The sequence below is a fragment of the Oncorhynchus gorbuscha genome, linkage group LG03, assembly GCF_021184085.1.
Source record: "Oncorhynchus gorbuscha isolate QuinsamMale2020 ecotype Even-year linkage group LG03, OgorEven_v1.0, whole genome shotgun sequence".
Lineage (NCBI taxonomy): Eukaryota > Metazoa > Chordata > Actinopteri > Salmoniformes > Salmonidae > Oncorhynchus > Oncorhynchus gorbuscha.
The window spans coordinates 99,988,635-100,101,134 of NC_060175.1; the positions used below are offsets into that span (position 1 = coordinate 99,988,635).

The 112,500-nt window shown below is 43.9% G+C and overlaps 4 protein-coding genes and 1 long non-coding RNA gene across 10 annotated transcripts; 3 read left to right on the top strand and 2 right to left on the bottom strand.

Moving 5' to 3' along the window:
- Positions 1-31,418: 31,418 nt before the first annotated feature.
- On the top strand, positions 31,419-41,371 carry LOC124032362 (matrix metalloproteinase-9-like). The gene is made up of 13 exons (XM_046344715.1): positions 31,419-31,747; positions 32,134-32,372; positions 32,696-32,844; positions 33,159-33,287; positions 33,557-33,730; positions 34,182-34,355; positions 34,635-34,808; positions 36,295-36,450; positions 37,004-37,196; positions 38,468-38,607; positions 39,739-39,889; positions 40,233-40,336; positions 40,622-41,371. The coding sequence occupies exons 1-13, from the start codon at positions 31,613-31,615 to the stop codon at positions 40,729-40,731; spliced, it is 2,028 nt and encodes a 675-aa protein (XP_046200671.1). The 5' UTR covers positions 31,419-31,612; the 3' UTR covers positions 40,732-41,371.
- A 1,468-nt stretch (positions 41,372-42,839) lies between these two features.
- On the top strand, positions 42,840-88,001 carry LOC124032363 (zinc finger protein 335-like). 6 transcript variants are annotated; one of them, XM_046344717.1, is made up of 35 exons: positions 42,840-42,954; positions 44,227-44,481; positions 45,311-45,451; positions 47,757-47,895; positions 48,144-48,227; positions 49,173-49,289; positions 49,424-49,569; positions 49,818-50,847; positions 53,101-53,250; positions 55,087-55,257; positions 55,468-55,726; positions 56,165-56,339; positions 60,780-60,892; positions 61,476-61,494; positions 62,549-62,689; positions 62,946-63,022; positions 63,996-64,156; positions 64,430-64,650; positions 65,338-65,437; positions 65,636-65,724; positions 66,052-66,186; positions 69,465-69,622; positions 69,761-69,884; positions 70,875-71,081; positions 71,536-71,678; positions 73,220-73,362; positions 73,589-73,881; positions 75,820-75,963; positions 76,956-77,061; positions 77,996-79,821; positions 85,592-85,903; positions 86,116-86,245; positions 86,358-86,497; positions 86,651-86,697; positions 87,349-88,001. In XM_046344717.1, the coding sequence occupies exons 2-30, from the start codon at positions 44,227-44,229 to the stop codon at positions 78,115-78,117; spliced, it is 5,163 nt and encodes a 1,720-aa protein (XP_046200673.1). In that variant the 5' UTR covers positions 42,840-42,954; the 3' UTR covers positions 78,118-79,821; positions 85,592-85,903; positions 86,116-86,245; positions 86,358-86,497; positions 86,651-86,697; positions 87,349-88,001. The 6 variants fall into 6 exon arrangements, with proteins under 6 accessions (XP_046200673.1, XP_046200672.1, XP_046200674.1 ...); XM_046344716.1 differs by having other exon boundaries at positions 86,358-86,467; XM_046344718.1 differs by having other exon boundaries at positions 86,358-86,467; positions 87,361-88,001.
- Positions 88,002-88,034: 33 nt separating this feature from the next.
- LOC124032366 lies at positions 88,035-88,717 on the top strand. Its single transcript, XR_006838260.1, has 2 exons — positions 88,035-88,319; positions 88,480-88,717. It is a non-coding gene; the product is annotated as an uncharacterized LOC124032366 (long non-coding RNA).
- A 322-nt stretch (positions 88,718-89,039) lies between these two features.
- Positions 89,040-92,593, bottom strand: LOC124032364 (pepsin A-like). The gene is made up of 9 exons (XM_046344722.1): positions 92,442-92,593; positions 92,167-92,308; positions 91,648-91,765; positions 91,158-91,276; positions 90,649-90,845; positions 90,323-90,439; positions 89,962-90,106; positions 89,646-89,744; positions 89,040-89,351 (listed from the first exon to the last, which is right to left on the bottom strand). The coding sequence occupies exons 1-9, from the start codon at positions 92,498-92,500 to the stop codon at positions 89,214-89,216; spliced, it is 1,134 nt and encodes a 377-aa protein (XP_046200678.1). The 5' UTR covers positions 92,501-92,593; the 3' UTR covers positions 89,040-89,213.
- Positions 92,594-100,150: 7,557 nt separating this feature from the next.
- Positions 100,151-105,554, bottom strand: prok1 (prokineticin 1). The gene is made up of 3 exons (XM_046337880.1): positions 105,480-105,554; positions 100,786-100,911; positions 100,151-100,270 (listed from the first exon to the last, which is right to left on the bottom strand). The coding sequence occupies exons 1-3, from the start codon at positions 105,552-105,554 to the stop codon at positions 100,151-100,153; spliced, it is 321 nt and encodes a 106-aa protein (XP_046193836.1).
- Positions 105,555-112,500: the final 6,946 nt, after the last annotated feature.

Genomic DNA, 112,500 nt, shown 5'->3' on the forward strand with positions numbered 1-112,500 from the left:
GTCTGTCTGTCTGTCTGTCTGTCTGTCTGTCTGTCTGTCTGTCTGTCTGTCTGTCTGTCTGTCTGTCTGTCTGTCTGTCTGTCTGTCTGTCTGTCTGTCTGTCTGTCTGTCTGTCTGTCTGTCTGTCTGTGTCTGTTTCATGGCATGACAATGACAGCTATGGAGTTGACAAGAGCACAGATCTTATTTCCTAATAAGGTGCACTACTTTCAACCAGGGCCCTTGGTTAGTAGTGCACAGGGCTCTGGTCAAAAGTAGTGAACTACATATGATATAGGAAGCCATTTGGTAAATATCTATCATGTCTGAACACATTCAGTGTTAGTTCAGTATGAGTCTGAGAAATGAACATATTGTACAGTATGTAGAGCCTTGTACACCTACAGGACCCCATGTCACAGGAAGGCCAAAAAAGATCATCAAGGACATCAACCACCCGAGCCACTGCCTGTTCACCCCGCTATTATCCAGAAGGCGAGGTCAGTACAGGTTCTGGGACAGAGAGACTGAAAAAAAAACATCCATCTCAATTTCATCTTCCATCTCAATTTCATCAGACTGTTAAATAGCCATCACTAGGCGGCTTCTACCCGGTTACGTAACCCTGCACCTTAGAGGCTGCTGCCCCATATACATAGACATGGAATCACTGGCCACTTTAACAATGGAACACTAGTCACTTGAGTAATATTTACATATTTTTGGTTCATGTATTGAATTCTACTGTATTTTAGTCAAAGCCACGCCGACGTTGCTCCTCCGAATATTTATATATTCCTTAATTCCATTCTTTTACTTTTAGGTTTGTGTGTATTGTTGTGAAATGTTGTGAATTGTTCGATATTATTGCACTGTTGGAGATAGGAACACAAGCATTTCATAACACCCACAATAACATCTGCTATACATGCGTATTTGAACAATAAAGTTTGATTTTAAATTTGTAAATGACTGATGCCATGCTCTGACTGGGTCTAATGATGCTATATGCAGTGGCTCTTTATATAATATTGAGGAAATATTTCTACAGAAGTCTTATCATAACCATAATGTCACCAGTGTTCACAGGAAGATTTGTTAAACAAATCAAAATAGATTTTAGATTCTTCAAAGTAGCGACAAACGTTACAGCCTTGATGACAGCTTTGCACACTCTTGTTATTCTCTCTCTCAGCTTTATGAGGAATGCTTTTCCAAATGTCTTGAAGGAGTTCCCACATGTGCTGAGCACTTGTTGGCTGCATTTCCGTCACTCGGTCCAACTAATCCCAAACAATCTCAATTGGGTTGAGGTCGGGTGACTGTGGAGGCCAGGTCATCTGATGCAGCACTCCAGCACTCTCCTTGGTCAAATAGCCCTTACACAGCCTGGAGGTGTGTTGGGTCATTGTCCTGTTGAAAAACAAATGATAGTCCCACTAAGTGCAAACCAGATGGGATGGCGTATTGCTGCAGAATGCTGTGGTAGTCATGCTGGTTAAGTGTGCCTTGAATTCTAAATAAATCACTGACAGTGTCACCGTCAAAGCACCCCCACACCATCACACCTCCTCCTCCATGCTTCACGGTGGGAACCACACATGCGGAGATCATCCGTTCACCTACTCTGCGTCTCACAAAGACACAGTGGTTGAAACCAGAATTCTCAAATTTGGACTCATCAGACCAAAGGACAGATTTCCACCGGTTTAATGTCCATTGCTCTTATTTCTTGGTCCAAGCAATGCTTGTCTTCTTATTGGTGTCCTTTAGTAGTGGTTTCTTTGCAGAAATTCGACCATGAAGGCCTGATTCACACAGTCTCCACTGAACAGTTGATGTTGAGATGTGTCAGATTGGGCTCCTATCTGAGGTGCAGTTAACTCTAAAGAACGTATCCTCTGCAGGATAAGAGGTAAGTCTGGTTCTTCCTTTCCTTTGGCTGTAAAGATGTACGCTGAGACTCGGGATCAACTTCAGGGAGTGAGTACATTTAACGCCTGGGGTAGGAACCAAAGGGAGTGACATAAATAGGGCATGTAATCAAGGAGGTGATGGAGTCCAGGTGAGTGTCAATAAGCGCTGGTGCGAGTGACGATGGTGACAGATGTGCTTAATAATCAGCAGTCTGGTGACCTAGAGGCCAGAGAGTGAGTATACATGACAGTGGTGGTCCTCATGAGAGCCAGTGTCATCATCAGTTTCATCACTTGATGGTTTTTTTGCGACTGCACTTGAAGAAAGTTCTTGAAAAAAAAGAAATGTAATTACTTGAAGCTTTCACAACAAACAGAGTACTAATGCATAGCATGCTGCCATCACTGTGCTGCTATGAGCAGGAAAGCGTTACTTTCGAAACATTACAGCATGTAGATGGAGAGAGAGAACATTATGTCATAAATGCATTAGTTATGTACACTTAAACAAACACGCACAAAGCACCCGGGATGTTTTAAATAGCAACGGCAAAACGCCAGGGTTTCTACCTACCTAACGTCACATTTCCAAAGAGCTGATTAGAGTATTTTGTGGAACACTAGGTTCCTTATTAAATGGCATTCAAAACCCCTGACAGGATACTGACGTGAGCATGGTGCATATCTTACTATAAGTCACCACTTCCTGAGTCATAAATGACCAGAAATACAAACAGCACGTCCACAACAGGATACTTGCTATGGCCCAGTAGACCTGTCTTAATTGCTTGTTACCCAATATGTAATACAGCAAGGCAGTGGGCTGGGCGCTTGGTTGCTTCTGTGATAAGAGTTACTGCTTGGTTCAGCAGGCCAATTCTGGCGTGCGTTGTGTGCGTGTGAGACTGAATGCAAAGAGTCTCTGGGTATTTGAGGGGCAGCTTGATGTTCCCCCTAGCCTGATCCCAGATCTGTTTGTGCTGTCTTGCCTTCTCCATGACAGCAGTTGCCAAGACAGCATGAACAGATCTGGGATCAGGCTTGCCAGACCATGGGATTCCTGTGATAACTATTTTATACTGGATAGGGCTCTGATAGGGCACTATAGAGGGAATAGGGTAGTGGTTTCCAACCAGGCCTACAAGGACCCCTGGGGGGTACTTGGCCTATCCAGGGGGTACTTGTAAAGACTCATGAGACCATAAGCTTACTGGTAGAATGCACAAGAGGGGGTACTTCAGGGGTACTCTGGGCAGAGCAAGGTTCAGTTGGTGGTACAGTAACAAAAGGTTGAGAACCACTGGAATAGAGGGGGTACTTCAGGGGTACTCTGGGCAGAGCAAGGTTCAGTTGGTGGTACAGTAACAAAAGGTTGAGAACCACTGGAATAGAGGGGGGTACTTCAGGGGTACTCTGGGCAGAGCAAGGTTCAGTTGGTGGTACAGTAACAAAAGGTTGAGAACCACTGGAATAGAGGGGGTACTTCAGGGGTACTCTGGGCAGAGCAAGGTTCAGTTGGTGGTACAGTAACAAAAGGTTGAGAACCACTGGAATAGAGGGGGTACTTCAGGGGTACTCTGGGCAGAGCAAGGTTCAGTTGGCGGTACAGTAACAAAAGGTTGAGAACCACTGGAATAGAGGGGGTACTTCAGGGGTACTCTGGGCAGAGCAACGTTCAGTTGGCGGTACAGTAACAAAAGGTTGAGAACCACTGGAATAGAGTTCCATTTGGGACACAGATCATATCATTAGAGAAGCCAGGAACAGAAAGGTGGCTTTTCTCTCAACTGACATATTAGCCTCCAGGGTCCAGTAATGTGGGTGTAGACCAGAAACCACATATCCAGAGGGAGAGAGAATGGGAGGGGGGGTGGGGGTGAGGGGAGAGAAGGACATAGTGAGAGAAGGGGAGTAAGGGAGAGGGGAAGAGATGGGGGAGAGGGGGAGTGAGAGACCCCCCCCAATGGGTATCAAGGGAGGCTGGTGGGACGAGCTATAGGAGTACTGGCTAGTTGTAATGGTTACAACGGAAGAAAAGGTACGGAGACCAACGAGGTTTCCATATGTTTGATACACTTCTATTTATTACATTTCAGTCATTACAATGAGGCCATCCTCCTATAGCTTCTCCCACCAGCCTCCACTGATGGGTAATTGTACATAGACGGCTTATGAACCAAAAGATGCTACCTTTGTTTTGTTTTTTCGCCTCTTGGAGATGGGCTACCTTCCTCCTTCCACCATAGCTGCTGCTCAGATGGGTTGTTTTTACGGTTTTGTGTTTCCAGTCCTACTGTGGGCCCTAATGACATACTGCCCTCTGCTGGGCATTAAAGGTACTACAAGCAGAGAGGCCATTCAGGTCCCATTTCACTCCACTACCTAATGTCGTCCACCAGCCAGCTCTCTGGGGACGAAGTTACTGTGGGCCTTAACCCTCTGATACCTGTAGATCTGAACGTTCTAATAGGTTATAGGCTATGTGGCTCTTCCACCTTACAGATCTTACAGTATGGATGGGCTGCCAGGCTCAGCTGTCTGTCCTCTGGCCAACAGATAGAGGGCATCACGGTCACAGCTTGGTTGGGGTTTTCTTGGTCTGGCTTTATAGTTATAAAAAGATGTCTGGCTCACTGGTCCTGTTGATAGATATAAGGCATCTGGTCACAGTTTGAATGGGTTTGGTTCAGTAGAGGGGTATATCAGCACACAGAGTTCTCTAATGAAGCTGCTCTTCCAGTCTCACTGCTCCTACTATTGCCCAGACCCAGACCTCACAGCACTTTCTCTATTCAAGCCCTGAGATCTATTCTAGCCCTGATATCTATTCTAGCCCTGAGATCTATTCTAGACCTGATATCTATTCTAGCCCTGAGATCTAGTCTAGCCCTGGGGTCTATTCTAGCCCTGATATCTATTATAGCCCTGGGGTCTATTCTAGACCTGATATCTATTCTAGCCCTGGGATTTATTCTAGCCCTGATATCTATTCTAGCCCTGATATCTAGTCGAGCCCTGGGATTTATTCTAGCCCTGATATCTATTCTAGCCCTGATATCTATTCTAGCCCTGAGATCTAGTCGAGCTCTGGGATTTATTCTAGCCCTGATATCTATTCTAGCCCTGATATCTAGTCGAGCCCGGGGATTTATTCTAGCCCTGATATCTATTCTAGACCTGATATCTATTCTAGCCCTGAGAGCTAGTCGAGCCCTGGGATTTATTCTAGCCCTGATATCTATTCTAGCCCTGATATCTATTCTAGCCCTGATATCTATTCTAGCCCTGATATCTATTCTAGCCCTGAGATCTAGTCAAGCCCTGGGATCTATTCTAGCCCTGATATATATTTTAGCCCTGAGATCTAGTTCGAGCCCTGGGATCTATTCTAGCCTTGGGATCTATTCTAGCACTGGGGCCTATTCTAGCCCTGGGGTCTATTCTAATAATATAAATAATAATATATGCCATTTAGCAGACGCTTTTATCCAAAGCGACTTACAGTCATGTGTGCATACATTCTACGTATGGGTGGTCCCGGGGATCGAACCCACTACCCTGGCGTTACAAGCGCCATGCTCTACCAACTGAGCTACAGAAGCCCTGAGATATATTCTAGCCCTGAGATATATTCTAGCCCTAATATCTATTCTAGCCCTGAGATCTATTCTAGCCTTGAGATATATTCTAGCCCTGAGATCTATTCTAGCCCTGATATCTAGTCTAGCCCTGGGGTCTATTTTAGCCCTGAGATATATTCTAGCCCTAATATCTAGTCTAGCCCTGGGGTCTATTCTAGCTCTGGGGTCTATTCTAGCCCTGAGATATATTCTAGCCCTAATATCTAGTCTAGCCCTGAGATCTATTATAGCCCTGAGATCTATTCTAGCCCTGAGATCTATTCTAGCCCTAATATCTAGTCTAGCCCTGAGATCTATTTTAGCCCTGTGATCTATTCTAGCCCTGAGATATATTCTAGCCCTAATATCTATTCTAGCCCTGAGATCTATTCTAGCCCTGATATCTAGTCTAGCCCTGAGATCTATTCTAACCCTGAGATCTATTCTAGCCCTGACATCTAGTCTAGCTCTGAGATCTATTCTAGCCCTGAGATCTATTCTAGCCCTGATATCTAGTCTAGCCCTGATATCTAGTCTAGCCCTGAGATCTATTCTAGCCCTGAGATCTATTCTAGCCCTGATATCTATTCTAGCCCTGGGTTCTATTCTAGCCCTGAGATCTATTCTAGCCCTGATATCTATTCTATCCCTGATATCTATTCTAGCCCTGATATGTTGAATGAGTCCCATCCCATCTCGATAGAGAGGACAGTCCTCTATCCAGCTAGTCAGTGGTCAGATAGAGGACATCACCAGGGTCACAGATGTGGGTTGTTTAACAACGCTGTCCCTCAAGTCCCACTGCTTCTACTACTGCCCAGACCCAGATCAAATTACAACCATATCTGGGTCAAATAATATTTGAAATCATTTCAAATACTTTAGCATTGTTAGATTGAGCTTTCGTGTCAAAAATAGAACCAATAGAACTGTCCCAAAAGTGTAAACTCTGACCATGGTTCCATGTGGCTCAGTATTAACTGAGAGCATGGCGCTTACAATGCCAGTGTTGTGGGTTCGATTCCCCCGGGGGACCAGTGTGGGGAAAAAAGTATGAAAATGCATGGACTCACTGACGTAAGTCGCTCTGGATAAGAGTATCTTCTAAATGAGCACAAATACAATGTCCGTACTGTGAGACGCCTAAGACAGCGCTACAGGGAGACAGGAAGGACAGCTGACCGTCCTCGCAGTGGCCAGGCCACGTGTAACAACACCTGCACAGGATTGGTACATCCGAACATCACACCTGCGGGACGGGTACAGGATGGCAACAAAAACTGCCCGAGTTACACCAGGAATGTACAATTATTATTTTTATTTTACCTTTATTTAACTAGGCAAGTCAGTTAAGACCAAATTCTTATTTTCAATGATGGCCTAGGAACAGTGGGTTAACTGCCTGTTCAGGGGCAGAATGACAGTACCTTGTCAGCTCGGGGATTCGAACTTGCAACCTTTCGGTTACTAGTTCAACGCACTAACCACTAGGCTAGGCCCTGCCGCCCCATAATACAATCCCTCCATCAGTGCTCAGACTGTCTGAGAGAGGCTGGACTGATGGCTTGTAGGCAGGCAGGTCCTCACCAGAAATTGCCGGCAACAGTGTTGCCTATGGGCACAAACCCAATGCCGCTGGACCAGACAGGACTGGCAAAAAGTGCTCTTCACTGACGAGTTGCGGTTTTGTCTCACCAGGGGTGATGGTCGGATTCGCGTTTACCATCAAAGGAATGAGCGTTACACCGAGGCCTGTACTCTGGAGTAGGATCAATTTGGAGGTGGAGGGTCCGTCATGGTCTGGGGCGGTGTGTCACAGCATCATCGGACTGAGCTTGTTGTCATTGCAGGCAATCTCAATGCTGTGCGTTACCGGGAAGACATCCTCCTCCCTCATGTGGTACCCTTCCTGCAGGCTCATCCTGACATGACCCTCCAAAATGACAAAGCCACCAGCCATACTACTCGTTCTGTGTGTGATTTCCTGCAAGACAGGAATGTCAGTGTTCTGCCATGGCCAGCGAAGAGCCCGGATCTCAATCCTATTGAGCACGTCCGGGACCTGTTGAATTGGAGGGTGGGGCTAGGGCCATTCCCCCCAGAAATCTCCGGGAATTTGCAGGTGCCTTGGTGGAAGAGCGGGGTAACATCTCACAGCTAGAACTGGCAAATCTGGTGCAGTCCATGAGGAGGAGATGCACTGCAGTACATAATGCAGCTGGTGGCCACACCAGATACTCACTGTTACTTTTGATTTTGAACCCCCCTTTGTTCAGGGACACATGTCTGTGAAACTCGTTCAGTTTATGTCTCAGTTGTTGAATCTTGTTATGTTCATACAAATATTAACACATGTTAAGTTTGCTGAAAATAAACGCAGTTGCCAGTGAGAGGACGTTTTATTTTTGCTGAGTTTATTACCCAACTCCCTGTACTGTTGGACAATACTATTACATAACTCCCTGTACTTTTGGACAATACTATTACATAACTCCCTGTACTGTTGGACAATATTATTACCTAACTCCATTTACTGTTGGACAATACTATTAACTAACTCCCTGTACCTCTTAGTGGTACCTTTATGCGTTTGAGTAAAATATTACTGTCAGATTTGGAATTAGATTTGAGATGTGTATTACAACCGGTTTAGTTGCAAAACACTACATATCCATTGTTTAGATGGAATGGATCCCTATCCAGTACATTTAACATACACTACCATTCTAAAGTTTGGGGTCACATTGAAATGTCCTTTTTTTTGGTCCATTAAAATAACATCAAATTGATCAGAAATACAGTGTAGACATTGTTAATGTTGTAAATGACTATTTTAGCTGGAAACTGAATATTTTCATGGAATATCTACATAGGCGTACAGAGGCCCATTATCAGCAACCATCACTCCTGTGTTCCAATGGCACGTTGTGTTAGCTAATCCAAGTTTATCATTTTAAAAGCCTAATTGATAATTAGAAAACAATTTTGTAATTATGTTAGCATAGATGAAAACTATTGTTCTGATTAAAGATCAATAAAACTGGCCTTCTATAGACTAGTTGAGTATCTGGAGCATCAGCATTTGTGGGTTCGATTACAGTCTCAAAATGGCCAGAAACAAATAACTTTCTTCTAAAACTCGTCAGTCTATTCTTGTTCTGAAAACGAAGGCTATTCCATGCGAGAAATTGCCAAGAAACTGAAGATCTCGTATAACGCTGTGTACTATTCCCTTCACAGAACAGCGCAAACTGTCTCAGAATAGAAAGAGGAGTGGGAGGCCCCGGTGCACAACTGAGCAAGGGGACAAGTACATTAGAGTGTCTAGTTTGAGAAACAGACGCCTCACAAGTGCTCATCTGGCAGCTTCATTAAATTGTACACGCAAAACACCCATCTCAACGTCAACAGTGAAGAGGCGACTTCGGGATGCTGGCCTTCTACGAAGAGTTGCAAAGAAAAAGCCATATCTCAGATTGGCTAATAAAAATAAAAGATTAAGATGGGCAAAAGAACACAAACACTGGACAGAGGAACTCTGTCGGAGACAATGTCCTCCTGTAGGTCATAATGTCAGAAGACCTGCTGGAATAGTGCCTCAGTGACCTTGACAGTGACTTTGAGAGCAGTAGGGTGACCAGAGAGAGGGATAAAACGACAGGATTTACAAAATCTATCCACAACCACCAAAATGGTGGTGAAACCGTCAGAGGAGGGGAGATCAGTGACGAAGTCAATGGATAGATGAGACTAGGGACGCTGAGGCACGGGAAGGGGGGGGCGTTTCCCTGCTGGAGTGTGCTGGGGGGATTTGGTTTGAGCACATAAGGAGCAGGAGTTGACGTAACGACTAACGTCCTGCGCCAAGTTAGACCACCAATACTTCTCTGAGATAGATTAGGAAGTGTGAGAAACACCTGGAAGTCCAGCAGCGATACCTGCGTGTGCCCAGGTCAGCAGCCGACCCCTTATCCCCGTGGGAACGCTCAGGAGGACAGGTAGTGGGTGCGGCCTCCCTCTCCAGAGCCTGGTGGATATCCACATTTATGTCCCAGATGACAGGGGCTATGACTCGAGAGGAATGGATTATGGGTGCATTCTGGACCTTCTCCCGAAACGTAGACGGGACTGGGCATCGACTTTAGTGTTTTTTAAACCTGGGCGATAGGTCAGCGTGAAGTCAAATCTTGTAAAGAACAGGGCCCACCTTGCTTGGCACGGATTCAGCCTCCTCGCTCTCCGTATGTACTCCAGGTTCCGATGGTCGGTGAGGATGACGAATGGATCCTCGATCACCAACGCTCAGGAGGCGTTCCAGGACTACTCGGACGGAAGTGATGTGATGCTCCAAGGTGGCCAAGCAGACCAGGATTTCGTCGATATACACGACCCCCTGGTATCCGATCATGTCCCGGAATACCTCGTTGACGAATGCCGGGAATACTGACAGAGCATTGGGTAAGCCAAATGGCATCACCAAGTACTCGTAGTGACCAGACATCGTGGTAAAAGCTGTCTTCCATTAATCACCCTCCTAGATGTGAATGAGATTGTATGCACTCCGCAAGTCCAAATTGGTAAAGAACCGGGCCCCGCAGAGATGTCCGATGGCTGCCGGCACCAACGGGAGAGGGTAACAGTACTTGGTGGTGATTTCATTGAGTCCTCTGTAATCAATACATGGGCGTGACCCTCCATCCTTCTTGGCCATAAAGAAGAAACTGCTGACGCAGGAGAAGCTGACGTGTGGATGAAACCTTGGATCTCTCGTAGTAGGAGCTCCCCTCTGGTGCACAAAGTAGAGGCAGCACTGTAGTAGAAAGCCACGGCATTTAGATCATATTTACCCGGGAAGAACAAATGGGCATCACTGACCTGGGCAGGTTGACGAATGGGCTTGTGCGCCGGCTCGCTAGGTCGACTGGTGGTAGAGTATCCTCTGCTAGTTGAAGGCAACTTCTCTCGGGTATGTTCAAGATGTTGAACACTGCAAAGAACCTGTGTCTGTCCATCCATCTGTCTGTCTGTTGCACTGGATGACTTGATTTCTTCTTTGTCCTCTCAGAGGAGGTCAAAATTCTGCCAGCCAGGCGTGTTTCCCAACAAACACATACATACAGAGGGGTGGTACAGTAATTTCCTGACTAAACAAGTCTGAACCATTGTTTACAACTGAAGGGCGGGGCCAGTAGAACCATCTGACTCACTTCCTTTCGGATAGCAGCTGGCTAAAGGAAGCGGAAATTCCCCTCTCCTTTACCACTCTTTCCCAGTGGTTTTCCAAAGGTTTCAGGTTTACACAACAGTTGAAGTCGGAAGTTTACATTCACCGTAGCCAAATACATTCAAACTCAGTTTTTCACAATTCCCGACATTTAATCCTAATAAAAATTCCTTGTTTTAGGTCAAAAGTGATCACCACTTCATTTTAAGAATGTGAAATGTCTGAATAATAGTAGAGATAATGATTTATTTCAGCTTTTACATCTTTCATCACATTCCCAGTGGGTCAGAAGTTTACATGCACTCAATTAGTATTTGGTAGCATTGCCTTTATATTGTTTAACTTGGGTCAAACGTTTCGGGAAGCCTTCCACAAGCTTCCCACAATAAGTTAAAGAATTTTGGCCTATTCCTCCTGACAGAGCTGGTGTATCTGAGTCAGGTGTGTAGGCCACCTTGCTCGCACACGCTTTTTCAGTGCAGCCCACACATTTTCTATAGGGTTGACATCAGGGCTTTGTGATGACCACTCAAATACCTTGACTTTGCTGTCCTTAAGCCATTTTGCCACAACTTTGGAAGTATGCTTGAGGTCATTGTCCATTTGGAAGACCCATTTGCGACCAAGCTTTACATTCCTGACTGATGTCTTGAGATGCTACTTCAGTATATCCACATAATATTCCTGCTTCATGATGCCATCTATTTTTTGAAGTGCCCCAGTCCCTCCTGCAAGCAAAGCACCCCCACAACATGATGCTGCCACCCCGTGCTTCATGGTTGGGATGGTGTTCTTCAGCTTGCAAGCCTCCCCCTTTTCCCTCCAAACATAACAATGGTGATTATGGCCAAACATTTATATTTTTGTTTCATCAGACCAGAGGACATTTCTCAAAAAAATACGATCTTTGTCCCAATGTGCAGTTGCAAACCGTAGTCTGGCTTCTTCCTTGCTGAGGGGAGTTCCAGGTTATGTCGATATAGGACTCGTTTTACTGTGGATACAGATACTTTTGTACCTGTTTCCTCCAGCATCTTCACAAGGTCCTTTGCTGTTGTTCTGGGCTTGATTTGCACTTATCGCACTACAGTACGTTCATCTCTAGGAGACGGAACGCGTCTCCTTCCTGAGCGGTATGACGACTGTGTGGCCTCATGGTGTTTATACTTGCGTACTATTGTTTGTACAGATGAACGTGGTACCTTCAGGAGTTTAGAAATTGCTCCCAAGGATGAACCAGACTTTTGGAGGTCTACAATTGTTTTCTGAGGTATTTGCTGATTTCTTTTGAATTTCCCATGATGTCAAGCAAAGAGGCACTGAGTTTGAAGGTAGACCTTCAATTGACTCAAATTATATCAATTTGCCTATAAGAAGCTTCTAAAGCCATTTTCTGGAATTTTCCAAACTGTTTAAAGGCACAGTCAACTTAGTGTATGTAAACTTCTGACCCACTGGAATTGTGATACAGTGAATTTTTATTGAAATAATCTGTCTGTAAACAATTGTTGGAAAATTACTTGTGTCATGCACAAAGTAGATGTCCTAACCGACTTTTCAAAACTATAGTTTGTTAACAAGACATTTGTGGAGTGGTTGAAAAATGAGTTTTAATGACTCCAACCTAAGTGTATGTAAACTTCCAACTTCAACTGTACATGACCAAAAGTATGTGGAGACCTGCTCGTCAAACATCTCATTCCAAAATCATGGGTATTAATATGGAGTTGGTCCTCCTTTGCTGTTATAACAGCCTCCACTCTTCTGGTAAGGCTTTCCACTAGATGTTGGAACATTGCTGTGGGGAAATTCAGCCACAAGAGCATTCGGGAAGTCAGGCACTGATGTTGGGCACTGATGTTGGGCAATTAGGTCTGGATGTTCGATGGAGTTGAGGTCAGGACTCTGTGCAGGCCAGTTAAGTTCTTCCACACCAATTTCGACAAACAATTTCTGTATGGACCTCGCTTTGTGCACGGGGGCATTGTCATGCTGAAACAGGAAAGGACCTTCCCCAAACTGTTGCCACAAAGTTGGAAGCACAGAATCGTTTAGAATGTAATTTCCCTTTTTGAGGAACTGACTTGTTGGAAAGGTGGCATCCTATTTAATTTTACCTTTATTTAACCAGGCAAGTCAGTGAAGGACACATTCTTATTTTCAATGACGGCCTGGGAACAGTGGGTTAACTGCCTGTTCAGGGGCAGAACGACAGATTTGTACCTTGTCAGTTCGGGGATTTGAACTTGCAACCTTCCGGTTACTAGTCCAACGCTCTAACCACTAGGCTACGCTGCCGCCCCATGACGGTGCCACGTTAAAAGTCACTGCCAATGTTTCCTATGGAGATTGCATGGCTGTGTGCTCGATTTTATACACCTGTCAGCAACGGGTGTGGCTAAAATAGTCGAATCCACTCATTTGAAGGAGTGTCCACATACTTTTGTATATATAGTGTACCATACCTTTCCAGAGAGAACTCAAAGCAGTAATCATCTGGTTTTCATCAATTCAGACACTGTAGAACTCAATGAGCAATAGAATAGTAGAACACTGCTAACACATATTATTAATAATAATAAAAAGGAAAGAAAACGACATCTCTTTCAAATGAAGGCATCGTCCTACATAGACAAGGAAAACACATTGGAGCAATCAAAGACATATACTCTCTCTCTCTCTCTCTCTCTCTCTCTCTCTCTCTCTCTCTCTCTCTCTCTCTCTCTCTCTCTCTCTCTCTCTCTCTCTCTCTCTCTCTCTCTCTCTCTCTCTCTCTCTCTCTCTCTCTCTCTCTCTCTCTCTCTCTCTCTCTCTCTCTCTCTCTCTCTCTCTCTCTCTCTCTCTCTCTCTCTCTCTCTCTCTCTCTCTCTCTCTCTCTCTCTCTCTCTCTCTCTCTCTCTCTCTCTCTCTCTCTCTCTCTCTCTCTCTCACCCATAAATGTCACCATTTCATAACCAGACGTAATTAGGATTTAACTGCCGCGTCAAGAGATAAATTGACCACAGAACCCTGTGACCATGCTCTGCCTAGGATCAGGAGCCAGAGCCGGGGTAGACTACAGACAGAGTCACCCATCTGCCCTCCCTTGTACCATGGCCTTCAGTCAATACGCCTGCCTAGTCTGATATTCAGAAATAACCAAGACACATTAGCTAACTGTCTCACTGTCTGATATGAAGAACACAGCTAGCTGTCTCACTGTCTGATATGAAGAACACAGCTAACTGTCTCACTGTCTGATATGAAGAACACAGATAACTGTCTCACTGTCTGATATAAAGAACACAGCTAACTGTCTCACTGTCTGATATGAAGAACACAGCTAACTGTCTCACTGTCTGATATGAAGAACACAGCTAACTGTCTCACTGTCTGATATGAAGAACACAGCTAACTGTCTCACTGTCTGATATGAAGAACACAGCTAACTGTCTCACTGTCTGATATGAAGAACACAGCTAACTGTCTCACTGTCTGATATGAAGAACACAGCTAACTGTCTCACTGTCTGATATGAAGAACACAGCTAACTGTCTCACTGTCTGATATAAAGAACACAGCTAACTGTCTCACTGTCTGATATGAAGAACACAGCTAACTGTCTCACTGTCTGATATGAAGAACACAGCTAACTGTCTCACTGTCTGATATGAAGAACACAGCTAACTGTCTCACTGTCTGATATGAAGAACACAGCTAACTGTCTCACTGTCTGATATGAAGAACACAGCTAACTGTCTCACTGTCTGATATGAAGAACACAGCTAACTGTCTCACTGTCTGATATGAAGAACACAGCTAACTGTCTCACTGTCTGATATGAAGAACACAGCTAACTGTCTCACTGTCTGATATGAAGAACACAGATAACTGTCTCACTGTCTGATATGAAGAACACAGCTAACTGTCTCACTGTCTGATATGAAGAACACAGATAACTGTCTCACTGTCTGATATGAAGAACACAGCTAACTGTCTCACTGTCTGATATGAAGAACACAGATAACTGTCTCACTGTCTGATATGAAGAACACAGCTAACTGTCTCACTGTCTGATATGAAGAACACAGATAACTGTCTCACTGTCTGATATGAAGAACACAGCTAACTGTCTCACTGTCTGATATGAAGAACACAGCTAACTGTCTCACTGTCTGATATGAAGAACACAGCTAACTGTCTCACTGTCTGATATGAAGAACACAGCTAACTGTCTCACTGTCTGATATGAAGAACACAGCTAACTGTCTCACTGTCTGATATTCATCTACTGTAGGCGGAAGAGACTGAATGTTGAATGTCTGTAGCTTTTGTTCATGCCATCACTAGTCATACTTACAGAACATACACATGCAGTAGCCTTCATACAACCCCCACCCCCTCCCCCAGCCACACCCCCAGCCCTCCACCAGCCCCTCCCCCAGCCCCTCCCCCAGCCCCTCCCCCAGCCACACCCCCACCCCCTCCCCCAGCACCTCCCCCAGCCCCTCCCCCACCCCCTCCCCCAGCCCCTCCCCCACCCCCTCCCCCAGCCCCTCCCCCACCCACACCCCCAGCCCCTCCCCCACCCACACCCCCCCCCACCCACCCCCCACCCCCTCCCCCACCCACACCCCCACCCCCTCCCCCACCCACACCCCCACCCCCACCCACACCCCCTCCCCTCCCCCAGCCCCTCCCCCAGCCACACCCCCACCCCCTCCCCCAGCCCCTCCCCCACCCTTTTTAAAGGTGTTTTGGTCAGAACCTGGATGTCGTATGATACATGTCCATGAAGCAACACCCTCCCAATGAATGCAGATATTGCTATTGGTCTGATGTCATATCCTCTTTCCTGTGTTGTCATTGAGCACAGTGACACAATCCGGTACAGCACCTGGTGATATGGCCAATTGGGAAACAGGAACGCACTGTGTTTGTAGTTGCCAGCCACAGCCATTGGCCGGTTGCCACAATAATGAACAGTATGAACTATGGCCCACTTCATAGATAATATACCACTCCTAGATCCTATAGATGCATCACGGTTTCACTTTGGTTGATGACTCATTCTCTTACCACTTCCTGTATCTGTGGTCTTTGAGTAACACAGATTGAATCCCCCCACAAAACACAAGCCATGCAACATGCCAGCCATAGTCCAGCTAAACAACAGACAGACACACCTCCTTGCTGTGCTCGAACGACACAGTGTCGGCAAATGGTTCATTTACTACAACAAACAGATCATTGTGAATAGTGCTATTTTCAATGTTTGAACAGGTAAATTAGCCTGTAATACTGTCCATGATTAGTACTGCTGCACCAGATCAATACACACAGAGACCTGGGATTGCACGCACACACACGCACACGCGCACACACACACACACACACACACACACACACACACACACACACACACACACACACACACACACACGCACACACACACACACACACGCACACACACACACCGCACGCACACACCGCACGCACACATGCACACACGCACACACCGCACACACACACACACACAAAAGTTACCAAAACATTGACAACAAGAGTACAATGTCAGTTTTGGGGCTGTAACTCTCTGCACCACAAACAAGAAAATCATGGTAGCGGACATGTTAAACCTGTATTTAATACAGCTTTTCAACATAAAGAAAAGAGCCATCCTCATTCTATGCCTTCTATTTCACCTCCCTCCCTCCCTCTTTCTCTCTCTCTCTGTCTCTCTCTCTCTCTCCCTCCCTCTTTCTTTCTCTCTCTCTCTATTTCTCTTTCTCTGTTTCTCCCTCTCAATGAACAGGACTCTGTAGATGTTAGCTCAGAAAGGCCCACAATGTCTGAAACAAAACAAACATTTTGCCACGTTTGGCAACGCTCCCCGTATTACACACAGCCACTTAGCAGTATCCTGTCACATATGTTGTCAGATGGTGCTCAGTCATCAACAAGCCCTTTAGTTAGACTAGAGGACGGCGCTGACAATGACATCAGGGTTGTGGGTTCGATGCCCGCATTGGGAAACTTATAGTGAATCTATCAGTGGCAACAACAGGAGGTAATGATGCTAAAGCATCAACAAGCCCATCGGTGGGGGAGAGTACGGCACTGGCAACGTCAGATTTGTGGGTTCGATTCTCGCACAGACCATATATAGGGTTGATCATGTCAGAGAGCTGATGATGCATCACCGAGTTCAACCCAGCTACCAGAAGTAAAAGAGTATCATAAAGCATATTGTGGTTAAGTCGTACCTTCATAAGGAGGATCCCATTTACATCATAGGCCATTCAAGATAAACCTCACATCCCAATGTGCTTATCTGTGATCAGTCTCTGTGCTTACTGGGATAGCAGAGAGAGAGACAGAGAGAGACAGAGAGAGAGAAAAAAGCTTTATAATATTGTCCACTGCATGTTTAAATGTTATATTCAACCATAGCTGTGGACTGTAACAATCTCATGTAGCTTCGCTCCACATTGGAGTTGGAGCCCTCAGTTCAGCCAGTTAGGGCCTATGATCCAGGATCAGTCAGTCTGGTGCCCAGGATCAGTCAGTCTGGTGCCCAGGATCAGTCAGTCTGGTGCCCAGGATCAGTCAGTCTGGTGCCCAGGATCAGTCAGTCTGGTGCCCAGGATCAGTCAGTCTGGTGCCCTGGCCTATAGCTTTTGTGATCACATTAAATGAAACTCCTTTCCACTCCATGTCATACCAAACATTGTGACACGGTGTACAAGGAGTGGAACCTGGATTTTAGGGTATGGCCTCGCCTCCTTCCTGCTCAAATGTTTACAACTCACCACTTTTGGTTGACAACAAATCATCCGTTTTGGTGCTTAATCGTGACATGGCATGTCTGGTTTTAAACGGGCTTGTTAAATGTTTAAACAAACTGGCTTGTTGTTTCTAGAAGGCGGTAGGGTGGTTAGATACGCCAAACTCACTTCCAGCCCCCTTCCCCTCTCTCTCTCTCTCTGGGTTGTTTTACAGTGTCTCTCCACTTCAGAAGCCCGGTACTTTGTGGTTGCTGGTTTGTTGATCTAGTGGTCCACTGTTCTGACGTTGCAACACACTGCAGGGCATCTAGTGTTTGATTTGGAGAGTGTGTTGTCCGTCCCCAGGATCCAGGTCCATTACCCAGGCCTTGCTGAGCAGGATGTGTTATATAGGTTTTCTGAGAAAAGTTGGTGTTTTTATACCCAAACTTAGGGTTGGTGTACTGACATCATTTTTCACCTTACTGACAAAACATATGAGGGGAGGCTCGTCCAACTCCAGGGTTCTGTTCCAAATGACATACTTATGTTCTGCTTTCTCCCATTCATTTAATGGTGATCTTTCAAGGACACCTGAAAGAGCATAACTTCTAGTATGGGAGAACGCAGAGCGTTAGAGGTCGACGTGACCTCTAACCTAAACAGGAAACTGCGTCATCACACAGCCGGCGTGAACAAAGCTAGCTTTTATGCTAGCTAGCTACGTCTGTTTATGTAGCCAATGTAGCAGTGTGAGCAACTAGTACTAGCAATTCAGTGAACAACTATCCCAGAATGGAAATATTTAACACAAATAACAAGTAAACAAGTAACATAATAGATTTTTATCAGTACCTGCTTGTAAATTAAACTGACACCGACCAATCATTTTTGCACGGAGTCCTCCTCTCACAAATTGCTTGCTCTGCTGCTGTAAAGAATTTCCTCCTCTTCTTCCGAAGAGGAGAGGCGAAACGGATCAGAGGACCAATACGCGGCGTGGTAAGTGTCCATGGTTCTTTTTAATACGTTAAGGTACACATGAACAACTGACTACAAAAAAAATAGAAATGTGAAAACTCAAAACAGTCCTATCTGGTGCAAAGACAGAGAAAGAAACAATCACCCACAAACACACAGTGAAACCCAGGCTACCTAAGTATGATTCTCAATCAGAGACAACTAATGACACCTGCCTCTGATTGAGAACCATACTAGGCCGAAACATAGAAATACCCAAATCATAGAAAAACAAATATAGACTGCCCACCCAACTCACGCCCTGACCATACTAACTAAATACAAAACACAGGAAATAAAGGTCAGAACGTGACAGTATCCCCCCCCACAAAGGTGCGGACTCCGGCCGCAAAACCTTGACCTATAGGGGAGGGTCTGGGTGGGCGTCTGTCCGCGGTGGCGGTCCTGGCGCGGGACGCGGACCCCACTTCACAATTGTCTTAGTCCGCCTTATTGTCCGCCTCCGTGGCTTTCTCACCATGGCCACCCTTATCAGCTCTGGACAGTCGGGCAGAAGCTCTGGACAGAGGGGCAGAAGCTCGGGACAGAGGGGCAGCTGCTTTGGCACCTCTGGGCTGAGGGACTTTGGCGGCGCTGGGCAGACGGGTAGCTCAGACGGCACTGGAGAGGAAGGCTCTGGCGCCTCTGGGCAGTGGGGGACTGGCGCCTCTGGGCAGAGGGGGACTGGCGCCTCTGGGCTGAGGAGCTCTGGCGCCTCTGGGTTGAGGGGCTCTGGCGCCTCTGGGCTGAGGGGCTCTGGCGCCTCTGGGTTGAGGGGCTCTGGCGCCTCTGTGCTGAGGGGCTCTGGCGCCGGACAGGCGGGACACTCCGGCAGCGGCGCCGGACAGGCGGGACACTCCGGCAGCGACGCCGGACATGCGGGACCACCTGCAGGGAGGAGACAGAGAGACAGCCTGGTGCGTGGGGCTGCCACAGGAACCACCAGGCTGGGGAGACCTTCAGGAGGCTTGGTGTTAGGAGGAGCCTGAAAGACCGGGCTGTGGGGGAGCACTGGAGCTCTGGTGCGCAACCTTGGCACCACTTCCCCAGGCTGGACAACTACTCTAGCCCGGACCCTCCAGAGTGCAGGCACAGGTTGAACCGGGCTGTGGGTAAGCACGGGAGATCTAGTGCTTACTACACGCACCTCTCCCTTAGGCTCCACTCCCACATTTGCCCGGCACGAGCGGAGTGCAGGCAGAGGACGCACTGCACCCTCCCAGCGCCCCGGAGACACAGCACGCAGAACCGGCGCAGGATAACCTGGACCAAGACTGCGTACCGGCGACCAGACCCGCTGAGCAGGCACCATACGCCCTGGCTCAATGCCCACACTCGCATGGCACTTTCGGGGGGCTGCCCTATAGCGCACCGGGCTATGGGCACGCACTGGCGACACCGTGCGCTTAACCGCATAACACGGTGCCTGACCAGTAATGCGCTGCTTATCATAAGCACGAGGAGTGAGCTCAGGTCTGCTACCTGGCTTAGTACCACACCTCGTGTGCCCCCCCAAAAAAATGTTTGGGGCTGCCTCTCGTACCTGTCGCACTGCCGTGCTGGCTTCGCCAACCTCATTCTCCTGTAACCTTCCTTGCACTGCTCCATCGAATCCCAGGCGGGCTCCGGCACTCTCCCTGGGTCGACCGCCCACCTGTCTATCTCCTCCCAAGTTGTGTAGTCCAGATTCTGCTCTGATGCTGGCCGCTGTTGTTGCTGCTGCTGCTGCTGTCGTCGCTGCTGTTTACCACGCCGCTTGGTCCGAGTTGGGTGGGTGATTCTGTAATGAATTTCCTCCTCTTCTTCCGAAGAGGAGAGGCGAAACGGATCAGAGGACCAATACGCGGCGTGGTAAGTGTCCATGGTTCTTTTTAATACGTTAAGGTACACATGAACAACTGACTACAAAAAACCAAGGTGCTGGTGCAAAGACAGAGACAGGAACAATCACCCACAAACACACAGTGAAACCCAGGCTACCTAAGTATGATTCTCAATCAGAGACAACTAATGACACCTGCCTCTGATTGAGAACCATACTAGGCCGAAACATAGAAATACCCAAATCATAGAAAAACAAACATAGACTGCCCACCCAACTCACTCCCTGACCATACTAACTAAATACAAAACACAGGAAATAAAGGTCAGAACGTGACAGCTGCTACATCGTTGTGGATGTATGGCAGGTAAGTTTTCATGCATTGTACAGAGGCTGAAAATACATTTAAAAAATAATAATAACAGCAAAATATACTATTTTTCTTTCTGTTTAAGAATGATAAATAGCCAGAATTTTGGTGTTTCACTGTGAAGCTAATATTGCATTGCAATATGACGGCTGGTGTTGTATTTCCAATGAGCAGGCTTGCATTGTGATAAATAGTGATACATTCACTATAAACTATAACACCACATGCATTTTATTAAATGACACTGATTTTCAAGATAGCTTGGTTTTATATTGACTGTAATGGTGTGCATTTGTCACACCCTGATATGTTTCACCTGTCTTTGTGCTTGTCTCCACCCCCTTCCAGATGTAGCCCATTTTCCCCATTAACCCCTGGTTACTTATACCTGTGTTTTCTGTTTGTCTGTTGCCAGTACTCCTTTCTAGTCTCTGTATTCTAGTACTTCCGGTTTTTACCTTTCTGTCTGCCCTGACCATGAGCCTGCCTGCCGTTCTGTACCTTACTGATTCTGCCCCTTACTGATTCTGCCCTGGATTACTGACCTCTGCCTGTCCTTGACCTGTCGTCTGCCTGCCCCCTGTTTTGTATACAAACTGTCTGCATCTGCATCTGGGTCTTACCTTGATTCCTGAAAGTACGAACTGTCCATGACTGACCCAGCAGACTCGGACCAGCTCTGCAACAACATCTCCTGTCAAGGAGCCGCCATTGGGAGACACAAGGAGTTATTTCTAGGTCTTATGGAAAGATTCCAGACCTTGGCGGAACGCCATGACCGTGCCTTGAATACATTGCTGCAGCAATTCCGCGGATTGACTGTTAGGCAGCCAGCCATGACAGTAACCTCCCAGCCCCTCAGTAACCCCGCTGGCAGCAGCGCGTCTCTCCGGGCCTCCCCGGATTCCCAAGAACCCTGCTTACCTCCTCCAGAATGCTTTGCTGGAGAGTCAGGAAACTGTCGGGTGTTTCTCTCCCAGTGCTCCCTCATCTTCGAGCTGCAGCCCTTGTCCTTTCCCTCGAAGATAGCGTACCTCATAACGCTGATGTCCGGGAGGGCTCTCGTCTGGGCTAAGGCAGTGTGGGAACAACAATCTGCCGTGTGCTTCAGTCTGGAGAAGTTCATGACTGAGATGAAAAAGGTTTTAAATTATCCGTTGTCCGGGAGAGAGGCTGCCAGGAAGTTACTCTAACTTTGGCAAGACTCCCGCAGTGTGGCAGACTATGCGGTTGATTTCTGCACATTGGCTGCTAAGAGTTCCTGGAACCCGGAATCCCTGTTCGACACATTCCTTCATGGATTATCGGAGGAAGTTAAAGACGAGCTCGCAGTCTGGGAGCTGCCTAAGGATCTCGACTCATCGCCTTGGCCGTCCGGATCGATGGGCGGCTACGGAATTCCGGTCTCACTTGCTCACTTGCTCGATCCCACCTCGCCTCCAAGGGATCCCAGAAGTCCACAGCATCTATGTTCCCGAGAGAATCCGAGGTTACCCCAGTTCTCCCGAGGGTCTTCGAGGTCTGCCGATTCGCCTCTACCAGAGCCGATGCAACTCGGCAGAGCTAGGTTGTCTCCAGCTGAACATTTACTCAGACTTAACACCAAGAGTTGTCTGTATTGTGGGACTATCAGTCAGTTTTCCTTCTCCCCTTACTCGTACCAAATGCATGCTTTTCAACCGATCGCTGCCTGCACCTGCATGCCCGACTAGCATCACCACCCTGGATGGTTCCGACCTTGAATATGTGGACATCTATAAGTACCTAGGTGTCTGGCTAGACTGCAAACTCTCCTTCCAGACTCATATCAAACATCTCCAATCGAAAATCAAATCAAGAGTCGGCTTTCTATTCCGCAACAAAGCCTCCTTCACTCACGCCGCCAAGCTTACCCTAGTAAAACTGACTATCCTACCGATCCTCGACTTCGGCGATGTCATCTACAAAATGGCTTCCAACACTCTACTCAGCAAACTGGATGCAGTCTATCACAGTGCCATCCGTTTTGTCATCAAGTCTCCTCAGGTACCCGTGGTATTGAGGTTTTCATGGCTCTAGCAACACAATCCCCCTTATCAGCTGGAATGCTGGTGCTATCACGGGCTGGAGCCCGTTCTGCCACGTCCATTGCCTGAAGTCGGCGCAGCCTGCCCCGGAACGTCTTCCTGTGGGCTCGGAAGTAGCCTTGGACCTCTCCACCCTTCCCGCGGAGTACCAGGACCTCCGGGAGGCTTTCAGCAAGGCTCGGGCCACTTCGCTTCCTCCGCATCGACAATACGACTGCGTGATCGACCTTCTCCTGGGCACTACTCCACCCCGGGCACGGCTGTATTCTCTGTCGGGTCCGGAGAACAAGGCTATGGAAACATACATTGAGGACTCCCTGGCTGCAGGGTGTATCCGTCCTTCTGCCTCCCCCGTCAGTGCAGGGTTCTTCTTTGTGGAGAAGAGGAACAAAACCCTGCACCTGTGGGGAATTCGACTACCGGGGCCTTAATGACATCATGGGTTAAGAACCGCTACCCGCTACCACTCATCGCCTTGTCCTTCGAGCCACTCCATGGGGCCACCATTTTCTCCTTCAACACAGCTAGCGGACACTATGACTACCAGGTGATGCCATTCGGTCTGACCAACTCTGCTGCTGTGTTCCAGGCCCTGGTTAACAACGTTATCCACAACATGTTGAACCTGTTCGTGTTCGTCTACCTCGTCGACATCCTCGTTCCCCCCCCGCTCAGTTCAATGACACGTTCTCCACATCCGATAAGTCCTCCAGTGTCTCCTGCAGAACCAGATTTTTGTCAAAGCAGAAAAATGCTAATTCCATCGCTCCACCTTTCTCCTTCCTAGGATACATCATCGCTGCTGGTAATGTGCAGATGGGTCCCGCAAAGGTGAGAGCGGTGGTGGATTGCCCTCAACCCACTTCCAGAGTGCAGCTGCAATGCTTCCTGCCTGCCACCATGGCTCCCATTGGAGCCTTTGTGTGACAACGCTTTTGGTGGCCCACCATGGTTTCTGACGTCTCCGCGTTCATCGCCGCCGGCACTGTCTGCTCAGAATAAGACTCCTTGCAACCACTTCCTGTCCCTCACCGTCCCTGGTCACATGTATCCCTGGACTTTGTCACTGGTCTCCCTCCATCTGATGGCAACACCACTATCCTTACGGTGGTGTACAGGTTTTTCAAAGCCACCCATTTCATTCCCCTCCTCAAGCTACCCTCAGCCAAGGAGATGGCCCAGCTCATGGTGCAACATGTCTTCCGGATCCATGGACTTCAGGTGGACATGGTCTCTGACTGTGGTCCTCAGTTCTGGAAGGCTTTCTGCACACTCATTGGGTCGTTGGCCAGCCTGTCCTCTGGGTTTCACCCCCAGTCTAACGACCAGTCGGAACGAGCCAATCAGGATCTGGAAATGACTCCTCGTTGCCTCGTCTTAGCCAACCCCACCACCTGGAGCCAGCAACTTGTGTTGGTGGATTACACCCGCAACACCCTTCCATGCTCAGCCACTTGTCTCTCGCCTATTGAGTGTTTGATGGGTTATCAGCCCCCTGCTCTTCCCTGGGCAAGTGGAAGAGATCAGCATACCCTCGGCCCAGATGTTCGTCTGGTCGCTGTCGCCGTACCTGGAAGTGATGCCGGTGTGCTCTTCTTAAGACCACCTGCAGGTAGCATAGACAGGCAGACCGCTACCGGAGCCTCGTTCCCCGTTATCGTCTCAGGCAGAGAGTATGGCTGTCTTCTCGGGATCTGCCCCTCCGGGTGGAGTCCCGCAAACTCCACCCCCCCCCCTCCCCCCGTTTTCTCGGCACTTTCCACATCTCTAAGATTCTTAGGCCCTCTGTGTTCATCTTCTGTTGTCCTGCACCCCCCGTATACATCCCGGTTTTCATGTATTAAGGATTAAACCTCTGTCTCACTGCCCCCTGTCTCCTCTTTCCATGTCTGCATCTGGGTCTTATCCTGAGTCCTGATAGCATTAAGCTTTCCTGAATATCTGGGCCAGGAGCATTTGTGGCCACGTTATTACGACGACTTGGGAAAATGCTGATCCGCAACAGACGGTGCATCTCAGTATCAGCCAGACTGGTCTGCTACTGGGCACATCTAGACCTTATAAACTGTAGAGATTAGACACACAACTGATCCAAACTGAAAGAAATAATTCAATCACCGGTGTCACCGTTATTCAATCGAGGTAGGATAATTGTATTGTTATGGGCTAATCTAGGTAGGATAATTGTAGTGTTATGGGCTAATCTAGGTAGGATAATTGTATTGTAGTGTTATGGGCTAATCTAGGTAGGATAATTGTATTGTAGTGGTATGGGCTAATCTAGGTAGGATAATTGTATTGTAGTGTTATGGGCTAATCTAGGTAGGATAATTGTATTGTACTGTTATAGACTAATCTAGGTAGGATAATTGTATTGTAGTGTTATGAGCTAATCTCGGTAGGATAATTGTATTGTTATGGGATAATCTAGGTAGGATAATTGTATTGTAGTGTTATGGGCTAATCTAGGTAGGATAATTATATTGTTATGGGCTTATCTAGGTAGGATAATTGTATTGTAGTGTTATGGGCTAATCTAGGTAGGATAATTGTAGTGTTATGGGCTAATCTAGGTAGGATAATTGTAGTGTTATGGGCTAATCTAGGTAGGATAATTGTAGTGTTATGGGCTAATCTGGGTAGGATAATTGTGTTGTATTGTTATGGGCTAATCTAGGTAGGATAATTGTAGTGTTATGGGCTAATCTGGGTAGGATAATTGTGTTGTATTGTTATGGGCTAATCTAGGTAGGATAATTGTATTGTAGTGTTATGGGCTAATCTAGGTAGGATAATTGTATTGTACTGTTATGGGTTAATCTGGGTAGGATAATTGTGTTGTAGTGTTATGGGCTAATCTAGGTAGGATAATTGTATTGTTATGGGCTAATCTAGGTAGGATAATTGTAGTGTTATGGGCTAATCTAGGTAGGATAATTGTATTGTAGTGTTATGGGCTAATCTAGGTAGGATAATTGTATTGTAGTGTTATAGGCTAATCTAGGTAGGATAATTGTAGTGTTATGGGCTAATCTAGGTAGGATAATTGTATTGTAGTGTTATGGGCTAATCTAGGTAGGATAATTGTATTGTAGTGTTATGGGCTAATCTAGGTTGGATAATTGTATTGTACTGTTATAGGCTAATCTAGGTAGGATAATTGTATTGTAGTGTTATGAGCTAATCTAGGTAGGATAATTATATTGTTATGGGCTAATCTAGGTAGGATAATTGTATTGTAGTGTTATGGGCTAATCTAGGTTGGATAATTGTATTGTTATGGGATAATCTAGGTAGGATAATTGTACTGTTATGGGCTAATCTAGGTAGGATAATTGTAGTGTTATGGGCTAATCTAGGTAGGATAATTATATTGTTATGGGCTAATCTAGGTAGGATAATTGTATTGTAGTGTTATGGGCTAATCTAGGTAGGATAATTGTATTGTAGTGTTATGGGCTAATCTAGGTAGGATAATTGTAGTGTTATGGGCTAATCTAGGTAGGATAATTGTAGTGTTATGGGCTAATCTAGGTAGGATAATTGGAGTGTTATGGGCTAATCTAGGTAGGATAATTGTATTGTTATGGGCTAATCTAGGTAGGATATTTGTATTGTTATGGGCTAATCTAGGTAGGATAATTGTAGTGTTATGGGCTAATCTAGGTAGGATAATTGTAGTGTTATGGGCTAATCTAGGTAGGATAATTGTGTTGTAGTGTTATGGGCTAATCTAGGTAGGATAATTATATTGTTATGGGCTAATCTAGGTAGGATAATTGCATTGTAGTGTTATGGGCTAATCTGGGTAGGATAATTGTATTGTAGTGTTATGGGCTAATCTAGGTAGGATAATTGTAGTGTTATGGGCTAATCTAGGTAGGATAATTGTAGTGTTATGGGCTAATCTAGGTAGGATAATTGTGTTGTAGTGTTATGGGCTAATCTAGGTAGGATAATTGTATTGTTATGGGCTAATCTAGGTAGGATAATTGTAGTGTTATGGGCTAATCTAGGTAGGATAATTGTAGTGTTATGGGCTAATCTAGGTAGGATAATTGTATTGTTATGGGCTAATCTAGGTAGGATAATTGTATTGTACTGTTATGGGTTAATCTGGGTAGGATAATTGTGTTGTAGTGTTATGGGCTAATCTAGGTAGGATAATTGTATTGTTATGGGCTAATCTAGGTAGGATAATTGTAGTGTTATGGGCTAATCTAGGTAGGATAATTGTAGTGTTATGAGCTAATCTAGGTAGGATAATTGTATTGTAGTGTTATGGGCTAATCTGGGTAGGATAATTGTATTGTTAAGGGCTAATCTCGGTAGGATAATTGTATTGTTATGGGCTAATCCAGGTAGGAAAATTGTAGTGTTATGGGCTAATCTAGGTAGGATAATTGTAGTGTTATGGGCTAATCTAGGTAGGATACTTGTATTGTTATGGGCTAATCTAGGTAGGATAATTGTAGTGTTATGGGCTAATCTAGGTAGGATATTGTAGTGTTATGGGCTAATCTCGGTAGGATAATTGTACTGTTATGGTCTAATCTAGGTAGGATAATTGTAGTGTTATGGGCTAATCTAGGTAGGATAATTGTACTGTTATGGGCTAATCTAGGTAGGATAATTGTACTGTTATGGGCTAATCTCGGTAGGATAATTGTACTGTTATGGGCTAATCTCGGTAGGATAATTGTACTGTTATGGGCTAATCTCGGTAGGATATTTGTATTGTTATGGGCTAATCTCGGTAGAATATTGTATTGTTATGGGCTAATCTAGGTAGGATAATTGTACTGTTATGGGCTAATCTAGGTAGGATAATTGTACTGTTATGGGCTAATCTCAGTAGGATAATTGTACTGTTATGGGCTAATCTCGGTAGGATAATTGTACTGTTATGGGCTAATCTAGGTAGGATAATTGTAGTGTTATGAGCTAATCTAGGTAGGATAATTGTATTGTAGTGTTATGGGCTAATCTGGGTAGGATAATTGTGGTATAGTTAATCTCGGTAGGATATTTGTATTGTTATGGGCTAATCTCGGTAGGATATTGTATTGTTATGGGCTAATCTAGGTAGGATAATTGTACTGTTATGGGCTAATCTAGGTAGGATAATTGTACTGTTATGGGCTAATCTCGGTAGGATAATTGTACTGTTATGGGCTAATCTCGGTAGGATAATTGTACTGTTATGGGCTAATCTCGGTAGGATATTTGTATTGTTATGGGCTAATCTCGGTAGGATAATTGTATTGTTATGGGCTAATCTCGGTAGGATAATTGTACTGTTATGGGCTAATCTCGGTAGGATATTTGTATTGTTATGGGCTAATCTCGGTAGGATATTGTATTGTTCCTATACAAGATCAATAGGGGAGCTTTTTGAGCTTCTTGTCTTCACTGTTCTTTTATACACAATGACACCTCTCCGCTTATATAAAAAATTGGTGCCACTTTGAAATATTTTGTGTGGTATGATGCTAATTAGCCTATTGCAGATCTGAACAAACAATCCACCTACCACTATTGTCACAATGCATTGTGGATAGAGGGCAGGACAGACAGACTGGTAGTCTATATTAACCTGTGGTATAGTTAGTCTGTTAGAGGGCAGGATAGACAGACTGGTAGTCTATATTAACCTGTGGTATAGTTAGTCTGTTAGAGGGCAGGACAGACAGACTGGTAGTCTATATTAACCTGTGGTATAGTTAGTCTGTTAGAGGGCAGGACAGACAGACTGGTAGTCTATATTAACCTGTGGTATAGTTAGTCTGTTAGAGGGCAGGACAGACAGACTGGTAGTCTATATTAACCTGTGGTATAGTTAGTCTGTTAGAGGGCAGGGCAGACAGACTGGTAGTCTATATTAACCTGTGGTATAGTTAGTCTGTTAGAGGGCAGGACAGACAGACTGGTAGTCTACATTAACCTGTGGTATAGTTAGTCTGTTAGAGGGCAGGACAGACAGACTGGTAGTCTATATTAACCTGTGGTATAGTTAGTCTGTTAGAGGGCAGGACAGACAGACTGGTAGTCTATATTAACCTGTGGTATAGTTAGTCTGTTAGAGGGCAGGGCAGACAGACTGGTAGTCTATATTAACCTGTGGTATAGTTAGTCTGTTAGAGGGCAGGGCAGACAGACTGGTAGTCTATATTAACCTGTGGTATAGTTAGTCGGTCAGAGGGCAGGACAGACAGACTGGTAGTCTATATTAACCTGTGGTATAGTTAGTCTGTTAGAGGGCAGGATAGACAGTTAGACTGGTAGACTATATTAACCTGTGGTATAGTTAGGCTGTTAGAGGGCAGGACAGACAGTTAGACTGGTAGACTAGCATAGACAAGGAAGGACCAGAACAACAGGATATAGGGGAGGCTCATGCAAGCAGATGAGGAAACATGCCTAGGATGGATGCAAGCAGATGAGGAAACATGGCTAGGATGGATGCAATCAGATGAGGAAATGTGACTAGGATGGATGCAAGCAGATGAGGAAACATGGCTAGGGTGGATGCAAGCAGATGAGGAAATGTCTCGGATGGAAATGACTAGGATGGAAGAAATGATTTAGTAAAACCTGCAAAATGGTTTTCATTTCCATCGTTTTATGGTTGTTACATTCAGCTGACTCCCACATGTTAGGGGACAGAGATTTCCTCCAGTTTGATCAAAACCTGTATAATTCCCAGCTGCAGACTGCTGCTCAGGTCTAGTGTGTATAGGGGACAGAGTGGGCTGTCAGCCATGTGCTCATCGGGGAAGAAAGTCCCTCGTCCAGGTTTCTGTTCATGAGTCATCTTACTGCTCTACTGCCACAAAGTGCTGCTACATGCTCCCACATCATCGTAACAGACTAGATGATTATCACCTGGAGGTCACCAGATTGTAGCTGGTCTTTCAAGGTCATTATCCCCATTTTGTTTGGAAAGCTTAAGACCAAACTCTACCCACTGGGAACACACTGGTTGAATCAATGTTGTTTCCCACGTCAATTCAACACAATTACGTTGAACCAGCGTGGAATAGACGTTGAATTGACGTCTCTGCCCAGTGGGTATTTAGACTCTATTTATACTGAGGTTTGGCGAGAATAACCCTAATACTATTCGAAATGTGTTGCACTGAAACTGCATAGGCCTGTGTAATGTGCTCGGATGGGCCGGAAATAAACCCGTCTTGACTGATGAAATATCTCCTAGGGTGAGAAGAAGAAAAAAACACTAACGAGTATTTCCCCCCATGACCTAATATCCGTCACAAGTTTGATCACAATGATTTGAGTTACGATTCATGGCATGTCATCACTGACATGGTGACATTAAAGTAGATTGTTCCTTAAATTGAATTAACCACAGAGTATTGCAGCGGTATTATTACACGGTGATGTACAGCCAGCCGTGTTGTGCAATGGAACACAACATGTGTGTTGTCTGTGGCATTATATTTGATTAGTAATGGTACATAGCATCTACTAATACTATCTAAATTCTCTATCAATGTATTAGGCTTCATGTTTGTAGCTATTTGGTTCAATGTCAGTTTTCATTCATACTCTTCTGAACCATACGACCATTTCTGTACATGTATTTCATTACAAAAGTTGCTGTACATGTACTTGATTATTGACATGTAGGGACAAACAGAGAGCGTTTTCTGATTGGCAGCCCTAGGCAGTTACATAGTTTAGTGGGGACTGGTGAGAGACGGAGAGTTTTAGTTGTTATACGTTTGATTGGCAGCCCTAGACAGTTACATAGTTTAGTGGGGACTGGTGAGAGACGGAGAGTTTTAGTTGTTATACGTTTGATTGGCAGCCCTAGACAGTTACATAGTTTAGTGGGGATTGGTGAGAGACGGAGAGTTTTAGTTGTTATACGTTTGATTGGCAGCCCTAGACAGTTACATGGTGTAACACATAGTAGTTATATCTTGAACCTCTTTGACCACTGACTCAGTTGTTTTCCCCCAAAACCTGAAAACTGAAAAGGCAAACTTCATTCAATAAAATGTTACAGCTACAATGTTATTTTAAGATAACAGAAGTACAGGTTTAGGTTATGATTGTACATTTTTTTACATTTGGTTTCCACATGTCTTACAGTTACCTAAACCCACTGGCTAAACATAAACAGATGAATATGTCCATTGAATAAGCATGCTATTACCGCAGCTATTTATTTATGCGAGTTATATGTCTGCAGGGGCTTTTCCTAGACATTCAGCACTAATAGAAGTCAAAAGATGTATGTGTTACTACAGCACTCGCTGTCGCTGTAGAATATAAGAAACAGTACTTTTAGATTCGCATTATGTCAGAGTCACTCTTCTAACCAAATGTCCTGCAATCTTTTAGCTTGAATAAAGCCAAAACATCCTAACGTAATTATTAGATCATTTCCCTAATTGTATTGGTCAAAATACTTCACCAGAAATGTAGCTAAAAAAGGGTTCATTGATAGGAAGTGATGTACTGGGCTAAATGTGTAGATTAGTATATTTTGGAAAACCCCTGAACAATAACATGAAGCTTAGTCCCTGTGGGAGTGGTGATGACTGGTATAGGCAGAGAGGAGGGGCGGGGGGGGGGTGTTAAGAGGGTGTCTAAAACTGAGAGCATAAATACTGAACCCAAAGCACCAAGGTCACAAAGGAGAACGGCAACAAGTCTCAAGAGCCGGCCACAACAAAGAGATTGAACAGCAACAAGAGCCAAGGGAGAAACTGTGCTTTTTTGAGTGTGTGTGTGTGTGTGTGTCGGCGAGAGAGCATTCATCTTCATTGACTGTCTATCTGGCACATTCTTGCATCTTCTCTGTCACCTTTGGTCTCACCATGAGAAGAGTTCTGGCTTTGTTTGTGTTGGGGACGTGTATGCTGAGTGGATGGTGCGTTCCCCTGAAGAAGTCTGTGTCCGTCACGTTCCCTGGAGATGTCCTCAAGAACATGACTGATACGGAGCTGGCAAATGTGAGTAGCCAATAGATAAGAGATTTGATCTATGTCTATGAACAGATGCTTCGTTCGTCCTGGTTTCTGTTCTGAAGACAAAAACACATGACGTGAGGGTGGGACATTTCTTTATAGTCACTAAATAAATGTGGGTGTTGTCCAACGTCTTCATGTTTTAATGTTTTGGATTACGCCAAACTAAAGGGACATTAAATTCTGCATCGTTGGACATCATTTTATGATTTGCAATAATCTCAAGATTTGCTATAATCTTATCATCGTAATTTATCATCAGAACTACCTGAAGCAGACATGTATGTGTTATAATTTGACCTCATTTCATGAATTTGCAATGATGTAATTAATCAAATAATCTCATGGTATTCATTATTTCCTACCTCCAGAGCTACTTGAAGAGGTTTGGCTACATGAACGTTCAGCACCGCAGCAGTTTCCAGTCCATGATGTCCACCTCCAAGGCTCTGATAAGAATGCAGAGGCAGATGGGGTTGGAGGAGACAGGGACGCTGGACAAGTCTACGGTAGCAGCCATGAAGGCACCTCGCTGCGGGGTCCCTGATGTACGCTCCTACCAGACCTTCCAGGGGGACCTGAAATGGGACCATCACGACATTACGTACAGGTATGGTGGAAGATGGGATAATATAACCAAAAGACTGCACAGAGTGATGCTCCGAATACCTCTTGGTGCGTTCATGTATATTCATTAGCCCAGTTGCTAAGTGTAATGAGATGCATGAATTATGTTACAACCCTTTTCCTGACTGAGAAAGCACATTCCAGAGTTATGTCCGATGCCTCAACAGACTTAAGTTGGAAATAGATACCTGAAACAGTGTGCTAATAGCGCATTGCAAAACAATGGCCTACGATACACTCTAAATGAATCTGTGGATGTTGACTGCCATAGTGAGTTTGACCGTACTCTCTTGCTTTTCTCTCTAGGATCCTGAACTACTCTCCAGACATGGGAGCCTCTCTGATAGACGACGCCTTCGCCAGAGCCTTCAAGGTGTGGAGTGATGTCACCCCTCTCACCTTCACGCGACTCTTCGACGGCATCGCTGACATCATGGTGTCATTTGGAAAAGCAGGTAAGAAGGGCTGCAGTAACTGTACGTAGCCTGGGATCCGAACGGACACTCTGTTTTTCACCCATTGTTTCACTTCAGTGAAAAGGGAGCATATCATTTTGGAATCCAGGCTATGCAATATGTACCATATCGTCTGACAGCAACAATTAAACAACCTCAGCCTCACAGAAAATGTACGTTTTAAACATATCTCGAAATTGAAGAGTAGACATCCAAATAAATCTTTATTGAAGAAACATGAAAGGAAGGAACTGAATTGACCCCGACTCTGCATGAAATGAATGCCGTTCATTCAATGCCTTGTTATTTTCCAGACCATGGAGACGGCTACCCCTTCGATGGTAAGGACGGCCTTCTGGCCCACGCCTTCCCACCTGGTGAGGGCATACAGGGAGACGCCCACTTTGACGACGACGAAAACTGGACCCTCGGCAAAGGAGCAGGTCAGCATGGTGTATAGTCAAACCTGGCTGTTTCAGGCAGGCAGTATTTCATGGATCTATGACTCCCCCTACTGTCCATTTTAAGCATTTTCTTGACTGAGATTGAAATGAATTATATGCCTCTGCCAACATCTCAACATCAATCTGTAGGGTTGAATCCTTGAGCTGCAGTGAGCCATTTTTTCGGGTCACTTATATGTATTTAATAATGTCGGACATAGCTATCGTTCACAATTTCACCCAATAAAAACATCACTTTTTTGTTCCAGCTGTGAAGACTAGCTTTGGCAACGCAGAGGGTGCTCTGTGTCACTTCCCTTTTTCCTTCGAGGGCAAGCAGTACTCCACCTGCACCACGAAGGGGCGCTCTGACAAACTGCCCTGGTGTGCCACCACAGCCGACTACGGCAGAGACAAGAAATTCGGCTTCTGTCCAAGTGAACGTAAGATTGACAGTTAATACTTGAGAGGAATGATTGGTCAGAAAGTATTTTAGATAGAGTGTGCTATGACATGCCTCTAATCATATGCCCCTCCCTCTTTCTCTCTCTCTCTCTCCCTCTCCCTCTCTCGCTCCATCTCTCTCTCTCTCTCTCTCTCTCTCTCTCTCTCTCTCTCTCTCTCTCTCTCTCTCTTTCTCCATCTCTCTCTCTCTCCCTCCCTCTCCCTCTCTCTCTCCATCTCTCTCTCTCTCTCTCTCTCTCTCTCTCTCTCTCTCTCTCTCTCTCTCTCCCTCTCTTTCTCCATCTCTCTCTCCCTCTCTCGCTCCATCTCTCTCTCTCTCTCCATCTCTCTCTCCCTCTCCCTCTCTCTCCCTCTCTCTCGCTCCATCTCTCTCTCTCTCTCCCTCTCTCTCTCTCTCTCTCCTTCTCTCTCTGTCTCTCTCTCACACAGTTCTGTACACATTCGACGGAAACAGCAACGGCAAAGCATGTGTGTTCCCCTTTGTGTTTCTCGGGGAGACATATGATGGTTGCACGACGGAAGGCCGCAGCGATGGATACCGCTGGTGTTCCACCACAGACAACTTTGACAAGGATAAGAAATTTGGCTTCTGTCCCAACAGAGGTGAGGGATTGTCACTGTCACCACTACCAGACCAGGGTTCAAATAGTATTATTTTTACTTCAAATATTTTGAGTGTTTGATTGAGCCTGACAGGAGTAGCAAATGGGTGTGGTTTTGGGTCTATCCACTGATTCCATTGCACCAAGAAAAATCAATCGAGCACAGTTCAAATGAAATAGTATTTAAACCCAGGTCTGATCGCTGTCACACATACATGAATCACTAGTCTGACGTCAGTGGCACGTGTTCGCTAATAGTATTGTGTCTGTGTTATGACAGATACGACTGTGATTGGTGGAAACTCTGAGGGAGAGCCGTGTCACTTCCCCTTCGTCTTCCTGGGAAATAAGTATGACTCATGCACCAGCGAGGGACGGGGAGACGGCAGGCTGTGGTGCGCTACCACCAGCAACTTTGACGCAGACACGAAATGGGGCTTCTGCCAAGATAGGGGTGAGTGATATAGACGGCGTCAGTGCACCTACCGTGCTGACTCAAACTGCTGGCCGACAATCAGAAACAAACTGCTGGCTGACAGTCAGAGACAAACTGCTGGCTGACAGTCAGAGACAAACTGCTGGCTGACAGTCAGAGACAAACTGCTGGCTGACAGTCAGAGACAAACTGCTGGCTGACAGTCAGAGACAAACTGCTGGCTGACAGTCAGAGACAAACTGCTGGCTGACAGTCAGAAACAAACTGCTGGCTGACAGTCAGAGACAAACTCCTGGCTGACAGTCAGAGACAAACTGCTGGCTGACAGTCAGAGACAAACTGCTGGCTGACAGTCAGAGACAAACTGCTGGCCGACAATCAGAAACAAACTGCTGGCTGACAGTCAGAAACAAACTGCTGGCTGACAGTCAGAGACAAACTGCTGGCTGACAGTCAGAGACAAACTGCTGGCTGACAGTCAGAGACAAACTGCTGGCTGACAGTCAGAGACAAACTGCTGGCTGACAGTCAGAGACAAACTGCTGGCTGACAGTCAGAGACAAACTGCTGGCTGACAGTCAGAAACAAACTGCTGGCTGACAGTCAGAGACAAACTCCTGGCTGACAGTCAGAGACAAACTGCTGGCTGACAGTCAGAGACAAACTGCTGGCTGACAGTCAGAGACTAACGCCGCTGCTTCTATACCTGTTTCAAACTATTGCGCCGACTCGAACCGCTGAGTCAGATCATTTCCTTTCACATTGTCCTTTCCAGCATGGTTCTAGGTGGATGCATAACCAGCTCAATAGTATGGAAACTGTGTATTATAGTAGGTGCACCAGCCTGATCCCAGATCTGTTTGTAGCCAGTTAGCCTGATCCCAGATCCGTTTGTAGCCAGTTAGCCTGGTCCCAGACCTGTTTGTTGCCAGTTAGCCTGGTCCCAGACCTGTTTGTTGCCAGTTAGCCTGGTCCCAGACCTGTTTGTAGCCAGTTAGCCTGGTCCCAGACCTGCTTGTTGCCAGTTAGCCTGGTCCCAGACCTGATTGTTGCCAGTTAGCCTGGTCCCAGACCTGTTTATTGCCAGTTAGCCTGGTCCCAGATCTGATTGTTGCCAGTTAGCCTGGTCCCAGATCTGTTTGTTGCCAGTTAGCCTGGTCCCAGACCTGTTTGTTGACAGTTAGCCTGGTCCCAGATCTGATTGTTGCCAGTTAGCCTGGTCCCAGATCTGATTGTTGCCAGTTAGCCTGGTCCCAGACCTGTTTGTTGCCAGTTAGCCTGGTCCCAGATCTGATTGTTGACAGTTAGCCTGGTCCCAGATCTGTTTGTTGACAGTTAGCCTGGTCCCAGACCTGCTTGTTGCCAGTTAGTAAATGTCAAGCCAAACATGACAATGTGTGACGGGTAGTTAGCATGGTAGCACAAAAAATACTGACACTCAGGCTACAGGTGCAAACCACAGCTGACTTAATGATGTGTTTCTACTCACCCTCTCCTCTCTCAGGCTACAGTCTGTTCCTGGTTGCGGCCCACGAGTTTGGTCATGCCCTGGGTCTAGACCACTCCAGCATCAGAGACGCCCTCATGTATCCCATGTACAGCTACGTGGAAGACTTCTCCCTGCATGAAGATGATGTTGAGGGCATTCAGTATCTCTATGGTATGATATTATCACCATGTGACGTGATTAGAAAAGGCGTTTTCACTGTATTTGAAACTTGATTGTGCAATATCACTAGTCAGGGTCCTAGATCTGTTTGTGCTGTCTTGAGTGACACACAGACCTCCCGCTGGGCAGATACGTCAGTTTAACTTCCAGCTTTGATTTACATCTAACTGTGAATTCAACGTGAAATCAACAGCAAATGTCAACATGTCATTAGATTTAGGTTAACAATGCCCATTGATGATTTTTCTGCAAATCCGATCAGTTTTCCACATTGACATGTCTAAACATAAAAAATAAAAATATTTTTTTTTTTTTTTTGGGGGGTTGGAATGGCGTAGAAACAATGTTGATTCAACCAGTTTTTGCCAAGTGGGCTGGGACCAGGCTGCAATGTCATGTGATCATACAGGATACACAACATACAGACAACAATGTAGCATTTCCCTATATCACCACAGAGACCAGATGGCAATGGAACAAAAATGACTATAGTTAAGTGTTCATTTCATTTCATTGCATTAATTTCCAATATCTTCCCACCCAGGGTCCAAGACAGGCCCTGACCCCATCCCCACCATTCCTTCACCTGGCCCTGAGCCCAAGCCTGACACCACTACCACTAAGCCCACTACCACTACCACCACACACCCTGTGGACCCATCCCAGAGCCCCTGTCAGATTAACATATTCGACACCATCACAGAAATTGATGGAGACCTGCACTTCTTCAAAGATGGGTGAGCAACCTTTACACTATAAAAAAAAGAAGGTTTCTTTGCGGTTCAACACTGCAACCTTTTTTAGGGCTGTGACGTTAAATGGGTGTGTGCCCCTTTAAGAGCGCACAAGAGTTCAAATCAAATCAAATTTCATTTGTCACATGAGCCGAATACAACAGGTGTAGACCTTACAGTGAAATGCTTACTTACAAGCCCTTAACCAACAATGCAGTTAAGAAAATACCTAAAAAATTAAATCAATAAGAATAACAAATAATTAAAGAGCAGCAGTAAATAACAAAAGCAAGGCTATATACAGGGTATTACGGTACAGAGTCAATGTGGAGGCTATATACAGGGGGCACCGGTACAGAGTCAATGTGGAGGCTATATACAGGGGGCACCGGTACAGAGTCAATGTGGAGGCTATATACAGGGGGCACCGGTACAGAGTCAATGTGGAGGCTATATACAGGGGGTACCGGTACAGAGTCAATGTGGAGGCTATATACAGGGGGCACCGGTACAGAGTCAATGTGGAAGCTATATACAGGGGGTACCGGTACAGAGTCAATGTGGAGGCTATATACAGGGGGTACCGGTACAGAGTCAATGTGGAGGCTATATACAGGGGGTACCAGTACAGAGTCAATGTGGAGGCTATATACAGGGGGCACCGGTACAGAGTCAATGTGCGGGGGCACCGGTGTCGAGGTAATTGAGGGAATGTGTACATGTAGGTAGAGTTATTAAAGTGACTATGCATAGATAATAACAGAGACTAGCAGCAGCGCAGGGGGGGGGGGTGCAAATAGTCTGGGTATCCATTTGATTAGCTGTTCAGGAGTCTTGTGGCTTGGGGGGGTAGAAGCTGTTTAGAAGACTCTTGGACCTAGACTTGGCGCTCCGGTACCGCTTACTGTGCGGTAGCAGAGAGAATAGTCTATGACTAGGGTGGCTGGGAGCTTGGACACTTTTTTTTATGGGCAAATGGAGAGATACCCAGAGAGAGAAACAGGATAGAGTTATGGGCTAATGGAGAGAGAAACAGGAAGTTTACAGGACAGAATGCAAATAAAGGAGCCACATATTTCTCCCGCTGGAGTCCCCTCTTACTACTCAGCACAGCTACACCACAACGACCATTAGAGCTAATGAACACTTCTTGTTGGTTCTTTCTAGAAACCATTTCTTCTAACAGTGTAGCCCATTATCTTACAATGTAAATAATAGCGTTGAAATGTAGCTAAATTCATAATTGTGATGTTTTTTTTTGCTGAATCCAATAGGCAATATTGGAGGATGTCGAGCAAGACTGATGGTGGACTGGAGGGTCCGTTCTCCATGTCAAAGAGGTGGCCGGCTGTGCCAGTCGTCGTTGACACGGCCTTCGAGGACCTTGCGACCAAGAAAATCTACTTCTTCTCAGGTAAACAGAATATACACACACACCATTTTTTTTTTAACTAGGCAAGTCAGTTAAGAACAAATTCTTACTTACAATGCCGGCCCAGGAACAGTGGGTTAAACTGCCTTGTTCTGGAGAAGAACAACTCAGTTTGGGGATTCAATCAAGCAACCTTTCGGTTACTTGCCCAATGCTCTAATCACTAGGCTACCTGCCGCCCCTACACTCTAACCACTAGGCTACCTGCCGCCCCTACACTCTAACCACTAGGCTACCTGCCGCCCCTACACTCTAACCACTAGGCTACCTGCCGCCCCTACACTCTAACCACTAGGCTACCTGCCGCCCCTACACTCTAACCACTAGGCTACCTGCCGCCCCTACACTCTAACCACTAGGCTACCTGCCGCCCCTACACTCTAACCACTAGTCTACCTGCCGCCCCTAGACTCTAACCACTAGTCTACCTGCCGCCCCTACACTCTAACCACTAGGCTACCTGCCGCCCCTACACTCTAACCACTAGGCTACCTGCCGCCCCTACACTCTAACCACTAGTCTACCTGCCGCCCCTAGACTCTAACCACTAGTCTACCTGCCGCCCCTACACTCTAACCACTAGGCTACCTGCCGCCCCTACACTCTAACCACTAGGCTACCTGCCACCCCTACACTCTAACCACTAGGCTACCTGCCGCCCCTACACTCTAACCACTAGGCTACATGCCGCCCCTACACTCTAACCACTAGGCTACCTGCCGCCCCTACACTCTAACCACTAGGCTACCTGCCGCCCCTACACTCTAACCACTAGGCTACCTGCCGCCCCTACACTCTAACCACTAGGCTACCTGCCACCCCTACACTCTAACCACTAGGCTACCTGCCGCCCCTACACTCTAACCACTAGGCTAAATGCCGCCCCTACACTCTAACCACTAGTCTACCTGCCGCCCCTAGACTCTAACCACTAGTCTACCTGCCGCCCCTACACTCTAACCACTAGGCTACCTGCCGCCCCTACACTCTAACCACTAGGCTACCTGCCACCCCTACACTCTAACCACTAGGCTACCTGCCGCCCCTACACTCTAACCACAAGGCTACCTGCCTCCCCACATCACTCTAACCTTTGTCTCTGTTGTCCCACAGGCACCAGGTTCTGGGTGTATACAGGACAGAGTCTCCTGGGACCCCGCAGCATTGAGAAACTGGGTCTGTCCTCCACTGTAGAGAAGGTGGAGGGAGCACTGCAGAGAGGGAAAGGCAAGGTGCTCCTCTTCAGTGGAGAGAACTACTGGAGGTGAGTCAATCCCGAGTTCACATGGGAGGACTGGGTGCTGAGATAAGGTTCTGGGTTCAAGTTTCGAAGGGATCACACGCATACTAGAAATGTATGCATTGACTGTATTGTAAATTGCTTTGGATTAGAAGTGACTGTATTGTAAAATTGCTTTGGATTAGAAGTGACTGCTAAGTGGCAGAATATAATAGTATTAGCTGTATCATTTCATACAGCAAAACAACCTCCAAAAGTAACTGGAAGTGGATCAGTAGAACTCAATGGAGGATTGGATGTATAACTATTTATTGTATGTGTAGGTCTGTGTCGTAATAACCAAACCAAATGTGTCTGATCCTTACAGGCTGGATGTGGAGGGACAGAAAATCGACACGGGATATCCTCGCTTCACAGACCTGGTCTTTGGAGGAGTTCCCCTCGATTCTCACGATGTGTTCCAATTCAAGGGTAAATATTCAACTATATTTCTCCACTCACACCGTAGGCTTTTTGATACGAAACAGCATAAATATTGCAGCAAACTGACAAGTTTATACTTTTGATAAAGGGAATGACATGGATTATTCCCGTTCTTAATTAAAGGGGATCCTTATTTGTATTGGGGATGCTCAGCCAGCCTCCTGTAATTGGAACCATGGCAACGAGACACTTCACACTGCTGTGTACCATCGTGTGTACAAAACACACAACACGTGAAAGAAGATTAATCCTTGTGATTGTTTTGTATTGTAGGAAACTCCTACTTCTGCCGGGATAGTTTCTACTGGCGAATGAACTCCAACAGACAGGTGGACCGTGTGGGATACGTGAAGTACGATCTCCTGAACTGCAGTGGCTCTTAACTATGGGGGCTGAAGATTGAAGAACCCTTTCAACAGGGCCTCTTAGGGTCCCAGATCTGTTTGTTGCCGTCCTGCCAACTTATATATTTAAATTGAAAGTAATTTAGCAGACACTCTTATCCAGAGCGACTTGAGAATGACGGCGAGTGTCTTAAGGCACTCTTGTGTTTATGCAGTACCGTTTTGGAAAGTTAAAACATCACCCCAAAGCTTTGTGTTTTGTAAAATGATTGGCCACCTTCCATGTACCAACAGTAGAATGGGTACTTTCCTCCAAATGGCGTGTGAGTCAACAGGTTCCTGTCATTTAACCTAGACTAGGGTCCAGAGAGATATAACCACAGCTCTGAAATAACCACAGCTCCAGCAGAATCGATTCAAAATCTGTTGTGGCTTTCACCTGTCTCCCTGGCAGATATTTTGGATGACATGAATTTATATTTATTTATATTGCTCTTCAGTTTTATTTTTGTGTTCAACAATACAATGTGTTTATTTAGAGTTATTTTTATATATATCAAAAGCCATGCATTTTGCACTGAATGGCACGCCATGGTCTCTCACTTAAGTTATTTTAGTATGTAAATCAATGTTTTGTATTAAAACAGAACTGAAAATTCAATAAACAAATAGCACTTCATTATCAGTCCTTGTCTATGTCACCTTGTAGCTAGCTAATCATCTTGTGCAGCTGTCTTCCTCTCTGCTGTCAATACAATGAGGCGCCGCATAAACACACAAAACTATAAACGTAACATGTAATGTGTTGGTCCCATGTTTCATAAGCCGAAATAAAGGATCTGTGGACACAAAAGCTTATTTCTCTAATTTTGTGCACAAATTTTACATTCGTTACTGAGCATTTCCCCTTTGCCAAGATAATCCATCCACCTGACAGGTGTGGCATATTAAGAAGCTGATTAAACACAATTATCATTACACATGTCCACCTTGTGCTGGGGACAATCACATTTTAATTTCTCTACCATAAGCCTCAAGTTATTTTATAGATTTTGGCAGTATGTCCAAGCCGACCTCACAACCGCAGACCATGAGTATGACATTGTACGGGTGAGCGGTTTGCTGATGTCAACAGAAAGCCCCATGATGGCGGTGGGGTTATGGTATGGGCAGGCATAGGCTACAGACAACAAAATGGCATTTTATCAATGGCAATTTGAATGCACAGAGATACTGTGGAAAGATCCTGAGGCCTATTGTCGTACCATTCATCCACCGCCATCACCTCATGTTTCAGCATGATAATGCATGGCCCTATGTCGCAAGAATCTGTACACAACTCCTGGAATCTGAAAATGTCCCAGTTCTTCCATGGCCTGCATACTCAGACATGTCACCCATTGAGCATGTTTGGGATGCTCTGGATCAACGTGTACGACAGCATGTTCCAGTTCCCGCTAATATTCAGCATCTTCACACAGCCATTGAAGAGGTGTGGGACAACATTCCACAGGCCACAATCAACAGCCTGATCAACTCTATGGAGATGTGCAGCGCTGCACGAGGCAAATGGTGGTCACACCAGATACTGATTGGTTCTCTGAGCCACGCCCCTACTTTTTTTTGGTATGTTTTCCCAGTAATGTGACATCCATAGATTAGGGTTTACGAATATATTTCAAGTGACTGATTTCCTTATATGAACTGTAACTCTGTCAAATATTTTGAAATAGAGCTATACCTGTTTATTTTGTTAAAATTCCACACAGCAGAGCCAAACATCCAGCGTTATTAGCCACTGCCATTATGTAAATAGATACTTTGTATCATCTAACCAAACATCAAGCTACTACAACTATAGTAGAACATTTTACAGCCATAACTACTGATTTTCCGAAACATTGCAGCATGTTCGCGCTACAATTGATATTGTTACTGCGCCCAGCACCCCGCTCGTTGTTAAAGGATCTAATAAGTCTTCATCTGGAAACAATAGTCCTGTAATTTGCCATACGGTGCTCTATTGAAACTAACAAGATTTAAGACCTGCCATTTATATCATGAAAAAAAAACAAGGAGCTCATTTTAAAACAGCTTCCACTTTTCAGCAAAAACAGAGAAATAAGATCCGGTCGGTCAAACAGGAAGTGAGGAGATACTGATGGCGCCCGACTAGAATGGAGGAGCAATTATCGCGTACAACTTCTTATACAGTTTTGTCGTGTCTACTAAGTCATAAACAAATTCAACTCGCAATACACAGTAAGTAAAAATCTCAAGGAATCTCGTGTTATATAGATACATTAATAAAATTTTCTTCAGGGACGGACGTTGGACGGTCTGTTTTTTTTATACTGAGGCCCTCGAGGTCCCTCCGCCTTAGTAGGTTTTATAATGCCTGAATGCAAAAACGTGGGCTCGCAGAGCAGGCAGGAGAGAGGGCAGCTTGGCCTGTTGAAATCCATAAAGATGGGTCGTTGCTAGCTCACACGCGGAACTCAAGTTGTGTTTAGTTAGAGTTGTCAACATGTAAAAAAAACAATAATGACTGTTTGCGCTATTATATCAACCACGAAGTATATAACTATGCCACTGACCTTGTTGCATGTTGATGTGCAACCTCACGTCAGCAGGTTTATTAGCAGGATCTGAACGGCTTGTCCGAGAGCCTTGTTGTCTTCCCAGAAAAAAACTATTACTAGTTTAGCTACTAGATAGTATATTTGCCTCTAAAGGTCGCCAATGTGCTGTCTAAGCGCAAAAAAGAAGGAAACCACGTCCAGCGCAATTAACATTGACAGTTAGCGACGAAGCTAGCAAGCTCTCCAATACAGTGTTCCATCTAGTGTCAGTAATATTTACCTCTACACTGACTTCTCTAATGATCCTCAGAAATGCTACTCTACAGAAACTCCTTAAACTTATTTGCAATAATCTGCAATTCACGCAATCAATATCCAATACATGGTACACACATTTTGTGTAAAAGCACACTAATGAAATAGTATGAAAGTTAAACTGGTATCCATCATCATGTCTCAGTCTCAATTATGTATCTGTAGTGTGGCGCAGCGGTCTAATGCATTGCATGTTAGTGCTGGAGGCATCACTACAGACCCTGGTTCGATTCCAGGCTGTAACACAACCGGCCGTGATTGGGAGTCCCACGGGGCAGTGCACAATTGGCCCAGCGTTGTGTAGGTTGGGGTTTGGCTGGGGTAGGCCATTCGAGCACAGATGTCTCAAGGGTTCGAACATAATGTTGACAATACCAAGGTTGTGGATTTGATTCCCTCACACTGATCATGTGCCACTCATAAGTCCCGTGTGTCTCAGTTGGTAAAGCATGGTGTTTGCAATGCCAGGGTTGTGGCCTTGATTCCCCACTGGGGACCGGTATGAAAATGTACATAATCACTACTGTATGTTGCTCTGGATAAGAGCGTCTACTAAATTACTAAAACAAAACTATTTTTTTGGGGGGGGTGCAGTTCTATTCTTAAAGCTTAATGACCATATTATTTTCGATGCTAGATGGAAGGGGAGATAGAGGTGGAGAGCAGCAGTGATGTGGGTCCGTCAGGGTCCGGGATGGAGGAGCCGTCGGAGAGCGGTATGGGCATGGAGTCGTCCGAGGCCATGTCTGCAGACAGCAGTGACGCAGCGGCACCACACGCCTCACGCCACCACAGCCAGCACCGCCATGGGCACGGTCACCATGGGCACGGTCACCATGGCCAGGCCCCAGAGTCAGACTGCCATGTGGGACAAAGCTCAGAGGGTATCCCGGTAAGAACAACACCACTATGTGAACTGTTCAGAATCCTTAAACTTTATTGCTATTCAACATCAAATCAAATTGTATTCGTTACATGCACATGCTTGGTAAACAACGGGTGTGGACTAACAGGGAAATGCTTACTTCCCAACAACGCAGAGAGAAAGAAAATAGAGAAATAATAGAAAAGTAAAACATGTAATAATTGATACACAACGTGTAACTATAACTTGGCTATATACACAGGGTACCAGTACAGAGTCGATGTGCAGGGATATGAGGTAAATGAGGTACACATAACTATGAATACATTGACAGATAGTAAACAGAAGCTGCAGCGTATGTAAATGAGTCACAAAAAGTTGGTGCAAAAAGTGCCAATGCAGATAGTTAACCAAATAGCTAACCTAACAACTATTAGCAGTCTTATGGCTTGGGGGTACTACCCTCTGTAGCGCCTTGCAGTCTGATGCCGAGCAGCTGCCATACCAGGAGGTGATGCAACCAGTCAAGATGCTTTCAATGGTGCAGCTGTAGAACTTTTTGAGGATCTGATGACACATGACAAATCTTTTCAGCCTCCTGAGGGGGAATAGGCTTTGTTGTGCTTTTTTCACAAATGTGTTTGTGTGTTTGGACCATGATAGATCCTAAAAGAGATAAAAACGTTTCATCTGTAATGGTAATACAAGGGAAGCCTGTGTATTTGCAATGATAATCATAATACATTTTAATAAAGCGCTTTTGAAGAATCCAAGTGTTTGAATGGCTCAGTAGGGTCTCTGGTAATACGTTTCAGTTAGTCTTCATCTCCTCTCACACGTGTTTCTGTGTTTCCAGGCGTTCTTACCAGAGACCAGCTCCAGTACAGACGTCACCCACCACAGAGCCACCGTCCACCTCCCAGACTCCTCCTCTGTGGCCCAGTCCACCAGCGTCTCCACCGTAACCCAGTCCATCCTGGTGTCCGGGTCGGCCCAGGTGAGCATCTCTAATATTCAAGAGCACCCTGGTTGACCCCCATAGCCAGCCTAGCTACCGGCCGTACTAACTACCGGCCGTACCAGCTACCGGCCGTACTAGCTACCGTACTAGCTGTCGGTCGTACTAGCTACCAGCCGTACCTACCGGCCGTACCTACCGTACTAGCTGTCGGTCGTACTAGCTACCAGCCGTACCAGCTACCGTACTAGCTGTCGGTCGTACCAGCTACCGGCCGTACTAGCTACCGTACTAGCTGTCGGTCGTACTAGCTACCAGCCGTACTAGCTACCAGCCGTACTAACTACCGGCCGTACTAGCTACCGGCCGTACTAGCTACCGGCCGTACTAGCTACCAGCCGTACTAGCTACCGGCCGTACTAGCTACCGGCCGTACTAGCTACCAGCCGTACTAACTACCGGCCGTACTAGCTACCGGCCGTACTAGCTACAGTACTAGCTGTCGGTCGTACTAGCTACCAGCCGTACTAGCTACCGTACTAGCTGTCGGTCGTACTAGCTACCAGCCGTACTAGCTACCAGCCATATTTGACAGGCAACAGGTGGCAGCCCACGCCGGTCAACAGGCAGAGCTAACTGAGCTAGAGATAATATTTAACACTGCTTACTGCATTGCCAAAGGCGACGGCTTTTACCAAATTCAGACCCATGTTACTTACCCAGAAAAGTTATGAATTACAAATCAACCCCAACATATGGAAACAAGTGGTCTTCCGTTAAACATTATCGTCACCATAGTGGACGCTATCCGGGAAGAGGGTTAGTGCTATCCGGGATCGTTGGGATGTCCCTACTCTAACCATAAAAGCAAGTCATTTTTTTTTTTTAGCTTTTAGCTAGTCTTGTGATGCATTCTACACCAAAGCTAACAACTGATGACAATTTAAGAATAATAGGGACAGTCATTTGCAGTTAAAAAAATAATAATTTTCTGTGCTCCATACTTTTTGAGTGTAATATTACACTCATATTACATAGTATTACACTCATATTACATAGTATTACACTCATATTACATAGTATTACACTCATATTACATAGTATTACACTCATATTACATAGTATTACACTCATATTACATAGTATTACATAGTATTACACTCATATTACTCATATTACATAGTATTATACACATATTACTCATATTACATAGTATTACACTCATATTACTCATATTACATAGTATTACATAGTATTATACACATATTACATAGTATTACACTCATATTACTCATATTACATAGTATTACACTCATATTACTCATATTACATAGTATTACACTCATATTACTCATATTACATAGTATTATACACATATTACATAGTATTACACTCATATTACATAGTATTACACTCTTATTACTCATATTACATATTATTATACACATATTACTCATATTACATAGTATTACACTCATATTACTCATATTACATAGTATTACATAGTATTATACACATATTACATAGTATTACACTCATATTACTCATATTACATAGTATTACACTCATATTACTCATATTACATAGTATTACACTCATATTACTCATATTACATAGTATTACACTCATATTACATAGTATTACACTCATATTACATAGTATTACACTCTTATTACATAGTATTACACTCTTATTACATAGTATTACACTCATATTACATAGTATTACACTCATATTACTCATATTACATAGTATTACACTCATATTACATAGTATTACACTCTTATTACATAGTATTACACTCATATTACTCATATTACATAGTATTACACTCATATTACATAGTATTACACTCTTATTACATAGTATTACACTCATATTACATAGTATTACACTCATATTACTCATATTACATAGTATTACACTCTTATTACATAGTATTACACTCATATTACATAGTATTACACTCATATTACTCATATTACATAGTATTACACTCATATTACATAGTATTACACTCATATTACATAGTATTACACTCATATTACATAGTATTACACTCATATTACTCATATTACATAGTATTACACTCATATTACATAGTATTACACTCATATTACTCATATTACATAGTATTACACTCATATTACTCATATTACATAGTATTACACTCATATTACTCATATTACATAGTATTACACTCATATTACATAGTATTACACTCTCACTTGTCTTTTCTTCTTTCTTCTTCCTAACATTGATTTGGCTAATAGTTGTGTTGAATGTCACTGACTAAGTCGCTTTGGTATAAAAAAAAGCCGGCATACCGTATATTGTATTACAGGTGACAGTCCACTCCAGTGCAGCGGTGTCAGACTGCGGGGGCATGATGGTGTCAGACTGCACAGCCTCTACCTCCTCAGACCTGGGATCAGCCATAGACAAGATCATAGAGTCCACCATCGGATCTGACATCATGAACGGTGAGGGAATGAAAACCTTTGCCCCCCCCCAACAAAGGAAATGTGATTCCTAGTATCATGAAAATATATATAGAACAATAGACACAAACGTAACAAACAATGTGAGTACAAATACACCATTCACGTCAATTATTATATATATATATATTTTTTAAAGGACTTGAGTTGGTGTGATTCCTTTGTGGAGAACTGACCACACACTGTAACCTGTCCATCACAGCCAATATCTTTGTGTCCTTGTTCTCCAGGATGTATAGCAGTGACCAGTGCAGAGGACGGAGCTGCCGAGACCAGTGAGGGGCAGTATTTGATACTACAAGGACCAGACGATGGTGAGCTTTTCTCTGAGGACTCTTTGGTATCGACTGTACCTGTTAGGTCTTCCAAGTAGCACACTATATTACAGCAGTGGGTTTAGAGCATGTGGTTCCCAAACGGGTTTAGAGCATGTGGTTCCCAAACGGGTTTAGAGCATGTGGTTCCCAAACGGGTTTAGAGCATGTGGTTCCCAAACGGGTTTAGAGCATGTGGTTGGTTCCCAAACGGGTTTAGAGCATGCGGTTCCCAAACGGGTTTAGAGCGTGCGGTTCCCAAACGGGTTTAGAGCGTGCGGTTCCCAAACGGGTTTAGAGCGTGCGGTTCCCAAACGGGTTTAGAGCGTGCGGTTCCCAAACGGGTTTAGAGCAGTGGTTGGTTCCCAAACAGGTTTAGAGTTTGGGAACCACTGTGGGGAAAGGGTCGGCAGGGGGGTCGCAGGCGAAATTGGGTAGTGCATCATCATTTTTAACTTGTCAGAAATGTCTACATCAACAAGCCCATGTCAGCTAACATTTTTGAGCTAGGTTTTTTAGCCCATAGATTTTGTTATAATGTTTGAGTAACTCAAGTATCACATGAACACATAATACATGGCAAAATGTGTATATTACAGGAAATATGTTTTAAAACGGCAACATTTTATCTGCACCCCATGACAAATTTGTAGAATTGAAAGAAATGAGATTTAAACCTGATACATTTTCTCTCTACCAACAAGAAGGGTAAACAGTTTGTGTCATGAACAGTGCTTGTGCCCATACAAGTAGACGTGGCGTGTGCAGGGAGGGGGCGCAGGATGTTCCCCAATGCTGGAATGGGGCGGGGGGGGGGGGGTGTCTGAGTGCAATATGTTTTGGAAACTCTTATTTAGAGAACCAATGTTTCAGCAGCCAGTACGTTGTACATAGGAAAGTACATTTGTTGTTTCATGGGAACACAACATGCCTGTCTCTTTCCAGGGGCCCCTATGGTAGCCCACATGTCGTCCTCGGCTCTGTCCAGCCATCATCGCATCGCCATCGAGGCTCTGGGAGAGGGTCCTACCTCCACCTGCCACGACCAGGGAGACATGCAGGGTATGAAATATACAACCTATGCCAGTGTTTGGTCATTGTAATTTATTTTTTTTTTTTTTTATGAAAGAAAAGCTTCATAAAGATTTCAAGTGAGTGCTGTCCCTTATTTGATTGATATGTTTATGACATGCAAGATAACCTGGATCCAGTCCAGCCCTCTGGGAGTCACTCTCACTCCGGCCACTACCCAGACCATGAGGACCAGGACAACCAGCCTCAGCACTCCCACGCGTCCCAGTACATGGAGTGTAGCGGTGGAGATGCGGACGGACCTGATCAGGTATGAGGGACAGACTCAGTTGAAGTTTTTTGTTTTTTAGCTTGGCCTTTTTAAATCATTGATTTTATTGTTATTTTATACATCCTTTTTTATGTTCTGTTGTTGATGCTTGTTTTATCTTCATCACCTTTATGGCTTCTCTGTTTTTTTTTGGGGGGGGGTGGTATCTGTCATTCCATTGTTTTATGGTGGAGTGTGTTGTGATTTCTAAATGCATTTGAAATAAAGTTTGATTTTGTTTTAACCAGACTGGAGAGTCCTCCTCCTCGTATGTAGATGATGAGGAACCCGACCAGACACGCTCCTCCCGCTCCCTCGTCCGGTCCCGTTTCCCTGAGTACGGTATAGTCGACAACTCTGGACAGGACCTAAGGGGGTACGTGGAGTGTAGTGGTAGCGGTGCCACCGACTCCAACCCCTCGTCCCCTGCCCGCCTACGACACACCCACTATATGGTGGACTGCAGCGCGGGGACGGGGGCGTACCTGGAGTGTGCCGGGGACGAGGAAGAGGATTCGATGCAGCACCACTCTCGGAGCCACATCGACAGCAGCAGCAGTGCTAACCACTCCCAGAGTCACCAAACCCTGCGGCAGTATGTGGAGTCCGGGGCTGCGGTTGCAGATTCAGAGCAGCCCGGTTGTTCCAACTCCCACTCTCAGAGTCACCAAACCCTGCGGCAATATATGGAGTCTGGGGCTGCAGATTCGGAACAGCCACGATGTTACCAATACCAGGCTGAGGAAGGGCAAGGAGAGGACCCAGACCAGCCACAGCACTCTGACCAGCAGCAGCCTCAGCACTCCCACTACATGGAAACCACCAGCAGCAGCACTGGCCCAGAAGGTGAGGGTTCCACCACAGACCACCACCACCCCCAGGCAGACACCGCAGACTCGGGCTCAGCAGATCATCCAGAGGCTATGGAGTGTTCTGAGAGCCAGCCTGGCCCTTACATCAGTAGCAGTGGAACCTACTCCTACCATCCGGAGCCTGAGGTGGAAGAGGCCCCTGAACCTACATGGTCCCCCAGTTTGGAGAGGTCTTCGAGGGGAGAGGAGGAGGAGGGCGGCGTGGTGGGGGGCTCTGGGGCTCCAGTCGTGGAGGGGGGGGCTGGGAGCGGACCAGGGGTCGCCGTCCCCCACACCATGGCTGAACTGGAGGAGATGATGGAGGTGGTGATCGTTCAGCAGTTTAAGTGCAAGATGTGTCCCTACAAGAGTGTCTCCAAAGACACCCTCATCAACCACATGAGAGACAGGCACTTCAAACCCACAGGTACAGTAGCCCCATCCCTCCTAGAGAGAGCTGAGAAACAGGCACTTCAAACCCACAGGTACAGTAGCCCCATCCCACCTAGAGAGAGCTGAGAGACAGGCACTTCAAACCCACAGGTACAGTAGCCCCATCCCACCTAGAGAGAGCTGAGAGACAGGCACTTCAAACCACAGGTACAGTAGCCCCATCCCTCCTTGAGAGAGCTGAGAGACAGGCACTTCAAACCCACAGGTACAGTAGCCCCATCCCAGCTAGAGAGAGCTGAGAGACAGGCACTTCAAACCACAGGTACAGTAGCCCCATCCCTCCTAGAGAGAGCTGAGAAACAGGCACTTCAAACCCACAGGTACAGTAGCCCCATCCCACCTAGAGAGAGCTGAGAGACAGGCACTTCAAACCCACAGGTACAGTAGCCCCATCCCACCTAGAGAGAGCTGAGAGACAGGCACTTCAAACCACAGGTACAGTAGCCCCATCCCTCCTTGAGAGAGCTGAGAGACAGGCACTTCAAACCCACAGGTACAGTAGCCCCATCCCACCTAGAGAGAGCTGAGAGACAGGCACTTCAAACCACAGGTACAGTAGCCCCATCCCAGCTAGAGAGAGCTGAGAGACAGGCACTTCAAACCACAGGTACAGTAGCCCCATCCCACCTAGAGAGAGCTGAGAAACAGGCACTTCAAACCCACAGGTACAGTAGCCCCATCCCACCTAGAGAGAGCTGAGAGACAGGCACTACAAACCACAGGTACAGTAGCCCCATCCCACCTAGAGAGAGCTGAGAGACAGGCACTTCAAACCCACAGGTACAGTAGCCCCATCCCACCTAGACAGAGCTGAGAGATAGGCACTTAAAACCACAGGTACAGTAGCCCCATCTCACCTAGAGAGAGCTGAGAGACAGGCACTTCAAACCCACAGGTACAGTAGCCCCGTCCCACTTAGAGAGAGCTGAAAGACAGACACTTCAAACCCACAGGTACAGTAGCCCCATCCCACCTAGAGAGAGCTGAGAGACAGGCACTTCAAACCCACAGGTACAGTAGCCCCATCCTACCCATGAGAGAGCTGAGAGACAGGCACTTCAAACCCACAGGTACAGTAGCCCCATCCTACCCATGAGAGAGCTGAGAGACAGGCACTTCAAACCCACAGGTAAAGTAGCCCCATCCTACCCATGAGAGAGCTGAGAGACAGGCACTTAAAACCACAGGTACAGTAGCCCCATCCCACCTAGAGAGAGCTGAGAGACAGGCACTTCAAACCCACAGGTACAGTAGCCCCATCCCACCTAGAGAGAGCTGAGAGACAGGCACTTCAAACCCACAGGTACAGTAGCCCCATCCCACCTAGAGAGAGCTGAGAGACAGGCACTTCAAACCCACAGGTACAGTAGCCCCATCCCACCTAGAGAGAGCTGAGAGACAGGCACTTCAAACCCACAGGTACAGTAGCCCCATCCTACCCATGAGAGAGCTGAGAGACAGGCACTTCAAACCCACAGGTACAGTAGCCCCATCCTACCCATGAGAGAGCTGAGAGACAGGCACTTCAAACCCACAGGTACAGTAGCCCCATCCCACCTAGAGAGAGCTGAGAGACAGGCACTTCAAACCCACAGGTACAGTAGCCCCATCCTGCCCAGAGAGAGCTGAGAGACAGGCACTTCAAACCCACAGGTACAGTAGCCCCATCCCACCTAGAGAGAGCTGAGAGACAGGCACTTCAAACCCACAGGTACAGTAGCCCCATCCCACCTAGAGAGAGCTGAGAGACAGGCACTTCAAACCACAGGTACAGTAGCCCCATCCTACCTAGACGGAAGAAAGACATAAACATATGATCGAACAAACTGTACTCATCGTCCAAAAGGGGGAAATTATATTTGGACATAGTCTAGAGGCACAGGTTTCTTTTTTTAAATTTAACCTTTTTATTTAACTTGGCAAGTCAGTTAAGAATAAATTATAATTTACAATGACGGCCTACCCAGACCAAACCCTCTAACCCGGACGAGGCTGGGCCAATTGTGTGCCGCCCGATGGTGAGGTGAGGACAGAAACTAAATGAATTCGAATCGAACTTTATTGATCCTCAGCCTAATTAATTAGAATGAACCTTTTATTTATCCCCAGCTGAATTAATTGGAATTAAATAGACTAATACAACCCTTCATCATTTATCAAACAAGCGCTCTGCCAAAGAGGAAGTTTGATTTGAGTAGCTGATTGATGGTGTTTGTGTTACTTCCAGGTGGCCCCCCTCCTAAGAAGCGTGGTCGTGGTCGGCCCCGGCGTAGTGATACGTTGGCCCGTCAGCAGGCTGAGGTGAAACCAGAGCCCCAGCCTGAGGAGCCAGAGGACGATGACATTGTAGACGCTGGGGCCATCGATGACCCTGAAGGTACAGTCCGTGGAGATCCCTGTCATTTTAGATCAATTATTGTACTTTACAGAAATGCATTGTCACTAGGCAAAAGCAGATAGTTACTCACTGACTCACTGACTGACTCACTGACTCACTGACTGACTGACTGATTGACTGACTCACTGACTGACTGACTCACTGACTCACTGATTGACTGACTGACTGACTGATCCACTGATCATCACTTGGGGCGGCAGGGTAGCCTATTTGTTTGACTATTTTCTACATTGTAGAATAATACTGAAGACATCAAAACGATGAAATAACACATATGGAATCATGTAGTAACCAAAAAAGTGTTAAATAAATATATTTTATGTTTGAAATTCTTCAAAGTAGCCACCCTTTGCCTTGGTGACAGCTTTGCACACTCTTGGCATTCTCTCAACCAGCTTCATGAGGTGATTCCAGATATCTTTGGTACATTGGTCTAGCCTAAATTAAACAAATGCAGAGGTAGCCTACAATTATATTTAATCTGTATTTGAGTTTGAATAGCCTAGTAATAGGTTATTCTTTTAAATATTTTCATAATTAATAGGCTGACACATTACCTTTAGCTACAGAATACAGTATCTCACCACTGGGCTCCCGAGTGGTGCAGCGGTCTAAACTGCATCTCAGTGCTAGAGGCGTCACTACAGACCCTGGTTTGATTCCAGGCTCTATTGCAACCGGCCGTGATTGGGAGTCCCATAGGTCGGCGCACAATTGGCCCAGTGTCGTCCGGGTTTGGCTGGTTTCACAAATTAAGCACTGGAGGAACTGCAGGAACTGGTTGGAGAGCCCATGGCATGCAGAGTTTGGGCAGAATATCACCTGTTGTGCTGCAAAATTACCAGAGTAGCCTGGAAGTGGAAAAACGTACTGGTGGGGAAGTGGCTACAATTCCATTGCTTACAGGTGACAGGTATTTTTGCTCCTTCCCCTGTTCCCTCCCATTCGATAACGGGCCATTCTAAATCCAAACTAATTCTACATATTAGTAAAGACCAGATTACATTGAGAATCGTCTGATGGGTGAAAATTATGATCACTTGATGAGAGAACAGCTGTGCAGCCTGAGGAAAGGAACAGAGCGCAAGCTTTTTTTTGAGACCTTCTCAATTCATTAACTGCCTTTGGTCGCATCTTGCAGCCCATATATGTGTTCATTTCTAAGACATTCTAAGGTTTGTATCATTCACAACTAAAGTTGCCAAATAACTCTGAATCTATCTTATAAGACCTGTTTCAAATGATCACTTTAATGCTCAACGTAGCCACTTCTTATGCACACTCACTCCGGGATGGGAAAAAATATCCTTTCCATTTTATTAAGCTAAGTTCAATTATATTCCTCTTTATTCTAAAATAATGAAACGAATAAGCAAATCTAGTCTTCTAATTGAACAAGTCTACAGCCTATATCATGGGGCAAAGACAGATAACACACAGTAGGCCAACTCCTATTCTGTTCTCCGGAATAAAAAAAATATTCATATCATGTTGCTTTAGACCTGCCTAAAATAAATAATGGATTTATTGTGATGGTGTATTTAGTTTTATTAGACTTTTTTAAGTGTAGATGTTCCAAAGGTGCACATCAGCGGCTTGTAGCCAATGAGGAGGCCTGAAGATGCTAAACGTGTTTATGCTAATTAGCTGTCAATTACCGTGAGAATGGCAGTCTTTTCCATAACAATAACCGGCTGAAAAAAAATGTATGACCGCCACAGCCATATATCCAACCCTCTCAGATCTGCACCTAGGGGCTAGCAATCGATTTGGGATTTACACACTCACTCTCCCCCCCCCCCCCCTCCCTCCCAGAGGACAGTGACTATAACCCAGCAGATGAGGACTGTAGGGGCAGACAGCCTGCTCTCCTGCGACAACCTGTCCCCCCTCCCTGCTCCTCCTCCTCCTCCACAGACCGCCCCAGACGCAGGGTGGGACGACCCAGGAAGTTCACCTACACAGAGGGCAGCTACAACGGCAAGGGTGGGTATCCTATACTGCACAAATACTCATGCCACGCACCACCTCTGTTTTTCTGAATAATCTGTCCATTGTAATATGAAGGCTTTCCAGCTGAAAAGCTGGTGGGAAACCAACTACAGGAAGAGAATGCCGTTTTGTCTTTCATTTGAATGATCTTATTCAATAGGTTTGCTATCAGGGCATGAACTTTTTTGTTTTGGATATATGCAGAAGCAGTAGCAGACGGGACGTCAAAGCCTAAGGGGAGTGTGGATCCTCAAGGCTCGGAGGAGGCCAGTTCCTCAGGCCTGGGAAACGGCCCAGGTCCCTTGGCCAATGGAAACACAGCGGAAGCCGGCATCAGCCAATCGGACTCTGAGAACAAAGACCCGTCGTCCAATGGGAGGCCAGAAGAGCTTTTCCCAAGGAAACGCGGTCGACCCTCCAAGCGGTTCATCAGAAAGAAATACAAGAAGTACATGAACCGCAAGTAAGACTCCGTTTCATATTATTACTGACACCTGGAGCGGCCTTTCTCACTGAGTCCTATCAACAGCTATATACCCTTGTTGAAGTATTGGGAGGGCCCCAACTGTACTGGAAGGGAGCTGGCATCCTCTAGATTGGTATTATAAAAGCTCTCGCAACCAAACCTTGACTACCTCATCCCCTGCATCCATTAGATTGGCATTATAAAAGCTCTCGCAAACAAACCTTGACTACCTCATCCCCTGCATCCTCTAGATTGGTATTATAAAAGCTCTCGCAACCAAACCTTGACTACCTCATCCCCTGCATCCTCTAGATTGGTATTATAAAAGCTCTCGCAACCAAACCTTGCCTACCTCATCCCCCCGTCATCCAGAGATATAAAATACTGTGTGAGCTATGACGCTTTTAGGAACCTCTTCCCCGTCTGTTCTGTTAGGTACTGTAAGTCTCTGAAGCCGCTCCTGAGGCCTCACAGTTGTTGGATCTGCGGCTCTCGCTTCCTGTCCCAGGAGGACCTGAGGTTCCACGTTGACTCTCACCAAGGAAACGACCCAGAGTGCTTCAAATGCCTGCAGTGTAACTACCGCTGCAAACGATGGTCCTCGCTTAAGGTGAGTGGGCCGGGCGTACAGTCCGGTCCGCCGGTCATATGGTCAGCCGGTCAGACGGTCAGCCGGTCAGTCAATTGTACAGTGCCTAGTGAAAGTTGTACAGTGCCTTGTACAGTTGTCATATTTTGCTGCCATAAAATGTTCTAATACCCATTTCTCGTGTTTCTTGGCCCAGGCAAGTCTCTTCTTCTTATAAAAAGGGACTCAATAGTTGTTGTTTTTTATACCCTACAGATCTACACAACCTGGTCCATATTTTCAAAGTGAAAGAAAAAAATATATATATATTTCAATTATTATAATTAGAAGCAACTTTGGTAACAAATCCTGCTGTAAGTAATTTTGAATTAGATTCGACCAATTCTGCACAACTCTTAGGGAAACATATATTCATTGTTTTTGTCAAAATTGCTCAAGCACAGTGCATTTGTTCGGGAATCATTGATGGACAACAATATTAAAATATTGTTTATGATTTTTAAGCAGATTTAAGTCAGGACCGATACTGGACCATTCAGGAACACTCCGCACCTCTTGGAAAGCCATTCTGGTGTGTCTTTGGCATTAAAATGTATATAATTGTCCCATTGAGAAATAAAACTCTATCCCAGGGTTTGGTTTTCAAAAGACTGAGGCATATTTTCCTCTAACTCTTTACCTGGGTTTTGCTCCTTTCATATTTATTTTCATCCTGATAAACTCCCCAGAACCTGTCGGTAACAAACATACCCATAACATGATGCTGCCACCACATTACATGGAAATACAGAGGGTTTCACTCTGTGTTGGATTGGATTTATTTTAAGCCATGTTGTCTTGCAATATTGTTGCTAACATAATTCAATTTTATTTTAAATTTGATGCATGCTTCCTTCTTTTCACAGGAACTTGGTACTGGTACTTCCTGTCCTGTACTTCCTGTATATATCCATCTTAGTTTTACTCGTTATTGTTATTCCTCATATCACAATTTTTAAAAAAATTAATAAGATGTTTGTATCTTTATATTATTCCTAATTTATATCAATGACCTTGCTGCTGTGTCTTCCACCATACCTCCCATTCTCTTTGCTGATGAAAACCAATTTGATTTTATCACACAATAATTTTTATTCACTAAAAATGTTCTGAATACTTCCAGATAAACAAATTATATTTTAAATTTTAAAAAAATCCAACTTTATCTTTTTCACTAGTAAGAATAATAATAATACATAATACATAAAATAAATAAAAAGCCAGAATCTTAAAAGGCGGGATTGAAATGGAACTTGTCAAATCCACTAGATTCCTCTGAGTTCTAAGTGATATCATAATCAATGTGTCTGCATGAAATGTGAGGAAATCTGTTTGTATCATTTAAAAGATTAGTGGTTTGGTTCATCAGCCTTGTTCCTTAAATCTATACTATAGCTTCTTTTACCCATCTCACATTTACTGTAATATTGTCTGGGCCAGAACATATGCCTTTCTACTCATCATACAAAATACATTTGTACATTTGTAAGACTAGCCACCTCCTCTAATTACCTGGCTCCATCTGCACCTTTGTTTAAGAAACTCAATATCTTGTCTATTTACGACATTAATGTACGCCAATTATGCACTTTCCTCTACAAATATTCATACCTCCCAGACAGTTTATCTAAACCCTTCAATGGATTCTTCCGGGTTAACACAAGACACTGCGATAACCTTCACCCTCCCCAGTGCCGCACCTCACATAGAGAATTGACTATCAAATACAGAGGAACCATATTCTGGAATTCTTATCTTCACATTTGCCAAAACATCATCATCATCATCCCTCAAAAACTTCAAGAGACGACTGGAGGTCAGCCTGATGTAGCAAACTACTCAGTAATCTTCTCCATGAAGACTAGGGGTCAGCCTGATGTAGCAAACTACTCAGTAATCTCCTCCATGAAGAATGGGGGTCAGCTTGATGAACCAAAATACTCAGTAATCTCCTCGATGAAGAATGGGGGTCAGCTTGATGAACCAAACTACTCAGTAATCTCCTCCATGAAGACTAGGGGTCAGCCTGATGAACCAAACTACTCAGTAATCTCCTCCATGAAGACTAGGGGTCAGCCTGATGGACCAAACTACTCAGTAATCTCCTCCATGAAGAATGGGGGTCAGCCTGATGTACCAAACTACTCAGTAATCTCCTCCATGAAGAATGAGGGTCCGCTTGATGAACCAAACTACTCAGTAATCTCTAACTCTCACACACTCGCATGCGCACGCACACACACACATTTAAACAAAATAAATATATATATTTCCTGTGATTACTGATCATCAACTCCTTTATATGTAAGTCGCTCTGGATAAGAGCGTCTGCTAAATGACTTAAATGTAAAATATTTTATAATTAGTAGGTTTTCTCATCTGTTTTAACAAACCTGTTTTCTTATTGTACCTATGTATTGTAATATAGTTTTGTGGTGTAGCTTTCATATAAGCCCTTGGGCTTCTAACCTGCACACTTGTTTTTTTTTGTTTATTTGAAGTATTGTTGTCTATCACCTTTTTTTCTTTGGTGCAAACAAATAAATGTTATGGATATGTAATGTGGAAGCAGCATCATGTTATGGGTATGCTTGTCACCAGCAGGGATTGGGGAGTTTGTCAGGATCAAAATAAATTTGAAAGGAGCAAAGTCCATGGAAATAGTTATACCAAAACTTTTTTTTTATGTGGGACAATTACACAAATGTTAATGACAACGACACAGCAGAATGTATTTTCCAGGAGGTGTGGAGTGTTCCAGGAGGTGTGGAGTGTTCCAGGAGGTGTGGAGTGTTCCAGGAGGTGTGGAGTGTTCCAGGGGAATACAGTCTGTCCTTACTTTAAATCCGTTTGAAAATCAGACACAGTTTGAATATTGCTGTCCATTAATGATTTGAAAAAATTAAGTGGCTGCCAAACGTGCTACCACCAAGTATTACCTCTGGGGTGTGAAGACATATGCCAGGGATCATCAACTAGATTCAGCCACAGGTCAATACATTTTTTGTGGGGGTGGTAATCCCTTAGATTATATTTTCTGTGCAAGGGGCATGTAGACTTTCACTAGGCACTGTACGGCTGACTCATTCACCGACTGACTGGATTACTCACTCACTGACTGACTGGATTACTGACTGACTGGATTACTGAATAACTGACTGACTGACTGGATTACTGACTGACTGACTGGATTACTGACTGACTGACTGGATTACTGACTGACTGGATTACTGAATAACTGACTGACTGGATTACTGACTGGCTGACTGGATTACTGACTGACTGACTGGATTACTGACTGACTGGATTACTGAATAACTTACTGGATAACTGCATAACTGACTGACTGGATTACTGAATGACTGACTGGATTACTGAATAACTGACTGGATTACTGACTGACTGACTGGATTACTGACTGACTGACTGGATTACTGACTGGATAACTGCATAACTGACTGACTGACTGGATTACTGAATAACTGACTGGATTACTGACTGACTGACTGGATTACTGACTGGATAACTGCATAACTGACTGACTGGATTACTGACTGACTGACTGGATAACTGAATAACTGATTGACTGACTGGATTACTGAATAACTGACTGGATTACTGAATAACTGATTGACTGACTGGATTACTGACTGACTGGATTACTGAATAACTGACTGACTGGATTACTGACTGACTGACTGGATTACTGAATAACTGACTGGATTACTGACTGACTGACTGGATTACTGAATAACTGACTGGATTACTGACTGACTGACTGGATTACTGAATAACTGACTGGATTACTGACTGACTGACTGGATTACTGAATAACTGATTGACTGGATTACTGAATAAATGATTGACTGACTGGATTACTGACTGACTGACTGGATTACTGACTTACTGGATTACTGAATAACTGATTGACTGGATTACTGAATAACTGATTGACTGACTGGATTACTGAATAACTGACTGGATTACTGAATAACTGATTGACTGACTGGATTACTGACTGACTGGATTACTGACTGACTGACTGACTGACTGGATTACTGACTGGATAACTGCATAAGTGACTGACTGGATTACTGAATGACTGACTGGATTACTGACTGACTGACTGGATTACTGAATAACTGACTGACTGAATAACTGACTGACTGACTGGATTACTGAATAACTGACTGACTGAATAACTGACTGGATTACTGAATAACTGACTGGATTACTGACTGACTGTACATAGCCCTCATTACAGCAGCAGGTCATTAGTCTTTATTGCAAAATAATTGAAGAAACAATCATTGAATCAGTCTTCAGTTGTTCTCTTGTATCTCAGGCCTTGTCTGTTCACTGTACTGTCTGTAATAACCACAGTGGAATGGTAAGAGCCTGTTGTCTCTGCTGTGTTAACAGGAACACATGTTCAACCACCAGGGGAACAAGCCCTTTAAGTGTGAGGAGTGTGACTACAGCAGTGTGTATAAGAAGGATGTCATCAGACACTCTGCAATACACAACAAGGACAAGTATGTACACACACACAAAGGATATCATTAGACACTCTGCAATACACAACAAGGACAAGTATGTACACACACACACAGGATATCATCAGACACTCTGCAATACACAACAAGGACAAGTATGTACACACACACACAGGATATCATCAGACACTCTGCAATACACAACAAGGACAAGTATGTACACACACACACAGGATATCATTAGACACTGCAATACACAACAAGGACAAGTATGTACACACACACAAAGGATATCATCAGACACTCTGCAATACACAACAAGGACAAGTATGTACACACACACACAGGATATCATCAGACACTCTGCAATACACAACAAGGACAAGAATGTATACGGGCACACACATACACAGGATGTGATCAGGGTACTCCGCAGTACACAACCAGGACCAGTATGTTCTCTCCTGCCACCATGTGGGCCATTCCCCTGTGAGCTCAATACAACTCGCCAGACCTACAGTACATTTACTGTTTTTTAAGAGTTCAGATTGATCGACGTGATATAAAAATACAGTTCAATCAATCAATCATCAAACGTAACTTATTTTTCTTCCTTTCACAGGAAAACAAAGACTGAGTCAGTAAGTATTCCCCCTTTTTAAATCTATGAATATTCAGTTACCATAGTAAGACTTTTCTATCCAGATCATCCCTTTATAAAAGAACCAACAAAATCAGTGTCCTATACCAAGTTTAAGTTTAGGCCTTTTTTAAGGAAGAAATTATCCAGACGGGCCAGAAAGGCTATTATTATCCAGTTGAAAAGACGGTAGACTGCTACTATCCAGCCCACGATGTAGTCCTATAACCTAGCTCACTACGGTGAGACAGACTTCCTCACCAGACAGTCACTGTTCCTCATCATGATGTAGTCCTATAACCTAGCTCACTACGGTGAGACAGACTTCCTCACCAGACAGTCACTGTTCCTCATCATGATGTAGTCCTATAACCTAGCTCACTACGGTGAGACAGACTTCCTCACCAGACAGTCACTGTTCCTCATCATGATGTATAACCTAGCTCACTAATGGGGGCAATAGAATCTTATATCACAATATTTTTGGGGTACATAATCACGATAGGACAAAGGTTGACATCGCCCAAACCTACTAAGGTGTTGTCGTTCCCGTGACCAGTGTGGTCTGTCTGACTCTCAGCTGGTATCTAAGGTGTTGTCGTTCCCGTGTCCAGTGTGGTCTGTCTGACTCTCAGCAGGTATCTAAGGTGTTGTCGTTCCGGTGTCCAGTGTGGTCTGTCTGACTCTCAGCAGGTATCTAAGGTGTTGTCGTTCCCGTGTCCAGTGTGGTCTGTCTGACTCTCAGCTGGTATCTAAGGTGTTGTCGTTCCGGTGTCCAGTGTGGTCTGTCTGACTCTCAGCAGCTATCTAAAGGTGTTGTCGTTCCCGTGTCCAGTGTGGTCTGTCTGACTCTCAGCTGGTATCTAAGGTGTTGTCGTTCCCGTGTCCAGTGTGGTCTGTCTGACTCTCAGCAGGTATCTAAGGTGTTGTCGTTCCCGTGTCCAGTGTGGTCTGTCTGACTCTCAGCAGGTATCTAAGGTGTTGTCGTTCCCGTGTCCAGTGTGGTCTGTCTGACTCTCAGCAGGTATCTAAGGTGTTGTCGTTCCCGTGTCCAGTGTGGTCTGTCTGACTCTCAGCAGGTATCTAAGGTGTTGTCGTTCCCGTGTCCAGTGTGCCACAGAGTCTACCCCATGCAGAAGAGACTCACTCAGCACATGAAGACACACAGTACCGAGAAACCACACATGTGTGACAAGGTAACAGCACTGAGACACACATACGCGCGCTCACACACACGCATGTACAAGAAAGTAAATTAAACGAATTCATCTTAATTATCAACTTTGTTTTTAAATGTGAATTAGGAGACCTGTGTATTATTGGAATGGTTGATCACTGTCACCATTAATCATTCCAATAAATAATCCACTCTAATCAATCATGTTTTTCTAGTTACAATCTCAGGTTTTCATTTAAAATCTTTATAAATCTCTGTATGTGCTTTGACTTCAGTGTGGGAAGTCCTTCAAGAAGAGATATACGTTCAAGATGCATCTCCTCACACACATCCAGAGTGTTGACAACAGCAGGTCAGTACAGGAAGTAGTGCCATTTTCATCGTGCCTCTTAGCAGAACGTAGCCCCTTAGTGGAACGTAGCCCCTTAGCGGAACGTAGCCCCTTAGTGGAACGTAGCCCCTTAGCGGAACGTAGCCCCTTAGCGGAACGTATCCCCTTAGCGGAACGTAGCCCCTTAGCGGAACGTATCCCCTTAGCGGAACGTATCCCCTTAGCGGAACGTAGCCCCTTAGCGGAACGTAGCCCCTTAGCGGAACGTATCCCCTTAGCGGAACGTAGCCCCTTAGCGGAACGTATCCCCTTAGCGGAACGTAGCCCCTTAGCGGAACGTATCCCCTTAGCGGAACGTAGCCCCTTAGCGGAACGTATCCCCTTAGCGGAACGTAACCCCTTAGCGGAACGTATCCCCTTAGCGGAACGTAGCCCCTTAGTGGAACGTAGCCCCTTAGCGGAACGTAACCCCTTAGCGGAACGTAGCCCCTTAGCGGAACGTAACCCCTTAGCGGAACGTAGCCCCTTAGCGGAACGTATCCCCTTAGCGGAACGTATCCCCTTAGCGGAACGTATCCCCTTAGCGGAACGTAGCCCCTTAGCGGAACGTAGCCCCTTAGTGGAACGTAACCCCTTAGTGGAACGTAGCCCCTTAGCGGAACGTAGCCCCTTAGCGGAACGTAACTCCTTAGCGGAACATAGCCCCTTAGCGGAACGTAGCCCCTTAGCGGAACGTAGCCCCTTAGCGGAACGTAGCCCCTTAGCGGAACGTAGCCCCTTAGCGGAACGTAGCCCCTTAGCGGAACATAAACCTAGTCAGTCCTGTGAGGCCATGGTGGTGTTCAGTACACACTGGGGCAAAAACAATTTGCACCGTGAAAGAAAAATCTACTTCGAATTCACCCTGTTTCAAAAGCTTTTTCTCCAACAATACATGACACAGTCAACATGTTTGGATTCAAGACCTGCGATCTAATGCATGTTTCTATTCCAGGTTCAAGTGTGAGTTCTGTGACTATGACTGTGACAACAAGAAGCTCTTGCTCAACCACCAGCTGTCCCACACAAACGACCGGCCCTTTAAATGTGACTACTGTAAATACTCCACCTCTAAAGAGGACTTCCTTGTCTCACACCTGGCCATCAAACACACAGGTGAGTCACCAATGATTTGATGACAGTTGGCACAATAGCTAGCCTAGAGGCTAGCGAGACGGAGCAGTAGCCAAAAGGTTGCTGGTTCAAACCACAGGCCTAGTGTACAGTGGGAACTGAACTGCTGGTCTCTGATCTCCTGTCATTGTACCCTTGATTATGGCACTCAACCCCTTAATTGCTCTCCATCCAGGGGGCGCTGCACTGAGACTGAGCCTGTGCCTCTCAGTGGCTAATGCGTGTTTCCGTTTGTAAAACATTTCTTCCTCCCAGGAGAGAAACCGTTCTCCTGTGAGATGTGCCACTTCATGACGAAGCACCGTAAGAACCTGCGTCTGCATGTCCAGTGTCGCCACCCGGAGGCGTTTGAGGAGTGGAGCGCAACGCACCCTGAGGAGCCCGTCAGGCGGAGGAGGAGACCCTTCTTCACCCAGCAACAGATAGAGGAACTCAAACAGCAACATGACGACACACCGGGCCTACAGAACACTATAGTACGTCTGGAGAGCCTGGTCCCAGATCTGTTAGGGTTGATTCGATGCATAGCCTGGTCCCAGATCTGTTAGGGTTGATTAGATGCATAGCCTGGTCCCAGATCTGTTAGGGTTGATTACAGGCATAGCCTGGTCCCAGATCTGTTAGGGTTGATTAGATGCATAGCCTGGTCCCACATCTGTTAGGGTTGATTAGATGCATAGCCTGGTCCCACATCTGTTAGGGTTGATTAGATGCATAGCCTGGTCCCACATCTGTTAGGGTTGATTAGATGCATAGCCTGGTCCCACATCTGTTAGGGTTGATTAGATGCATAGCCTGGTCCCACATCTGTTAGGGTTGATTACAGGCATAGCCTGGTCCCACATCTGTTAGGGTTGATTACAGGCATAGCCTGGTCCCACATCTGTTAGGGTTGATTAGATGCATAGCCTGGTCCCAGATCTGTTAGGGTTGATTACAGGCATAGCCTGGTCCCAGATCTGTTAGGGTTGATTAGCCAACTCCTATGATCTCTGGCATGACAGATATGTTCCATGAGAATGACCGTAGCAGTTGGAAGATATCACAAACTGATCTGTAAACAGGGAGCTTCTCTTGCATTTCTATGCTTTGGAATTTGAAAAGCTGCAGGTTCTGAATAGATAATCTGCAGGCCTGTGACTCTGTTTTTTTCCCTGTGTTAGCTGGCGGTGGATCCTGATACACTACAAGCCATGCAGACAATGCAGAACGCCTCAGTCTCCCAAGATGCAATGGGAAACACCACCATCATCTACGAACAGGGTCAGTGATTCCTGCCATACAAAAGGACAGACACAAATGACATGGAGGGAAAAATACCTTTTTATGGCTCAATATAAATGTATTGTCTCAACAGAAATGGGTCAGTTGATCTCCTCCAAACACATTAACAACATTTGCATGTACTGTATATTATATTGAGTGCAAGGCATGACTGAGACTCTCTCTCCATCTCCACAGCCGGAAACTCAGACCTGTCAGCCCAGAATGCTCTGGATCTGCTGTTGAATATGAGCAACGCCAGAGAGCTGGTGGGAAATTCACTGCAGGTACTGCCCAAAGCTTTGGTTTTTACATCCTGACAAGGTTCTATCCTGCCCTCTATCTGACAATCCATGGTTAGTTGATCGATCCATGGTTAGTTGATCGATCCATGGTTAGTTGATCGATCCATGGTTAGTTGATCGATCCATGGTTAGTTGATCGATCCATGGTTAGTTGATCGATCCATGGTTAGTTGATCGATCCATGGTTCGTTGACCGATCCATGCTTTTTTGACCTATCCACCTAAGGAGCAGTAGACATGCTATGGTCTGCGTGAATAGGAATGCATCTAGTTTCTGTCTATGAGCAGCCTTTCTGTCTGTCACCTCAGGTACAGGTGTTGAAGTCGTCTGACTCCAATGTTCTAGAAGCAGGCTCCTGGACGGGCGTTACCTCGGCGACAGGGGGAGGGCAAAAAGTAGTGACCTTTCACGTGTCTGAGACCGGCGAGACCCTGGTGCAGGAGGTACATTTATGACATATATTATTATATACTAGTATTATGCTATTATTATAGTATACTATTATTATGATATATTATTGTATATTATATACTATAATATTATTATATACTAGTATTATGCTATTATTATAGTATACTATTATTATGATATATTATTGTATATTATATACTATAATATTATTATATACTAGTATTATGCTATTATTATAGTATACTATTATTATGATATATTATTGTATATTATATACTAGTATTATGCTATTATTATAGTATACTATTATTATGATATATTATTGTATATTATATACTAGTATTATGCTATTATTATAGTATACTATTATTATGATATATTATTGTATATTATATAATATTATTATATACTAGTATTATGCTATTATTATAGTATACTATTATGATATATTATTGTATATTATATACTATAATATTATTATATACTAGTATTATGCTATTATTATAGTATACTATTATTATGATATATTATTGTATATTATATACTATAATAATATATTATTATATACTTATTATAGTATATTATTATGATATATTATTATTATAATATATTATTATATACTTATTATAGTATACTATTATAATATATTATTATATACTTATTATAGTATTTTATTATGATATATTATTATATACTTATTATAGTATACTATTATAATATATTATTATATACTAGTATTATGCTATTATTATAGTATACTATTATGATATATTATTGTATATTATATACTATAATATTATTATATACTAGTATTATGCTATTATTATAGTATACTATTATTATGATATATTATTGTATATTATATACTATAATAATATATTATTATATACTTATTATAGTATATTATTATGATATATTATTATTATAATATATTATTATATACTTATTATAGTATACTATTATAATATATTATTATATACTTATTATAGTATTTTATTATGATATATTATTATATACTTATTATAGTATACTATTATAATATATTATTATATACTAGTATTATGCTATTATTATAGTATACTATTATTATGATATATTATTGTATATTATATACTATTATAATATATTATTATATACTTATTATAGTATATTATTATTATAATATATTATTATATACTTATTATAGTATACTATTATAATATATTATTATATACTTATTATAGTATATTATTATGATATATTATTATATACTTATTATAGTATACTATTATAATATATTATTATATACGTATTATGATATATTATTGTATACTATTATGATATATTATTATTATTATTATACTATTATTATGATATATTATTGTATACTATTATTGATATATTATTATATATTATTATATACTATTATTATATTTATTATTATAGTATACTTATATTATTATATACTATTATTATAATATATTATATACTATTATTATGATATATTATTATATACTATTATTATATATTATTATTATAATATGTTATTGTATACTATTATTGATATATTATTATATATTATTATATACTATTATTATATTTATTATTATAGTATACTTATATTATTATATACTATTATTATAATATATTATATACTATTATTATGATATATTATTATATATTATTATTATAATATGTTATTGTATACTATTATTGATATATTATTATATACTATTTTTATGATTTATTATTATAGTATACTACCCATACATAGAATGTATGCACACATGACTGTAAGTCGCTTTGGATAAAAGCGTCTGCTAAATGACATATATTATTATATTATATTATTATTATATACTATTATTATTTATTATATACTATTATTATTATTTATTATATACTATTATTATATATTATTATATACTATTATTATATTTATTATTATAGTATACTTATATTATTATATACTATTATTATTATTATTATATATTATTATATACTATTATTATGATATATTATTATGATATATTATTATATATTATTATTATTATAATATGTTATTGTATACTATTATTATGATATATTATTATGATTTATTATTATATATTATTATTATAATATATTATTGTATACTATTATTGATATATTATTATATACTATTTTTATGATTTATTATTATAGTATACTATTATTATTATATATTATTAATACTATTATTAGTATTTATTATATACTATTATTATTTATTATATACTATTATTTTATATATTATTATATACTATTATTATTATTTATTATATACTATTATTTTATATATTATTATATACTATTATTATGATATAATAAATTATATTATGATTTATTATTATGATATACAATTATTATGATATATTATTGTGATATATTGTTGTATACTGTTATTATTGTATATTGTTGGATATTGTAATTATTGTATATTTGCTGCAGTTACTTTTTAGAGTTTGATTTATCATGGGCGTTTGATTTATCATGCGCGTTTGATTTATCATGGGCGTTTGATTTATCATGGGCCTTTGATTTATCATGGGCCTTTGATTTATCATGGGCCTTTGATTCATCATGGGCGTTTTGATTTACATTTACATTTAAGTCATTTAGCAGACACTCTTATCCATGGATTTATCATGGGCCTTTGATGTATCATGGGCCTTTGATTTATCATGGGCTTATCATGGGCCTTTGATTTATCATGGGCCTTTGATTTATCATGGGCTTATCATGGGCCTTTGATTTATCATGGGCGTTTGATTTATCATGGGCTTATCATGGGCCTTTGATTTATCATGGGCCTTTGATTTATCATGGGCCTTTGATTTATCATGGGCCTTTGATTTATCATGGGCCTTTGATTTATCATGGGCCTTTGATTTATCATGGGCCTTTGATTTATCATGGGCCTTTGATTTATCATGGGCTTATCATGGGCCTTTGATTTATCATGGGCGTTTTGATTTATCATGGGCGTTTTGATTTATCATGGGCGTTTTGATTTATCATGGGCGTTTTGATTTATCATGGGCGTTTTGATTTATCATGGGCGTTTTGATTTATCATGGGCGTTTTGATTTATCATGGGCGTTTTGATTTATCATGGGCGTTTTGATTTATCATGGGCGTTTTGATTTATCATGGGCGTTTTGATTTATCATGGGCCTTTGATTTATCATGGGCCTTTTTACTTCTAGATGACGTTGTGTGTTTTCGACTGTGTTGTCTGTTCTGTTTGTTGGTGTTCATCTTTGTTTTTCACACAATCAAAATGTTAATCACCCAAACAATGATCCATTAGGTCCAGGATGTGCAGGAGGGTTATGAGGCAGGGACCAATGAGAATGGAGAGATCACCCAGGTGGCCATCCAGGCCTATGAGGGGGCAGAAGGCTTCAGTGTGTTGGAACAGGTGGAACAAGCTACAGAGGAGATCCACAGCACCGGACCTGGGTACAGGTACAACACCATGGTCTCACCAGCGTCGTGTTTAGTAGAGCAATGTGAGAGAGACAAGTTGGACAAGTTCAGGAAGTTCAGGAAGCACTCCCTTGTTTTCACTGCGTTCCTATGTGTGTGTGTGTGTTGTGTTTTCAGCAGTGGCGAGGGCAGTCCTCAGCCCATGGAAGAAGAGGAGGAGGGAACAGAAATAGTCAGAGAGAATGGAGAAAAGTACTACCTGACCTCCGGGCTAGGGGATGGGGTGCTGCAGCAGGTCGAGGTAAGCCTGAAGGGAACCACCGCATCCATAGCTCTGTCTATGAGTGGTTACATTTATCCAGTCCCGTCCCTCAGCTTTATACCAAACCATGTGGTCAGGATTGTGACTTTTTGGTTCTGTTGGGTTGAACAGAAAATGGCTGAGAGGTCATCAGTGGAACATTTTAGGAAGGTTCTACTAGACTATTTTTGCTGTTCCAGACTAATTTTCATGATTGGGCAGAAATCCTGTGAACTTGGGCTAGGATCAGTACGTCGGGTCTCGTGTAGTATGAGCGGGTCAGATACGCATCAATGATGGCTGTTCCGTTCTCCAGACTTCTGTCAGATGTCCCGATTTTTAGTACATTTTCGGACATGTCAGAAATGTTGGTGGTGCGATTTTGTAGTCTGAACTGCGCTACGACGCGCAAATGGGCAAAGGGCTACTGCCAATAGCCAATGAGCACTCAGCATGTGAGACCAAAACGACGACGGTGAAGAGGAAGTCATCATCATCATCAACTAGCAGCAGCAAGGCACCGTGTGGACTGAAGTGATGGGAGACAGACTGGTGGAGCTGTGGAGAGAACACTGCTGGCTTTTCAATATTAATATTATTCAATATTTTATATGACCTCTAATTCCCTCTGTAGAATCGAACGTCCATATTTTCCACGTCTGCCCAACCATTGGCTGGTCCATAATTTTAGAAAATTGATTTTTTTTTATTTTTTATGATAATAATGCAGCAGGGAGTCATGGTGTAAAGTGAGCACACCACGTCCTGGGGTTTAGGATGGACGGAAGGAAAGATCTGGGATCAAGGAAATGTGAGCAGGTCCAAGTTGTTAAGATTTTAGAAGTCATGTAGTTTATGCCTCGGCTGCAGAAAGCCGTCTCACCCTGGGGCATCTAGACAGAGGGAGGATATCAGAACCAAGTCCACAGAAAGTCTGCGTTCTGATAAGTCTCATCCTCACGCTCTTTCTTTCTCTCACTCTCTCTCCAGCTGAGCAGTGAGGCCCCGGGTTCTCCCTCCATGGTGGGTTCTCCCCAGCAGAACCAGCTCAACCCTAAGAGGTTCTCCTGTCGTATCTGCATGGAGTCGTTCCACGGCCGCAGTGACATGGAGAACCACAAGAGGGCCCATATCGACCCCTCCACCTTTAAGTGTCCCGACTGTGACTTCACTGCCTCCTCCTGGCCAGTTGTCAAGGTGGGGGGGTAAACTATCTTTGATCAGCTTTGAGACATTTTAATTACATGGTGAATTACATGGTGAAATACATGGTGAATTACATGGTGAATTACATGGTGAAATACAAAAGGGTTTTTCTTGATTTCTCTCATCCTTGCCTCCTTGAAGAGAAGGTCTGAGGGGATGGAGACTGGGCACGGGGAGGGGGCTAGGAGATGGGGCAGATGGGGGGCTAGGAGATGGGGCACGGGGAGCGGATAGGAGATGGGGGTCGGCTAGGAGACGGGGCACGGGGGGCTAGGAGATGGGGGGCGGCTAGGACATGGGGCGTGAGGGAAGTCTTTTGACAGTCACCACATAGATAGAGGTTGAATGTATCGTTTACAGCCTGTAAAGGCAGCGTTGACCTTGTCCTGATCTACAACTACTTCCAAAGCATTTCAACACATGGTTGTCCCATTCCTTTCCCCAGACCCACATGGTCATGCATGCCTACCTGAGACCTCACAAGTGTCCCAGCTGCAGCTTTGCCTCCAAGAACAAGAAGGATCTGAGGAGACACATGATGACGCATACCAACGAGAAGCCCTTCACCTGCCAGATCTGTGGACAGAGGTATGTACCCAAAGACAGTCAGATTGCAGATTTCTCTTGTTCTATTAAGGATTATAGATACAGTGCACTGAAGAAATTCCCTACACAAAGGCATTGATTGGTGTAAACATAAGCTAAAGCAGTGATGACACTGGTGTGCCTTGAGGAACTATGAGGTGTGCCCTGAGGAACTATGAGGTGTGTCCTGAGGAACTAAGAGGTGTGTCCTGAGGAACTATGAGGTGTGCCTTGAGGAACTATGAGGTGTGTCCTGAGGAACTATGAGGTGTGTCCTGAGGAACTATGAGGTGTGTCCTGAGGAACTATGAGGTGTGTCCTGAGGAACTATGAGGTGTGTCCTGAGGAACTATGAGGTGTGTCCTGAGGAACTATGAGGTGTGTCCTGAGGAACTATGAGGTGTGTCCTGAGGAACTATGAGGTGTGTCCTGAGGAACTATGAGGTGTGTCCTGAGGAACTATGAGGTGTGTCCTGAGGAACTATGAGGTGTGCCTTGAGGAACTATGAGGTGTGCCCTGAGGAACTATGAGGTGTGCCTTGAGGAACTATGAGGTGTGCCCTGAGGAACTATGAGGTGTGCCCTGAGGAACTATGAGGTGTGCCTTGAGGAACTATGAGGTGTGCCTTGAGGAACTATGAGGTGTGCCCTGAGGAACTATGAGGTGTGCCCTGAGGAACTATGAGGCGTGCCCTGAGGAACTATGAGGCGTGTCCTGAGGAACTATGAGGTGTGCCTTGAGGAACTATGAGGTGTGCCCTGAGGAACTATGAGGTGTGTCCTGAGGAACTATGAGGTCTGTCCTGAGGAACTATAAGGTGTGCCCTGAGGAACTATGAGGTGTGCTCTTGACACTTTCCCTAATCTGAACACTCACTTATAAATGGTTAACTTTTTATTTAGGAGAACCAGTGACCCTAGAAGGAAAAATCCCTCCTAGAATAGCCAGGCACACGTGTAAGAGGCTGTTACATTTTGTATCATTTGAGGGGCGCGCATCACGAGTCAAGTAATTTTGTATAATTTTTACTTGGTCTGTAAGAACCATTAGTAAGTCTGATGTTAGGTTTAGCTGTGCCAGCCTAATCAAATATATGTATCCATCACGGTGGGACCTTTTTACGAAGCAGAAAGCCGCTCGTCTTAAGCCCAAATTGTTGAAAAGTAAAGACCCGTGCATATCAAGTTATTATATTGCGTATTCGCCAGACGCTCTTAAAGGGGCACACACAAATTAATCATCATGAGTAAGGAGCTATAACAGTAGTTCAAATCAACACTACTTAATCTATTTTTTTAATATATTTTTTTTAACTAAGTTTGTACTGAAAAATGATGATTTGCAGTATGGATCAGATGAGATGGAGGGCATGACAGCTGTGTCACAGTTCCAAAAGGTATGGGAACCACTGGGCAAGAGAAAGGTTCCCCCATATTTCTTACACCAGTCCTTTCCTTTTAATTTTTTTTTTTTATCATGAGGGGATGTGAAAAAGTGCACACATGGTGGTATGATTTAGTGAATCTCCATGTTATTCTTTCAGGTTTAACCGTAACGGCCATCTCAAGTTCCATATGGAGCGACTCCACAGCCAGGACCCTCCGACAAAGAAGAGCCGCTCTGGTGCAGGCTCCCAGCAGACCATCATAGTTAACAGTGACGAGGAGGCTCTCGCCACGCTACAGTGTAAGGGAACCTATACACTAGCACACATACACAGATCATTTCACTGGTTGAATATGTCAATCTCCATCCATACCATCTGACATTCTAGTTGATATACTGTACCCACACCCTAGGGCAATACACATAGTTCCCTCAAAGGTGGTTTGAAATGCTCACATTTTAATGTTATTGTATGGTAGCCATTAGCCCATTGTCTGACCTGGTCTTTGTCCCTGTGTGTCTCCAGCAGCTCTGCAGGCAGGACAGACTATCAGCCCAGAGCAGCTCCAACAGGCCTTGAGTCAGGACCACATCATAATGGCCCAGGAACAAACCTTGGGTCAGGACCACATCATAGTGTCTCAGGAACAAACCTTGGGTCAGGACCACATCATAGTGTCCCAGGAACAAACCTTGGGTCAGGACCACATCATAGTGTCCCAGGAACAAGGCCTGGAAGACCAAGAGGAGGCCACGTACATTCAGCAGATCACCACAGTGGACGGACAGACGTTACAGTACATGACAGGAGACAACCAGGTGACTGATGTACACTGTAGATCGGGGGCGTCAAACTGGGGGGTGATGTACACTGTAGATCAGGGGTGTCAAACTGGGGGTGGGGGGTGTACACTGTAGATCAGGGGTGTCAAACTGGGGGGGTGTACACTGTAGATCAGGGGTGTCAAACTGGGGGGGGGGGCAGGAGGTCTTCAATGACCGCACTGTAAATCATTTATATTTTCTCACCACTAAAATTAGCTAAAAAGTCCTCTATCCAGTACTTTAGAATTTTCAATGTTCCATGACTATCTATCTTTCATTTCTGTGATTTATTTGTGAGCTGAACACAGTCAATAAACTGTATGAATGTGTAGATCCATCGTATTTTATGAACAGTTTTAGAGAATTTTAAAGTAATATTGAGTTCAAAACCACAAACGTTTATTTATTTATTTATTATAATTTTTTACTCAAACCAACCACGGGCCGGATTGGACCCCCTGTCGTACTGGATGTTTGATACCCCTGCTGTAGATAGAGCTATATCTAGATACCAGAGGTGGCTAGTGGATAGAGATATAGGAGGACGGTCACATGGTTTCCATGTGTTCGATATCTTTCCATCCGTTCCATTCCAGCCACTACAATGATCCCGTCCTCCTATACTTCTACCCACCAGCCTCCTCTGCTAGATACATAAAGTAGATTCCTTTACAAATGGAGCTAGATATGACTACTTACAGTGTATTTGGGAAGGATTCAGACCTCTTGACTTCTTACACATTTTGTTACTTTACAGCCTTATTCTAAAATGGACCAAAACATTATAATTCCTCATCAATCGCCCTCGCAGGTCTCGTTCCTCTCCTTCGTCCTCCCAGGTCTAGTTTCCCTCCTTCGTCCTACCAGGTCTAGTTCCCCTCCTTCGTCCTCCCAGGTCTAGTTCCCCTCCTTCGTCCTCCCAGGTCTAGTTCCCCTCCTTCGTCCTCCCAGGTCTAGTTCCCCTCCTTTGTCCTCCCAGGTCTAGTTCCCCTCCTTCGTCCTCCCAGGTCTAGTTCCCCTCCTTCGTCCTCCCAGGTCTAGTTCCCCTCCTTCGTCCTCCCAGGTCTAGTTCCCCTCCTTCGTCCTCCCAGGTCTAGTTCCCCTCCTTCGTCCTCCCAGGTCTAGTTCCCCTCCTTCGTCCTCCCAGGTCTAGTTCCCCTCCTTCGTCCTCCCAGGTCTAGTTCTCCTCCTTCGTCCTCCCAGGTCTAGTTCCCCTCCTTCGTCCTCCCAGGTCTAGTTCCCCTCCTTCGTCCTCCCAGGTCTAGTTCTCCTCCTTCCCCCTCCCAGGTCTAGTTCTCCTCCTTCCCCCTCCCAGGTCTAGTTCTCCTCCTTCCCCCTCCCAGGTCTAGTTCTCCTCCTTCGTCCTCCCAGGTCTAGTTCCCCTCCTTCGTCCTCCCAGGTCTAGTTCTCCTCCTTCGTCCTCCCAGGTCTAGTTCTCCTCCTTCGTCCTCCCAGGTCTAGTTCTCCTCCTTCGTCCTCCCAGGTCTAGTTCTCCTCCTTCGTCCTCCCAGGTCTAGTTCTCCTCCTTCGTCCTCCCAGGTCTAGTTCTCCTCCTTCTCCCTCCCAGGTCTAGTTCTCCTCCTCCCTCCCAGGTCTAGTTCTCCTCCTTCTCCCTCCCAGGTCGAAATCCCCTCCTTCGCTCCCTCCCAGGTCTAGTTCTCCTCCTTCTCCCTCCCAGGTCGAAATCCCCTCCTTCGCTCCCTCCCAGGTCTAGTTCTCCTCCTTCGCCCTCCCAGGTCGAAATCCCCTCCTTCGTCCTCCCAGGTCTAGTTCTCCTCCTTCGTCCTCCCAGGTCTAGTTCTCCTCCTTCGTCCTCCCAGGTCTAGTTCTCCTCCTTCTCGCTCCCAGGTCTAAATCCCCTCCTTTGCCCTCCCAGGTCTAGTTCTCCTCCTTTGCCCTCCCAGGTCTAATTCTCCTCCTTCGCCCTCCCAGGTCCAGTATATCATCTCTCAGGATGGAGTCCAACACTTCCTACCTCAGGAGTACGTGGTGCTAGCAGACGGGAACCACATCCAGATGTCAGATGGACAGATCATCCAGTATGAGCATGATGGGGCCTTCCTGCAGGAGCAACAGGTGAGGGAGAGAGGACCCCCAAAAACAAAATGACTCAATCCAGAATAAATATTTCTTTTTTAATATAATTATGTAATGGAAAGGTGCTATACAGTGCCTTCGGAAAGTATTCAGACCACGTGGGTAGGCAGGGTAGCCTAGTGGTTAGAGCGTTGGACTAGTAACCGGAAGGTTGCAAGTTCAAACCCCCAAGCTGACAAGGTACAAATCTGTCGTTCTGCCCCCGAACAGGCAGTTAACCCACTGTTCCTAGGCTGTCATTGAAAATAAGAATTTGTTTTTAACTGAATTGCCTAGTTAAATAAAGGTTAAAAAAAAAAAAATATATATATATATATATATATAAGGTCCCACAGTTGACAGTGAATGTCAGAGCAAAAACCAAGCAATGAGGTAGAAGGAATTGTCCGTAGAGCTCCGAGATAGAAAGGATTGTGTCGAGGCACAGATCTGGGGAAGGGTACCAAAACATTTCTGCAGCATTGAAGGTCCCAAGAACACAGTGGCCTCCATCATTCTTAAATGGAGTTTAGAACCACCAAGACATTTGGCTGCCCAGCCAAACTGAGCAATCAGGGGAGAAGGTCCTTGGTCAGGGAGGTGACCAAGAACCTGATGGTCACTCTGACAGAACTCCAGAGTTTCTCTGTGGAGATGGGAGAACCTTCCAGAAGGACAACCATCTCTGCAGCACTCCACCAATCAGGCCTTTATGTTAAAGTGGCCAGGCGGAGGCCACTCTTCAGTAAAAGGCACATGACAGCCCCCTTGGAGTTTACAAAAGGCACCTAAAGGATTCTCAGACCTTGAGAAACAATATTCTCTCCTCTGATGAAGGCAAGATTGAACTTTACAATAAGTCTGTAAAGTAACATAATGTGGAAAACTCAAGGGGTCTGAATACTTTCTGAATGCACTGTATGTGCATTGCTTACTCTATTGTTTGAAAACCGTATGTTAGATTGTTAACTGTTTGTCAAACTGTCTTGCAGATTGCCCTGAGTCATGACGGGCAGATCCAGTATCTTCCCATCAGTTCAGAACAACAGATGGTCAGTCCTGAGGACCTGGAGGTTGCTGAACATTCTGCCGTTACTGGTATGTTAACACGCGGTCTGCTTCATACACGCGGTCTGCTTCATACACGCGGTCTGCTTCATGCACGCGGTCTGCTTCATGCACGCGGTCTGCTTCATACACGCGGTCTGCTTCATGCACGCGGTCTGCTTCATACACGCGGCCTGCTTCATACATTTGACCAGGGTTCTCAACTCCTGCCAGCTACGGGATTTGCAGGCTTTACTTCCAACCCTGTAGCAACACCTGGTTCAGTCCTTCCAACCCTGTAGCAACACCTGGTTCAGTCCTTCCAACCCTGTAGCAACACCTGGTTCAGTCCTTCCAACCCTGTAGCAACACCTGGTTCAGTCCTTCCAACCTTGTAGCAACACCTGGTTCAGTCCTTCCAACCCTGTAGCAACACCTGGTTCAGTCCTTCCAACCCTGTAGCAACACCTGGTTCAGTCCTTCCAACCCTGTAGCAACACCTGGTTCAGTCCTTCCAACCCTGTAGCAACACCTGGTTCAGTCCTTCCAACCCTGTAGCAACACCTGGTTCATGTTATCCCGAGGGCTTCTGAGTGGCGCAGCGGTCTAAGGCACTGCACCTCAGTGCTAAAAGCGTCACTATAGACCCTGGTTCGATCCCCTGCTGTATCACAACCGGCCGTGATCGGGAGTCCCATAGGGCGGCGCACAATTGGCCCAGCTTCGTCCGGGTTAAGGGAAGGTTTGACCGGGGTAGGCCGTCACTGTAAAATAAGAATTTGTTCTTAACTGACTTGCCTAGTTAAATACAAATCCTCATGTTCTCTATACGTAACACCAGGATTTGTTGATTATTTGAATCAGTGGTTTTAGAGGGGACGGGCTGGACCAAAAGGGCTCAAGAACTGGAGGTTGAGAACCTTGAAGTGGTTGTTCTCTTGTCAGTTTATTAACACTACCTGCTCTCCCTCCCTCTCTGTTCCAGCGGTAGCAGATGCAGCCTTGCAACAGACCCAGACGGTCTATACAGAGGCCACACAAGAACAGCTGGAGCAGCTACAACAGCAGGGAATCCAGTATGATGTCATCACCTTCACCGATGAGTAGAAGACCCTCTGTCGAACGGATGGAAGTCGGGAGGGATGGCTCTCTGTGATTGCGGACTTGTCTCCTAGCCTGATGTCCGTATGTAGTGCAGGACTAGTACGGTGGAACCACGCTGACCAGTGACCTCCAGCATGGTTCGACAGGATCGGCCCGAGCGAGACTGCAGAGAATCTACAAATCATTGTGTAAAATCATCCAAAACAGCTACTCATTATGCGATCAAGATTGGCAAATCTTGGCAGGGTCTTGCCTAGGTCCATCCCCCAGAACACACTGCTCTACTCTCTAGAAGCTCTGCCGTGCTTCAGATACCCAGAACCCACTCCTCTACTCTCTAGGAGCTCTGCCATGCTTCAGATACCCATAACCCACTGCTCTCTCTCTAGGAGCTCTGCCGTGCTTCAGATACCCAGAACCTACTGCTCTACTCACTAGGAGCTCTGCCGTGCTTCAGATACCCAGAACACACTGCTCTACTCTCTAGGAGCTCTGCCGTGCTTCAGATACCTGGGATGAAAGAAGCAGCCCTAGAGAGGATTCTAGTGGCTGGTAGATCTATCACTCATAGTGGGAGTGTTGAATAGATGAACTCTCACTGTTAAGTAGATCTATAAACAGAAGCTTTTGTCAATTCTAAATATTGTACCCGTCGCCTTATGTTAATCAATAGGGGTTGATGTACATTAAAGAACAAAGTTACACACGGTTGGATGATCTAGACTGTGTCTGAAATGCCACCCTATTTCCTACATAGTGCACTACTTTTGACCAGGGCCCTTCAAAACTGGTGCACTAAATAGGGAATAGTTTGTATTTTGGTACGTAGGCGTACTCTGTAATTATTTAAGATCTGCGGTTTCCTCAACACCTGCTTTGACTTGCAAGACAATGTCACAAAAGAAGAAATTAAAATGGACTGTGAAGACTGCCTCTGGAGGATCGGAGGACTATCAGACTACAGGGTTGATTGTGATTTGTGGTTTAAAAGGAGTGGTTAATCATTTGGTCATTTGTACATATCTTTTTGCATATGAAGCATTTTGTTCCATGATTTGCTTAAATGAAAATTGCTGAATAAGCTAAAAGCTGATGCCAAATAAATCACAACATTTACATATGAATCATTTTGCAGACGCTCTTATCCAGAGCGATTTACAGGAGCAATTAAGTGCCTTGCTCAAGGGCACATCGACAGATTTTCCACCTAGTTAACGCAAAGATTCAAACCAGTGACCTTTCGGTTTCTGGCTCGGTGCTCTAATCGCTAGGCTAGCTGCCACATTACTACATTCTGTCAGATCTTTCACTTCCCTTATTGTGATTTTGTTTTCTTATGCTTTCATTTTGACCAGATAATTTAGTTTTTTTCTATGACAAAAACATTCTAGAGGTATTGTGATACTACTTGAAACTGTGATACCTGAGCTGGTACCGTGACAACAGTACAACCAATCATCCTTCTACTCTAAGCCAATAATAAGTGTTCTGAAACTTGTAAATTACAAGTTAGAGAGACCCCCCCCCCCCCCTTCCCAAATGAAGGAAGTGAATCACAAGGCTGGTCTCGGAACAATACAGTAAAAGACCTGTCAACTTCAGTTGCCATTTTTTGGTTGGAGACTAGGATGTGTGGGGACAGCTGCACAGCCTCAGTGAGTACTTGACTGAAGATGAAGATTCTCTTTCTCTTGATTCTTCTATTAGGTGAGATTTTATCCAGTTTTGTCTCATTTAAGATTTTTTTTTTAAATATATATATAAATAAAAATATATATAAAATTTGTGAGAGACCCACATGAAAAAATTATCTAGTATACTGTAGTGTTTTTGCAGACTGTACTATACTGTAGTATTTACTGTAGTGTCTTTGCGGTATAACTAGTATTTACTGTAGTGTTTAAATATATATTATTATCTTTGGCATTGAGGCTTTCTCCTTCAGGAATCCTACTGGAGAAATACTAAATCCTTGTTCACACTTCAAACCTTAATGCTCTAATCAGTTCTGTTTTCAAAATCTATTTTGGACAACTGACTGTCCGAACAGCAAGTTACAAATGACCAAATTAGATCTGTGTGTTCAGACAGCAGTCATTTGCTGACACTGCTACGCTAGTTGTCATAGTAACGACAGGAAGTTTCACAGTTGCTTTGAATGTTCAAAATCATCGTGTAAAAACACTTTTAAAGCCTCAAAAGGACAAAGATGATCCAAGTTTCAAAACAAGTTATTTTTGTTTAGTCACAGCAGTTAGCGAGCTAGTTAGGTACAGCGCATTCAAAAATAATTCACACCCCTTGACCTTTTCCACATTTTTGTTTTGTTACAGACTGAATTTAAAATGGACTCAATTGAGATTGTGTGTCACTGGCCTACATATTACATAGTGAATAAGTATCCAACGCCTTTGTAATGGCATGGACTCACTCTGTGCAATAATAGTGTTTAACAGGATTTTAAAATGGCTACCTCATGTCTGTAGCCCACACATACAATTAGCTCTAAGGTTCCTCAGTCGAGCAGTTCATTTAATTTCAAACACAGATTCAATCACAAAGTCCAGGGAGGTTTTCGCAAAGAAGGACACCTATTGGTAGATGGGTAAAAATAAAAAGCAGACATTGAATATCCCTTTGAGCATGGTGAAGTTATTAGTTACCCTTCAGGTGGTGTATCAATACACCCAGTCACTACAATGATACAGGTGTCCTCCCTAACTCCGTTTACTGGAGAGGAAGTAAACCGCTCAGGGATTTCACCATGAGGCCAATGGTGACTTTAAAACAGTTTATAGAGTTTAATGGCTGTGATAGGAGAAAACTGAGGATGGATCAACAACATTTCTAATTACTCCACAATATTAACCTAAATGACAGAGTGATAAGAAGGAAGTCTGTACAGAATACAAATATTCCAAAATAGGCATCCTGTTTGCAACAAGGCACTGAAGTAAAACTGCAAATGTGGCAAAGGTAGTAGAGCCAAGGACTGGCAACATTCTAGAGGAAAACCTGGCTCAGTCTGCTTTCCAACAGACATTGGAACAATTCACCTTTCAGCAGCATAATAACCTAAAACAGTTGTGATTTAAATCTGCTTGAATATCTGTGGCAAGACTTTGAAATGGTTGCCTAGCAACGATCAACAACCAATTTGACAGAGCTTGAAGAATTTTGAACAGAATAATGGGCAAATATTGTACATTCTAGGTGTACAAAGCTCTTAAAGACTTACCCAGAAAGACTCACAGCTGTAATCGCTGCCAAAGGTGATTCTAACATGTATTGACTCAAGTCTGAATACTTATGTAAATCCAATATTTTTTTTTTATGTGCAAAAAAATCTAAAACAGCTTTTCACTTTTATTATGAGGTATTGCGTGTAGATGAGTGAGGGAAACATATATATTTAATCTTAATTAATTGCATTCATGGTGTTAACTTCTTGACGCTACCCATCCCTTTAGCGGGATAATTGTCATCAACAACCGCTGAATTGTAGAGCGCCACATTCTAAAAATATTTATATTCATGAAATCACAAGTGCAATCTAGCAAAACACAGTTTAGCCTTTTGTTAATCCACCTGTCGTGTCAGATTTAGAAAATATGCTTTAAAGCGAAAGCAATCCAAGCGTTTGTGTAAATTTATCGATCGCTCAACAAAACATTATGAACACCTAGCATCAAGTAGCTTGGTCACGAAAATCAGAAAAGCAGAAAAGCGATCAAATTAATCGTTAACCTTTGATCTTCGGATCTTTTCACTCACACGACTCCCAGTTACATAACAAATGTTCCTTTTGTTCCATAAAGATTATTTGTATATCCAAAATACCTCTGTTTGTTTGGCGCGTTATGTTCAGAAATACACAGGAAAGAGTGGTCACGACAACGCAGACAAAAATTCCAAATGGTATCCGTAATGTCCACAGAAACATGTCAAAGTTTTTTTATAATCAATCCTCAGGTTATTTTTAAAATATATAATCAACCGCAACTGTCTTTTTCAGTAGGAGAGGGAATGGCAATGGCTGCCCAAACTCTGTTGCGCAAACAAAATGCTGCTGGCATCCAGCCATACAATGACGCGATGTTATCGTTCTCGCTAATTTTTCAAAATAAAAGCTTGAAACTATGTCTAACGACTGTTGACACCTTGAGGAAGCGAAAAAAAAAGGAATCTGGTTGATATCCCTTTAAATGGAGCAAAGATAACTCTATGTTCCATAGCCTTTCAAAATAGAAGCCACTTCCTGGTTTGATTTTCCTCAGGGTTTCTCCTGCAATATCAGTTATGTTAAACTCACAGACTATTTTGACAGTTTTGAAACTTTAGAGTGTTTTCTATCCTAATCTGTCAATTATATGCATATTCTAGAATCTGGTCCTGAGAAATAGGGCTTTTACTTTGGGAACGTTATTTTTCCAAACATAAAAATAGTGCCCCCTAGCTTCAAGAGGTTAAACAACAATGTGGAATAAGTCAAGGGTTATGATTCATTTCTGAAGGCACTGTAGGAAGGTGGCTTGAAATGGCTTTTTGGCTGTTCACAATGCAGGAAAAATAACAGATTTTAATCAGATATGCAAAAAAAAACTTAAAAGAGCACATTTTCCATAACCTGTAGGTAGGACTGGGGTCTGAATGGATTCTTCTCTCTTTTCAATAACCTGTAGGTAGGACTGGGGTCTGAATGGATTCTTCTCTCTTTTCAATAACCTGTAGGTAGGACTGGGGTCTGAATGGATTCTTCTCTCTTTTCAACCTGTAGGTAGGACTGGGGTCTGAATGGATTCTTCTCTCTTTTCAATAACCTGTAGGTAGGACTGGGGTCTGAATGGATTCTTCTCTCTTTTCAATAACCTGTAGGTAGGACTGGGGTCTGAATGGATTCTTCTCTCTTTTCAATAACCTGTAGGTAGGACTGGGGTCTGAATGGATTCTTCTCTCTTTTCAATAACCTGTAGGTAGGACTGGGGTCTGAATGGATTCTTCTCTCTTTTCAATAACCTGTAGGTAGGACTGGGGTCTGAATGGATTCTTCTCTCTTTTCAATAACCTGTAGGTAGGACTGGGGTCTGAATGGATTCTTCTCTCTTTTCAATAACCTGTAGGTAGGACTGGGGTCTGAATGGATTCTTCTCTCTTTTCAATAACCTGTAGGTAGGACTGGGGTCTGAATGGATTCTTCTCTCTTTTCAATAACCTGTAGGTAGGACTGGGGTCTGAATGGATTCTTCTCTCTTTTCAATAACCTGTAGGTAGGACTGGGGTCTGAATGGATTCTTCTCTCTTTTCAATAACCTGTAGGTAGGACTGGGGTCTGAATCGATTCTTCTCTCTTTTCCATAACCTGTAGGTAGGACTGGGGTCTGAATGGATTCTTCTCTCTTTTCAATAACCTGTAGGTAGGACTGGGGTCTGAATGGATTCTTCTCTCTTTTCAATAACCTGTAGGTAGGACTGGGGTCTGAATGGATTCTTCTCTCTTTTCCATAACCTGTAGGTAGGACTGGGGTCTGAATGGATTCTTCTCTCTTTTCAATAACCTGTAGGTAGGACTGGGGTCTGAATCGATTCTTCTCTCTTTTCCATAACCTGTTGGTAGGACTGGGGTCTGAATGGATTCTTCTCTCTTTTCAATAACCTGTAGGTAGGACTGGGGTCTGAATGGATTCTTCTCTCTTTTCAATAACCTGTAGGTAGGACTGGGGTCTGAATGGATTCTTCTCTCTTTTCCATAACCTGTAGGTAGGACTGGGGTCTGAATGGATTCTTCTCTCTTTTCAATAAGCTGTAGGTAGGACTGGGGTCTGAATGGATTCTTCTCTCTTTTCAATAAGCTGTAGGTAGGACTGGGGTCTGAATGGATTCTTCTCTCTTTTCAATAACCTGTAGGTAGGACTGGGGTCTGAATGGATTCTTCTCTCTTTTCAATAACCTGTAGGTAGGACTGGGGTCTGAATGGATTCTTCTCTCTTTTCAATAAGCTGTAGACAACACAATATGTTCTATACTTGGCATGTAGGTCTCTCACTTATGGGTGGCACAAAATAACATATGGGGAAAGAGCAGGGTGCATTCAGAAAGTATTCAGACCCCTTGACTTTTTCCACATTTTGTTACGTTACAGCCTTATTCTAAAATGTATTAAATGTTTTTTCCTCATCAATCCACACATAATTTTAAAAACAGTTTATATTTTTTTATTTGATCAAATGTATTCAAATACCTTATTTACATAAGTATCAAGATCCTTTGCTATGCAACTTGATCCTCCTTGAGATGTTTTCTGCAACTTGATCCTCCTTGAGATGTTTTCTGCAACTTGATCCTCCTTGAGATGTTTTCTGCAACTTGATCCTCCTTGAGATGTTTTCTACAACTTGATCTTCCTTCAGATGTTTTCTACAACTTGATTAGAGTCCACCTGTGGTAAATTCAATTGATTTGGACATGATTTGGACAAGGCAAACACTTGTCTATATATGGTCACACAGTTGACAGTGCATGTCAGAGCAAAAACCATGCCATGAGGTCGAAGGAATTGTCCGTGGAGCTCCGAGACAGGATTGTGTTGAGGCACAGATCTGGGGAAGGGTACCAAAACATTTCTGCAGCATTGAAGGTCCCCAAGAACACAGTGGCCTTTATGGTAGAGTGGCCAGACGGAAGCCACTCTTCAGTAAAAGGAATATGACAGCTCGCTTGGAGTTTGCCAAAAGGCACCAAAAGGATTCTCAGGCCACGAGAAACAAGATTCTCTGATCTGATGAAACCAAGATAACATTCTTTGGCCTGAATGCAAAACATCACTTCTGGTGGAAACCAGAACAAGACCATCACTACATTGAATCATGGTGGTGGCAGCATCATGCTGTGGGGATGCTTTTCAGTGGCAGGGCCTGGAAGACTAGTCAGGGTAGAGGGAAAGATGAACGGAGCAATGTACAGAGAGATCCTTGATGAAAACCTGCTCCAGAGTGCTCAGGACTTCAGATTGGGGTGAAGGTTCACCTTCCAGCAGGACAACAACCCTAAACACACAGCCAAGACAACACAGGAGTGGCTTCAGGACAAGTCTCTGAATGTCCTCGAGTGACCCAGCCAGAGCCCGGACTTGAACCTGATCGAACATGAAAATAGCTGTGCAGCGACGCTCCCCATCCAACCTGACAGAGCTTGAGAGGATCTGCAGAGAAGAATGGGAGAAACTCCCCAAATACAGGTGTACCAAGCTTGTAGTGTCATACCCAAGAAGATTCAATGCTGTAATTGCTGCCAAAGGTGCTTCAACAAAGTACTGAGAAAAGGGTCTGAATACTTATGTAAATGTGATCGTTAAGTTTATTTACATTTTAATATGTTTCTATAGTAAGTACTGTATAATATGATATAGTTAACTAGTATTTTTTCATGTGGGGGGGGGGGATCTGCTTGTTTGTAATTTCTTAGTGTGTTTGTTTGATAGATGTCCCTGAGATGGAATCACAACAGAGGACGGTGGTGAATGGACAAGCGTTGCTGAGATTTGTCTTTCCTCCTTTCTACAACGGTTATGAGAAGTTCTGTTCTAAACTATATCCTTGGGGAGTTTCTGTTATTGTGAATACCAGAGGATATGTCAACGACTTCTACGAGGGAAGAGTATCCACAACCGAATACAACGGTGGAATGGACGTTGTGATATGGAATTTAAAGCCAGTGGACACTGGCGACTACAGGTGTGCTATTGTGACCATTGGATGGAATCATATCTACAAAGACTATAACCTCCAGATTGGTAAGAATGATCATAAATAAATCATACCATATCTCATATGAAGTTTCATCTGGGGTTAGAAAGTTATTCTGTTGTATTCTAGGAACTGTGATATTGTAAACCAGTCAGTGTTGAAGACAAATAAATCTGTACAGGATGAGGAAGTCACCTTTTTAAAAATAACAACATAACTGTATTGAAATGAGTGCTTATTAAAGTCAGTCTCTGTTTAGATAGTGGTCGACGTAGCGGTCCAGTATCCCCTCGACCTCCGGTCAGGTCAACCATCAGCCCCTTCGTCTTCTCTTCCTCATCAGACACCTCTGGGCCTGTTTTCACCAAGGACCACAGTGACAGCCCCAGGTGCAATCTCTCCCTAACACTGGTTCATTATTCCTCCTAGTTGATCATATTTCTGGGAGCGTTTTAATGCCTGTGTTAATATGTTGTCATGTTTGTCTAATTCACCTGGTAGTGTTCCCTGGAGCTTTGGTTTACCACTAGCTGCAGGTCTTTGCATCGCTATGGTGATTGTGATCAGCTCAGTAGTCCTTGTTGTGGTTCATCACAAAATCATCACGAAAAGTAAGAGGACAATCCTTCAGTGTTTCATAGGTGAATTGCTGTTCATGTTGAAATCATTTTTCAAATGCGTAGGCTATGACCTTTTTAGCCAGTAGCAACGATTTAAAAAAAATAATAATAATAATTGTAGCACTGTGTCTGTTCTTTGTTTTTAAATTGATGTAATAACCTCGTTCTTCGCAGAGAAATGTGGAGCAACTTCCAGTGACTCAGCTGCACACATCCTCTCAGTAAGTGCTAAAGGTGGACTTTTGTCTCTGTGACTCAGTGTCAAATGTCTTTTGTCTCTGTGACTCAGTGTCAAATGTCTTTTGTCTCTGTGACTCAGTGTCAAATGTCTTTTGTCTCTGTGACTCAGTGTCAAATGTCTTTTGTCTCTGTGACTCAGTGTCAAATGTCTTTTGTCCCAGAAGCAACAACCAAAGAATAATTATTGTGTTTGAACTTGACGTTGCCATTATGTATTTTCCCTGTTGACGTCTTCTGTCGTACGGAACAGTTTATAAACTACTTATATGTATTGTTACTCATAACGTTTACCTTAAAGTCCCAATGCTGCCATTTTTATCTCATCAAAACATATGTGCGTAAGAATTAGGTACCTTACTATAATAGATGTTTCATTTAAACGGGCAAAAATATATTTCTCAAGCAATAGGACTTTCTGGGATTGTTCTAAGTGGGGACAGTCCTGCCCATGCAAACCTGATGATTTTAGAAAGTCCTGTCCTGTGTAGAATGTATTTTCAACCAGCAACTATCAGGAAATGGCATTGATCACATGTGTTCTCACTTTCAGTGTTAGTTTCAGTGTTATTGCACAACAGCTGATGAAACTATGAAAACACAGGAAAAACTGAATTTAAATATGTAATATGCAGGATGTCCTTCAGGAGGAGAGCAGTATTGTCTACACCACAGTGGACTTCAAGCCTCATGAGAACCATACCACTGAGCTGTATGCTAACCTACAGACACTCCGCAGCCCCAGAAGCACCGACTCACACAGAGAGCCTGCTGGGACAGTGGTGTACTCCACACTGGCGAGCAACCAACGCTGAACCCCATTATCTTTCTGATGATCCCAGAACTCCAATGTTTGAAAACCTGCATTGTATAACCTCAACCTGGTTTATGGCTCTATTCAATCAGATCCACTTTAGTCGATGATTAAAGTGGGGTTTTTTTTTGCGGTATTGGAGGTGGAACTGCCTACAGGTTTATCAAATCCACAAGCGGCTCCGGGCATTATAACTAAAGGTGGACACTGCCATTGGCTGCACGGTGTCACAATAATAGAAAACCCACGCAGCTTTGTTTACAAGTTTGAACACTGCAATGTGAGATGTAATCTACACCTCGAATGAGGCTGATAATCATTTTTTAATTTGAGCGTCATTATTTCTGTTTATAAACTGGGTGGTTCGAGCCCTGAATGCTGATTGGCTGACAGCCGTGGTATATCAGACCGTATACCACGGGTATGACAAAACATTTATTTTTACTGCTCTAATTACGTTGGTAACCAGTTTATAATAGCAATAAGATACCTCAGGGGGTTTGTGGTATATGGCCAATATACCACGGCTAAGGGCTGTGTCCAGGCACTCCGCGTTGTGTCGTGCTTAGAACAACCCTTAGCCGTGGTATATTGGCCATATACCACACCTCGACGGGCCTTATTGCTTAAATATCGTACATATTCTTGCTTTGAACTTCTAACAGGAGTGGGACGGGTGCGATCATTGTCACGCAGACACAAGAGCAGCTGCTCACCGATTTGACCGCTCAAACACAGTTCCGACACCGCCAAAACATCAGCTGTGCGGGTGTCAGCTATCGCCAGTTAATGGTCCTTCTGTAGCTCAGTTGGTAGAGCATGGCGCTTGTAACGCCAGGGTAGTGGGTTCGATCCACGGGACCACCCATACGTAGAATGTATGCACACATGACTGTAAGTCGCTTTGGATAAAAGCGTCTGCTAAATGGCATATATTATTATTATATTAAAGCTTGATTAGCCCTCGTTTTGATGATGTGTTGATATCATGGGATGGTCAGTCGTTGCATCCACAGCTCTGTCTATTCATTTGAGAGTGGTTACATTTCTCTAGGTCCATCCCTCAGCTTTTAACCAAACAGAGGTGGGGTGACCACTTTGTTTCAGATACAGATTCTAGCTTTAAGGTGATTTGATTTATATCTATTTTGACTTATAAACCATACAAATAAAGTATGAATCCGCTGCACCATAATTTATTTTTGAGTTTGATATCAGACTGTCTTTCAACAAGCTGGTTCTATTGACGTGCTGAGATCGATACGGTATCTATCTGGACATCAGGTTATCTGGCATCCAATCACCATGTCTTTTTCCTCTGGAGAAAACCCTTCCAGCCGGAGCATACCCGAGTCCTAGAAGAGATGGTTATCTGTGGTTTCTGGGCCTGCCTGCCTTCACCATGTCCAGATCTATATTCTATAGAATTCTATTATTTTTCTTACATTAAGAGGTTCCTCAAGAGGACAGTTTCACTTCAGGGAGAAAGAGCTACAGACAACCAAACACACATTTTAGCATTGGGAATATAGTGTTTTTTATTACTTGGCAACTGTGTACATTTCACAATCTACAACATTTCCCCAACTATGCCAATTCTAGTGCTACAATCACGTGTATATAACATATTACTATTCATAACTGGAAGACTTAGATTCAATCCAGACTTATTTCACAGTAGATATCTTATGCGATCTGGGCCAGACCGACATTGTTGTTCTGTCTGTCAAAGATGGCATAGTACTGCCTGATGAAGACATCTCCAAGGATCCAGAGCTGCTGAGTTCCACCGTTACCAAAACCAGTCATGCAGCCGTTGGAGTTCTACAGAGACAGAGACAGAGACAGAGACAGAGACAGAGAGAGAGAGAGACAGAGACAGAGAGAGAGAGACAGAGAGAGACAGAGACAGAGACAGAGAGAGAGACCGAGAGAGAGAGACAGAGACGGAGACAGAGAGAGAGAGAGAGAGGAAGAAAATCAGGCATGTGACGACCTTTGCTTCTAGGATCTAAAGAAAGATTAAGCCTCAGATGTACATGTGTTCTGGTGAAGGAGCTCTGAAACACATCAGGATTAAAGATCAGATCAGGTTGTATGTAACATTCAGGAGACTACCTGGGAGGTGTAGGCGGAGGCAGGGATGGTGAAGGCGTTTCCGTTGAGGGTGAAGGTCACCTCAGGCATGTTGGGGATGTTGTTGCAGTTCACGGTGGCCTAGGAGAGGAGTAATAACATGCTCTAATTTATTCTGTGGTTAATCAGTGATTGAGGGGAAAAACATCAAGAACAGATCGACACACGACCACGCCGGTCCCAACCCAAATAGTTTTAGCATGGTCGTTCCAACAACTAACAAGGCAGCTTGGTTTGGCTTGGTTCCGCTCAGTAGTGTGAAAAACCTTCTAGTTGGACGTGTGTGTGTGTAACTCACATCTCCATACTGGTCAGTAGTGGCTCCGACCCAGCTGTTCATGTTGTTGATGTCAGTGGTTGGCCCAACGATCTGGGAGGTGCCAGTATCTATGATCGCCTGACATCCACCATTGCAGGCCACTGTGTTGCCGTTGATGGTAACGCTGGAAGGACAAATACTAAGCTGAGTTGACCTGTTCTTCCTGTATTTGGTATGTATATTTCTTGACGTTTTTAGGTTTTTGTCGCGAGCAAATAAACTTGAAGTTCACAGCAACATTTAGTCAATGAATACTTATGTAAATGTCTGAGAGAAATATATATATATATATATATATAATGGACCAGGATATAGGCTCTGTGTGGACTAGTGTACCTACCTGTCCATGTTGATCTGCCAGTAGGTCTCGGAGGACAGGGGGATCCAGGTGATCTGTCCGGTGTAGTAGTTAGACTCAATGTCTCCGAAAGACACCACACTACCCTGTGCTGAGTTTCTATTGGACGAGGACAAAAGGTCAATAAGGTTGTTTAATCATCAACACATGTTGAAATGGATGTCACCTTTTCTTCAAAGACCATTTTAAAGCAGTTGTATAATTGTATTAAATATTAATTCACTGGATACGTTCTTGCTTCATTAATATCACAGCTAAGAGAAAAAGCCACCTCACATCCAGTTGTATTTCTACAGTTACTATGTTACCCGCTCAGGTAGACGGAGAAGAGGTTCTGGGAAACGAGGCCCTGACTCATCATGTTGTCAAAGACTGGTGTGGCCCCAGAGGCCGCCAGGTTGGGGAAAGCCAGGCCCAGGATACCGTCGGCAACCATGTTGGCCATGAAGGGAGCCTCGGTCTGGCTGGCACCAAAGATCTGTTGAGTCACAGAGATACCGCCCACCTGGAAACACAACGGCAAGCGTCAGTCACTGGGCACCATAGAAATAGAATGACTAGAATAGGATTTCCCCATTCAAGTCTATTGTTTGGTGACGTGTTGACCAGCACCCATATTGAGTGTAGCCAAAATAGTAATTCTATTTCTTTGCTGTCTATACTGGAGTCGGTACCTAATATACTTTATTAGCATGTAATGATATAAAACAGGTCCACTTTGGGATGGCGGGTGCTGAGTGGAAGATTATTTGAGGGTTTGCATTGTATGTAATGTGTCAATTAAACACGTGTCACAGTAATGTCTACATTTACGTACCGAAACAGTGTCGTATGCCAGCCGCCCAGTCATGCTGCCAGTTCCGTACTGAATGGAAACAGGCTTGTTGGCCCACGTGAAGGTGCTGGACTGTGCAGGGTTGAATTTGGCATGATTCTCTATTTAAAAACATGAAGATGTTCATTACAGACCAAGTACATACTGTGCCATTGCAAAACTGAACGTTCATTTATTCATTGGTAGTGATCTATTCGCTACCATCCACGCTCTTAAGGGGACGATATTAAAAAAATAGAAAATGCATTAATCTTATTCTATTGTTTAACTGTGTTGAGCCAACCCTCTTATGATGTTAACCCTCAGCCCCTAACCTCAACCCCACAACCAAGTCTCCCATTCTCTGGCTAAGTACTCAATATGAAACTGTATTTTACAACTCTTGTCACAAGAGACTACTCAGAAACAATTTTGAAATATAGCTATTATAGCTATGCCAACGGTATTCTACAGACGCCTACGGTATACTCACGGCAGGCCTGGCTGGAGCAGTAGACCGAGGGAACCCACAGGTTGGAGGAGCCAGTGTCAAAGATGACGTTGAAGGACTGGGGAGGGGTTCCGATGGAAATCACGCCGTAGTAGGACAACTGGAAGGAGACGGTGACAGGGTCACACTAGTGAACATTTCAGAGTCCTACGAAGAAACAGACATTTGTCTAACAACATAGCTAGTTACATGCCAAGAAGCATGGCTGGCTATATGCTCATCTGTAAACTCATAGTTAATCTGATTATGCCAGTGTACATTTAATTTAAACAAGAACACAAACTCTAGAGCCAATGGGTTCAAACTATGCAGTCACAATATCCAACATGTAAGGACATTTTTGAAACAATAATAATTTAGCCTGTAGACTAGCCTGGTCCCAGGTCTGTTTGTGCTGTATAGACAACTCCCATGGCCATTAGCTATAGAGCAAAAACAATTGTGGGACCAGTCACCAGGCTAATACAGTATTTCACCATACTGCTTCTGTCTGTGCCTTACATCAGCGTCGTTGGTCATAGCCTCATCACCAGTCTGGTAGAACTTGGCCATAGGTTTGTAGGGGAACTTCAGCCTGGTCTCCTCCCATATACCCTTCTCCATCAGGGTCTCTCTGGCAGTCTTCCCCTTGATCAGAGAGATCCTGAAAACACACAAACATAATCACAAATCCACTTTATTCACCACAATTACACGTACCAGGAATTGGACCTGGTGCCAGGTGCTGACAATAATAAACAGAATATGCAGACTGAGAAGAGAAGAACAGAACTTACTTGACATTACACTCGGACAGGGCCACTAAGGCACACAGGAGGACAGCCCAGTTCATCATGGTTGTTTCTGGTTCTTCTTGGACAGAGAGAGTGAAGTTAGAAGGAGGAGAACCCAGGCCTTATATACAGTCATCCTGGACACCAGGACCCAATCCCACAGCCAATCGACCATGTTAATGCCCTCCTTCAGCACACAATGTCAAAGCTATGGGTAATGTCCAAAAATGGCATGCTATCCCCTACATAGTGCACTACTTTCGAACAGGGCCCATATGCCTCTGGTCAGAAGTAGTGCACTATGTAGGGCACAGGGTGCCATTTTGAGCACTACGTGATAACACAACTTCAGATAAGAAGTGTGAAGTGGTTGCAAATATAAAACGCCTATGTAGCAAAAGTAAATATGCTTCAGGAACAATGTTAAAGAACAGTTTGTCATCTAATCTAGAAAGCAAAATATATCTGGATACTAGTCTGTGCCACAGTGGGGTCAGTTCAGCTAAACCTAGAGTATGGGGGGTCGGTTCAGCTAAACCTAGAGTATGGGGGGTCAGTTCAGATAAACCTAGAGTATGGGGGTCAGTTCAGATAAACCTAGAGTATGGGGGGTCAGTTCAGATAAACCTAGAGTATGTGGGGTCAGTTCAGATAAACCTAGAGTATGGGGGGACAGTTCAGATAAACCTAGAGTATTGGGGTTCAGATAAACAGTTCAGATAAAGCTAGAGTATGGGGGACAGTTCAGATAAACCTAGAGTATGGGGGGACAGTTCAGATAAACCTAGAGTATGGGGGACAGTTCCGATAAACCTAGAGTATGGGGGGTATGGGGGACAGATAAACCTAGAGTATGGGGGGTTCAGAGATAAACCTAGAGTATGTGGGGTCAGTTCAGATAAACCTAGAGTATGGGGGGTCAGTTCAGTTCAGATAAACCTAGAGTATGGGGTGTCAGTTCAGATAAACCTAGGGTATGGGGGGTCAGTTCAGATAAACCTAGGATATGGGGGGTCAGTTCAGATAAACCTAGAGTATGGGGGGGGGGGGGTCAGTTCAGATAAACCTAGGGTATGGGGGGTCAGTTCAGATAAACCTAGGGTATGGGGGGTCAGTTCAGCTAAACCTAGAGTATGGGGGTCAGTTCAGATAAACCTAGAGTATGGGGGGACAGTTCAGATAAACCTAGAGTATGGGGGTCAGTTCAGATAAACTTAGAGTATGGGGGTCAGTTCAGATAAACCTAGAGTATGGGGGGACAGTTCAGATAAACCTAGAGTATGGGGGTCAGTTCAGATAAACCTAGAGTATGGGGGGTCAGTTCAGCTAAACCTAGAGTATGGGGGTCAGTTCAGCTAAACCTAGAGTATGGGGGGGGTCAGTTCAGATAAACCTAGAGTATGTGGGGTCAGTTCAGATAAACCTAGAGTATGGGGGGGCAGTTCAGATAAACCTAGAGTATGGGGGTCAGTTCAGATAAACCTAGGGTATGGGGGGGTCAGTTCAGATAAACCTAGGATATGGGGGGTCAGTTCAGCTAAACCTAGAGTATGGGGGGTCAGTTCAGCTAAACCTAGAGTATGGGGGTCAGTTCAGCTAAACCTAGAGTATGGGGGGGGGGTCAGTTCAGATAAACCTAGAGTATGTGGGGTCAGTTCAGATAAACCTAGAGTATGGGGGTCAGTTCAGCTAAACCTAGAGTATGGGGGGGTCAGTTCAGATAAACCTAGAGTATGTGGGGTCAGTTCAGATAAACCTAGAGTATGGGGGGGGGCAGTTCAGATAAACCTAGAGTATGGGGGTCAGTTCAGATAAACCTAGGGTATGGGGGGTCAGTTCAGATAAACCTAGGATATGGGGGGTCAGTTCAGATAAACCTAGAGTATGGGGGGGGCAGTTCAGATAAACCTAGGGTATGGGGGGTCAGTTCAGATAAACCTAGGGTATGGGGGGGTCAGTTCAGATAAACCTAGGGTATGGGGGGCAGTTCAGATAAACCTAGGGTATGGGGGGTCAGTTCAGATAAACCTAGGGTATGGGGGGTCAGTTCAGATAAACCTAGGGTATGGGGGGTCAGCTCCGATAAACCTAGAGTATGGGGGGTCAGTTTAGATAAACCTAGAGTATGGGGGGTCAGCTCAGATAAACCTAGAGTATGGGGGGTCAGCTCAGATAAACCTAGAGTATGGGGGGTCAGCTCAGATAAACCTAGAGTATGGGGGGTAAGTTCAGATAAACCTAGGGTATGGGGGGTCAGTTCAGATAAACCTAGGATATGAGGGGTCAGTTCAGATAAACCTAGAGTATGGGGGTTCAGTTCAGATAAACCTAGAGTATAGGGGGGGTCAGTTCAGATAAACCTAGGGTATGGGGGGGGTCAGTTCAGATAAACCTAGGGTATGGGGGGTCAGTTTAGATAAACAGGATATGTCAAAGTGGGGACTTTTTTGAAAGTTGAAGCTCATTTACTGCATTTCTACACAGTTTAAAAACTCTACACTATTATTTGGAGAGCAGCAAAAACAAACAAAAATGACCCCAACCATTAATTATCACTGCAATATTAGGTTTAAAGGTCTATGAAACGGCATATACATTGGGTGTACAAACCATTAGGGACAACTAGCTATTTTTTATTTTAATTTGTAGGGTCATGGATTATACAAGGTGTCGAAAGGGTTCCACAGGGATGCTGGCCCATGTTGACTCTACAAGGTGTCAAAAGGGTTCCACAGGGATGCTGGCCCATGTTGACTCTACAAGGTGTCAAAAGGGTTGCACAGGGATGCTGGCCCATGTTGACTCTACAAGGTGTCAAAAGGGTTGCACAGGGATGCTGGCCCATGTTGACTCTACAAGGTGTCAAAAGGGTTGCACAGGGATGCTGGCCCATGTTGACTCTACAAGGTGTCAAAAGGGTTGCACAGGGATGCTGGCCCATGTTGACTCTACAAGGTGTCAAAGGGTTGCACAGGGATGCTGGCCCATGTTGACTCTACAAGGTGTCAAAAGGGTTGCACAGGGATGCTGGCCCATGTTGACTCTACAAGGTGTCAAAAGGGTTCCACAGGGATGCTGGCCCATGTTGACTCTACAAGGTGTCAAAAGGGTTCCACAGGGATGCTGGCCCATGTTGACTCTACAAGGTGTCAAAAGGGTTCCACAGGGATGCTGGCCCATGTTGACTCTACAAGGTGTCAAAAGGGTTCCACAGGGATGCTGGCCCATGTTGACTCTACAAGGTGTCAAAAGGGTTCCACAGGGATGCTGGCTCATGTTGACTCCAATGCTTTCCACATCTGTGTCAAGTTGGCTGGATGTCCTTTGAGTGGTGGACCATTATTGATCCACACAGGAAACTGATGAGCGTGAAAACCCCAGAAGCGTTGCAGTTCTTCACACACTCAAACCGGTGCGCCTGGCAACCTACTACCATAGTCCGTTTAAAAGGCACTTCAAACTTTTGTCTTGTCCAATCACCTTCTGAATGGCACACATACACAACCCATGTCTCATTTGTCTCAAGGCTTACAAATGATTATTTAACCAGTCTCCTCTCCTTCATCTACACTGATTTAAGTGGATTTAACAAGTGACATCAGTAAGGGATCATAGCTTTCATCTGGATTCACCTGGTCAGTCTATGTCATGGAAAGAGCCGGTGTTCCTAATGTTTTTATTTATTTCACCTTTATTTAACCAGGTAGGCTAGTTGAGAACACCTTTATTTAACCAGGTAGGCTAGTTGAGAACACCTTTATTTAACCAGGTAGGCTAGTTGAGAACAAATTCTCATTTACAACTGCAACCTGGCCAAGATAAAGCATAGCAGTGTGAACAGACAACACAGAGTTACACATGGAGTAAACAATTAACAAGTCAATAACACAGTAGGAAAAAAAGGGTCTAAATACATTGTGTGCAAAAGTCATGAGGAGGTAGGGGAATAATTACAATTTTGCAGATTGACACTGGAGTGATAAATGATCAGATGGTCATGTACAGGTAGAGATACTGGTGTGCAAAAGAGCAGAAAAGTAAATAAATATAAACAGTATGGGAATGAGGTAGGTAAATTGGGTGTTTTGTAACTCGGTGTATAGTGTCGACCATTACCCAACCTCATCGTATATATTGTCTCATTTACTTGTGGAACTGCACATTCAGTGCAACGTGAAATAGGCGCGTAATACACATGATCAAATCACAACAAGGCCGACTTCAAATGCCGACGTGCGTAGGTGAGTACAGTATGTAAACACAGCCTCACATGAAATGATCTGCTGTCAGTGTGTTAAGAGAAACTAACGTTAGCTCCCAAAGACTGAAATAAGATGAATATCTGTTTGAGTGCAAAATATGCAGCGTGTAATACGAATGGTCCTGATCATATGAGAAGGTAAGTCTGTTGACTATTTAGCCAACTTATTGAACGCTAGCCAATGTTACAGTTAGCTAGCCTAGTCAGCTAATACTGTAAACGTCAATGCTTACTCAGGAAGCTAGTATTTCATTAGCTATCTCTGTCAGTGAAATCAATTTTGAATCATGTCTCACTTACAGTAACTAGTTGCAGGCTTAAAGAAACACTCAATCATATAATTTTCATTAAAACCAAATAAAAACACATGGAAAGATGCGTGTGTCATGTATCCTAGAATGGAGGTTTAAGAATCTCACCTACGCACGTGAGTTTTAAGTTTAGGGAAGCTCTTTTTCTTTCACCATAAAATGTAACTTTTATATTAAAGGATTGCGTGCATCTATCATAGCAAAAACGTATGTAAGACAGGCTACCATTCTTTATGTGATGAATAGATTGCATAGTCATAATTTAGGCTAATAACGTAACTCAATCACTGTTTTGTGAAACGTGAGACGACAAGGAGAGAATATCTGTCGTTAACCCTAATTTGCTCCTGGGGGCGTCGTATCCTCTATAGCAACATATTGCACTGCACCTATATGGGGACTAAGTAATGCTGAATGTACCTTTTGCATAATCTTATCAAAATGTCCCATGTTTCCATTTGGAAAGTAGACGAGCTTGCCGTTGCCAAAGTTATTTGATAACAGTGTTCAACAACAACTCAGCAATATATAAAGAATATATATAAATACACAGAATATTGACTGACCAGCACAAGTTTATCTACATCAGTAATGAACAATTGGTCTGTAATCAGGCATTGGTTATCAGTACCTTAAACAGAATGTCTGAAGGTGTAGTAGAGGTCGTCTCTGACAAAACATTTAAAGATCACATTTGAACCAGTTTAAAGATGAAAATGCTTGTTTCTTTTCTCATTTAAAACAACAGCATAAAGATGACGTGCAGGACACAATTCGAACCCTTGAAAGGATATATACTGCTTTGGTATGGCATCTTCCACATTATAAATCAAAACGCTCATATTTTTTTTATTAAACCAGGCAAGTCAGTCAAGAACAAATTCTTATTTAGAATGTATGCACACATGACTGTAAGTCGCTTTGGATAAAAGCGTCTGCTAAATGGCATATATTATTATTATATTATTATTTACAATGACGGCCTACCCCAGACAAACCTGGACGACGCTGGGCCAAACCCGGACGACGCTGGGACAAACCTGGACGACGCTGGGACAAACCCGGACGACGCTGGGCCAAACCCGGACGACGCTGGGCCAAACCCGGACGACGCTGGGCCAAACCCGGACGACGCTGGGCCAAACCCGGACGACGCTGGGCCAAACCCGGACGACGCTGGGCCAAACCCGGACGACGCTGGGCCAATTGTGCGTGCCCTATGGGACTCCCAATCACGTCCGGATGTGATACAGCCTGGATTCGATCCAGGGACTGTAGTGACACCCTTTGCACTGAGATGCAGCACCTTAGACCGCTGCGACACCCGGGAACCAAATGACGATGATGATGATGATGATGATTATGAGGAATGTCCAAGGGACAGTACAGTGCTTAATTATGACGCTTTCTAATTGACTGATTGGCTGGGAAAACATTGTTAACCAACAGAACGCAGCTATGAATATATCACTAAAACTGTTTTCTGAGTCAGAGTCACGACTTGTTTTGACAATCTCTTTGTTCCCAATTATGTTTCTATGGCGACAACATATGTTGAATACAACCTTAGTTACGGACTCATTTGACATTGATTGTGACATGTTTCAGTCATAGGAAAGGCAAGGGCTCCAGGTTGTTTTTTTGAAGAGACTGATTACGGCCACGTGATACTCAAGTAAAATAAAGAGGTATGGACTTTCACTAAGAGATAAGATATTACACTAAACAAACAAAAAACATGTAAAGTGTTGGTCCCATGAGCTGAAACAAAAGATCCCCAGAAATGTTCCATACCGTATGCACAAAAAAACAGATTCTCTCAAAGTTTGTGCATATTTTTTTTTCTCCATCCCAGTTAGTATTTCTCCTTTTCCAAGATAATCCATCGACCTGACAGGTGCATATCAAGAAACAGAAACAGGATGCTCATTACACAGCAGTACTTTCTGGGGACAATAAAAGGCCACTCAAAAATGTGCAGTTTTGTCACACAACACAATGCCACAAGTTTTGAGGGAGCGTGCAATTGGCATGCTGACTGCAGGTATGTCCGCGAGAACTGTTGCCAGATAATTTAATGCTAATTTTTCTACCATAAGCCACCTCCAATGTCGTTTTTGAGAATTTGGCAGTACGTTCAACCGTCCTCACAACCACTGACCACGTGTAACCAGCCCAGGACCTCCACATCTGGCTTCGTCTGAGTCCAACCACCCGGACAGCTGATGAAACTGAGGAGTATTCTGTTTGTAATAAAACTCATTCTGATTGGCTGGGCCTGGCTCCCCAGTGGGTGGGTCTATGCCCTCCCAGGCCCACCCAGGGCCTAATGTATTTATTTAAAGTGTCTGATTTCGTTATATGAACTGAAACTCAGTAAAGTCATTGAAATTGTTGCATGTTGAGTTTATATTTTTGTTCAGTATATATATATATACTTACATAATTACTTACATAACAACAACAGACACAATACACAGTGTAAGTACATATTTTTCACAGTGGTATGATACAGTGAGTTTAATTTGCAAAACTGTTGATCATAAATAAAAACATTACATTTGCATATGAATTAAACCGTATATATTATTATGATTTGCATCAAGCTTTTGACAGGCCTGTGTATTAAAACTATAGTCTGCAATTGGTACATACATTAAAACAAGAAAACATTTAGCTATGTATCTTTCTTGGCACAGTTTAGCATGTATATATTGTCTTGGCATGTCTTTGGTGGCCAGTGGGGCACAGTGAGGTGTATTTACAGATGTTATATATTCTCATGAAATATAACAGTTCCTATAGTATATAGAACAAAGACTAAGTAGAGGGAAAAGAGTGAAGGTTCTGTGTGATTGGGGACTAAGTAGAGGGAAAAGAGTGAAGGTCCTGTGTGATTGAGGGACTAAGTAGAGGGAAAGGAGTGAAGGTCCTGTGTGATTGAGGGACTAAGTAGAGGGAAAAGAGTGAAGGTTCTGTGTGATTGAGGGACTAAGTAGAGGGAAAAGAGTGAAGGTTCTGTGTGATTGAGGGACTAAGTAGAGGGAAAAGAGTGAAGGTCCTGTGTGATTGAATGTGCTGCTGTCATTGTTTCCCATCTTTCTCCTCTTCTTCTCTCTCCTCTTCTTCCTCCTCTGTCATTAAAAGTCTAGGTTTTTGAAGTCTTTGGTACACCTGTATGTGCTACCTGTGTAGCTGGTACAGACCAAATGAGGAAGACATGGACAGGTGTGATGCTGTCTTTTTCCTGGAAAGGGCACCTGGAAGAAAAATACATGATCTACATTTGATTCAACTTCTCCCTTAGAATCCATTAAATCACATTGAGCCAACAGCTCTATGGGCTAAATGAACAGACTTGGTCTTACGCCACCAGAGATCATGGAACAATTCCAATGGGAAATGGAGAACCAATCAGTTGTCAATTCCCAGAGATAAACTTTGTGTAGTGAACTAACCCGGCTGGAGGCTGAGCCGATCTCCAGCCGATCAAAGTGACGTAATACTTCCATTGGTTTGATTCATGATGAAAACAAGTCAATAACTTCTGAAGTTATCATCCTAAGCAATAACTGTGTGTGTATGTTTGTTCATATGTGTGTTTATGTGCACTTCTGTGTGTTTGTGTGTGTGCGTGCGCTTGTGTGTGTATACCAGAGTGTGTGAGTGTTTGCGCATGTGTGAGTGCGTGTGCCAGCCAGTACGTGCCATCAAGCATATGCATGTGTGTTTGCGTGTGTGTGTGCGCGCGCGTACGTGCATGTGTTTTCCTCACCTTGTGACTGAAGGGGTGGCACTCGTCCCCCTCTTCCCCTCGTGGTATACACATCCGCAGTCCCCTAAGCCACAGGCTGACAGCACAGCATAGACCAAACCCACACTGAACATCTCTATCACACGCCTGACAGAGATGGGGAGAGAGAGAGAGAGAGAGAGAGAGAGAGAGAGAGAGAGAGAGAGAGAGAGAGAGAGAGAGAGAGAGAGAGAGAGAGAGAGAGAGAGAGAAAGAAAGTGGGGAAGAGAGAAAAAGAGAACGAAAGAGAGAGAAAAAAAGAGAGAAAGACAGGGAGAGGCAGAGAGAGAGAGAGAGAGAGAGAGAGAGGACAATCACACCTTTTTTTTACTCAGTTTGGTTGCAGGTTTTCTGTGCCGGTCTGGTGTTGTAGTAAAGCTCTGACTCTGGACCACACATACTCACTGGAAACAGGAAACACATACCCACTGGAAACAGGAAACGCATACCCACTGGAAGCACATACCCACTAGAAACAGGATTCACATACCCACTGGAAACAGGATTCACATACCCACTGGAAACAGGATTCACATACCCACTGGAAACAGGATTCACATACCCACTGGAAACAGGATTCACATACCCACTGGAAACAGGATTCACATACCCACTGGAAACAGGAAACACATACCCACTGGAAACACATACCCACTGGAAACACATACCCACTGGAAACACATACCTACTGGAAACACATACCCACTGGAAACAGGAAACACATACCCACAGGAAACACATACCCACTGGAAACAGGATTCACATACCCACTGGAAACAGGAAACACATACCCACTGGAAACAGGATTCACATACCCACTGGAAACAGGAAACACATACCCACTGGAAACACATACCCACTGGAAACAGGATTCACATACCCACTGGAAACACATACCCACTGGAAACACATACCCACTGGAAACAGGGAACACCCCTTGGGTTGTGCCGTGGCGGAGATCTTTGTGGGCTATACTCGGCCTTGTCTCAGGATGGTAAGTTGGTGGTTGAAGATATCCCTCTCGTGGTGTGGGGGCTGTGCTTTGGCAAAGTGGGTGGGGTTATATCCTGCCTGTTTGGCCCTGTCCGGGGGTGCCGTCGGATGGGGCCGCAGTGTCTCCTGACCTCGGCTGTCTCAGCCTCCAGTATCTATGCTGCAGTAGTTTATGTGTCGGGGGGCTAAGGTCAGTCTGTTATATCTGGAGTACTTCTTCTGTCTTATTCGGTGTCCTGTGTGAATTTAAGTATGCTCTCTCTCTTTCTTTCTCACTCTTGGAGGACCTGAGCCCTAGGAACATGCCTCAGGACTACCTGGCATGATGACTCCTGGCTGTCCCCAGTCCACCTGACTGTGCTGCTGCTCCAGTTTCAACTGTTCTGCCTGCAGCTATGGAACCCTGACCTGTTCACTGGATGTGCTACCTGTCCCAGACTTGCTGTTTTCAACTCTCTAGAGACAGCAGGAGCGGTAGAGATACTCTGAATGATCGGCTATGAAAAGCCAACTGAAATTTACTCCTGAGGTGCTGACTTGCTGCACGCTCGACAACTACTGTGATTATTATTATTGGACCATGCTGGTCATTTATGAACATTTGAACATATTGGCCATGTTCTGTTATAATCTCCACCCGGCACAGCCAGAAGAGGACTGGCCACCCCTCATAGCCTGGTTCCTCTCTAGGTTTCTTCCTAGGTTTTGGCCTTTCGAGGGAGTTTTTCCTAGACACCGTGCCTCTACACTAGAAACACATACCCACTGGAAACAGGAAACACATACCCACTGGAAACAGGAAACACATACCCACTGGAAACAGGAAACACATACCCACTGGAAACACATACCCACTGGAAACAGGAAACACATACCCACTGGAAACACATACCCACTGGAAACAGGAAACACATACCCACTGAAAACAGGAAACACATACCCACTGGAAACACATACCCACTGGAAACAGAAAACACATACCCACTGGAAACAGGAAACACATACCCACTGGAAACAGGAAACACATACCCACTGGAAACACATACCCACTGGAAGCAGGAACACATACCCACTGGAAACAGGAACACATACCCACTGGAAACACATACCCACTGGAAACACATACCCACTGGAAACAGAAAACACATACCCACTGGAAACACATACCCACTGGAAACAGGAAACACATACCCACTGGAAACAGGATTCACATACAGACTGGAAACAGGATTCACATACCCACTGGAAACAGGATTCACATACAGACTGGAAACAGGATTCACATACAGACTGGAAACAGGATTCACATACAGACTGGAAACAGGATTCACATACCCACTGGAAACAGGGAACACATACCCACTGGAAACAGGGAACACATACCCACTGGAAACAGGATTCACATACCCACTGGAAACAGGATTCACATACCCATTGGAAACAGGAAACACATACCCACTGGAAACAGGATTCACATACCCACTGGAAACAGGATTCACATACCCACTGGAAACAGGAAACACATACAGACTGGAAACGCATACAGATGGAAACAGGAAACTGGAACTAGGAAACACAGGATATTTTTGTAGAATTCTGCATGCAGTCTCACTTTGACCCCTACTCTCTCTGTATCTGTGTTTACTCTCTCTCTCTACCTTCTAATGTCTCTCTCTGTGTCTCTCTCTACCTTCTAATGACCCCTATCTGTCTCTCTCTCTACCTTTTCTAATGACCCCTACTCTCTGTCTGTCTCTCTATACCTCTAATGACCCCTACTCTCTCTCTATCTGTCTCTCTCTACCTTCTAATGACCCCTACTCTCTCTGTATCTGTCTCTCTCTACCTTCTAATGACCTTCTAATGACCCCTACTCTCTCTGTATCTGTCTCTCTCTACCTTCTAATGACCCCTACCCTCTATCTCTCTCTCTCTCTACCTTCTAATGACCCCTATCTGTCTCTCTCTACCTTCTAATGACCCCTACTCTCTCTGTATCTGTCTCTCTCTACCTTCTAATGACCCCTATCTGTCTCTCTCTACCTATCTGTCTGTCTCTCTCTTCTAATGACCCCTTCTAATGACCCCTATCTGTCTCTCTTCTAATATCTGTCTCTCTCTACCTTCTAATGACCCCTATCTGTCTCTCTATATCTGTATCTGTCTCTCTCTACCTTCTAATGACCCATACTCTGTCTGTATCTGTCTCTCTCTACCTTCTAATGACCCCTACTCTCTCTGTATATCTGTCTCTCTCTACCTTCTAATGACCCCTATACTCTGTCTGTATCTAATGACCCCTACTCTCTGTCTCTCTCTACCTTCTAATGACCCCTACTCTCTCTGTATCCTTCTAATGACCCCTACTCTCTCCCCTCTACCTTCTAATGACCCCTACTCTCTCTGTATCTGTCTACTCTGTCTCTCTCTACCTCTGTCTCTCTCTACCTTCTAATGACCCCTACTACTCTCTCTCTCTACCTTCTAATGACCCTACTCTCTCTGTCTCTACCTTCTAATGACCCTACTCTCTCTCTCTACCTTCTAATGACCCTACTCTCTCTCTCTACCTTCTAATGACCCTACTCTCTCTCTCTACCTTCTAATGACCCTACTCTCTCTCTCTACCTTCTAATGACCCTACTCTCTCTATATCTGTCTCTCTCTACCTTCTAATGACCCATACTCTCTCTCTCTACCTTCTAATGACCCTACTCTCTCTCTCTACCTTCTAATGACCCTACTCTCTCTATATCTGTCTCTCTCAGTGGTGTAAATACCAAAGTAAAAATACTTTTTGGGGTATCTGTACTTTACTATTTATATTTTTTGACAACTTTTACTCCACTACACTCCTGAAGAAAATTATGTACTTTTTACTCCTTACATTTTCCCTGACACACAAAAGTACTTATTACATTATGAATAATTAGCAGGACATGAAAATGGTCTAATTCACAACCTTATCAAGAGAACATCCCTGGTCATTCCTACTGCCTCTGATCTGGCAGACTCAATAAACACAAATAATTTGTTTGTAAATGATGTCTGAGTGTTAAACTGTGCCCCTGGCTATCCGTAAATTAAAAAACAAGAAAATTGTGTTTTCTGGTTTGCTTAATATAAGACATTTAAAATTATTTATACTTTTACTTTTGATACTTAAGTATATTTAAAACCAAATACTTTTAGACTTTTACTCAAGTAGTATTTTACTAGGTGACTTTTACTTGAGTCATTTTCATTTAAGGTATCTTTCCTTTTACTCTGGTATGAAAATTGGGTACTTTTTCCACCACTGGTCTCTCTCTCTACCTTCCAACTGTCACTTCTAATGATCCCTACTCTCTCTGCCTTCTAATGACCCCTACTTTCTCTGCCTTCTAATGACCCCTACTCTCTCTGCCTTCTAATGATCCCTACTCTCTCTGCCTTCTAATGACCCCTACTCTCTCTGCCTTCTAATGACCCCTACTCTCTCTGCCTTCTAATGACCCCTACTTCTCTGCCTTCTAATGACCCCTACTCTCTCTGCCTTCTAATGATCCCTACTCTCTCTGCCTTCTAATGACCGCATCTGTCTCTGCATCTGTCTCTCTCTACTTTCAATCGTACGTTTCACAATGACAACTCTATTAGTTAAAATTTCCACACAGCACATGAATGAAAGGTTTGTCACTCACCCCAGTGATGACAGCCCCCATGGACCAGTTGAAAGAAATCATTAAGATGGAGAGAAGCAGGACCCTGGTCCCCATGGCCGTAGCAGCAACAAAAGCACAGGATAGTGTAGGGTACCACTCTCTCCTCAACACAGCAATACTGTAGCCCCCTTCAGTGCAGTGGCTACTTTCTGTTGTCAGTCTCTACTCAACACAGCAATACTGTAGCCCCCTTCAGCGCAGTAGCTACTTTCTGTTGTCACTCTCTCCTTCTTGTGCTGTCTGTCTGACTCACTGTGCCTGGTGTCATGTCCAAGCTCTCTCTCTCTCTTTCATCCTCTCCCTCTCCCCTGACCTCCCATGTATGTATGCATGTATGCATGTATGTATGCATGTATGTATGTATGTATGTATGTATGTATGTATGTATGTATGTATGTATGTATGTATGTATGTATGTATGTATGTATGTATGTATGTATGTATGTATGTATGTATGTATGTATGTATGTATGTATGTATGTATGTATGTATGTATGTATGTATGTATGTATGTATGTATGTATGTATGTATGTATGTATGTATGTATGTATGTATGTATGTATGTATGTATGTATGTATGTATGTATGTATGTATGTATGTATGTATGTAAAATGAAATACCTTATTTACATAAATATTCAGACCCTTTGCTATGAGACTCGAAATTGAGCTCAGTTGTACCCTGTTTCATTGATCATCCTTGAGATGTTTCTACAACTTGATTGGACATGATTTTGAAAGAAACACACACCTGTCTATATAAAGGTCCCACATTTCACAGTGCATGCCAGAGAAAAATCCAAGCCATGTCGTCATAGGAATTGTCCGTAGAGTTCCGAGACAGGATTGTGTCGAGGCACAGATCTGAGGAAGGGTACCAAAATATTTCTGCAGCATCGAAGGTCCCCAAGAACACAGTGTTCTCCATCTTTCTTAAATGGAAGAAGTTTGGAACCACCAAGACTATTCATAGATTTGGCTGCCCAGCCAAACTGAGCAAATTGGGGGAGAAGGGCTTTGGTCAGGGAGGTGACCAAGAACCTGATGGTCACTCTGACAGAGCTCCAGAGTTCCTCTGTGGAGATGGGAAAACCTTCCAGAAGGACACCCATCTCTGCAGCACTCCACCAATCAGGCCTTTATGATAGAGTGACCAGATGGAATCCACTCATCAGTAAAAGGCACATGGAAGCCCACTTGGAGTTTACCAAAATGCACATAAAGACTCTCAGACCATGAGAAACAAGATTCTCTGGTCTGATGAAATCCAGATTGAACTCTTTCCCCTGAATGCCAAGCATGGTGGTGGCAGCATCATGCTGTGGCAATGTTTTTCAGCGGCAGGGAATGGGAGACTAGTCAGGATCAAGGGAAAGATGAACGGAACAAAGCACAGAGAGATCCTTGATGAAAACCTGCTCCAGAGCACTGAAGACCTCAGACTGGGGCGAAGGTTCATCTTCCAACAGGACAATGCCTGTAAGCACACAGTCCAGACAACGCAGGCAGGAATGGTTTCGGGACAAGTCTCTGAATGGCCTTAAGTGGCCCAAAAAGACCCAAGACTTGAACCCAACCGAACATCTCTGGAGAGACCTGAAAATAGCTGTGCAGCAATGCTCTCCATGCAACCTGATAGACCTTGAGAGGATCTGCAGGAAGGAATGGGAGAAACTCCACAAATTCAGGTGTGCCAAGCTCGTACCATCATACCCAAGAAGACTCGAGGCTGTAATAGCTGCCAAAGGTGCTTCAACAAAGTACCGAGTAAAAGGGTCTGAAAACTTATGTAAAGGTGATATTTCCATTTTTTAATTTGAACAAATTTGCCAAAATGTATAAAAACCCGTTTTTGATTTGTCATTATGGGGTATTGTGTGTAGATAGATAGATGGGGGGGACACAATTTAAGTTTATAATAATAATTTAAGTTTATAATAAGGCTGTAACGTAACAAAATGTGGAAAAGGGGAAGGGGTCTGAATACTTTCCAAATGCACTGTATATACCTCTTCCTATTCCAAGTATAGCTCCGTATGCTGAGTAAGTGACCAGACCAATAGTGGTGACTGACTGACCAGCGTGTCTGTTGAAAGGGCTTTATGAATACACACTAATACAGTATATCACGGGACTGAAAGACACCTGCTACTGGGCCAAAAAATGTATGGAAGTGAATAGGGAATTTCCACACCGAAGATATACATGTCATTCCACAGTAAATTATTATTATCATCATCAATATATATATATATATATATATATATATATATATGATAATAATAATAATTTACTGTACCGACGGATATATATATATATATATGCAATATAAGTTTTCTTATCTCTCGCAGGTACTTCAAAACATTGTTTTGATATATTTTTGGATTAATCTGTTTTCAATATATGAATCTGTTATTCGATGTGTTTCTAAATTCAATATTTCATCAAATATATATATATATTTTTATGCCTACAAGATTCCTAAAAATCAAATAGTTAAATAATCCATCTTAAAACAATTCCATATGTTAGTTTAGGGCAGTAGAAACCCAGCCCAGGCTTTTGGACTGTAATGGGATTTATGTAACATCCTGGTCCCAAGGTGTCTATCTGTTTGTCTAGGCGGAGACAGGACCAGCCGTCATAGAAGAACCCAAAGTTATTACCATAGAAATAGAATGTCATTGCAGCTCACTCTTCCGGTCGGTCCATCGTCTCATTCTAAGATGAGGCTTTCAGGTAAATCACTACATAATCGATCCCAACTTTCTACTGAAAACAATGAGGCCTGGGAAAACACAGTGATCTGATCTCTTCTGTCATGCACCCATAAAATCATACACAGTTGATGTGGGGAAGTTTACATACACCTTAACCAAATACATTTAAACTTAGCTTTTCACAATTCCTGACATTTAATCCTAGTAAAAATTCCCTGTTTTTAGGTCAGTTAGGATCACCACTTTATTTTAAGAATGTGAAATGTCAGAATAATAGTAGAGAGAATGATTTATTTCAGCTTTTATTTATTTCATCACATTCCCAGTGGGTCAGAAGTTTACGTACACTCAATTAGTATTTGTTAGCATTACCTTTAGATTGTTTAACTTTGGTCAAACGTTTCATCCACAAGCTTCCCACAATAAGTTTGGCCCATTCCTCCTGACAGAGCTGGTGTAACTGAGTCAGGTTTGTAGGCCTCCTTGCTCACACACGCTTTTTCAGTCCTGCCCACAAATTTTTTATGGGATTGAGGTCAGTGCTTAGTGATGGCCACTCCAATAGCTTGACTTTGTTGTCCTTAAGCCATTTTGCCACAACTTTGGAAGTATGCTTGGGGTCATTGTCCATTTAGAAGACCCATTTGCGACCAAGCTTTAACTTCCTGACTGACTGTCGTGAGATGCTGCTTCAGTATATCCACATAATTTTCCATCCTCATGACACCATCTATTTTTGGAAATGCCCCAGTCCCTCCTGCAGCAAAGCACCCCCACAACATGATGCTGCCACCACCGTGCTTCACGGTTGGGATGGTGTTCTTTGGCTTGCAAGCCTCCCCATTTTTCCTCCAAACACAACGATGGTCATTATGGCCAAACAGTTCTATTTTTGTTTCATCAGACCAGAGGACATTTCTCCAAAAAGTATGATCTTTGTCCCCATGTGCAGTTGCAAACCGTATTATGTATTTTTTTTATGGAGTAACTGCTCATAGAGAGAAACTGAGAAAAATGACTTCAAAGTTATTTTTTATTGTCCAGCCGAATGAGTTGTAGGCAGATCATTGGAGATGTGGTTATCTGTTGTCTTACCATGAGGTCATTTTTTAAAGTTCATATTAACCCTGACCAGTGACATGACCTATGACCCCAAAAAGACAGTTACTGCCTTTTTGCTTGGTACAGCCACTGGAATACTTTTCCATGCCGATTAATGTTTTTTTTTTTTTTTTTGACAACCTTGTGTTAGAATATTTCATTGTATGTGGCTGTCAGTGTCATATAGTTTGATACTTGTATTAGCAAAGAACAATAAATAATATCAAAGTTTACCGTAAACACTGCAGCCCAAAGCTCAGTGAAACCAAGGGAAAAGGCAGTAACTGATGTGAGTAATGCCAGCGAATGCCTTTTTACAGTTACTTGCAAACAGGACTGCCCATTTTCTCCATAATACAACACAATTGAGTCATGTTATTTGTACACATGATAAAGCATGTTTTTCAAGTATTACATTATTATTATTTTTTTTAATAACTCGTTTTTGACGAAAATGTGCAGTTACTGCTCTTTCGCCCTATTAGGGCAGTATAGTGCACTAAATATAATAATAATAATATATTTAATTTGAATAGTGCTTTTCATTACAGAGTTACTTCAAAACTCTTGTCAAAAGTAGTACACTAGAGAGCTATTTGGGAAGCAACCCAGGATCTCTAGACTAGACTGCTCTTTAAAATGGGGAGCAGCCCAGGATCTCTAGACTAGACTGCCCTTTAAATGGGGAGCAGCCCAGGATCTCTCTAGACTAGACTGCCCTTTAAATGAGAAGCAGCCCAGGATCTCTAGACTAGACTGCCCTTTAAATGGGGAGCAGCCCAGGATCTCTAGACTAGACTGCCCTTTAAATGGGAAGCAGCCCAGGATCTCTCTAGACTAGACTGCCCTTTAAATGGGAAGCAGCCCAGGATCTCTCTAGACTAGACTGCCCTTTAAATGAGAAGCAGCCCAGGATCTCTCTAGACTAGACTGCCCTTTAAATGGGGAGCAGCCCAGGATCTCTCTAGACTAGACTGCCCTTTAAATGAGAAGCAGCCCAGGATCTCTCTAGACTAGACTGCCCTTTAAATGAGAAGCAGCCCAGGATCTCTCTAGACTAGACTGCCCTTTAAATGGGGAGCAGCCCAGGATCTCTCTAGACTAGACTGCCCTTTAAATGAGAAGCAGCCCAGGATCTCTAGACTAGACTGCCCTTTAAATGAGAAGCAGCCCAGGATCTCTAGACTAGACTGCCCTTTAAATGAGAAGCAGCCCAGGATCTCTAGACTAGACTGCCCTTTAAATGGGAAGCAGCCCAGGATCTCTAGACTAGACTGCCCTTTAAATGAGAAGCAGCCCAGGATCTCTAGACTAGACTGCCCATTAAATGAGAAGCAGCCCAGGATCTCTCTAGACTAGACTGCCCCTTAAATGGGATAGAGGTACAGTATAGCATGACAATATTGTGTGACCCATATCATATACCAGTGTGATGACTCATTGTGAGTTAAAGGTCAATCAAGGGACCGTCTGTAGACAGGTATGTGCAGTACTGATTGATATACCGTAACTAATAGCAGTTAAGACACCTATTCCTTTTCACCAACTCCCTCTGGCCGTAAAGTGGACGAGGATGGACTATCAGTGTGTGTGGGCGGAGGGGGTGAAGAGGGGTGTGTGATGGTAATGGACAGGGAGGTGTCAATAGGATATGCAGGTTTCTGATTTAGGGACGAAGAGAGGGATGAGAGGAGAGGAAGTATACCCCATGGGTTAGTCAGCAACACATTACCCAGAATGCTGTGTAGCAGGTGATGGATTTCTCTGAAGGACTCCTGGCTACATAATTACATTCCCTTGTTTCTGCCATGTCAGCAGAAGAGAAGCAGCAGGCCTCTGAGGACCGATAGGACAGAAATCATCCAGAATCTTGTCTTCCCTGACTTGGGCAAAGTCGTGGCCAAAAGTTTTGAGAATGACACAAATATTAATTTCCACAAAGTTTGCTGCTTCAGTGTCTTTAGATATTTTCGTCAGACGTTACTATGGAATACTGAAGCATAATTACAAGCATTTCATAAGTGTCAAAGGCTTTTATTGACAATTACATGAAGTTGATGCAAAGAGTCAATATTTGCAGTGTTGACCCTTCTTTTTCCTGAACTCTGCAATCCGCCCTGGCATGCTGTCAATTAACTGGGCCACATCCTGACTGATGGCAGCCCATTCTCGCATAATCAATGCTTGGGGTTTGTCAGAATTTGTGGGGTTTTGTTTGTCCACCTGCCTCTTGAGGATTGACCACAAGTTCTCAATAGGATTAAGGTCTGGGGAGTTTCCTGGCCATGGACCCAAAATATCGATGTTTTGTTCCCCGTGCCACTTAGTTATCACTTTTGCCTTATGGCAAGGTGCTCCATCATGCTGGAAAAGACATTGTTTGTCACCAAACTGTTCCTGGGTGGTTGGGAGAAGTTGCTCTCAGAGGATGTGTTGGTACCATTCTCTATTCATGGCTGTGTTCTTAGGCAAAATTGTGAATGAGCCCACTCCCTTGGCTGAGAAGCAATCCCACACATGAATGGTCTCAGGATGCTTTACTGTTGGCATGACACAGGACTGATGGTAGAGCTCACCTTGTCTTCTCCAGACAAGCTTTTTTCCGGACTCCCCAAACAATCAGAAAGGGGATTCATCAGAGAAAATGACTTTACCCCAGTCCTCAGCAGTCCAATCCCTTTACCTTTTGCAGCATATCAGTCTGTCCCTGATGTTTTTCCTGGAGAGAAGTGGCTTCTTTGCTGCCCTTCTTGACACCAGGCCATCCTCCAAAAGTCTTCACCTCACTGTGTGTGCAGATGCACTTACACCTGCCTGCTGCCATTCCTGAGCTCTGTACTGGTGGTGCCCCGATCCTGCAGCTGAATCAACTTTGGAGATGGTCCTGGCACTTGCTGGACTTTCTTGGGCACCCTGAAGCCTTCTTCACAACATTTGAACCGCTCTCCTTGAATTTCTTGATGATCCGATAAATGGTTGATTTAGGTGCAATCTTACTGGCAGCAAAATCCTTGTCTGTGAAGACCTTTTTGTGCAAAGCAATGATAACGGCACGTGTTTCCTTGCAGGTAACCATGGTTGACAGAGGAAGCACAATGATTCCAAGCACCACCCTCCTTTTGAAGCTTCCAATCTGTTATTCGAACTCAATCAGAATGACAGAGTGATCTCCAGCCTT

Excerpts from the sequence above, each read along its gene's own strand:
- LOC124032362 (XM_046344715.1), top strand. The coding sequence starts at position 31,613 with ATGAGAAGAGTTCTGGCTTTGTTTGTGTTGGGGACGTGTATGCTGAGT. Across the intron at positions 34,356-34,634 it reads TGGCTTCTGTCCCAACAGAG|ATACGACTGTGATTGGTGGA; the intron begins GTGAGGGATTGT and ends GTGTTATGACAG. Across the intron at positions 36,451-37,003 it reads GGGCATTCAGTATCTCTATG|GGTCCAAGACAGGCCCTGAC; the intron begins GTATGATATTAT and ends CTTCCCACCCAG.
- LOC124032363 (XM_046344717.1), top strand. The coding sequence starts at position 44,227 with ATGGAAGGGGAGATAGAGGTGGAGAGCAGCAGTGATGTGGGTCCGTCA. Across the intron at positions 50,848-53,100 it reads CAGGCACTTCAAACCCACAG|GTGGCCCCCCTCCTAAGAAG; the intron begins GTACAGTAGCCC and ends TGTTACTTCCAG. Across the intron at positions 63,023-63,995 it reads CAGAGTGTTGACAACAGCAG|GTTCAAGTGTGAGTTCTGTG; the intron begins GTCAGTACAGGA and ends TTTCTATTCCAG.
- prok1 (XM_046337880.1), bottom strand. The coding sequence starts at position 105,554 with ATGGGGACCAGGGTCCTGCTTCTCTCCATCTTAATGATTTCTTTCAAC. Across the intron at positions 100,912-105,479 it reads TGGGGGCTGTCATCACTGGG|GCGTGTGATAGAGATGTTCA; the intron begins GTGAGTGACAAA and ends CATCTCTGTCAG. Across the intron at positions 100,271-100,785 it reads GCCACCCCTTCAGTCACAAG|GTGCCCTTTCCAGGAAAAAG; the intron begins GTGAGGAAAACA and ends TTTTTCTTCCAG.
- LOC124032364 (XM_046344722.1), bottom strand. The coding sequence starts at position 92,500 with ATGATGAACTGGGCTGTCCTCCTGTGTGCCTTAGTGGCCCTGTCCGAG. Across the intron at positions 91,277-91,647 it reads CTGCTCCAGCCAGGCCTGCC|AGAATCATGCCAAATTCAAC; the intron begins GTGAGTATACCG and ends GTTTTTAAATAG. Across the intron at positions 90,440-90,648 it reads TTCTCCGTCTACCTGAGCGG|AAACTCAGCACAGGGTAGTG; the intron begins GTAACATAGTAA and ends CTCGTCCAATAG.